Source organism: Theobroma cacao, chromosome 8 (genome assembly GCF_053813885.1).
Source record: "Theobroma cacao isolate CCN51 chromosome 8, ASM5381388v1, whole genome shotgun sequence".
NCBI lineage: Eukaryota > Viridiplantae > Streptophyta > Magnoliopsida > Malvales > Malvaceae > Theobroma > Theobroma cacao.
The window spans coordinates 28514904-28659082 of record NC_142646.1 but is presented as its reverse complement, the minus strand read 5'-3'; the positions used below and the strand labels follow the sequence as shown (position 1 = coordinate 28659082).

The 144179-nt window shown below is 34.8% G+C and overlaps 7 protein-coding genes, 4 long non-coding RNA genes, 1 other non-coding gene and 1 pseudogene across 17 annotated transcripts in view; 9 read left to right on the top strand and 4 right to left on the bottom strand.

The window, feature by feature from the left end:
* Positions 1 to 27857: 27857 nt before the first annotated feature.
* On the bottom strand, positions 27858 to 43959 carry LOC18592998 (vacuolar protein sorting-associated protein 52 A). Of its 2 annotated transcripts, XM_018125554.2 has the most exons (21): positions 43739 to 43959; positions 43408 to 43472; positions 43200 to 43282; positions 43034 to 43091; positions 42764 to 42859; positions 42226 to 42327; positions 40608 to 40691; positions 40010 to 40090; positions 38874 to 39017; positions 37926 to 38017; positions 36657 to 36738; positions 34555 to 34737; positions 32618 to 32733; positions 32455 to 32513; positions 32039 to 32139; positions 31139 to 31189; positions 30083 to 30262; positions 29857 to 29991; positions 29542 to 29616; positions 28898 to 28955; positions 27858 to 28426 (listed from the first exon to the last, which is right to left on the bottom strand). In XM_018125554.2, the coding sequence occupies exons 2-21, from the start codon at positions 43432 to 43434 to the stop codon at positions 28122 to 28124; spliced, it is 2112 nt and encodes a 703-aa protein (XP_017981043.2). In that variant the 5' UTR covers positions 43435 to 43472; positions 43739 to 43959; the 3' UTR covers positions 27858 to 28121. The 2 variants fall into 2 exon arrangements, with proteins under 2 accessions (XP_017981043.2, XP_007020060.3); XM_007019998.3 differs by lacking the exon at positions 42226 to 42327.
* A 3378-nt stretch (positions 43960 to 47337) lies between these two features.
* Positions 47338 to 48147, top strand: ATHSP22.0 (HSP20-like chaperones superfamily protein). Its single transcript, XM_007019995.3, has one exon. It carries the CDS (start codon positions 47407 to 47409, stop codon positions 47980 to 47982), a length of 576 nt encoding a protein of 191 aa, XP_007020057.3. The 5' UTR covers positions 47338 to 47406; the 3' UTR covers positions 47983 to 48147.
* A 785-nt stretch (positions 48148 to 48932) lies between these two features.
* Positions 48933 to 51430, top strand: LOC18592996 (Chaperone DnaJ-domain superfamily protein). Its single transcript, XM_007019994.3, has 2 exons — positions 48933 to 49281; positions 50977 to 51430. Exons 1-2 carry the CDS (start codon positions 49006 to 49008, stop codon positions 51097 to 51099), a joined length of 399 nt encoding a protein of 132 aa, XP_007020056.3. The 5' UTR covers positions 48933 to 49005; the 3' UTR covers positions 51100 to 51430.
* Positions 51431 to 51530: 100 nt separating this feature from the next.
* On the bottom strand, positions 51531 to 53228 carry LOC108663041 (serine-type endopeptidase inhibitor). The gene is made up of 2 exons (XM_088809284.1): positions 53219 to 53228; positions 51531 to 51718 (listed from the first exon to the last, which is right to left on the bottom strand). The coding sequence occupies exons 1-2, from the start codon at positions 53226 to 53228 to the stop codon at positions 51531 to 51533; spliced, it is 198 nt and encodes a 65-aa protein (XP_088665410.1).
* Positions 52587 to 56556, top strand: LOC18592995 (V-type proton ATPase subunit G1-like). Its single transcript, XM_007019993.3, has 5 exons — positions 52587 to 52645; positions 53756 to 53865; positions 54081 to 54181; positions 54312 to 54464; positions 56400 to 56556. Exons 2-4 carry the CDS (start codon positions 53766 to 53768, stop codon positions 54453 to 54455), a joined length of 345 nt encoding a protein of 114 aa, XP_007020055.3. The 5' UTR covers positions 52587 to 52645; positions 53756 to 53765; the 3' UTR covers positions 54456 to 54464; positions 56400 to 56556.
* Positions 56557 to 81363: 24807 nt separating this feature from the next.
* On the top strand, positions 81364 to 96265 carry RANBPM (SPla/RYanodine receptor (SPRY) domain-containing protein). Of its 4 annotated transcripts, XM_018125562.2 has the most exons (10): positions 81365 to 81978; positions 82812 to 82958; positions 83091 to 83183; positions 84469 to 84514; positions 84657 to 84733; positions 86971 to 87133; positions 89340 to 89408; positions 93907 to 93966; positions 95090 to 95176; positions 95627 to 96265. In XM_018125562.2, exons 1-10 carry the CDS (start codon positions 81563 to 81565, stop codon positions 95906 to 95908), a joined length of 1440 nt encoding a protein of 479 aa, XP_017981051.2. In that variant the 5' UTR covers positions 81365 to 81562; the 3' UTR covers positions 95909 to 96265. The 4 variants fall into 4 exon arrangements, with proteins under 4 accessions (XP_007020052.3, XP_088665124.1, XP_007020053.3 ...); XM_007019990.3 differs by lacking the exon at positions 93907 to 93966 and having other exon boundaries at positions 81364 to 81978; XM_088808998.1 differs by lacking the exon at positions 95090 to 95176 and having other exon boundaries at positions 81364 to 81978.
* Positions 96266 to 102583: 6318 nt separating this feature from the next.
* On the top strand, positions 102584 to 104398 carry LOC148761308 (uncharacterized). Its single transcript, XR_016027796.1, has 3 exons — positions 102584 to 102699; positions 103345 to 103425; positions 104274 to 104398. It is a non-coding gene; the product is annotated as an uncharacterized LOC148761308 (long non-coding RNA).
* A 4776-nt stretch (positions 104399 to 109174) lies between these two features.
* On the top strand, positions 109175 to 110976 carry LOC148761307 (uncharacterized). The gene is made up of 3 exons (XR_016027811.1): positions 109175 to 109296; positions 109951 to 110036; positions 110874 to 110976. It is a non-coding gene; the product is annotated as an uncharacterized LOC148761307 (long non-coding RNA).
* A 4576-nt stretch (positions 110977 to 115552) lies between these two features.
* On the top strand, positions 115553 to 117411 carry LOC148761306 (uncharacterized). Its single transcript, XR_016028077.1, has 3 exons — positions 115553 to 115649; positions 116297 to 116380; positions 117217 to 117411. It is a non-coding gene; the product is annotated as an uncharacterized LOC148761306 (long non-coding RNA).
* Positions 117412 to 118720: 1309 nt separating this feature from the next.
* On the bottom strand, positions 118721 to 118813 carry LOC148761305 (small nucleolar RNA snoR8a). The gene has a single exon (XR_016028096.1). It is a non-coding gene; the product is annotated as a small nucleolar RNA snoR8a (small nucleolar RNA).
* A 1166-nt stretch (positions 118814 to 119979) lies between these two features.
* LOC18592992 (SKP1-like protein 14 pseudogene) lies at positions 119980 to 122267 on the top strand (annotated as a pseudogene). Its single transcript, XR_016027810.1, has 2 exons — positions 119980 to 121597; positions 122160 to 122267. The product of XR_016027810.1 is annotated as an SKP1-like protein 14 pseudogene (transcript).
* Positions 122268 to 135639: 13372 nt separating this feature from the next.
* LOC18592991 (uncharacterized) lies at positions 135640 to 136296 on the top strand. Its single transcript, XM_018125534.2, has one exon. The coding sequence runs from the start codon at positions 135640 to 135642 to the stop codon at positions 136294 to 136296; it is 657 nt and encodes a 218-aa protein (XP_017981023.2).
* A 6147-nt stretch (positions 136297 to 142443) lies between these two features.
* Positions 142444 to 144179, bottom strand: part of LOC148761304 (uncharacterized) — a 2360-nt gene continuing 624 nt past the window's right edge. Inside the window, exons 2-3 of the long non-coding RNA XR_016028045.1 lie at positions 143971 to 144043; positions 142444 to 143077 (exon numbers count right to left, since the gene is read on the bottom strand). This is a non-coding gene — a long non-coding RNA (uncharacterized LOC148761304). The remainder of the gene's footprint in view (positions 143078 to 143970; positions 144044 to 144179) is intronic.

Here is a 144179-nt window from a genome sequence, read left to right as displayed (position 1 = left end):
TTTAGACTTTTAAACTCATTTTGAATATGAATTATGTGTTTTGTACTTGTATATTACGTTTTAGCCAGTTTCAAAAATTTTGAGAAAAAATGACCAAAATACCCATGTGTGGTGAAAATTTTATTTTGATTGTTTTTGATCTAAAATAGTGTATATTCTCTAAAAACTCGATATTTAACAATGATTGCTCACAGGAAAGGAAAGAAACTGATATGTAAGCTTTGCGGGGTTCCGGTTGGCATTTCGGATAATGAGTGTCAATCGGGGACGTTGCGGCGATTGTCATGGGCCTGAGGGAGGTTCCGGGTCGTGACAACGATATTACTTGTTAACGATACGTGCACTTGCTTGAGAAATTAACAACATGCCTCTAATGCTAGTAGGGCAAGGTTTGCCTTTTGCCGCTCCATTAATATTCAATTTGAGATATCCTAGTGGTAGAGGTGACTAGCTGGTGCTTACCCTATGCTTTGGGTTCTTGTAGCTGCTAAAAAGAAGGGTCGGGTTAAGTAAACAGAGGTAAATGGGGATGTGCCCCATTTGCCACTTCCCTTTTGTCACGACCCAAATTCCGGGTCATGACCGGCGCATGGGTCCAATGGACGTAATCCACTAAACCCAAGCAAGCCTATTATTTATTTTACTTATGATTCTATTTATTATCACTAAGTCGTATTTCATGACTTTGAGTCAAAATAGTGATACACATTGCCAACTCGTACTGGCATTACTCTTTTAAAATTTACATTTAAGTTCATCTATACATAACAAAATAATACTCGACCTCCAGCGGAGTGACTCGGATGGATATACAGCTACCGAATGCCGAGACACCTACCAGAAGATGTACACAGATCTACAAGGACACCTCGTCCTAATTATCGGCTACCTCGTGATCTGAAAACATGAATTTGAAAATGGTGAGTATAAACCCAGTGAGTGAACAAGGAAGGGAACAAGCAACAATTAGGAAAAATTTAAAATCATGATGCACTTGTTTCAAACAATGCAATTTAGTTCATTCCTATTTAAAACCCCTCCAAACCCCAGAGTTTTTTTTTTCGCTACAGCGAGCATGAATTTCGATGCAGTGAAAACAAGGCAACAAGATAAACATTTTTCCTCACTCAACAAAAGCCATCCTACTAAACTAATAAAATCAACCTAACATTCATGAAAATTCTCAAAGTATAATGTGTCAAATTTTACGTACATTACAACCATAAATCATTGTCCATCAATTTGCTATATCACACACATTTACATATGTATATATATATACGTATATACCCATCATCATCATCTCACCAACCCATCATCATCATCACCAGCTCATGCGCACTCCCTACTCGCACATGGCTGGGTCATCACCGGATTATGCGCACTCCCTACTCGCACATAACCGGGTCATCCTCGGCTTATGCACACTCCCTACTCGCACATAGCCGAGTCAACATAATTACACAACATTATATTCAAGCACATATGTATATCAACATAATGCAGCCACATAGAAATCCATAATAACCACATTTCATAACATAAACATTTTCTCAAAAGCTTGTTCCCAAGGCATTCATTTTCATGAAAAATTGCATAAAATCATTCAAACACTTTGTTCAAAACAGTCATATTCCCAAAACAATTTTGATAGGCAGTCCACTCACAGGTGTCGAAAATTCGGATTCCGGGTGAACTCTGACTAATAGTCCTCAGGCGTAATTCCTTTGCCTTTTCCGGACGTCTCACCACCTTGACAAATAACCAAGTCGAGGAATTTACTATATTGTCCCTAAATTGATATAAATTAATTTAAACTACTAATGCTTGATATGTAAATGCACAAATATACCCGATTACCGCTTAATCACGGTATCGATTAAATTCGACCGATCACCCGATTAATCGACGATTGTGTCCAAATCACCTCTAAATTAATTCATTTCTCTTCTAATACCTTAATTTACCACATACATTTAAATAAAGCCAAATTCAGCATTAGAACCCTCACAATTCCTTATAGAAAAAAAATTTGGTCATTTGGTGTACTAGCATCGAATTTTTTCTACATAACTGTTTCACCTTACTTCATCATTTTCCATGCCATTTTCCTTGAAATAAAAACAATCCCCCATTGATATTCAGCCCTCATGGTTCAGCCAACAAGGAACCCTAGAGAAATTGAATATTTCTTTTGTGTTTTTGTTCATAACCATGCTTAACTATCCCTAAACACTAACATAGTCTAAAATCAAATTATTCCAACAACAATTCCTCTTCCATACCCATTTTTCAGAATTGAATTCATCATGATAACTCAATATTCAACCATGGAAATCAAGAACAAAAGCATGGGTAAGCTAGGTATCAAGGAGAATTAAAGAAATTTTAACTTACCTAGCTTGTTTCCTTGATTTCTTCACTTTTTCTTTGAATTTCCACCTAGGTTTTCTTGTTTTTCCTTTTGTTCTTCCTTTTTTCTGGTTGCTGGATGTCTAGGCCGAATATGGTGAGGGAATTGGGGATTTAATGGGCTGATTTCTATAGAAAATAATAAAATAATCAAGCATGCCATGTGTCACATGCTTATTGGCCAAATTTTTAACTTTTTGACTTTTTCTTCTTAATTTTCCACCACAAATATTCTGGTATTTATCCAATCCTACCACAATTAAAATCCCTTGGTCTTGACAAGTGCTGGGCCGAAAATTTTACTGATTTGCCCCCGAGACAAAAAAATTACGATTTTGCCCTTATACTCTGAAATGTACCGGAATCTCATTATTTCTACTTTTCAACCTAAAATAAAACTAATATTGATCAATATTAACTAAATGGGGCAAAAATTGTTTAAAAAAAATTTTCGTTTAGTCCACTAGTGGCAAAATTACCATTTTGCCCTTGTGCTCTATAAATACCGAGAATCAAAATTTTTCACTACTAAACATCATTTTATACTCCAATAATCATAATTATATTTCATATAATTATTCTTGGTCAAATGTGATCAAATCTTGGCTAAAAATCTCCATTTTATCATCAAATGGTAAAATGACCGTTTTGTCCCTAATCGGTCAATTTTCTGATGGACTCCAAACTGGACCTTGAACTCCAAATCACTATTCTAAACCATTCTGTTGGTTTTAAAATTTTCAAATTCCTCTTAGAATTTCTATTTGAACTAGTTCAAGGCTCGATTTAACTTAGTTGTACCACTCGATACAATACCGTCTTTTAATCGAGCTTGACAGGGTCTCACATTCTCCCCCACTAATAAAAATTCGGTCCCCGAATTTAAATTCAATGTAGAGTGGCTTACCTTTACATATCGAAGAGGTGTGGATGCTTTGTCCGCATCTCATCCTCAGCTTCCCACGTTACCTCCTCGCTAGTGTGATTCCGCCACAACACTTTCACTGAGGCTACATCCTTTGAACGGAGCTTTTTAACTTGCCTATCAAGGATAGCTACCGGTTGTTCCTCATAGGTTAGATCATCTTGCAACTGAATTGTTTCATACCGTATTACATGTGATGGATCTGGGTTGTACTTCCTAAGCATGGATACATGAAACACGGGATGAATATTAGAGAGGTCTGGTGGTAATGCCAAACGATAAGCCACCGCTCCAACCTTTTCTAAGATCTCGAATGGCCCTATATACCGAGGACTTAACTTCCCTTTCTTGCCAAACCTCATTATCCCTTTAGTTGGCGAAACTTTCAAAAATACATGATCTCCTACTTGGAACTCCAAGTCTCTCCGTCGGTTATCAGCATATGATTTCTGTCTACTTTGTGCTGTTAACATCCTTTGACGGATCATGTGTATTTTCTCGGTTGCATCCTGCACCAATTCAGGCCCCAAAAGTTTCCTTTCTCCCACCTCTAGCCATCCAATGGGTGACCTACATCTTCGTCCATATAAGGCCTCAAATGGTGCCATTTGGATGCTAGTTTGGAAACTGTTGTTGTAGGCAAATTCCACTAAGGGTAAATATTGTTCCCACCTGACACCAAGGTCTATCACACAAGCCCTCAACATATCCTCCAATGTCTGTATGGTCCGTTCAGATTGTCCATCAGTCTGAGGGTGGAAAGCTGTGCTGAAATCCAACTTAGTGCCCAATGCTTCTTGCAACTTTCCCCAAAACCTACTAGTAAACTGAGCTCCTCTGTCAGATACTATAGAAATGGGAATACCATGTAGTCGCACTATCTCATCCACATAAACTCGAGCATATTGGGCAGCCCCATAAGTAGTCTTAACCGGAAGAAAATGAGCTGACTTTGTTAACCGGTCCACTACTATCCAAATTGAATCATATCCCCCACTGGTTCGAGGCAAACCCGTTACAAAGTCCATAGCAATATGTTCCCACTTCCACTCGGGTACTGGTAATGGCTGTAGTAGCCCTGCAGGCTTTTGATGCTCGGCCTTAACCTGCTGACAAACCAGGCACTTGGAGACAAACTCAGCTACATCTCTCTTAAGTCCTTCCCACCAATACACCTCTTTCAAATCTTGATACATCTTTGTAGCCCCTGGATGTATCACATAAGCTGCCATGTGAGCTTCCTCCAATATTTCTCTCCTCAACCCGTCACCATCAGGCACATAAAGTCTGGTTCCATACCTCAACACTCCATCTGTGCCTTTAGTAAACATTTTTCCTTTCCTACCCTGAGGATCCTCTAAGGCCTTAATCACAAATTCATCTTTACTTTGTGCTTCTTTAATCCTGTCCATTAAAATAGGCCTCACTCTAAAGTGTGCTAGCAAAGCATTTGTCTCCGCAACTTCCAAACGCACACCTATGTCTCCCAAACTATGGATCTCTCTAACCAAAGATCTCCTACCAATGGAAATATGTGCCAAGCTTCCCATTGATTTTCGACTCAAGGCATCCGCCACTACATTGGCCTTACCGGGATGATAAAGAATAGTACAATCATAATCCTTTAGCAACTCCATCCATCTACGTTGCCGTAAGTTAAGATCCCTCTGCTGAAATATATACTTCAGACTTTTGTGGTCCGTGTATATCTCGCAAGTCTCACCATACAAGTAATGTCTCCAAATCTTTAAGGCAAACACGATTGCTGCCATTTCCAAATCGTGTATGGGGTAATTCTGCTCATGCCTTTTAAGTTGCCTAGATGCATACGCAATCACCTTCCCATGTTGCATCAATACACATCCTAAACCAACCCCCGATGCATCACAAAACACCGTGTAACCCCCTGTGCCTTGCGGCAGGCTTAACACTGGAGCTGTGGTGAGACATGCCTTAAGCTTCTCAAAACTATTCTCACAAGCATCAGACCACTCAAATTTTGTATCTTTACGTGTCAGCTTAGTCAAAGGGGCAACTATTTTGGAGAAGTCTTTCACAAAGCGACGATAATAGCCAGCTAAACCCACAAAGCTTCTAATCTCCGTAACTGATGTTGGCCTTGGCCATTTTTCCACTGCTTCAATTTTCTTTGTATCAACTCGTATCCCCTCCTTAGATACCACATGCCCCAAGAATGCAACACTTTCGAGCCAAAACTCACACTTGGAGAACTTAGCATACAATCGATGTTCTCTCAAAATTTGGAGCACTATCTTAAGATGCTACTCATGCTCCTCTCGACTCTTTGAATATATCAAAATATCATCAATAAACACCACTACAAACTTATCCAAATAAGGTTTGAACACTAGGTTCATCAAATCCATAAAGGCTGCAGGAGCATTCGTGAGCCCAAATGACATTACTAAGAACTCATAGTGCCCATATCTTGTTCGAAATGCGGTCTTGGGTATATCTTCGTTCCGGATTCTCAACTGATGGTACCCAGATCGCAGATCTATCTTAGAAAAACATTGTGCTCCTTGTAGTTGATCAAATAAATCATCTATCCTTGGGAGAGGATATTTATTCTTCACCGTCACTTTATTAAGCTGTCGATAATCAATGCACAGCCTAAGTGACCCATCTTTCTTCTTCACAAATAACACTGGTGCTCCCCATGGGGATACACTAGGTCGTATGAAACCTTTATCCAACAAATCCTCCAACTGATCCTTAAGCTCTTTAAGCTCTGCAGGTGCCATTCTATATGGGGGTATGGATATAGGTCTAGTGTCGGGAATCAAATCTATGCAAAACTCAACCTCCCGTTCAGGAGGCAAACCTGGTAGCTCCTCAGGAAATACATCCACGAACTCCTTCACCACCGACACTTGAGTTACATCTCCAATCTTTGCCTGACTATCCTTTACAACAGCCAAGTAACCTATACAACCCTGTCGTAATAATCTTCTGGCAGATATGACCGATATCAAATTGGTTGGAGCATTACTCCTATCCCCTTGAATACTAAATGATGGTTCACCGGGGAAATCAAATCTAACCAATTTATGATAGCAGTCCACACTAGCATGACAGGGTGATAACCAATTCATCCCCAAGATTACATCAAAGTCTAAGGTGTCTAGCACCACTAGATTCACCGAAGTGTCTTTATCCTTGACTCGCACTACACAAGACTCATATTCCCACTCGGCCACAAATATCTCCTTTAAAGGAGTAGACACCACTAATTGTTCCTCTCTCCTAACACGACCTCTACCCAACCGAGATGCAAAACATGGAGAGATAAAAGAATGGGTAGCACCAGGATCAAATAGTACTCGAGCATTCATATTACAAACGGAGAGAATACCTGAGACCACGGCATTGGATGTTTGAGCCTCCTGCTGTGTTAAAGCAAACACCCTCGCTTGGCCTCTACCAATAGAACTTTGATGTCCGGACCCAGATGGTCTGCCTTGAGAGGAAGTACCCGCACCTCTACCTCTCGATCCACTAACCTCCCGGCCAGATGAGACAGCAACTGACGGAGCAGATGAAGCTGGCTGAGTGGAACCACGAGCAGAATCTGGTGATTGATGTGCCATCGGACAATCCCTCCTAATATGCCCAGGTTGACCGCACCCGTAACAAGTTTTTGTAGTAAGGAAGCACCGTCCACTATGTCGTCTCCCACAAGTATCACAAGAGCGAATGACTTGACTACTCTGTCTAGAATCTTGCTGCCTCCTAGAACTAAAGGTTCTCTGTCCCACCCTAATATTAGCACCAGGTGCGTCACTCCCCTGCTGCGGTAACCGTGAGTCCCTCTGTGGACCCTGACGGCTAGAAGATGAACCACCACTACTGAAATCTCTACGGCCCTGATAACCCTCTGTCTTGCCCCTTTTTGCTCTATCTCTCGCAGCCCTACTCTCATTGGTCCTCATCTCGATGCGTTGAGCACGATCCACTGCTGCAGAATAGGTAGTGAAATCTCGGGATGCCACAGCCCTAAATAATGGCTCCACTAACCCATCCACAAACCTCTGAATCTTCATCTCCTCAGTAGAAACGAGATAGGGCGCATAACGAGCTAGCTGCGTGAACTTGATGTCATACTCAGACACCGTCATGCTTGAAGTCTGTACCAAAGTCTCAAACTCTCTAGCTCTAGCATTACGCACACTGAGTGGTAAGAATCGATCTAAGAAGGCTACACTGAACTCACTCCAGGCCAACGGTGTTGCATTAGTCAGTCTGCCTCTACATAAAGAGCTATACCATTCCTGCGCCACATCCTCTAATTGGAAGGCGGCTAGCTCAACTGACCGAACACTAGAACATCCCAAGGCTTTACAAATTTTTTCCATCTTATCCAAGAAAACCTGGGGTTTCTCCGATGCATCAGACCCTGAAAATGTTGGAGGCTTAAGCTTGAGAAAGTCAGGAAGAGAAATATCTAGATGTCCCCTCTCCTCCTCATGATGTTGGTGATCGGCCTGTCCTTGGGAGCTAGGGGATTCTTGTACTGTAGGTCTCCCCTCTACTACCCTTTGTATATCTTCCATGCGGGTCGCCATCATCTCTACAACCCGGTTAACTCCCTGTAGGCCTGCCGCCAAATCCTCAATAGTAATACCCCTAGCTGGGTGTCTATCTACATCACTTGAGGACTGTCCCTCTTCTTGCCTACTCACAGGCGTATCCAACCCCACCGGCCTAGTGACCCTGCAACGTCTACCTCGGCCTCTCTGGGTGGATGCCCGTGGTCTATCTGCCATCTCAATGGGAACATCTTGCTCCCTTGCCCGTCTTGAGGCGGCTCGTGTCTTAGGCGGCATTCTTACCTAGACAAAAGCAAACGCCTGTTATTAAACACATATTATAATCATACTTAAAGCAACAGGTGGTTTCTAAGATAGGGAATCTATGCGGTCATTTGGTTGTAAAATGTGCCGCGGTTCACACTTTACAACTGAAGTTCCCACATAAAGACCCGACTCTCCGCTGGACTAACAAAAAGGAAGTTCTAGGACCTAGACAAACCTAGGGCTCTGATACCAATACTGTCACTAGGGAGGGACGTACCACTCAACCCCATCGCTACGGAGGCGACAATAGGTACCTATCAGAGCACTCATAGGGAGGGACGTACCACTCAACCCCCATAAGCCCTTGGACGGAGAGCCACGCTTCGCCCCTGTTCACGCGTGAGAGTTCCCAAGGATCAGGTAAAACCCTTTGCTCTGATACCAATACTGTCACGACCCAAATTCCGGGTCATGACCGGCGCATGGGTCCAATGGACGTAATCCACTAAACCCAAGCAAGCCTATTATTTATTTTACTTATGATTCTATTTATTATCACTAAGTCGTATTTCATGACTTTGAGTCAAAATAGTGATACACATTGCCAACTCGTACTGGCATTACTCTTTTAAAATTTACATTTAAGTTCATCTATACATAACAAAATAATACTCGACCTCCAGCGGAGTGACTCGGATGGATATACAGCTACCGAATGCCGAGACACCTACCAGAAGATGTACACAGATCTACAAGGACACCTCGTCCTAATTATCGGCTACCTCGTGATCTGAAAACATGAATTTGAAAATGGTGAGTATAAACCCAGTGAGTGAACAAGGAAGGGAACAAGCAACAATTAGGAAAAATTTAAAATCATGATGCACTTGTTTCAAACAATGCAATTTAGTTCATTCCTATTTAAAACCCCTCCAAACCCCAGAGTTTTTTTTTTCGCTACAGCGAGCATGAATTTCGATGCAGTGAAAACAAGGCAACAAGATAAACATTTTTCCTCACTCAACAAAAGCCATCCTACTAAACTAATAAAATCAACCTAACATTCATGAAAATTCTCAAAGTATAATGTGTCAAATTTTACGTACATTACAACCATAAATCATTGTCCATCAATTTGCTATATCACACACATTTACATATGTATATATATATACGTATATACCCATCATCATCATCTCACCAACCCATCATCATCATCACCAGCTCATGCGCACTCCCTACTCGCACATGGCTGGGTCATCACCGGATTATGCGCACTCCCTACTCGCACATAACCGGGTCATCCTCGGCTTATGCACACTCCCTACTCGCACATAGCCCAGTCAACATAATTACACAACATTATATTCAAGCACATATGTATATCAACATAATGCAGCCACATAGAAATCCATAATAACCACATTTCATAACATAAACATTTTCTCAAAAGCTTGTTCCCAAGGCATTCATTTTCATGAAAAATTGCATAAAATCATTCAAACACTTTGTTCAAAACAGTCATATTCCCAAAACAATTTTGATAGGCAGTCCACTCACAGGTGTCGAAAATTCGGATTCCGGGTGAACTCTGACTAATAGTCCTCAGGCGTAATTCCTTTGCCTTTTCCGGACGTCTCACCACCTTGACAAATAACCAAGTCGAGGAATTTACTATATTGTCCCTAAATTGATATAAATTAATTTAAACTACTAATGCTTGATATGTAAATGCACAAATATACCCGATTACCGCTTAATCACGGTATCGATTAAATTCGACCGATCACCCGATTAATCGACGATTGTGTCCAAATCACCTCTAAATTAATTCATTTCTCCTCTAATACCTTAATTTACCACATACATTTAAATAAAGCCAAATTCAGCATTAGAACCCTCACAATTCCTTATAGAAAAAAAATTTGGTCATTTGGTGTACTAGCATCGAATTTTTTCTACATAACTGTTTCACCTTACTTCATCATTTTCCATGCCATTTTCCTTGAAATAAAAACAATCCCCCATTGATATTCAGCCCTCATGGTTCAGCCAACAAGGAACCCTAGAGAAATTGAATATTTCTTTTGTGTTTTTGTTCATAACCATGCTTAACTATCCCTAAACACTAACATAGTCTAAAATCAAATTATTCCAACAACAATTCCTCTTCCATACCCATTTTTCAGAATTGAATTCATCATGATAACTCAATATTCAACCATGGAAATCAAGAACAAAAGCATGGGTAAGCTAGGTATCAAGGAGAATTAAAGAAATTTTAACTTACCTAGCTTGTTTCCTTGATTTCTTCACTTTTTCTTTGAATTTCCACCTAGGTTTTCTTGTTTTTCCTTTTGTTCTTCCTTTTTTCTGGTTGCTGGATGTCTAGGCCGAATATGGTGAGGGAATTGGGGATTTAATGGGCTGATTTCTATAGAAAATAATAAAATAATCAAGCATGCCATGTGTCACATGCTTATTGGCCAAATTTTTAACTTTTTGACTTTTTCTTCTTAATTTTCCACCACAAATATTCTGGTATTTATCCAATCCTACCACAATTAAAATCCCTTGGTCTTGACAAGTGCTGGGCCGAAAATTTTACTGATTTGCCCCCGAGACAAAAAAATTACGATTTTGCCCTTATACTCTGAAATGTACCGGAATCTCATTATTTCTACTTTTCAACCTAAAATAAAACTAATATTGATCAATATTAACTAAATGGGGCAAAAATTGTTTAAAAAAAATTTTCGTTTAGTCCACTAGTGGCAAAATTACCATTTTGCCCTTGTGCTCTATAAATACCGAGAATCAAAATTTTTCACTACTAAACATCATTTTATACTCCAATAATCATAATTATATTTCATATAATTATTCTTGGTCAAATGTGATCAAATCTTGGCTAAAAATCTCCATTTTATCATCAAATGGTAAAATGACCGTTTTGTCCCTAATCGGTCAATTTTCTGATGGACTCCAAACTGGACCTTGAACTCCAAATCACTATTCTAAACCATTCTGTTGGTTTTAAAATTTTCAAATTCCTCTTAGAATTTCTATTTGAACTAGTTCAAGGCTCGATTTAACTTAGTTGTACCACTCGATACAATACCGTCTTTTAATCGAGCTTGACAGGGTCTCACATTCTCCCCCACTAATAAAAATTCGGTCCCCGAATTTAAATTCAATGTAGAGTGGCTTACCTTTACATATCGAAGAGGTGTGGATGCTTTGTCCGCATCTCATCCTCAGCTTCCCACGTTACCTCCTCGCTAGTGTGATTCCGCCACAACACTTTCACTGAGGCTACATCCTTTGAACGGAGCTTTTTAACTTGCCTATCAAGGATAGCTACCGGTTGTTCCTCATAGGTTAGATCATCTTGCAACTGAATTGTTTCATACCGTATTACATGTGATGGATCTGGGTTGTACTTCCTAAGCATGGATACATGAAACACGGGATGAATATTAGAGAGGTCTGGTGGTAATGCCAAACGATAAGCCACCGCTCCAACCTTTTCTAAGATCTCGAATGGCCCTATATACCGAGGACTTAACTTCCCTTTCTTGCCAAACCTCATTATCCCTTTAGTTGGCGAAACTTTCAAAAATACATGATCTCCTACTTGGAACTCCAAGTCTCTCCGTCGGTTATCAGCATATGATTTCTGTCTACTTTGTGCTGTTAACATCCTTTGACGGATCATGTGTATTTTCTCGGTTGCATCCTGCACCAATTCAGGCCCCAAAAGTTTCCTTTCTCCCACCTCTAGCCATCCAATGGGTGACCTACATCTTCGTCCATATAAGGCCTCAAATGGTGCCATTTGGATGCTAGTTTGGAAACTGTTGTTGTAGGCAAATTCCACTAAGGGTAAATATTGTTCCCACCTGACACCAAGGTCTATCACACAAGCCCTCAACATATCCTCCAATGTCTGTATGGTCCGTTCAGATTGTCCATCAGTCTGAGGGTGGAAAGCTGTGCTGAAATCCAACTTAGTGCCCAATGCTTCTTGCAACTTTCCCCAAAACCTACTAGTAAACTGAGCTCCTCTGTCAGATACTATAGAAATGGGAATACCATGTAGTCGCACTATCTCATCCACATAAACTCGAGCATATTGGGCAGCCCCATAAGTAGTCTTAACCGGAAGAAAATGAGCTGACTTTGTTAACCGGTCCACTACTATCCAAATTGAATCATATCCCCCACTGGTTCGAGGCAAACCCGTTACAAAGTCCATAGCAATATGTTCCCACTTCCACTCGGGTACTGGTAATGGCTGTAGTAGCCCTGCAGGCTTTTGATGCTCGGCCTTAACCTGCTGACAAACCAGGCACTTGGAGACAAACTCAGCTACATCTCTCTTAAGTCCTTCCCACCAATACACCTCTTTCAAATCTTGATACATCTTTGTAGCCCCTGGATGTATCACATAAGCTGCCATGTGAGCTTCCTCCAATATTTCTCTCCTCAACCCGTCACCATCAGGCACATAAAGTCTGGTTCCATACCTCAACACTCCATCTGTGCCTTTAGTAAACATTTTTCCTTTCCTACCCTGAGGATCCTCTAAGGCCTTAATCACAAATTCATCTTTACTTTGTGCTTCTTTAATCCTGTCCATTAAAATAGGCCTCACTCTAAAGTGTGCTAGCAAAGCATTTGTCTCCGCAACTTCCAAACGCACACCTATGTCTCCCAAACTATGGATCTCTCTAACCAAAGATCTCCTACCAATGGAAATATGTGCCAAGCTTCCCATTGATTTTCGACTCAAGGCATCCGCCACTACATTGGCCTTACCGGGATGATAAAGAATAGTACAATCATAATCCTTTAGCAACTCCATCCATCTACGTTGCCGTAAGTTAAGATCCCTCTGCTGAAATATATACTTCAGACTTTTGTGGTCCGTGTATATCTCGCAAGTCTCACCATACAAGTAATGTCTCCAAATCTTTAAGGCAAACACGATTGCTGCCATTTCCAAATCGTGTATGGGGTAATTCTGCTCATGCCTTTTAAGTTGCCTAGATGCATACGCAATCACCTTCCCATGTTGCATCAATACACATCCTAAACCAACCCCCGATGCATCACAAAACACCGTGTAACCCCCTGTGCCTTGCGGCAGGCTTAACACTGGAGCTGTGGTGAGACATGCCTTAAGCTTCTCAAAACTATTCTCACAAGCATCAGACCACTCAAATTTTGTATCTTTACGTGTCAGCTTAGTCAAAGGGGCAACTATTTTGGAGAAGTCTTTCACAAAGCGACGATAATAGCCAGCTAAACCCACAAAGCTTCTAATCTCCGTAACTGATGTTGGCCTTGGCCATTTTTCCACTGCTTCAATTTTCTTTGTATCAACTCGTATCCCCTCCTTAGATACCACATGCCCCAAGAATGCAACACTTTCGAGCCAAAACTCACACTTGGAGAACTTAGCATACAATCGATGTTCTCTCAAAATTTGGAGCACTATCTTAAGATGCTACTCATGCTCCTCTCGACTCTTTGAATATATCAAAATATCATCAATAAACACCACTACAAACTTATCCAAATAAGGTTTGAACACTAGGTTCATCAAATCCATAAAGGCTGCAGGAGCATTCGTGAGCCCAAATGACATTACTAAGAACTCATAGTGCCCATATCTTGTTCGAAATGCGGTCTTGGGTATATCTTCGTTCCGGATTCTCAACTGATGGTACCCAGATCGCAAATCTATCTTAGAAAAACATTGTGCTCCTTGTAGTTGATCAAATAAATCATCTATCCTTGGGAGAGGATATTTATTCTTCACCGTCACTTTATTAAGCTGTCGATAATCAATGCACAGCCTAAGTGACCCATCTTTCTTCTTCACAAATAACACTGGTGCTCCCCATGGGGATACACTAGGTCGTATGAAACCTTTATCCAACAAATCCTCCAACTGATCCTTAAGCTCTTTAAGCTCTGCAGGTGCCATTCTATATGGGGGTATGGATATAGGTCTAGTGTCGGGAATCAAATCTATGCAAAACTCAACCTCCCGTTCAGGAGGCAAACCTGGTAGCTCCTCAGGAAATACATCCACGAACTCCTTCACCACCGACACTTGAGTTACATCTCCAATCTTTGCCTGACTATCCTTTACAACAGCCAAGTAACCTATACAACCCTGTCGTAATAATCTTCTGGCAGATATGACCGATATCAAATTGGTTGGAGCATTACTCCTATCCCCTTGAATACTAAATGATGGTTCACCGGGGAAATCAAATCTAACCAATTTATGATAGCAGTCCACACTAGCATGACAGGGTGATAACCAATTCATCCCCAAGATTACATCAAAGTCTAAGGTGTCTAGCACCACTAGATTCACCGAAGTGTCTTTATCCTTGACTCGCACTACACAAGACTCATATTCCCACTCGGCCACAAATATCTCCTTTAAAGGAGTAGACACCACTAATTGTTCCTCTCTCCTAACACGACCTCTACCCAACCGAGATGCAAAACATGGAGAGATAAAAGAATGGGTAGCACCAGGATCAAATAGTACTCGAGCATTCATATTACAAACGGAGAGAATACCTGAGACCACGGCATTGGATGTTTGAGCCTCCTGCTGTGTTAAAGCAAACACCCTCGCTTGGCCTCTACCAATAGAACTTTGATGTCCGGACCCAGATGGTCTGCCTTGAGAGGAAGTACCCGCACCTCTACCTCTCGATCCACTAACCTCCCGGCCAGATGAGACAGCAACTGACGGAGCAGATGAAGCTGGCTGAGTGGAACCACGAGCAGAATCTGGTGATTGATGTGCCATCGGACAATCCCTCCTAATATGCCCAGGTTGACCGCACCCGTAACAAGTTTTTGTAGTAAGGAAGCACCGTCCACTATGTCGTCTCCCACAAGTATCACAAGAGCGAATGACTTGACTACTCTGTCTAGAATCTTGCTGCCTCCTAGAACTAAAGGTTCTCTGTCCCACCCTAATATTAGCACCAGGTGCGTCACTCCCCTGCTGCGGTAACCGTGAGTCCCTCTGTGGACCCTGACGGCTAGAAGATGAACCACCACTACTGAAATCTCTACGGCCCTGATAACCCTCTGTCTTGCCCCTTTTTGCTCTATCTCTCGCAGCCCTACTCTCATTGGTCCTCATCTCGATGCGTTGAGCACGATCCACTGCTGCAGAATAGGTAGTGAAATCTCGGGATGCCACAGCCCTAAATAATGGCTCCACTAACCCATCCACAAACCTCTGAATCTTCATCTCCTCAGTAGAAACGAGATAGGGCGCATAACGAGCTAGCTGCGTGAACTTGATGTCATACTCAGACACCGTCATGCTTGAAGTCTGTACCAAAGTCTCAAACTCTCTAGCTCTAGCATTACGCACACTGAGTGGTAAGAATCGATCTAAGAAGGCTACACTGAACTCACTCCAGGCCAACGGTGTTGCATTAGTCAGTCTGCCTCTACATAAAGAGCTATACCATTCCTGCGCCACATCCTCTAATTGGAAGGCGGCTAGCTCAACTGACCGAACACTAGAACATCCCAAGGCTTTACAAATTTTTTCCATCTTATCCAAGAAAACCTGGGGTTTCTCCGATGCATCAGACCCTGAAAATGTTGGAGGCTTAAGCTTGAGAAAGTCAGGAAGAGAAATATCTAGATGTCCCCTCTCCTCCTCATGATGTTGGTGATCGGCCTGTCCTTGGGAGCTAGGGGATTCTTGTACTGTAGGTCTCCCCTCTACTACCCTTTGTATATCTTCCATGCGGGTCGCCATCATCTCTACAACCCGGTTAACTCCCTGTAGGCCTGCCGCCAAATCCTCAATAGTAATACCCCTAGCTGGGTGTCTATCTACATCACTTGAGGACTGTCCCTCTTCTTGCCTACTCACAGGCGTATCCAACCCCACCGGCCTAGTGACCCTGCAACGTCTACCTCGGCCTCTCTGGGTGGATGCCCGTGGTCTATCTGCCATCTCAATGGGAACATCTTGCTCCCTTGCCCGTCTTGAGGCGGCTCGTGTCTTAGGCGGCATTCTTACCTAGACAAAAGCAAACGCCTGTTATTAAACACATATTATAATCATACTTAAAGCAACAGGTGGTTTCTAAGATAGGGAATCTATGCGGTCATTTGGTTGTAAAATGTGCCGCGGTTCACACTTTACAACTGAAGTTCCCACATAAAGACCCGACTCTCCGCTGGACTAACAAAAAGGAAGTTCTAGGACCTAGACAAACCTAGGGCTCTGATACCAATACTGTCACTAGGGAGGGACGTACCACTCAACCCCATCGCTACGGAGGCGACAATAGGTACCTATCAGAGCACTCATAGGGAGGGACGTACCACTCAACCCCCATAAGCCCTTGGACGGAGAGCCACGCTTCGCCCCTGTTCACGCGTGAGAGTTCCCAAGGATCAGGTAAAACCCTTTGCTCTGATACCAATACTGTCACGACCCAAATTCCGGGTCATGACCGGCGCATGGGTCCAATGGACGTAATCCACTAAACCCAAGCAAGCCTATTATTTATTTTACTTATGATTCTATTTATTATCACTAAGTCGTATTTCATGACTTTGAGTCAAAATAGTGATACACATTGCCAACTCGTACTGGCATTACTCTTTTAAAATTTACATTTAAGTTCATCTATACATAACAAAATAATACTCGACCTCCAGCGGAGTGACTCGGATGGATATACAGCTACCGAATGCCGAGACACCTACCAGAAGATGTACACAGATCTACAAGGACACCTCGTCCTAATTATCGGCTACCTCGTGATCTGAAAACATGAATTTGAAAATGGTGAGTATAAACCCAGTGAGTGAACAAGGAAGGGAACAAGCAACAATTAGGAAAAATTTAAAATCATGATGCACTTGTTTCAAACAATGCAATTTAGTTCATTCCTATTTAAAACCCCTCCAAACCCCAGAGTTTTTTTTTTCGCTACAGCGAGCATGAATTTCGATGCAGTGAAAACAAGGCAACAAGATAAACATTTTTCCTCACTCAACAAAAGCCATCCTACTAAACTAATAAAATCAACCTAACATTCATGAAAATTCTCAAAGTATAATGTGTCAAATTTTACGTACATTACAACCATAAATCATTGTCCATCAATTTGCTATATCACACACATTTACATATGTATATATATATACGTATATACCCATCATCATCATCTCACCAACCCATCATCATCATCACCAGCTCATGCGCACTCCCTACTCGCACATGGCTGGGTCATCACCGGATTATGCGCACTCCCTACTCGCACATAACCGGGTCATCCTCGGCTTATGCACACTCCCTACTCGCACATAGCCGAGTCAACATAATTACACAACATTATATTCAAGCACATATGTATATCAACATAATGCAGCCACATAGAAATCCATAATAACCACATTTCATAACATAAACATTTTCTCAAAAGCTTGTTCCCAAGGCATTCATTTTCATGAAAAATTGCATAAAATCATTCAAACACTTTGTTCAAAACAGTCATATTCCCAAAACAATTTTGATAGGCAGTCCACTCACAGGTGTCGAAAATTCGGATTCCGGGTGAACTCTGACTAATAGTCCTCAGGCGTAATTCCTTTGCCTTTTCCGGACGTCTCACCACCTTGACAAATAACCAAGTCGAGGAATTTACTATATTGTCCCTAAATTGATATAAATTAATTTAAACTACTAATGCTTGATATGTAAATGCACAAATATACCCGATTACCGCTTAATCACGGTATCGATTAAATTCGACCGATCACCCGATTAATCGACGATTGTGTCCAAATCACCTCTAAATTAATTCATTTCTCCTCTAATACCTTAATTTACCACATACATTTAAATAAAGCCAAATTCAGCATTAGAACCCTCACAATTCCTTATAGAAAAAAAATTTGGTCATTTGGTGTACTAGCATCGAATTTTTTCTACATAACTGTTTCACCTTACTTCATCATTTTCCATGCCATTTTCCTTGAAATAAAAACAATCCCCCATTGATATTCAGCCCTCATGGTTCAGCCAACAAGGAACCCTAGAGAAATTGAATATTTCTTTTGTGTTTTTGTTCATAACCATGCTTAACTATCCCTAAACACTAACATAGTCTAAAATCAAATTATTCCAACAACAATTCCTCTTCCATACCCATTTTTCAGAATTGAATTCATCATGATAACTCAATATTCAACCATGGAAATCAAGAACAAAAGCATGGGTAAGCTAGGTATCAAGGAGAATTAAAGAAATTTTAACTTACCTAGCTTGTTTCCTTGATTTCTTCACTTTTTCTTTGAATTTCCACCTAGGTTTTCTTGTTTTTCCTTTTGTTCTTCCTTTTTTCTGGTTGCTGGATGTCTAGGCCGAATATGGTGAGGGAATTGGGGATTTAATGGGCTGATTTCTATAGAAAATAATAAAATAATCAAGCATGCCATGTGTCACATGCTTATTGGCCAAATTTTTAACTTTTTGACTTTTTCTTCTTAATTTTCCACCACAAATATTCTGGTATTTATCCAATCCTACCACAATTAAAATCCCTTGGTCTTGACAAGTGCTGGGCCGAAAATTTTACTGATTTGCCCCCGAGACAAAAAAATTACGATTTTGCCCTTATACTCTGAAATGTACCGGAATCTCATTATTTCTACTTTTCAACCTAAAATAAAACTAATATTGATCAATATTAACTAAATGGGGCAAAAATTGTTTAAAAAAAATTTTCGTTTAGTCCACTAGTGGCAAAATTACCATTTTGCCCTTGTGCTCTATAAATACCGAGAATCAAAATTTTTCACTACTAAACATCATTTTATACTCCAATAATCATAATTATATTTCATATAATTATTCTTGGTCAAATGTGATCAAATCTTGGCTAAAAATCTCCATTTTATCATCAAATGGTAAAATGACCGTTTTGTCCCTAATCGGTCAATTTTCTGATGGACTCCAAACTGGACCTTGAACTCCAAATCACTATTCTAAACCATTCTGTTGGTTTTAAAATTTTCAAATTCCTCTTAGAATTTCTATTTGAACTAGTTCAAGGCTCGATTTAACTTAGTTGTACCACTCGATACAATACCGTCTTTTAATCGAGCTTGACAGGGTCTCACACCTTTGCACCATAAAGAAAGTCTAAGAAAGTTCATGTCAACAATCTACTTAACATCAAACTTCTTACCCCTAAAAATGGTCTCATTTCTACATAACCATAAGGTCCATAAGTTGGTAAAGAACAACATTTTCCAAACGTTCTTCACATTGGAGGAGATAAGGTGATGAACCAAAGCATTAAAAAAAGAGATGGTGTCACTAGGAGAAACCCAACTAATGTCCCACTTAAGACAACAAGAAAACCATGATTCTGTTGGCTCCATTAGTTTTTTATGATAATAAAACATTCCCATTTCATTTGTGTCTAACATTTCTATCTAAGTGTGCAGGATAAAAAGTCATATGGAAATAATAAATTAACCTTCCCAATATATATATCAAGAATCATGAAAATGAAGAAAAATGATTAATCAACTAAGAGGAAAGTCTTTGGTTAGATAATGAAGAATGTTGGTTGACTAAAATTTAAATTGAAAAAATGGCAGGCTGAAGAATATCAAGAAATAGAACCAACTTAGTCGACCAAGATATGGGTTAGTCGCCTAAGAAGCTATTGCCAAAATCTGGACTACAAGACAAAACCAACTTAGTCGACCAAGAAATGGGTTAGTTGACTAAATGTGGACTGCTAGACACAAGGAGCAAAAAACAGAGACGACTTAGTCGACCAAGATATCGGTTAGTCCACTAAGAGCATTCTGCCTGCAAGTTTGAAATCTACACTAAAAGACAGAGTAACGGCTAGAACCGACTCCCAACTGTCTCCAGCGGCTAGAAAACTATCAAACTCCCATCAAAGATGTTTCTCCAAGTATAAAAGGGTCTTCTAACAGTTGGAAACAAGTTTTTTGAAAATTTTGAAGAGATTTGAGTCATTAATAGCTGAAGAACCAGAGAATTTTCTCTTCACCTCACTGCACCTAAACGCCCATCCTTTGTATTTGTATTCAGCACTCAACCTTGTACCATTTAGATCAACTTATGATCATAGGTTCTTTCTTCTACTTCTCTTCTTGTATTCTTAGAGTGAGGGAGTCACTCTAAGTGGTTGTTTCAAGCAAGATTTGCTTGAATGTGTTAAGGTTCTAACTTAGCCTTGAAAAGTTAAGTGTTGGGTTTTAGTTTAGCCCGTGAAAAACTAGTGTAAAAGGTTTTGGCTGAGCCTGGTAAAATCCATTGTAAAGCTTGGTGAAAGCTTGTGAATTTCACCGATTCTTAGTGGATTTGTTGAAAAAATCCTTGGTTGGATAATCAAGGTAATGGATGTAGGTCTTGGACTGAACCACTATAAATTCTACTGTCTTGTTTACTCTGTTTTTTGTTTCATTTTCTTTTCTTCATTTGTCTCGCCTTTATCTAGACTTTGAGACAATATTTGAAAGAGCTGAATTGTGCTATTCACCCCTCTCTAGCACATATTATTGGGACCAATAAGTGGTTTCAGAGCTAGTTTCCTGTTCTTAAGGTCTAACACCCTTTGGAAGGATCCAAATGGCTTTGCAAAAATCCATAATTGTTGAGGGACAATCAACAAACAGACTGCCTCTGTGTGATGGCTACAATTATCCTTATTGGAGCACTAGGATGTCAATTTACATTAGAGCTATAGATTATGAAATGTGGGACATCATAACTTATGGACCCTTTATTCCCTCTACTTTGAATATTGTAACCAATGAGTTGATGCCTAAGCCAAGGTCTGAATGGACCGAGGCTGAAACTAAGAAAGTCTAAACAAATTTTAAGGCCATCAATACATTGCATTGTGCCTTGACCCGCACTGAATTCAACAAAGTCTCAAGCTGTACAACAGCTAAACAAGTGTAGGATATACTTAGAATAATCCATGAAGGGACTTCTCCAATCAAGGCGTCCAAAATAACCCTCTTGACACATAACTATAAAATGTTCAAAATAGAGCCTGGTGAAGATATCACCAGCATGCTAAATAGATTTACAAACATCACAAATAAATTGAGTCAGCTAGGCAAACCAATACCCAAGCATGAAATTGTTAAAAGACTTCTTACAAAACCTACAAAAAAATTGAAAGCCTAAAGTAACTGTAATCTGAAAGGCTAAGGATCTAAATGTGCTTACCTTAGATGAGATTTGTGGTTCTTTCCTTACTCATGAGCTGGAGCTTCAAGAGGAAGAAAAAGTAAATAGGAGAGAAGCAAAGGAAAAGAAAAAGAGCATTGCACTTAAAGCCAACATCTTTGAAAAAGAGCTGAAAGAGCTGTCATGTGATGACGATAAAGAGTTAACTCTGGTTGCAAGAAAATTCAGGAAGCTTATGGGCAGAAGAAATCGGAGACTAGCTAGAAGAGGGTTTAGAAAAGATCAAGGTGCTTCATGGAAAATCAGAAACAAAAATGACTCCAACAAAAAGAATGAGCTGATCTGTTACGAGTGCAAGAAACCCAGTCACTTCAAGTCCGAATGTCCATTGCTGAAAAATGAGACTCCAAAGAAAAATAAGAAATCTAAGGAAGCAATGGTGGTTGCTGCTTGGTCGGACAGTGACACATCAAGCTCTGAAGCTGAATATGAAAAATCTGAGGAAAGAGCAAACCTCTGTCTGATGGCACAAGATGATGAAATCAAGGTATTTTCATCCCCCTGTGATATTTCCATTGATGATTTACAAGATGAGTATGACAGCCTTTATGATGAATTTGAAAAACTTTTTTCAAAATATAAAAATCTAAAGAAAAAGGCTACATCTCTTAAAAATGATTTGGAAAAGGTGAGACAAGAGTTTAACTATGTTTTTGAGCAAAGAAATTTTCTGCAAATTGAATTAGAACACTCAAAAACAGATTTTAAAGTTTTAAAAATAGAGCTGGACAACAAATCTGAATCTGTGCAAAAATTACTTGATGAAAACACAGCTCTCAAATGTTAAAAAAATGAAACTCCAAAAAGAAATGCATACCACAAGAAGAATTCTGCTTTTACATCATCTAGATGTTATAGTTGTGGAAAACATGGACATTTATCATATGATTGCTTCAAGAAAGTAACCTGCAGAAAGTTAGAAAAATTTGGGTTCCTAAAGGATCCTATATTGCAACTAACACTCAAGGACCCATCAAAGTATGAGTACCTGTTAAGAAAAATTGAAAATCTGTTTTGTAGGTTGAGCTGCACTTAAAGGAGACATATTTAAAAGCTCAACTCAAGAAGAAGCAGCCTTGGTATATGGACAGTGGCTACTCAAGACATATGACAGTAGATGAAATGCTACTTGCTAGGCTGGACAAAAGAAAGGGAGGTACTGTATCCTTTGGTGATGATTCAAAAGGTAGAATCCATAGTATAGGAATGGTTGGTAAGAACTCCCAAACTCAAATTAGTCATGTGTTGTTGGTTAAGGGTTTGAAGCATAATTTATTGAGTATTAGTCAATTATGTGACAAAGGATTTAAAGTATGTTTTGATTCAAACAAGTGTGAAGTAATAGATATAGGCACAAACAAAGTCTCATTTATAGGAAAAAGATTGAAGAATATGTATGTGGTATTTCTTGAGGATCTTGAAATGAATGATGAAATATGTCTTATTACAAATGCTGAAAATGACAGCTGGTTATAGCATAGGAGATTAGGACATATAAGCTTGCATACTATGTCAAAATTGATTAGAAAGAACTTCGTTGTTGGGCTGCCGGATTTAAAATTTGAAAATGATAAAATATGTGATGCTTGCCAACTAGGAAAACAAGTTAGAACATCCTTTAAAGCTAAGAAAGTTGTGTCAACATCTAAACCTCTTAAATTGTTACACATTGATCTATTTGGTCCAATAAGCATATCTAGTTTAGGAGAAAAATCTTATGGCTTTGTAATAGTTGATGACTATTCTAGGTACACTTGGGTTTATTTTCTTGCTCATAAGAATGATGCTCTATCAACTTTTATAAGTCATTGTAGGAAAGTAGAGAATGAAAAAGGACAAGTCATAGTCAGCATAAGAAGTGATCATGGAGGAGAATTTGAAAATGATGAATTTGAGAAATTTTGCAATGAAAATGGGTTAGATCACAATTTTTCTACACCTAGAACACCCCAGCAAAATGGAGTTGTAGAAACGAAAAACCAAACCTTAAAAGAAATTGCTAAGACTATGCTATGTGAGAATAACCTACCAAAATATTTTTGGGATGAGGCAGTGAACACAGCAGCTTATATACTTAATAGAGTCTCAATAAGAACCATGATATCTAAGACACCATATGAACTTTACAAAGGTAGGAAACCAAATATTTCTCACCTTAGGAAAGTTTGATGCAAAGAGTGATGAAATAATATTTTTAGGATATGCATTAAACTCAAAGGCATATAGGATTTTTAACAAAAGGACTCTAAATGTTGAAGAATCGATCCATGTAGTTTTTGATGAGTCCAATGCTTTACTAAAGGAAATTCATGTTGATGATGATAATGTAGAAATCCTAGAAAAAATAAATGGAAGAAATGAGCTTAGAGAACAATAAGAATAATGAAGAAAGCTCACCTAGAAGAGAAAATGAAACTTCATCTCTAGAAAACTTGCAAAGATCAGAAAATGAGCCTATTGACCTTCCAAGGAGTTGGAGATTTTTAAGAGATCATCCACAATATCAAATCATAGGTGACATTTCTCAAAGATTTAGAACTAAGAGAGCAACAAGAGAAACTTGTAAATTTTTAGCCTTCATATCACAAATTGAACCTAAAGGTTTTGAAGAAGCTGAAAATAAGGAAAGTTGGATAATGGCCATGCAAGAAGAACTTGACTAATTCAAAAGAAATCATGTATGGTCACTAGTACCTAGACCTTCAAATCACCCTATTGTTGGCACAAAATGGGTGTTTAGAAATAAGGTAGATGAGCAAGGAAATGTAGTTAGAAATAAAGCTAGGTTAGTAGCCCAAGGATACAACCAAGAGGAAGGAATAGACTATGATGAAACCTTTGCACTGATTGCTAGAATTGAAGCTATAAGGTTATTGTTAGCTTTTGTATGCTTCATGAACTTCAAATTGTACCAAATGGATGTAAAAAGTGCATTTTTAAATGGATTCATTCAAAATGAAGTGTATGTTGAACAGCCACCAAGTTTTGAAGATTTTGAAAAACCAGACCATATTTACAAGCTCCATAAAGCCTTGTATGGATTGAAACAAGCTCCTAGAGCTTGGTATGAGAGGCTTTCAAAATTTCTAGTTGAAAAAAGTTATATTAGAGGCAGCATTGACACTACATTGCTCATTAAAAGATATTTAAATGATTTAATTGTTGTGCAAATATATGTGGATGACATTGTATTTGATGCAACTAATGAGGCTTTATGCAAGAACTTTGCTAAAAAAATGCAGTGTGAATTTGAGATGAGCATGATGGGAGAGTTAAAGTACTTTCTTGGTCTTCAAATTAAGCAAAATGAGGAAGGAATCTTGATCAACCAAGAAAGATATGCTCAAAAAGTTTGATATGCTGAAGCTGAAACCAATCTCCACACCAATGAATCCATCCACCAGACTTTATCAAGATGAAAAAGGAAAGAATGTAGATCAAAAGCTCTATAGATGTATGATCAGATCACTTCTCTACTTAACAGCAAGCAGACCAGATATCCAGTTTAGTGTGTGTTTGTGTGCTAGATTCCAGTCACAACCTAAACAATCACACCTAACAGCTGCTAAGAGAATTTTTATATACCTCTTAGAAACTTAAACTTTAGGATTATGGTATTCTAGAGAATCATCATTTGATCTTGTAGGTTATTCAGATGCAGATTTTGCATGAAGCAAAACTGATAGAAAAAGCACTAATGGAATATGCCAATTTCTAAGAAGTATGCTAGTATCGTGGTCAAGTAAGAAACAAAACTCTGTAGCACTTTCAACAGCTGAAACAGAGTATATTTCTCTAGGTAGTTATTGTGCTCAGATTTTATGGATCAAACAACAACTAAGAGATTTTGGAATTAAAGTTCATAATGTACCAATCTTCTATGACAACACAAGTGCAATCAATATATCTAAAAATCCTGTGCAGCATTCTAGGACAAAGCACATTAAGATTAGACACCATTTTGGTAGAGACCATGTAGTGAAAAGTGATATTAAGATTGATTTTATTAATACTTTGCATCAATTAGTAGATATTTTTACCAAACCCCTAAATGAAGATAGATTCTATGAAATTAGAAGGAATTTAGGTATGATTAGTCAGCAGAAATTGTGAGAAAAATCTTGGCTTATGCTCATAAAACAAAATGCATTTAGTCAACTAAGGTGAATCTTAGTCAACTAAAAGTGCTTTGTTAATCTTAAATAATAAGACTCAGTCAAATAAATGAAGAAAGAATAAAATAATGTGTCCGGGCAATATAGAAGAAAGAAAAACTGCCTAGAAGATATCATGACCAAAGGTCTTCCAACAGACAAGTTCTTGGCAATGCTATCAGAATTAAGTGTCTTCAAAATTAATCTTTAGTGGGAGTGTTGAAACTTGAAGATCAAATTGAAAATTTTCCTTCTGGCACCTTTTGTCCTATTTGGCTTATTTTTTTAAAGTGAAAACCAAGTGACAGACATGAAAGACTTGTAGCTGTACCTATAGCAAACCTAGTATTATGATATATTGCTTCTTTTGTGTAATAGCTTTACAACTTCAATACTAATTTACTTCAATTAATTGACTTGTAAAAAACTAGAAAAATCCTCATGTGATATTTCTAGTTATAAATCTTTTATGTATTATGTGCTGATATAGAATGAAGTTTTCTAAGTTTGTGCCTTCACTCTGTTATTGTCTTTGGTTCATTTTATCTTCTCTTCTGTTACCTCACAAAGAACTCCAACATGTTTGTCTGCCCCTATCTCAGATCATCCCTTACCTCCTTCCTTTCTCAAGAACACTCTCAACCTTAGTAGGGACCCCACCAATCTTTCGCACTCCTCACTCTCACTCTACTTCTCTCTCTAATCCTCTCAGTCTCTTTCTCTCTCATGTTTTTTTTTTAGCTATAATTGGACTTAAGACCAACTCTCTACCTAGCATCAAAGACCTGGAAATCTCTCATTTCAAACATCAGTTTGTTCTTAAAAATTTCCGACTACCTTGTTCTTCAACTAAGTAAATTACTTTAATGCTTGTTGTTGCAACAAAAGCCATGGGCTATCATTTCTACTTCTTTGGTTAAGTAGAAGATCTTTAGATATGATTTACATTGATCTCTGGTGTCTTGCACGAATTTTTTTGTTGATGGTTACAATTACTATGTCTCAGTCATTGATTATTTACCAAATATATCTTGGTTTATCCAAACAACAGTAAGACTGATGCTTATTCTTTGCTTCTAAAATTTAAAGCTTTAGTTGAAAACTACTTCAAAACTTCAACTGTCCCCATTTATTTTGATTGTGGTAGTGAGTTTGAAAAGTAAGAATCTTCTACAACTCATTTGGCATATAACATCTTCACACATCACCTCATACTCCTTAACATAATGCAATTATTGAACGCAAACATAGAAGCATTGTTGACTAGTTTAACCCTTTTGCATCAAGCTTCCATGCCAATTTCTTACTGGTTTTTTGCATTAACAAATAGAATTTATGTGCCTAGGCATGTTATGTTTAATGAATTTAAGGTTCCTTTTGCTGACATGCCTTTATCTAGTCCTAAGTTCTCTGATGCCCAGTTATTCTCATTGGAATCTAGCTTGACTCAGTAGTTCTTGTTCTATATACAGTTGGTCTATCACATTTTCCAACTTTACCTCAAACACCTACACCTAGTCCTGTTCTGTACCTCTCCAATACTTTGCAGGTGCCCTTGTTTCAACTTCTATTCTACATTCAGAAAAATCCCATGGTTACAAGATCACAAAACAATATTTTTAAACCAAAGCAAATTTATAGGGTAACCAAACATCCATTACTTGAGTCCATTGAACCTAACTGTGCAACACAAGCTGTTCAACAACCTCACTGGAAATAAGCAATAGTTGATAAGTTTTCTACTTAAACATAGAATCAAACCTCGAAATTGGTTCATCACTATCCCTCTGGTGGCACTGGTTTTAGGTACAAAGCTAGATTAGTGACCAAAGACTTTACTTAGAGATCTGAATTCGACTTTCATGAAACATTTAGACCTGTAGGTAATACTGTAACTTTAAGGTTAGACTTGACGATTTCTAATAGTTGACAACAATAAACCTGTAACCTTCATCAGTTAGATGCCAACAATCATTTTAAGGGTGGTCTTTCGATTGAAGTTTATATCTATGAAGTAGCCTCCAGTAGTACTCTATGACAAGTCTAAACCAGATTATGCTTGCAGACTCAAGAAAGCTATTTATGATCTAAAATGAGCACCTAAGGCCTGATAATAAAATATGCGCAAAAACTATAAATATTTTCAAAAACTAAAAATTATTTTAATCAAATTTTGTCTTGAAACAACATGCAAGCAAAATAATAATAATAATACTTGCATCAAAGTACAAGTTCAAGATCCAAAATAACATTAATTTTCATCTTTCAACTTCATCAAAATTGGCCCAGATCCAAGAAATCGTTCATTAAATAACTAGTAGCAAAAAGATGACAAAAGAAAAAATCAAAAATGGATTTTAATTTATACAACTATATTGAGAATGTGCCTTTAAGAAAAAGAAAAAAAAAAACTATACCGAGAATGTGCAACAACAGTTCCAACTCAACTTCTTGATAGGAGAACCTCTTGTCAAGTGGAAAATTGCAATGGATTAGAAAGTCCTCGAGTATTTCCTGATTTCATACATGATTGAAGATATGGACACAAGATCCTTGTTCAGGGCAGTACCACCATTAATCCTCTTTATGCAATCTGAGAGTCTGGTATAGTAAAGCAGGAGCTGAGTCAATGCAGCCCTTAAGATCTCCATTCCACACAAAAAGTTGCTAAAGGAGGTTATCACATCTTTGTGCATCAGTTCTATCGCAGCCTTCCATCTGCTGGCAAAATCCTTAACAAGGGGCTCGACTTCGGCAATAGTTATAGGCCTCTCGGAGCTAGCATTAGGATCCTCCGCTGATAAATAACTTCCACATGAGTCATATCTCCTCATAATAGAGGGTGCAAGTAAGACAAATCGACTCATGAGTATTTGGAATGGAATCGGAAAATACTCAAGCTCGACTCTTCTAATCAATCTTAATTTGAATGAGCGAAGTTTTTGTCTTATAATATACTTAATTTGAGTGATTCACGAGTCTAATCAAGCTTAATATTTTATGTCTAATGTGAAAATATTCAAGCTTGAGCTTAATTTTAGTTTGATTTTAATCTAGCCTACTCAAGTTTAGCTTGAGTAACTTGAGTACTCTTTTGAGTGGTGCTATGCTTCGAAAAATAAAGCTCAATTATGCTCAAACTAAGCTTCTACTCTCAAGTTTTAATTTCTCCTCGAACTGAAGCTTTTTATTAAGTCAACTTAACTCGATTACAATCTCAAGACATTTGGCAGATTATGTAACAAGGAGATCAACTTGGAATACTTACAGGCTCGAGTCTTCACAAACTTTATCAAATCACTAAAATGTTCCACTAGCAATTCTTCCTGCATGGTTAATGGATAAAGTAGGTAAGCTGCAAATATAAAGGAGGAAACAGAAGTGACACCACACCTAAACAAATCCATAACCAAGTTAAGCTCTCTCCGTATCATCCCACATTGTATCCTAGAACCAATCCCGCAATTTTTAGTGATTTAAAAGTACAATGCAAAATGGCCAATAGGCCCTTCACCAAAAGAAATGTGTTTGTTTATGCGTCAAACATGCAGGTTTGACACAATAAAAACCTGCATATTGCCACAATAGTTCTTTTCAACCACAGTGCGAGAAATGGGGAACAGTGGCCACCATCAAATAAGAACGTAATGCCACTATGGACACTAAAATTTTCTAAAAGAGGGATCATTTAAGCAAAATGAATCTGTTGCACTAACAAGTAATAATGGTGTAGTATATGCGGTTTGATAAATGAAAGAGTATGCCAAGGTTTTAACTAAAATTTGAACTATGGTCATGCTCTGACACATAATAAAGAGGTTAATCATTGCATATGCACACACTCCACCTGCCTGCCCAACCTAAGTTTTACTATGAGGCAACGTGGTTTACACATCAAAACTGGTCCCTTACCACAAATAATCCTGTGTTACTCTTTAGCAGCTCCTCAAAGTGCAGTTGAAATTTACCGCCTTCAGGACCAGCTTCCTAGAATCCAGTAACAAAAGTCAAAAAAGATTGAAATCAAAGCAATTAAGGTCTAACAGCTATTTGATATATACTACAAACAGATAATCACTTCTTCAAGAGATTAACATCCAACAAAAAGAACTCAACCAGAATTTTAATCTTCAACTGTGATTAATTGTTTCAGACAGACAAGAAAAGTCATATCAAGATCAGAGATTAAGTATAATAAAACAGAAGAATCTGAGTACCAATATTTACCTTCAGCACTGCAATTGTCATGTCATAGTTGTTTATAAGAAACACAATTTGTAACTTTGGTTTTGAAAACAATTTTGCAAGCTTCATAAGGAGGTCGTCAACAGCCATTCTCAATCGTTCCATATTCAATTCAAGCTGCATATTTTGAGGGTAAAAATTTTAGATGATTAAGATCATCAAAAGACTCATAAGCAGCAGTTTTATGAATTATTCCATTGTATCTAACCTGCCCATCTCCATATTCAACATTGAGATGAATAAGAGAAGCTGTAAATTCAGCATAACGCCTCATGACATAATGAGGATGAATATCATCTTCCCATAACAGCTTCACATTTGCATTTCGCAGACTGCTGAGGTGCATGTCAAATACCATCTTAAAACGAGGCCAGAGAGAAATGTTAACCTGTTCAGATTCAGTTGACAGTTAGCTTTACGATCAAATTTTGACATCACATAAGCTGAAGACGACCACAATTTTCACAACAACAGAAGTCAATAGTGCATTGAGAAACAAAAACTTCTGTTTGTTATGCATAAACACCAGTTACATACTAATTCCTCTTTCCCTCAATTTTTTTCCTTAAGGGGAAAAAAAACTCAGGCTTTCCATATCACGATGCTTATTGCCTCCAAGAGTTCATACAAATATGCACTTATATTAAAGTTCCATATGAACACTAAGGGCCCCTTAAGGATAGCCACTAGTAGACTTGAAAATGTTGGACACAACCCGCTAACTCAATACAGAGTTAAGTGGGTTTGAGTCTTGTATAATTACATTTGTGTGAAAATCGTGTCAAACCGTTTATGACACAAAAATATTTGTCTTATGCAGGTTGACATGCCTAGCCTGTATATGACATGTTTATACACGTTTAACTAATTGTATTAACATGTTAATCCACATTACTCCACATATCTAACCCATTTAAACTCATTAATTGAATTATTACTATTTAAAATACATAAAATAACTTATTATTCATGTTTATAAGGTTAATCGTATCTAAATAAATTAACCATGTCGTGTCTAAACAGGTTAATTATATTTAAACATGCTAACCGTGTAATAAACATATTGTGTTCATGTCAATCCATTTATCTGTTATATCATTACCTTTACACAACATGATTACAATATGCTAACGCGAATTGCCAGCCCTACCAAGACATTAAATATGTAGAATTTAAAAAATAATAAAAAAAGGCTAAATTTTGAGCAAACTGTCAAGCATGCCAGAGATGTAAAATGATTTATCATAAACAGAAGATAACAAACCTTGTCTAGATATGAATCCAAGCATGGAATCCTTCGCCGAGACATGATAAGCTACAAAAGGAAACTAAAATGTCACAATTGGAAATTACTTGCAAAATACAAAATTACAAGGTAAAGCCTGGTCAGAGAACAAACTGCATAAAGATTAAATCCGACTGACATATATGATGTGTTCAGGTTAAGAATGATCAAAGTCAATGAGCCTAAGAAACTAATACACCACTCAACACACTGTAAACCACCATAGGTTATCTAAATCAAAGAAGAAATAACAGGGGGAGGGTAACAGCAGAGAGAACCAAGACGTTTGATGTCAAGAGTGCCTAAACCTGAATGAATGAATCATAAATGAGTTGCACTTGCAAATGGTTTAACCAAATATGCTCTGGCAGCATAAAACATTGAATCACAGAAAAAAGCACTAATGGTAGGCATACTAAGATGATGATCCTAGGTCAGACAAGAAATGTAAACAATAAAAAGGTTCCCCATTTTAAGGCATTGCTATCAGTACTCATACAACAAAACATCTGTACAGCACATCACATGCATGAGCACAAGTGGCAGCAGAAGAAAGAATGACATATTGTAAAGGCTTTACTTTGTTTTGGACATTAACAAGCCATGGTTCCCTTTAATCTACTAATCACCACATGAAGGTCAGCCATTAAAAGCCATGGGAAATGTGTACATAAAGAACCCAGTTTATCACAACATTCATGAATCCCTTGCATAAATAAGATTTATCGTGTAGTCCACCAAGAAGTTAATGTGACACAAGTAGCATAGGAGTCGACTAATGTACCCACCAGTGTGAAGGCTTAAATACAATCATTAGTTCAACAAACAACAAATTGCCTAAAAGAGAATTATAAATATAAGAGAACTTGGAAAAATCACCTGGTGCTGGTGTATTATGCGTATCATAAGCATAAGGCCAATAGCATCATAACAGTTTGGAAGTATAGAATTGAAGTGTTCATCAATGACAGCAAATGGACCTGAAGATATGTTAGCACACAAGTAGTCATTAGCACCTCCCTCTGTATCCTGAAGATATGATAATAATCTTTGATGCTCTGTCCTTTAAAAATTTTATTAACAGATTAACTTATTTACTTCCTAAAGTGTGAAATTTTCAACTACTTATTGAATATCATAAGCTGACATAGAGCTTCAAGATCACTGATAAAGTCCTACATTTTGACAATTGCTGCTCATATGAAGGATTACCATACAACATAAACCTACATTACAAGCATCCATGAAAGTCTAACAATAATCCTAGTCAATTATGTAGCAAATCTGCACTTTACCGGCAAAAATATCATAAAATATGGACTCCTCCCCAAAGAACTCATCACAAAAAAGATACCTGCCCAATCCAAACAAGAAAAAGAAGGAAAACATTAAACACACATATAACTCTGGACTTAAATTAGATGACAGTCAGAAGCAAAGGCAAGGAGTAAAGGGTACTCAGAAGTTGCTGTATCCATTAGCAGTTTGTGCAAGCTCCTGAAGAGGACCTCATATGGATACTTTAAAGAGCTGGCTTCGGCAATATGTGGAATAAGTGCAGGTTGATCAATTTCCTGTAAAACAATGTAAAACCATGGAATCAATCCAAACAGAATATCAAGAGTTAAAAACCAAATAAACATGGCTATTAATCAATTTCCTGAAGCCAATAAATATAAGCCACAAACTCAAGCTCTCAAATCAAGGACATATGAGTCTAGAAACAATCCACACCATTATTACATCTGGCATGCAGGTATCTTCAAATTTTCAACAGCTTTAGGCTAATTTCTTTTAGCTTAATTAGATATAGAAGCTAGGTAAAAACTTAGCCAACAGGACTAATTTAAGCAAGTAATCTAAGTAGCATTAAGAAGATTTTGCCTAAAGCTAATATAGCATGATTATCTAAAACCTGCCAGCTATCGATTTGTCCATTGGTGCATTCTATTAGTACAGGAATAAATGGTATATAGATTTTGGCAACCTTATTTGAGGTGCGACTCATGGCAATAATAGAAGGAATAAAGATAAGTTCCAAAGGTTTCAGAGAATCCATGACATTGATGGTCGTCCCAGGTCATATATCTACCTAAACCAAGAAAGGAAGAGAAAGTCGCTCCAGAAATCATTGATTACCGCGTCAATCTGTTGGGTTCAACCAATGTAATCCAGGTGATTCCAATTGGAATGAGATCTTTCTAATAATTTTGTACCTATGCCCATTTTCACAAAATCAAATTCAAATACAAAAGGCATCTTTTAGCTTTTGTCTCATGCAAAAGAAGCAAGCTGATAAAGATATGTTTTCTATTTTTTTTTTCATGGACCAACAAGTTTACTAAGGGCATGACCCATGTACCGCATCTAATTAATCGATTAGATGAAAACAATACACAAGCAGCCAGCAAGGTCAAGAAGACCATCAAATACTTCCTCTCCTGCAAAACCCAAACCCTTTGAATGCTCAGCTAGTCCTCTCACCATAATTTTCTCATAGAGTGAAGCTAATGAACTTGTCATTAGGTTACTAACAAATACAATCACCTAGTGCACTCAAAAGGTCATGAGTACTTCTCCCTAGCTACATGAGAGAAAAAATAGGCAATCTGCTGAGTTACTACAATATTTCCACATCAGCACCAACAAAATAAGGTTACTTTTCTGAATCAGCTTTGAATGAGCTAGCATCCAACTATCCAACAAAGAGGAGGCAGCATGGGGGAAGGAAGAGTAAGCACACAAGCATTTGAGCACTAAATCTTGAATTTAATGAACTGAGTATTAGCTATTAACAAGATAAGACTAATCCATCATAAACAAAAACTCTATGCTCTCCAAGGGAATCTTATACTAAACCAGTTTGATACACCATCTTGGTTATTCAAAGACAAACAATGCAGGCCATTGAGAGTAAAATTGATAAGAAAAGTATTCATGATAGCAAGCCAAGTGAAATTTCAAAAACTAAAATGAACTTAATAAGCATATGCATTCACAAACATGTACATGCAGCGAGCAAGTCACACAAAAGAATAGAATAGTAAAGCATTGTGAAGAGTCATTTTTAGTTATGAACAAGCTAGTTGGGGATAAAAAACTGTGCAAAGCACTTTATATCTACAGTGTCCAGTGGATTTAACTTTGTCATAGAATTTTTTTTATCTAAAACAATTACATATTAAATCAAATTCTTATATTATATTCATAATATTGCTTATGTAAAGGATATGTCTGTTATGTGAACTTTCTAAAAGAATCCCTGAAAGGGGTTAAAAAAAAGTGATTGATTCTGAAAAACTTACAATTGAAAATTATTCATTCAGGAGTTAATTAATAAACTAAATGCAAACTATTAAATAGATGACAAAAATAACCAAGTTGACTATCAGAACCTTTAAAACATTTAATCTCTCCCCCAATGCAAAAACAGCAGAACGGTTTTTCAGTGGTTCTCTTCCTCTTGAAAAAAGACTAGTGCTTCTGGTCTCCACACCAATCAAATCATTAGATGTTGCAATATCTAACTGTAATTTCTCCAATGCTTGAATATAAGCTCGGAAATGTGCACTTAGAACCTGTAAAAGGTGCAAAACCATTCAGTCCTTATGAAAAATCACTTGTACTGAAGTACCTCAGATATTAGCATCCTCATCTTTTACAACATGCAAACTGAGTAAGCTATTAAACACGGTCATCTGATGCACATGCAACAATAACAGAAAAAGAGTACATGTGACACATGTAGGTTGACTAAAAACTAAATTTTGATAACACAGCCGCCACCATGATCTTCCAAGTTACTTATAAGGTAAGTAAGGTATGGCTTTACAGGTACGGTAGGGGGAGGGAAGAGCTAAATCACTCTCTTCTACTCCAGTCGTTAAACCTGCATTCGAAGCTTGAGCTGAGCTACCCAGTTCACTTCAAAAAGGAAGCATTGCAGCTTACCCCTTCCAAATTTCACATACTAAAGCTAGTGCAGCCTTACCACTTAGTCTTGGTCATTAGATAATAGCCAATAAAGTTAAGCTTGATATAGAGCCTGTTAGCCCATACCAGAGGACCTCAGCTCAGATACACAGGATGGAAACGAAGCATGCAGCCTAGTTCACAACAGAGCCCAATGGGAAAGTTTTAACCACTAAGAAATCAAGTAACATGCCTTATCGCAGCAAATTTCCTCTTTTCCAACTGATGCTTATGGCAGCAAAATCCAGTTGCAAGGAAGGGCTTTCCAGATTGAAAGAAGTGAGGGAACCATCCAGATGATAAGCCAGTTACGACAGAATATAGGTATTCGCACAACATTGGTATAAAGTTAAGCTCTCAATTTCCAAGTTAGATGGGCCACCAGAGCTCCAATGTATGAAGCAACTAGCATTATGTAAGAACTTAAAAGAAAAATTGCTAACCAATACCAAAGACAAAAAGTTAGATATGCTATCATGATAAGCAAGAAAAATAGAGGGTGGTTTGTAGTCTTTTTAGGTATCCAAGATCTCAATTGAAAATCCAGTAAATTGACATTTAGCTGGGAATATAACATGTATTTTGTCTTAAATCCTCCCAATGAATGCCAAGAAAAATCTTTTGGCAAATCACCCTCTAATTCAGGATAAATATTTCGCTGATAAATTTTTAAGTGTCATAAGAATCAGAAATCATTGTATGGGCCCATTCTACAACATCAGTTATAACTGCAGAAAAAAAGGACACAACACATCCTTAAAAATTGTCATATCAGCACAAATGTACTGACTATTAAGGAATCTGGCAAAGTTACTATTACTAAGTTGTGGGTTTATTTATGAGCACATGACAATTTTTAATGGCGTCTCACATCCTAATAGGGCATTGTAGCAGGAAGGATTCTCCATGAGAACAAGGCATAATTAGCAAGTAAACTGAGTTGCATGATAAAACTCTTAAAGGGAAGAGTGGGAAGAGAAACAAACAGAGTGGTAGCCTCTCCCTTGATTGGAAAACATTTTAATAGAGGGCAAGGATTTGGAGGTATACATGTACCTTGTACCCTTCCAAAACCTCATTTTTTCGAAGCTCCAAATTGAGAGGAGAAAGTTTCCACATTAAAATTTTAGTATTGTGCTGACAAAGTTACCCTTGTTTTGACATATTTTTCTAATTTAAAAAAAGGCATAATTGTAAACTTACACAATCAGTTATTCTTTCCATTCTTTTCCACTCTTTAACTAAACAAGGTTTCCAACATAACCCCTTCCATTCCTTTCCCTCTCCCTTTTAGAGTAAAGCCAAACAAGGGGAACTATACCTCAGCCCCCCTCTTCGGCTCTTACCCCATTCCTTCCCGTCCTAGTTCCCAAACATAGTGCAAATCCATATGAGCTACATACAGCTTCTTTATTACCAATAAAAGAAAACATAAATTAAGTTGATTAAACTTATCTTTTAAAAACAAAAATAGGAACACTGAGAGAAAAAGCAAAGATAGAAATCAAAGCTCTAAAGCCTTCACCTTATTCATTGTGTCAATATATGCTGCACGAACTTCACTATACACCTCTTTGCTATGTTCTTTGAGGAAGGAAATGACATACCTAAAATTCCAGGTTATTATCCATCAGATTATGGCAAACAAGCAATTTATGAAAAAAATAAGCTCAGCAATTTATACAATTCATGAAAAATGTAAACATGAGATGAATTTAGTACTAAAATAACCACAAAATTGTAGTGGACAAAGAAAGAGCAAATGATTTTACACATACGGAAAAACAAAAAAAAAAGATATTAAAAATTAAATATATTAATACCCCTCTGCCATTAAGTCTGTCCACCTTTCTTGTACTGATTGTTCCATGTGTTCGTCAAGTACTTATATTTTGACAAGTATTTATTCTTACATTAACTAATATATGCCATATTCTAACTCACAACATCAAGTCAAAAAAAGCCATTAGATATTAAGTAAAAAAGTAGTGCTTATCAAACTAAAATCACAATTTAACTAAAAAGTAGTGTTAGCTTAAACTCAGTGCCCATGAAAGTAGACTATATTGTTAGCCATGTGGAGTGACAGCAAAAATATCATCCAAATCAGCTTACCAAAAGTTATGCAAATGATATAAATATAAACATAAAAAACTTCATATTAATACGTCATTTACAAAACTGGGTGTTGATGGGTGTGCAAGGATGCATCAGTACTGACTGTAGGCATACGTGATGCATGCCATTGATACTTTTGTGAGATCATAGGCATGATATATATCGTTCTAAGTGAATATACAATGGTATACAGAACATGAATGTATCACTAGAAGCTTCTTGATGCAATAAAACAAAAAATAGGACAGAAAGAGCAATAAAAGAGTCAAATGGTAATTTCAGGAAAAACTCTCTAAGATACTTTTAGCTAGTTAAGCATCCAACCTAAAATCAACAGTCTAAAACCAATTGACTAAGGTTTTAGACTGGATTAGCGCATTTTAGAATTTTTCATGATATCAGTATAGGCCTGGGCCTTGTTCGTTAATGGAGTGTGACAGGCTTGCCATACCAACAAGTGAAGTCCACATCACACAATAGGCACTTCATATTGAGAAGCTGAGTATGTCGCAATTGGCTTTTAGTTGGATGCCCATTATACAATTTGTTAAAACATTTGTAGAATATACATGGTGTTCCTTGGAATTCAGATACTGAAATAGATCTGAGCATCATAGTGTTGAACACAACAGGAACATTAAATGAGCTGCCAAAGAAATTCATAGAGGAACCTTACTTGTACTTTAAAAGAACATTTTGTTGAAGGATCTGGATGTTTGTCTTTGGTTTCCTCAGTGCTTGAAGCTTTTGAACAATAAAATCAAACACCTACATAAAAATGATAGATGAAGAGTATTTCTTTACACTTGAAGATAGACATAGATGAAGAGCATTTCTTTAAACTCTCAAGTGATAAGGTTTGTAGTGAAATTTGAGTCAAAAGTAAGCAACAGATCAGTACTACATTATCAATTGGCATCTTCTAAAACCCCATTTCAAATTGACATCACGATATTAATCAGAAAAAATAAGACAAGTTTTATTTGAAATATATATATATATTTATACACATATATATGAACTCCAAGACACAATAGGTATTAGTCTATGCTCAACAAAAACAGGACCAAAGCACTTAACATGGTTAAAAATTCAAAGCCAATTCCCGACAATATCAGCAAGACATATTCAAACTCTAAGTTTTCTTATACAAGGTCAGAGTTAAGTCAAATCTAAAATCTGTAGGATAAAATGTAGGTGCTGAATTAAGATTACATCTAGCAATTGTATATTTAAAAAATCAGTTGTTTAATAAAAAAGATATACTGAATGACCATATGTTTCAGTTTTTGAACAAGAGATCGGTTCTTTGCTAAACACGATTGAACTGGTAGACAGCTTTTAAGCTTCAATGAAAAAGTAAATAAAGTTCTGCAACAACTAGAAAATCTGACCATAGACCTCCAGACACAGAATGAGATGTAAACTAAAAACCATCTCTGGAATGTCCACAAAAATATTCCAAACAGGAAATGTACTCAATATAGAATGATATGCATGATGCCAGATAGAGGGTTGTTAAAAAGAAAAAAAAAACAAAACTTGATCTATTTTGGTAGAAGTCACCCATTAATATAGGAGTAATTACTCAATGTCATCCAAGCATGAGGTGAATCAAGTTAACCTTTGATACTGCTTTCTGCATCAATTTTTCAAGCTCAGGCTGAACATCTTTCAGCGCTTTTGAAGCTTTAACCATTGGATCCACTTCAACAAACTTCAGCTTCTTGCTTAGAATGTCAAGAGTTCTCATATATTCATCATTGACCTGAAAGAAAATTCCACTGAGAGTACATTAGCAAAAATGGAAAATGGATAATACACCAGAACTTTGAGGATACTAATAGCTGAATTCAGAAAGACATACAGGAGCATATAAGTTCAAGCAATAAAGACCGAGTTATGAATTACTACAAACAAAAATTGTACATAAGAGAACAAAACAGTTACTCCTGCCACACAAGCATAAAAAAGACATACTTAATCCACAAAACAGATAAAGAAGAACAAAACAAGCCCTTACACAAGTGAGATTGACTACATGAATCATTTTACACCATTGTGCTCTATTTAGAACCATGTTTTAAGTAAGAACAGTAAAAGTAAGGTTCTTATTTTATAGTTTCCACCTATGACTTTATTGGACTTCTACTTTTGACATAGCATCCTTATTTTCTCACATCTTCTGACAGAATGATTACTAAGCCTTCAATTCATATGTCCAAACCACCTTAAACGTATCTCCCCCATTTTGTCCTCAGTTGGTGTGATTCCCCCACCCTTGATGAGATGCATTCATTTAATTCACAAAATGCAAAGGAAAAGAAATACTTGGGGGTTCTGCAGGTGTGTGCTATAGATATATATATAAAGAGAGAGAGAGAAATGCTTAAACAGGAGGAGGAGGAGGAGGAGGAGGGAGGCGTAGTGTGCAAATTTCTGGTTTTTCATCTTAAGTACATGTCCTGGTATGCAGTATCACACATAAATTGCTTTATTGAAAACACTTAAAAAGAGTTACACCAGATGTAGAACTCTCTCTAATCTATATGGAGAATTCGTCAGTTCATTTTCCTTCATAAAATCTCAAAAAGATCACCTAAGAAAAGATTAGGCAACTGATGAAACTCCTAATATTTGCATAACAATATTTTGGCCTCATAGGAACAATATCCAAAGACATTTTGTGAGCAAAGACAATAAGCAAGAAATTTCAATATTCACATGAGAATTAGGTGGGCAAACAGAAACCATAAATACCTCCCCATCAACAATTATGTCAACCATCCTTGGAGGGACTATAATGTCTTCAACAAATTTGGCCAGCTTCGATTCTGCCACCTATTTGAAAACAACCGATGAATAAGCATTATCGTATCGTTCTAAGAAAACTACAATTAAATGGAAAGAAAAGAATAGCATTTAATGGGACCAGACTGGTGCAAAGTATCCGAGTTGAATATGGTAGTAGTAAACTTGTTTTATTTGAAACAAAAACAATAATAGCATCTGTAGTCCCAGTCCGTAATCTACACAACATTAATAAGACATTTTGAGGTGCGCTAATCTGCATGAACTTGATTTGTAATGTGGAGTTCCTCCAGGTTGCACCCCATCTCCAAGAAGGAGAGTGAAAAAGAGAATAAAGCAAGGGAAGATAAAAAGGGGAAGTCTTCAACATGAATAAAGCACATATACCTATACAATCATTTCTTAAGGGTTCATTTTCTCTATCTTTTCAAAATTGAGGCAAGATACAAGGTGACAAGTACTGTTCATCCAAGAGATCAACACACCAGGCATTTAAGCTAAGTCCAAGCAAATAAACAAAGAACTACTGTCTGTAAAGGAAACATACCTTGCGATTCTTTAGCTTTAGACCCATATCCATAGACTTCTCTTGGAGTATTTTTATGTCTGAACTTATTGAACCAATCTCAGCCTGGCACAATGTTAAAACATATTAATGATTCTGATACCAATATATATTCACAACAAACAACTCCACTATGAAGACAAATTAACTTTTAAAATCTTGTAATGTAATTGAGAAAAAGTACAACTGATTTGCAAGAGGTATAAAAAAATTGAGTAGCAAGTAGCAATAATAAGCCTTAAAAATCCTGCACACACAGATCTAAGCATGACAAAAAGATTAAACAAATAGAATCATTTAATTTGGGGTTAATTACACGTTTGGTACTCGAGCCATGATCAAATGTTCGATTTGGTATGTAAAGTTTAAAATTTCACAATTAGGTACCCAAACTTTGCTTCTGTTAAATAGCTTGCACCTGAGACATTGTTTGTTAGTCAAATAGGTGACATTGACAAAAAACAACAAATAGGAGTGTGCCATGTGTCTAATTCCTATTTGCCATTTTTTTCCATGCCACCCATTTGATTATCGGAGTTAGCGAGGTGTGCAATATGTTTAACAGAATAAAAGTTGGAGTACTTAATTGCGAATTTATTTTCTTCACCTACCAAAATGTTAATTTCACTATAGTTTGGGTATCAAATGTGTAATTAACCCTTTAGTTTCCCTCCTATGTTAAGATTCAAATGCATCTTAGTATACTTATCTTGCTGAACTTATTTCCAGTCAATCACCACAAGTACTAGCAGGCGAAAAAAAATCAAGGGCATGTAAATACCATGCTTTAAAATAATTGCAGAAATGAAAGCAAGCAATTCCAATAGCGGAGCTGCTTACATCAGGATGCTATTCAGAGTTTATAGAGTGTCTTTTGCATATTAAACCATTTATAAACATTACCCTGTAACCCCTTTAACACTTTTAGCAATGTAAGGATCCAGAGTATAAGACCAGATATGCTGAAAACAGCTCTGCACACAAAGAGTTAATAGAAGCAACAAAATGTTCACCCTAATGATAAGTTAAGGACTACAGAGCTTGTCAAGGAAAGGTCATCATGATCAAACCCTCTGACCGAAAAATTAGATTGCTGCCTGATTCCTTAAACTAACCTGTAGTGCACAAGGCATTATGACTATTTTTCAGACAACAACTTGACCTGATTGTACTACTTTCAAAAAGCCTTCAGGTTGCAAATTAACTGAATTTCACATTTGCCTCAATGTAACTAGCCAGGCGGAACAAGCTCAAAGGTCATTTCAAGACTATGCTATAGGAAATCAAATCAAATCAAATCAATATTGCTCTCCAGTTTGCAGTTTTACGCAAACGTAATTTATTTCTGTTTGAGCGTCTATACAACAACTAGGAAGTGCCACCTAGTTACACACTTAAGAGTTTAAAAGTGGCCCTTTATAATCAATCTGGGAAAATGAAAAGTTTGTTAAGTTATAGAACTCTCAGACCTCACCTTTCATTGTTTAATTGTGACCCCCACCCCAAAAAAAAAAGCTAAGAAAAGCAAATGTATAAAAAAGATGTTTTAATGGTAGAAAAAGCATCAAATTGCTAAATTGTATTTCAGGAACTAGCATACCTGAAACCCACTGAGAAGGGTCTCCATTTGTGACAAGATGCTATCACAATCACGAATTTGATCATGGAGAGACACTAGATTATCACTTTCTTTTATATAATCCTGCATCACCTCAATACTTGAAACGCCAATTAATTAAATGATCCCTCGCCTTTGTACAAAAAGAATGATAGGAACAATAATGATAGTCCGCCACAAAAAAAGGAAGCAAAATAAGATGCCTGAAGATAATAAATGAGGGTGTATGCCAAGATTACTTTTAAATTTCAACAAACGGCTTGGCAGCATAACAACCTTACAACATAAGGCACAAATAGCCTTGACAGAAACATTATGTGCTAATTACCACTCCTTTGTTACATGCTGTAAGAATGATTTAAGGCAAAAACAACAAATAGAAAACGCAATTAATGTGTGGACCAAGCATTAGCATGCTCTAGTTTGTCCAAGGTAACTGTAAATCAAGTCAAGACAAAAAGAAAGGCTTAGAAGCATCAAAAAGAGTACAGGGGGATATATCTAAAAAGAGATCACAAACCTGAATTGAATCCAACTCGACTTGTCGTAAGTTGTTCTCAACCCCCTTTGTATACTCCCTTAGTTTTATACCTTTGGACAATATATTTGCAACCACCTACATAATACATGCGGGGGAAGAAAACATATATAAGCCTTTGCAGCTTAACCAACTCAATTTGCTAAATATAGTACACCACTGAAAAAGTAATTATTTCATTTTCACTCATTGCATTTGTCGTCTAGGGATAACCTAAATCATTAGAGTCCAAAACAATAAAAAATAACTTACATCATCATTTTTGCATTCTTCCAATTCTAGCTGAAGCCCCTCCAATGATATATCATCACTACAAACAAAAAAAAAAAGGGAAAATCAAACCTTAATACCCCTACAAAGAAGTCAGCACTTGCTGTCAGATTCAAGAGTTCTAAGAAACGAAAATGATATACAGAACCTGCTGGTATCCTCCTCAACAATCAAGTCTCCAACAAACGTTCCAAAATCAAATACATTTTTGGGGGTCTCATTTGGGTGACTCTACAAAGATTGATAAGATAGAATTATAATACTAACATATTAATAACAACAATAAAACCCTAAAGCCTCAAAGAAAATTCCGTTAGTATTTAACAATTAAATCTGCCGAAAGTGAAAAAAACTACTGCGTTGTTTGCTGCAACATCGGCCATCTTGTTCAACACCCAATACCCCAGTAGCTACACTCGAACTGAAATAAAATTCAAATACAGCTAAAATTAGTTTTCTTCCATTTCTAGGTAACAACAGAATATAAAAATAAAAGAAAGGGAATTTGAAACTTGACCCAGATTCAGATCTTAGCTATCTAACAAAGTCTAGGAAATACTAGCATCTAAGACAGTTCAATTAACATTCCAGAATTAGTAAATTAAAAGAAATGCGAAAGATCGGGAGATAAAAAAAGAAGCACAGATCATAAATTCGAAAAGTGAAGAGAAGCTTCCAAAGCCTTACTCATCAATTTCTATGAAACCGAAAATTCAGATTCCAAGTGAATGCCTTGCTTGCTTCTGTCAAAGGGTCTCAAGGCTTTCAAAAAGAGAAGGAAGGGAGCTTGATTTGGTGAAACTAAACAGGTGGAAGTGCGTATAGAAGAGAAAGGAAGAGGAAAACAGAAGGATCGTGGATTATTTTTACAAGTTTGGAAACCAAAATTATTTTTAAATAATTTGAAAACATATGTAAAATAAAAAGGAATATGTAATAAATGAAAAGGTGAAAAATTTATTTGCTTAAATGGGAATTTAAGAATGATAGAATATTAAGAAATTTGTAAGTGATAAATTTTTTAGAGAGAGACAAATATTTAATATTGTAAGAAAAGGGTTGAAAAATTGAGAAAATTTAATTTTGAAATAAGATATTCATTTTCTTTTGAAATATAAGTTCAATTTTTTATTCAAGTGATATTTTTTAAAATAAAAATAAAAATAATAACAATAATGGTGAAAATTTTAAGATAATAATGATAATAAAAACTAACCACTTCAAAAAAAATTGGAATAAAAGACATAAAATTTAAAAAAATACAAGAAAAAAATCAAATCAAAGCTCTTTCATAAAATACCAATTGAAGACTATTCTTAAATTTCATTGAAAAATATTGCAAAGATTTAGGAAAAGTTTTCAATGTTTAAATAATAGGATAAAAATAAAAAAATTGAATAATAACAATAAAGGGAAATTAAATTAAATATGAAACTAAGGATTATCTTACAAAGGCTAAAATTGAATAACACGACTAATCATATCTTAATGAGAGTAATTAGTTACTTTGTGGAACTAATCTATATAAATTAATTACATTCCACGTGGGTTTTAAGCTACATGTATAACTACTCTAAAATACTCTTTCTTCGCATGTTATGATATCCTTTTATGCAAATTCTAGAATAAAGGCGCTATTCTTGTGCCATATACTACTACTTAGCTCCTTAGCAGCTTCTACTATCTTCAAGTATCAACCTTTATTCTTTTGATATTCCCTTTCCAAAGGAGCATGGACATTAAGTACTTATTTGAACTGATTTTTTTTAATTTATTTACCTCTTAAAAGCAAAAGTCAAGTAAAATATAAATTTTGAAAAGCTCTTAAAAAAAATAATTTTTTTTTAAAAAATAAAATTTTGAAAAAAAAAAAAGCTTATGAAAAGGCTCTTGTGAAGAGTTTTTTCTTCACTTCTTTCAAAAATGCTAGAGAATTTTATTTTTGTTTCAAAAATATCCTTATCTATTAAATATAATTACAATATTACCATCTCAAAAAAATACCTTTTATAATAATTTTAACTAAAATTATAACTTATAAAAAAGAACTTATAAAAAGAAATTAACTAAACAACTTTAACTTAATTTTAAAAGGTATTATTTTTCATAAGAACTTCATAATAGCTTTTAAATTAAAAAAAAACCAAGCCAAACAGGCTCTAAGAATGCTCATATTGTATAGTAAATACTAAAATTGTCTTGGTAAAATCACCTCTATAAATATATATATATATATATATATATATACTATTTGGAGATTTGTTGGAACAAAAAATGGATTAGTAACCCCAATTATTACGTTCGCTCTAATGAAGTGGCAATCCATTTCATTATGTTTTGATCTCTCATGGAAAGTATGATATGCTTTTAACTTAATTGCATATATAGTTGAAAACAAAATTCCTTGTCCAAGAGCTCCCGTTAGATATCTAAGTAGTCATATCTCATTTTTTGAAAGGATCGTGACCGGCGCATGAACCTACATGGATAAAGCCCATTAGGCCCAAACTAGCCTAAACCAAGAATGCATGACCTAGTCATCCATCATATTCACATACATTCCATTTACAGTTAAGAATATGCAAACAATTCACCAAGGCTACCACAATACGGAACTTCTCAATGTAAAGTGTGATTTCAATCGCGTTTCATATAAATGTTCACAATGTTATAATAACTATGGTCCAACACAAATCCTGTAATTATATTGCTATGATTCATCCATTATAGTCTTATCATCCACTTACAGCCGTATCAAAGGCTCAACATAATGTGATGAAGTATAAACAAATATAAGTACATCAACATTTATTTACATAACTAAGTTCATTATTAACATAACAGCTCAAAGACTTAACTTAACACACTGCGAAGTGTAACAACATTGAAAGGTTGGAAGGAAGGGTCTACCACACCTATCACGAATGAGTTGGCTATTACTCCACAAGTCGCCTAGACAAGCAAGCTACTGATCTGTAAAACAAAATAGGAGAAAATAGCATATGACTCATAAAGACTCTATGAATGGATACGGGGAAAGGGATAAGCCAAAGTAAAAAGTTTTTATAATAAATCATACTTTGCAAAATAACATGATATATCGTAAATATCCATATAAATACTTTCAAACGTTCAATCATTTCATTTCAACATTATTCCATAAATGTATCATAAAAGTTCAAATATTTATCAGTTTTCATCATAAGAAAAATTAGGGTTTCACTAATAACTCTATTATACAGAATTATTTTAACACATTTTAAGGACTTAAGTAACTAGGTCTTTGGGATTTCAGGTACGGATTTTAGTATTTTAAGTGTTTTTCTTAGTTAAGTTTGATTACATGTCAATTAGTTTTATTTAAGTTATTTTTAGTTAATTTTATATTGTTTTGTTTTAAATTACTTTTAAGTATAGTTATTGTTTATTTGTCTTATTGTTCTTGTGGGAAACTCGATGAGAAAGGTTTATTTGATGAAAAACTGTGCATATGTGGTGATAGTTTTATTCGTAAATGTTGCAGTTTTTCAAGCATAACTTGAGTTACAATAGTCTAATTGATGTGAATCTTGAGCCAATGAAAGCTAAAAGATAGGGTTACAATTTTCATGTTTACCATTTAACTCAATTAAAAACAAATTAAGGTGAAAATCATGTTGTAAGAGGTTAGACTGCTATAATTTCGCACAAGGCAGCACAAGGGAATGAGCGCAGCCTTGAGTTACTCAAGGCTACGGCATCAAAGTACATCAAGGCACCAAACTTCATCTAGAAAGCACAGCATCACAGCATTGAGGAAAGTATGGTTGCGGCGGCACAAGGAAGATTGGTAGCAAGTTTGACCTGTTAATGTGCTATTTGGTTGGATTTTTGGGTTCCCTTTACAATTTTATACATTGATATTGTTTTATTGCATTTTCATTGTAAACCTTGATGTTGGACCTGTTACAATGCTTTGTGGCTAGCTTTTTAGGGTCGTTTATTTCCATAGAAATTTTTTTTTGTACAAATTACAAACTGTATAGAGATTTGTAGACCAAAAGAAAATGCATAGAGTAATAATTAAAGGCATCAAAGCCTCTAGAACATGGACGATGACTCTGTCCCGCTTGCCCCTTTTAATCTGCACAGTGCTGGCGGGCTTGTCACTAGAATCTTCCCCATTTCTCTACAAACACAAATGTCATATCTATCTACACATCATCAGAATGTTCAAGAACTCAAAACTTCCCTTCTTTCCTCTTGCGTATAAATATCCCAACTCGGTAGTGCATTTGATTGTCCTTTGCTTGCGTTTTTAAGTTATATCAATTTCAAACAAGCTAATCGACGCTCTCTTGTATTAGTATTACATAATGAGGCAGCAACTCAACTTCCTACGACTGCAGCTGTTGCTCTTGATGTGTTACGCTGCCTTATCCAATGGGTCTTTGCTGCCATTCATGGATCATCAAGGCAGTGGCAGTTTGTTATTGCCTGATCCGTTCCGGGTGCTAGAGCAAATCCCACTTGGCCTCGAGAGGGACGAGAGCCTGGCACTGTCTCCAGCGAGGGTAGACTGGAAGGAAACACCCGAAGGTCATGTGATCATGTTAGATGTGCCAGGGTTGAAGAAGGAAGAGCTCAAGATTGAAGTTGAGGAGAACCGGGTGCTGAGAGTGAGCGGGGAGAGGAAGAGAGAGGAAGAGAAGAAGTGTGATCATTGGCACAGAGTGGAGCGATCCTATGGCAAGTTTTGGAGACAGTTTAGGTTGCCTGACAACGTAGACTTGGACACTGTCAAGGCTAAGCTGGAAGATGGTGTGCTTATATTGTCTTTGGCCAAATTGTCTCCTGACAAGATCAAGGGTCCAAGGGTAGTCAGCATTGCTGGAGGAGACGCCAATGAACCTGCCAAGCTCAAAAGTAGCGAAGCAAAGCAGGAGCTTTAGATGTTTTTCATAATTAACTTTGTTAATGTTGAGACGAGTTTTTGCAGGAAATAAGGTGCTGTGTTTTCATGCAATTTCGCACTACTAGTATGAATGTAATGTAAGGAAAAGCTATTGTGTAACTTGTGTTCTCTTATATGTGACATGTGGAATGGATGGAAAGAATAGACTCCACGTTTTATGCTTGCATTTATTCATACAATGCAATAATTGTTCAAATATTAAGAAGAAGAATGAAATTCATGAAATTGCATGCAAAAATATCTTTTATAATTGAGAGTCAACTTAATTTTGTGAATAAGAAAATACAAAAGTATGACTTAAAATAAGTTCATTCATTTTTAATGATGAATTTTAAATTTTAATCCTATTAATTAATGGTGTCTCGTTGAGATTAATCTCAAATGTATAATTTTGTAAAATTTCATAAATCCTTTTTTTTATTTGATAGAAGAAATTTCATAAATCTTATTAACATAAATACAAGAGACTAATGATGTATCTTTTTTATCAAAAAAATGTAATTATATGATTTTTTAAATAAGTTTTAATTATTCATTGAACGTGTTTACATAATACGTTTGTATATCTAAATAAATAAATAATAAACATATTATGAGTAATACGAGTATATAATAATATAATTAATTAATTATATTTTAAATGAGTTAAGTAAATTTAACACAATTAAAATATAATTTATTTATATTCACATTAACATGATTAATCTATGAAATATGATTATATTAAACTCAAATTTATTTATGCTTATTTCATATTTATATCGAATTATGATTTTGTGTTTAAATTTTTAACGTCTTAGTAAAAAACGGAAAAAAAAAAAAAAAACATATCATTTGCTGATATTTTCGACCGGCGAAGGCCAAAACTGGATCACCGTACCCTGGGGGTCAAAGTAATAAGCATTAGAATTTAGGATATAAATGATAGAACCGACCAACAAGCGAGAAACACGCAGACCAAAACTGTGAAGATGCAATAGATTTTAAAACACGGCAAAAAATGATAGGAAATGGAAGCAGCAGATTGGGACTGAGAGGAGCCAACCACCAGCAGTTGACCTCCACTCGACGAGGTCTAAGAATCCCAATCATATGCAGATGCTTCCCTAACTTCACCACCCATTACGCCTTGCTGGGACTTACTCCCTTCGCCTCCAAATCCGACGTCAAACAAGCCTACAAACGTCTCGCTTTAAAGTATCATCCTGATGTTTATAAAGGGGAGGATGTCCCTGGTAAAGATAAAGCATTCAGGGAGATTAAATCTGCCTATGAGGTAAGGTTAGCATTCTTTTACTGGCTTTTGGGTTTGCCTGTTGATTCATCTTTTGGTTTAATGTGTTGCTGCTGATTTACGTTTTGGTTTGTTGGTCAATGTTGAGATAGATTTACGAGGTTAGCTTCAAAGGGTTTCTGGGAAAGTACTTCTCAAAATCTATGTCAGTTAGGATGGATATCTAGCTTATATGAAAATAGATGTTTTCAGAGTTTCCAAGGAAACTATAATGCATTTGGTATAGACAAAAAGATTGCGGAGTTGGTTGGCTGGCATATACTCTCATCCTCTTTTTTTTTTACCTTTTATTAATCGGGTACTGAAACAAGATCACTTATAGGTGCCAATGGGTTGCCAGCCTAAGTACACATAAGGTCTAAAAGTTCAGCGTTCTATGCTTCTATAACTGTTACCTATTAATGACAAGGAGATCAAGTTCAGTAATCAGATTGTACATATTTAATCTATTGGCATCAAAGAACCCCCCTATGACAGCAAAAATTTCAGCCAAATTATTAGTAATTCAGCCCAACGCAAATCTCATTCCCTAAAAATGAAAGTGACTGCAGTAATTCTAGCTATACCCACCACGCACAACAGTAACTGGTTTCACCCAGGATGAAACATCTTTATCAAGTTGGTACTCCTAGGAGCCTAGGAGGGTAGAGGAAACCATTCAAACACAATAGGATATCTGTCAAAAAGGCTGTGGTTAAGAATAAATGAACGTCCTGAATATTTCATTTCTTGTTTTCTAAACAGAATGCAATAGATAAGCCAAAAGAGAAAAAACATAGTCCAAGGTATATACAGTTGATGTTATGAGGTTTGAATAAAATATTTCTCCATTTGTCAGCCGAGGAGTAAGATATGTAGTATCTCATTGTTACTGGCAAAAAGTTTTTCTGTCATACAACTTTTTGGTTGGCTGAAATCTCCTGCCTTTCATTTTGAAACATGGGGCAAGCATCTGATAGCCCTTGGTGACATGTCTAACAAATATCAAACATTTGCCAAGCAACTGGCCTTACAGAAATAAATATTGCATAGTCTTGAACTCAACAAAATACATGATTTTAGCAACTCAACTTGATACCATTTGTTAATATCTGATCCAAACATTATTGCTAATGTGTTTTGTAAATTGATCAGCTGGTTTATATTGAAATTACATGAACTTGGCTCATATAAAATCAACAATTTGGGAATCAAAGTCCTCATTTTCTATTCATTGTGGACTAGTAAATAATGGCATTTTGGAGGAAATAGAATGTCCAAAGCATAGGCCTGTTGTGCATATTCCTTCAATCATTTTTTTAACACCAGTGAAGAGGAAAGCAATCTTGCTGTATGCTTTTAAATTTTATATTAGTTGATTGAAGCTATCTCTTGTGATGCCTTATCTTTGTTAGTGTTGCATTTTGCCTAACTTTCAAGTTGCTTTAGAATCTTTCAAATGCCAGACACATAGCAAGCAATTTTCTTTTTACCAATGAAAAGAATTCGAACTCAAAATTTCTTATTTAAATCACCTGTCAATTGTAATCTGGACTCTTCTACAGGATACAGTTGACTAAGATTCTTGTAGTAATCTTGTACTTGTTTCTTTAGTTCCAACTTTTAGTATGCTTCTCAGCCTTGCAGGTTGGCTGATGTTTTGGCACTATTTAAGAATTTCAATTCTTCCCCTTGCAGTGCCTGATGCAGAAGTATGAAGCAGATGAGTTGCAAACTGAGAAGGATTTTGATGAATATGATGATTGGGAAGAGTGGATGGGATTTGAAGGAGGGATACCTGTTACAATTAACCCCTTCTAACTTAATTTTGGCATTTTTTTTGTCACTTCAAGTGATCAGCTACTTGTTAATAGCTTCAGAACTGCTGGACTGTTTCAAGAACTATCACTGTAAATTGCTTATACCTGAAATAGGACAAGAAGAAGTAGAAGAAAGGAGGTTGTCATGTATTTTTGCCTCTTGTTTTCCCTTTTTCCACCATTGAGGCAAGAAGCATGTGTCAATTCCTATATATGTTTGAAATGATAATACGACGCTGAATGTTATGCTTGTACTATTTTGAGACAGTTTCCCATTGGCATTCATCATCCTTATTGTACTAATACAATTATTCCAGATCCTTTTTCATCAAGAGTAAGGGCAGAGATTACATGATTTAATATTCTAAGTCCAAATAAATATAACTTTTTTGGTCTTATTTTGCATGTATAGCAGGACCTCTCCTTTCAAATTCAGTTGCAGTAAACTGAGGACCCATCCGGGAGATGACGGGTACTGCAGTGTTTTGAAGCTAAGCGGCAATTGTATACTGAATTAAGCTTCTCATCACCTGGTGACTTGCAGGTCACGTACTCCACATCTAAGCAATAGGGAGGGCAGGCTTTAGCTTTTAAACTTGCTGCTGAAGATAAAACTGCAGCTGATCATTCGACCCTGGAATCAATTAATGTTATGCAATATGCTGAAAATAAGGCAAGGTACTTGAAAAGATTAAGCATGATTCATGTTCCACGACCTATGATTATGAGCTGTAGAAGTTCACATTGTCAGGACTGTAGATTGAACAATTGATGAAGGAAAAAGGATGCAAGAGTGAAATTAAGATTTCTGAAATTCTTATTGAATCAAGAATTGATTACAAGCTCAGATTTATAGTTGCAGATCCGTTAATATTAATTTAACGGTTTTTCTTGCACTTTGCAATCAGTCAAAGCCCTTCCCTCCATTTTATGTTAATCTGTAATGTGACTAAATCGAGTTACAAATTTTAATTTTGATTAACTTAATTTGTTTTAGGATCATGGGTATTTTAGTAAATGAATTAATTTCGTTAATTTGTTTGTGATTTGAGATGGGATTTATATGTATTTTATCTTAAATTATATTTATACATTCAGAATACTTTTAATCTAACAGATGTGAGATTTTTTTTATTATCATTTCAATACCTTCTCTCGTGTGTAAAAGACCATGAACCTACCACATGACATAAATCAACATACGAGAGATCCACCAAAGTTTGACGTGACAGATATTAAAATGGAGTCCCTGCCGATGGGTTTAAGCCCCAACCCAGCAACAATTACAATTGACTTTGAGAGTTGTTCCTTCATTAATCTGATATGACATTTAAGTTTGTTTGCCCCCCAGAAATAGTTGAGTCTGGTAGGAAGTTAGCATAATGTGTACACGTATACATGCAAATCATTTGACCAGGAAAATATAAACCAAACCAAACCCCGTTAACTATGGAGAAGAAGAGATCAGCCCTTCCATAGATTTGGAATGAATTTAACAGGAGAATGTTGTGAGAGATACAAGTCTTCCTGCATTGTCTTTAATTCAGGTGTGATATCCTCAACTCGCATTCATTAATTATGCCTCTCCTCTCTTCATTCTTTTGTTAATCCCAATATCTTAAAGATTGTTTTAACAAATCAGTGCATATTAAAATAGTCAGACATGAGCACAAGTGCATGATATAGATCTCCATGAACACATGTTTTAGTTATATTTCAGTGTGTTTTCCATATGAATTTCCTTGCTGTGTGACAACCAAAGCAGCAGATAAATTTGTATCCTACAGTAAATTCTGGGAATGTAATCTATTTTCTAGTGTTGAAGACATTTCAGATTTAAGGCATATGTTTAGTGTAGGATTCATCACGTTTGACAATCCATTCCCCTGCACCTTTCTTCTTCTTCTTCTGATGCAGCTGATTTTTCTCTTGATTCCTATAAGTTATGGTGTACTCTAATTATTGAAACCTGTATAGTAGGTGTTATTTATCACACCGATCACAAGGCTTTCTACAAAGTTTTCAACATTCAATTCTCTTCTTTAGGATTGTACATTTCTTTACTTTTTCTTGGTTGTTTACAGTTTTTAAAAGAATTTAATAACATACTGATACCGAACCGGAAGCCATTGTTGTTTTCCGAAAGTTACAAGTTAATCCTTGCCAGAGGATTCAAATTAACAATGGTATGGATCACAATTCACAACTTGTTAGTAATCATGTGAGAAAGCCAAGGGAACATCCGAAAGAAATCAAATAGAATTAGTGATTTTGTGCATTTTCCATGCTTCCAATGTCCTTTGAGCTTTTGTTACTGAAACTTGTTGTTCTAAGTTGTCACAGCATCAGAAACTTTAAGCAATATTTCCTTGGGTGGTACCTTTAAGTACTGTAGTGATAAAATTCAAACTTCCTTTTTAGCTAGTTGTAGTGGCCCAAACTTAAAGTTTGAAACATCTACATCTCTGATATAATCTACTAGGAACTAATCTGCAGAAGCAGTCTCTGAAATACTGTGGGATAAGTTGTGCAACAGATTATTGCATATCAGCTGCCAGTATATATCTTCCAATGAGGTTGATTAACTTGAGCCTATTTATATCTTCCTGAAGTCTGTTCAATCTCAATTTTTGTTGGTTTTCTTGTGACCTCTCTAGATATCCTCAGATGATGGCGACCATGGAGCCTTTTAGAGGGCAAGGAGGCATTCAGATGCTGCTAACTGCAGAACAGGAGGCCCAACACATAGTTTCCAGTGCAAGATGCTGTAAGCCTACTTCCAATTTCAAATCTCAAACTGATCAAAATTATGATATTATTGGATGATTAGTTGACTGAATATGCTGCTTGAGTACCTAACTTTGTTGTTTAATTAGAAGTTATCCCTCATCATATGGCACTTTCCTTTTTCCTTACAGTTTGCTTATGTTTTCCCTATTTCCATTTTGATGTGGCTTTTCACTTGAATCATGCATTGCTCAGTGAAGATGGCTAGGCTAAAGCAAGCAAAAGAAGAAGCTGAAAAGGATGTGGCCCTTTATCGCTCCCACATGGAAACTGAATACCAAAAGAAAATTTCCGAGGTACATACTAGCTAGTGGATGAATTATTTGCCCCTGCAATCATCATTCTAGACACATCTTTTGCCACAGAATGTTCATCTTCATAACCTTGATTTTACATTATCTGCTGTGTTGGCTTGAATCATTGCAGACAAGTGGAAGCTCCGGAAACACTGTGAAACAGCTCGAAGAGGAAACTGATATGAAGATTAAAAACTTGGAGGAATCAACCTCGAAGGTATCAAAAGAAATAGTTGACATGCTCATGAAGCACATTACAACTGTGAGGACTTGATACATGAAGGTATGTGAATCTAAACCAACACATGCAGAGCATTAGTCCTCTCTTCAAATTTTTCTTAATCTACAGAGAGTTTAAATATTGTTCATCTCGTTGCTGAACTTTGACTTCATTTAGTAATGGTACGTTTGGTTGGCGGAATAGACAGGAATGGAATAGAATAGTTATTATGTGAGATTAGAATGAGGTGGGAATAGAATAGAATAGTTATTACTTAGTTTGGTATGACAAAGGGAATATGACAAGAATAATTATTATGACTTATTGTAGTGTTTGATTGGTAACAATAATTTTGGAATAAGAAAGGAATAAAAAATAAAAAGACAAAAACACCCTTTATTATTTATGTGACATTTTATTTTTATTAGATTTTTTAAATATTGATAATCTAGAATTTAATTAAAATATTAATAATTAATCATTTGAATATTAACATTTATTTAATTTAAATATTATTATGATTAATTTTTATTTTATTTTATTTTTAAAATATTAATAATTGATAATTTCAATATTAATATTTATTTATATTTTAAAATATTAATATTTTACTTAATTTAAATATTATGATGATCAATTATTTTATTTTATTTTATTTTTAAAAATTAATAATTGATTATTTATTTAAAATATTAATAATAGATAATTTAAATATTAATATTTTATTTAATTTAAATATTATTATGATTAATTTTTTATTTTATTTTGTAAATATTAATAATTGGTAATTTATTTAAAATATTAATAATTGATGATTTAATTATTAATATTGTTTATCTAATTTAAATGATATTATGTTTATTTATTTTTAATTTATTTTGTTTTTAAATAGGAATAATTTATAATTTATTTTATTAATAATTGATAATTTAAATATTAATATTTTATTTATAATTTAATATTAATATTTTATTAAAAGTTGGAATCAAGTGAGAGAAAGAGGAGAGAGAGAAAAATAATATTTTATACCAATAAATTTTTAAATTTTCAAACTTGTAAGGGGTATTTTTGTCTTTATTAATTTTTGAATTTATTCCTCAACCATGGAATAGCTAATACCATGGGGGAGTGTGGTATTAGCTATTCCTTGGATCATTTTTCAACCAAACAAAGGAATCAAAATTCCTTGGGAATAAAGGGGGAATGGCTTAGCCATTCCCCCAACCAAACATGCTATAAGGGAGACTTAACTTTCCTTGCACGGCAATAGGAATTATATTATTTGCTATATGAACACAAGGGGTGTGTCCCTTTTGCAAAGATGGTTAGAATTCTTTTGCTAAAGTCTATAATAACTAAAGAAGACCTCAAACTGCAAAGAAATCAACTTATTAGCCAATTTTGTTCTCTTTCTTTCCTCTTATGATGCTTTTTTGATCCGTTCTTGTGCTTTCTGGGGTTGGACATCAAATGCATGATTCTTTCTAGGAAAATTCTTTGGGAAGAAAACAGATTCAGAGAAGGCCTCCCCAGAAGCATCTTACCTTTCATCTCTACATCAATTTATCTCTGTTGAAACTTAGCAATTCTATACTTTCCAATTGATGAACAGTTAAAAGAGACTGTAATCTGAATGATACTGTTAAAATTAGGTGGTTGACTGATGGATTAGATTTCCTATATCATATGAACATGCAGCATATGTCAGGTTGATTATTTACGTTCTCATATTATTCATGCCAATGTGCTATATTCCAAGTTCCTAACTTGAATACTAGTTATTCCTTTAGTCATATTATCATGCAATTAAGCAGGTTCCAATATCACCTTATAAACTTTATGTGGTTGAAAATGGGGCTGTTGTGTGTTATGTAAGATAAACCCTTTATATTTTTTTATCTATGGCATGCTATTGTTGGTCCAAAATCATCTTTACTGTAACCATGGCAGCTTTTTCATCCCAGTCTGCTAACAGTGACTTTATCTTTGTTATTTCAGAATACAATATGAAGCTGGATAAGAGAGTTATTGCAACACATGAAGGCAAAACTTGGTGCCCAAATTTTATTCCATCTGCGTGTTTGAGTGAAAGCTCTTTCTATCTCACATGCACACAACTTTGAGATATTCGTTTAATTGTTCTGTAATTGGCATTTTTGGCACTGAAAATAAACTATCCAGCAAATAACCATGGTAGGTTCTCATATTCTTCTTTCAATCCAGAAAACTTGCAATCAAACAACTAATGTCTCCTTGATTCAGTTCCATTATTGCAGAAGGCCTTCTGCAATATTCAAGCGGCAATGAAAAGAATGTGTTACAAATAGTAAAAAGAATATGTTGGTGGTAATGAAAAGGAAGATTGGAATAGTCCTTGAAATATTTAAGCAGTAATAAACAACGTGTAGAGAATAGGTACGCAGCAAAATAAGGTGAAGAAAATGTAGGGAATAGATAAACAGCAAAATAAGATAGAGAATATGACATAAAAGGGTTAAGTAGAAGATAATTCGAAAAGGAATATTCAAAGAGAGAATTAAATGTGAAAATCTATTTACCATTATGAAAAAAACTTGGGAATTTTTTGTTTACCCCTTAAAAATAACGTGTTTTTGTAAATAACTCTCAGGATAATTTTAACTATTTTTAGCCACCAGAATAGATTTTGGGACAAAAATACCCTTAATGAGCCATCTTCATTAGCGTGCACTCTCAAACAGGCAAAAAATGAGAGAAAAAAATAAATATGCAAAGATTGGTTGTGCAAAATACCTTTTTTTTTTTTGCGAAGGTTGTGCAAAACAAAATAATGTTGTATGAGATGAGTTTTCAGAGATTTGGGACATGACATTCGGATAATAGGAGAAGAGAGATATTAAATCGAACGAGGAACTGGTCGTCATGAATGGAAAGCTTGGCTAATGATGTGAAACCAGAAATCCTTGATACGGTGGTGAATTGAAAGGAGAAAGATGTGAATCCAAAGCAGGAAATGGTCCTACTATAGCAGGCCATATGTGAGACGGTTGTCGCAAGGCAGGGTTTAGAGTTTGTGAAACGTCATGTTGGGAATGTATGACATGGCTGTGACACGGCACTGCTCAGAGTTGGTGAGACGCCATGAAGGGAATCTGTGAGACTCCAGAGTTAAGAGTTGGTCACACGCCATGGTGGGAATCTGTGACACACTAGAGTTAAGAGTTGGTGACATGGCATGGAGGGAATCTGTGACACGCTAGCGTTCAGAGTTCGTGAGATGCCATGGAGGGAATCTGTGACACGCCAGAGTTAAGAGTTGGTGACACGCCATGGAGGGAATCTGTGACACGCTAGCGTTTAGAGTTCGTGAAATGCCATGGAGGGAATCTGTGACACTCTAGAGTTCAGAGTTGGTGACACGCTATGGAGGGAAGCTGTGACACGCTAGAGTTCAGAGTTGGTGACATGCCATGGTCATGGTTTAGAGTGTGTGACACGGCATTGCTTGAAAAGCTGACACACCATGGTCATGGTTTAGAGTGTGTGACACGGTGGTGCTTGAGCAGCTGACATGTCATGGTTTGAAATAGAGAGAGGAAAAAAAATAAGCAGTTAACGTGGTAATCGTTTGGACTTTCATTGAATTAATTCCCCTTTTTCAAAATAAATAAGAATATTAGAAGGCCATTTTTCATTTTAAACAGTTATTATTTAGAATTCGTAACGTCTGTGTGATTCATTTCTCATTCCCGCTGGTACCGAAGTGTTTGAGAAGGCTCTTTGCAAGCGTAACGACACCACAACACTAGCAACAATGTCGACCATGAATGAAGAGGTCAGTGAGTCTCAAATTAAAACATTCTTATGTTTGTTAATTTTTTAGTTTTTTCTTGGGTTTGTTTGATATGTTCGGGTTTTTTGTTTTGTTTTGCAAATGTTTAGACTGTGTTTTCTTGGTGGTTTGATGGTTGTTGGGGTTAAGTCGTAGTGGTTTTAGGGGTTTTGGGTGTTTACCGTGTGACGCCATTATTATTATAGTTAGTTATTGGCGTGTCAGCTTTATATGATTTGATTTGATATGCATGGCGTGTGAGAGCATTTTACTTTATATGCATGGCATGTGAGAACATTTTACTTGATATGCATGGCGTGTGACAGCATTTTTGTCAAGCCCAGCCATAAATTATCTACCATGTTACACATGAGACTAACAGAGTGATTGTATATTAGAACAACCCCAGAAGAATATTTAAAAGTCGATATTATGCTTAGAAGTACAAGTAAGTCGATTTATACCTCAAACTAATTAAAATAGGGATTTTAAGGTGAAATTAAGAGTTTCACAGTTCAGGGATGACTCAAAATGGTGATTTGGAGTTCGATGATCAATTTGGAGTTAAACTGAAATTTTCACTATCTAGAGGCAAAATGGTCATTTGCCACCTGGGGACAAAATGAAAATTTTAAAAAAAGGTTTTTTTGGTCCCATTTGACTTATTGGAGTATGATTTAAGTATTGGAGTATGATTTGAGGTTTAGAAGTGAAAAATTTTAATTTTGGTATAATTTGGAGTATAGGGGTGAAATGGTAATTTTGCCATCCCGAGGGCAAATCGATAAATTTTCACCCCCGACACTTGTCAAGACCAAGAGATTTTATTCATCATGGAAATGGATAAACATGAGAAATGTGTGGTGGAGAATTAAAAGTCAAATATTTAAAATTTGAACCAATAAGGAAATGCCATGTGTCATGCTTTTTATTATTTTATTGTTTCTTTATAAAAAGGCATAAAAATCAGCCCATTTCTCCCATAGTGGTCAGCCAAACCAAGAGCAAAGAAGAAAAAAGGGAGAAAAGAAAAACAAAAACCCTAGGTGGAGAAATTCAAGGGAAAATTGGTGAAAATTCAAGGAAACAAGTGACAAAAGGTAAAATTTCTTGATTTTGACTTGTGATCTATCTTTCCCATGCATTTTTCCTCATTTTTCATGGTTAAATTACATGTTTCATGATGAATTCATGGCTGGTTGGAATGGGTATGGAGAGAGAATGATGTTAGATTGATTTGATTCTAAGTTATGTTAGTGTTTTTAGTTAGTTAAGCATGTTTAGAAACAAAACAACAAGAAAAGAATCCATTTTCCCCATGAACCTTCAATGGCCGAACCCTATGTGAAGTGTAGAAGTAATGAATTGATTTTGTGATCAAGTGAATTGGTTAAAAAATTGATGAAATGATGATTTATGGTGAAAAAATGGAATGGGAAAATTTTTAGTGAAAGTGCACCACAATGGTCGAAATTTTCAAGAAGAATTGTGAGGGTTGTTAGGCTAAATTTTAGATTATTGGAATTGTAGTTAGTGAATTGAAATATTAAAAATGAAATGGAGCAATTTGGAGCCAAATCGGACACAATTGTCATTTAATCGGGTAATAGGCTGAATTAGGTCAGCACCGCATTTAAGCGATAGTCGGATAAGTTGCATATCATATCATGCATATACATCGAGCCTGAATTGATTTTATAATGGTCAAGCATTGATGTGGTGAATTATGTATTGTACATTATGGATAGGTGGTGAGTAAATTACACTGGTAAAAGTACAGAGATTGTGCTTGGAGATTGGGATTAGGAGTACATCGACTCCTAAAACTGTGAGTAAACTTATTATCGTCTTAATTATCTAGAGTAGTTTATAAAATTGTGTGATTTTATGAAAAATGGGTTTAAATGGTAAATTGCTATGTTTTAGGAGAAATTGTGATTTTATAAAATGATTTTATAAATTTTCTGAAAAATTGAATACTGGTTTTGAAAATAGAGTAATTGGAGACTGCCTGCTTGTGTTGTAAATTTATGACTTTAAATTGAATGGCTTATGATAATAAATGAGCGTGAATGGCTAAACTAATTTTTGGTATTAGAATTATTTGTACTGTGTATTCAACCTTAAGAGGCTAGGTTACGATAAATTGCCATGTCATACAAAAAAAGATTTTATAAATCAGGTGGTAGATAAAATAATCCATAGTCACTGCAGTGGTGGGAGTTTCCGTGGACTGCCTATGATTGGGGCACTGTAACTCAATTATATATTTACCTCCAAGGGGAGATGATGGATGAAGTATCTCTTGAGGTAAAGATTCGAGTGCACTTCACGTGGACCACTGCGTGAGAGTGAGACTCAGCCAATGCTAAGACATGGCTAAAATTTCGGATGTAAAGACATTTAACAGCCTTGGCGAACTCGGTTGTGATAACCCTAGATCACGGTATCCCTGATAACTGAGTATGAGAATGATTTTTGGCACGAGCCAAGTTTTTCAGGAAATCATAAGCCTAGTTGTTTATTTGGTTGAAATGAGTTGAAAGGTAATGAAATTACAATATGATGACTTATTTTAATTCATCTCCATTTACTCGCCTTTAGATAGTTTATATGGTGTCTGTTTACTCACTGAGATTTTATAATCTCACCACCCTCATTTCCTCACATTTCAATCTCGAGGAATTTTATAGTTAGTTGTCTTTGACAAGGACCTTCATTTGGACTTGAATCGACAAAAGCTATAGGTTTTCAGCTTTCGATACATTTTGATTAGATGTGGGCCCACGTGTCATTGTAAAAGTAATTTTATGCTTTGGTTATTTGCTTTATAGTATATATGAATATGATTAACTTTTACGCTATAAGAATTATTTACCGATAGCTTTATAAAAAATTATTTTACAAGAAAATAGTTTATTTTATTGAATATTTTTATTATATTCAAATGGTCAAATTTTCACTTCAAATGAACGTTTTAGATACTTAATTTGTTTTTAAATCACTAAATATATATTTTTTGCTTACCTACTACATTTTTAGCAAGTTTTGAGATTTTCGACGAAAAATGACGAAAATGCCCTTGTGAGCCAAAAAATAATATGTTATGTTTTGATTTGGAAATGACTCGTAATCCTTCGAATTATGATATTTGATAACTATTGCTCACCGGGGAAGTGTGAAAGCTGATACCAGAGCCTTGCGAGGTTTCGATCGGCAGTCGGGGTGAAGAATGTCTGTCGAGGCTTTGCGACGGTTGTCACGGGCCCGATGGGGAGTTCCGAGTCTTGACAATTTTGCTTAATATGCATGGCGTGTCACAACATTTAACTTGTTATGCATGGCGTGTCACAACGTTTAACTTGTTATGCATGGCGTGTCACAACGTTTAACTTGTTATGCATGGCGTGTCACAACGTTTAACTTGTTATGCATGGTGTATCACAATATTTTACTTGTAATGCATGGTGTGTCACAACATTTTGCTTGCTATGCATGGCGTGTCACAACATTTATTTCTTATTTATGTCTTCAGTATACCTTGTTGCATATGACGGCTTAACTCACTAGTGCATGTGTGCCATGTTTTGCAGATCCAGTGCAGATAGTATGAGGATCTTGACAGTTTGATGATAGTGCCAAGGGAGAAGTGGGCGTTCAACGTCGCAATTAACACCCACTGTAAGTGGTCGCAGCTGCATTACATCACAAAGACTCTTCAACAGAAAGGGGAATACAATGCAGTTAAGCGTACTTGCTTCGGAATGCTCCTGGGCGTCTATCCACAGGGGTACTTTTGCCTCGGTCTCTTTCACAACATCATGATTTGCCGGATCACTGAGAGCCAGTCAATGGACCATGAGCTATGGTTTGCCATTGGCAAGAGCAAGGCGCGACTATCAAAGTAGGAGTTCTGCCTCATCACCGAGCTGAAGTTTGGTCCAATGCTCGATGTGTTCAGACGATCATACGAGGTTGCTGCGGAGGGAATTCATGACAAATACTGGAATAGGTAGGAGAGCGTTAAGCTGCAGGCTTTGCTTGATACGTTCCGCGGGGGTAACTTTCAGTGACCAGGAGACGTGACCAAGATGGCACTCGTCTTGATCGCGAGTAACATTTTATTTGGTCAAGACTACCGTAGACGGGTGACGCCTTGGTTGCTGTCATTGGTGGAGGACATCGACGCTTGGAATGTCTTCTCATGAGGGCACTATGTTTGGAAGCTAACCTTGGACTACCTTTTGAAGGGGTTCGAAGCGCCTGACTCAAGCGTGACAAAGGAAACTCGGTTATGTTACAACATTTACGGATTCGCATGGGTGATACAGGTACTATCACGTAACATTTTCAGTTTCCTTTTGAAAAAAAAATTATGGGTGCACTCGTTTATGATTTACGGTATGATAATGGTTACGTTTGACATGCAATTCTAGGCAATGTAGGTAATTTTGGCCCTCCCAAAAATAGTTGCCCCCTCTGATTTGAAGAACAAAGTCTACCCACGAATGTGCAGATGGGATTGCAATCAGAAGCCAAAAGACTTCTACAAGGTAATTTAGAAGTTAGAGTCATCTGACCATGTGAGTGAATAGCTACTTAGAGTCATCTGACCATGTGAGTGAATAGCTACTAATTTTTACGTTATATTTGTATAATAATTTTCCCTATTCGATAATGACAACATTTTAATTGTTTATTTACAGTTGTGGGCATCGAAGACGTTGGAACCCACCGCGGATAAGGCCCTCCGGGAGTATTTTGTGGACTTTCATGTCCCGTTATTGGAGGGCCACAAGTACTTGCCAATAAGGCACATGGAGGATTAGTTGGATTGGGGCTAGGTGCGAGGCAAAAAAAGAGAAGCTTGAAGGAGAAAAGAGCCTCTGGTGGCATGAAGCTGATGCGCACCGTCGCTGCTTTAGTTGATGAGTTGTCGGGCCCTGAGTTGATGGACGAAGGAGACGACCATGGTCAAGGCAGTGAACAGCTGGTAAGGACAATTGTAACGGTTTTGTGTTCTCTAATTCCATATATGATTATCGAATAACATTTTTGTGTTTACAGTTGGACCATGCGTTAGCAGCTCCAAAGCCACCCACAGGTTCCCCTCAGACGCATAGTGGAAACGACCCCTCGATAAGATCGATTTTAACAGTTTGTGTTCTACATTCTCACATATGTTTATCGAGTAACACAGTAATTTCTGTAATTGTGGTTTATGGAAGTGACGACAAGTCCTCAAGCACCGATTTATCCGGCTCAACCGCAGACTGTTAATGAGTAGGCGGTAAGGAAATTAAAGTTGTAACGGTTAATGTTCAACAATTCGATACATGATTATTGAATAACACAATTATTTATGTAATTGCAGTTTGTGAAAGCTATGACAAGTCTTCAAGCACTGACCGGTCCGACTCTACCCAGACAGCTAACGAGCCGGTGGTAAGGATATTAAAGTTGTAACGATTAATGTTCAACAATTCCATACATAATTATTGAATAACACAGTTATATATATAATTGCAGTTTGCGAAAGCGACGACAAGTCCTCAAGCACTGATTGGTTTAGCTCCACCTCAGACTGCTAACTAGCCGTCGGTTAGGATATTAAAGTTGTAACGATTAATATTCAACAATTCCATATATGATTATTGAATAACACAGTTATATATGTTATTGCAGTTGACCCAATCGAGAACAGTCAATGACGGAGCAATCACTACCCGCTAACTTCGACGGATCATGCGCAAGCATGAAAAAGAGATGTTGGAGCTGAAGGCTTCAATTCAGTCATTGAGTCTAGCAATGTAGACGCTTGAGGCCCGTATCGTTGCTCGGATTCTTGACGACCTTAAATCACAACTACGCTATTTTATCTTCGCTTGTATTTTGATGGTTTACGTTTAACAACTGTTTAGACTGTGTTTTCTTGTTGGTTTGATGGTTTTTGGGGTTAAGTGGTAGTGGTTTAAATAGTTTTTGGTCATTAGCGGGTCAAGACATTTGTATTATAGTTAGTTATTGCCGTGTCAGCCTTAGCATGTGACAACATTTTACTTGATATGCACGACGTGTCACAACATTTTACTGTTTATGGTTTGTGGTATTTTATGAGCTAAGTAACTGTTTTTCCCATTTTGTACGGTGGTCCATCTCACTGTGTTGGTCTGGAGCACGATGATGCTGATTATGGACCACATCATGAACCTGGTGTTGACATTGACGATGGCATTCTTGGTGCTGACGGAGAGCACGTAACTCAAGTCAATGACGTCGTCGATGAAGCTGTGGCAGTGGATGTCACCCTTCAATCAGATGATGCTGAAGGAAAGCATGTTCCTTTGCTCGAGTCCATTATCGATGCATCTGCTGGAGGGGATGGGGAGCCTGACTCAATCGTGGCTAAAGAAGAGCATCTTCTTTCGGCCGATGCATTCGTCAACGCAGTAGCAGGAGCTATCGTTCTTTATCGTGAGAGCACTTTTGATGCAGTTGAGATACGATCGTCGTCACTAGAGTCATCTGCTATCCATGATGGTGCAGCAGAAATTTCAGACCCAACTGAGCAGGCACGGCTAAAAATAGCGAGCAAATACATGGCAAGCCCGTTCGTCGACCCCTTAGTAACCTGTCGAGATGTGAAGGATAAAATCGTAGAAGACTATGAAGCTTTCAGGAAAGACGAGTCCGCGAGATAAGATCATAAATAACATTGCAAATATTATTTTTTAATGAAACATTAATCCACCAAGACTTATGAAATTCATTATGTTACATATGTAGGCGTAACGTCGACATCTTAGGGGATTAAAGGGCGGACTTTTTCATAACCTTAGAGGATCTCAATGAGGAAATGATAAGTGAACATATCAACGCATGCCTCAGCCTACTCTGCAAGCGAATGACAAGGCTGAAATCGAAGTTGTACACTACTCGTGCATGCGTGGTTGACACGATATTCTTCGTAAGTTTATTTGAAAATTGTTCAATTCTATAAATGCTAAGCTTTTGATTGCATGAAGTGTAAGATAATGTTTACATGTTTCACAAGACACCATCCATATGCTACACACGAAATTTCCAATAAAAGATGCTCGGGCCACAATGCAAATTCCAGATGAGTTGCGGGGGTATGTGGAGGGTGAAAGGCCGACATACGCCAAAAAATGGGAAGATGTGGATTTCATCCTCGTGCCTTGCAACGTTGGTGGGCATTAGGTGATTGCGAAGATCGACTTGGTGAGGTGGACGATCAAGGTGCTAGACTCCGCAAGAACTTCGGATTCTACGGATAACGGAGTTCGTGCGGGTCAGATGACACCCTTAATGACAATGATGCCATTCATCGGCCACCAAGCCAGTTATTTCAACAACATACGTCGGAAGAGACAGGATTTGACTTCAATGCCATTGGATATTCATTTGCCAAAAGCTAAAGTGCATCGGTAGAATGATAGTGTTAGTTGCGGTATGTTCATGATAGGGTACATAGACCATATTTTGCAATAAGAAAAGATCGGAGTTAAGTAGAATATGATTGCAAAAATGCATCAGCAATACGCTCTAAAATTTTTTTTCCAACAGTTGTGAGAGTGAACCCTGAACATATCGGCCCTTGTCTGTACAATTTTTTTGTATACAGAATTTTTTTATACAATTAATTTTTGACACAAATTTTTTGTATACACAATTTGTTTTATACAATTCATTGTATACAGAATTAATTCTTTCTGTATACACAATATACTTTATATAATTATTGTATACATAATTTATTTTATGCAATTCATTATATACAAAATTAATTCTTTCTTTATACACAATATACTTTATACAATTATTTTATACATAATTAATTTTTTTGCCTATACACAATTAATTTGATACCAAATGAATTTTTTTCCTTTTCTATGCTTAATATATTTAATTTGATACACAGTCGCAAGAAGTCAGCATGTGACGCCATAAATATGCTACCATTCAGCATGTCCCTACATCCATCTGCTTGCACTCAGTGTGTCACCCCATAATCTGCAAGAAGTCAGCGTGTGACGTCATAAATCCGCTAACACTCAGCGTGTCAGCTGATAAATCTGCTTGCACTCAGCGTGTCCCCACATACATCTGCTTGCACTCAGCGTGTCACCACATAAATCTGTAAGAAGTTAGCCTGTGACGTCGCAAATCCACTAGCATTCAACATGTCAGCCAATAAATCTACTTCCACTCAGCGTGTCAGCCCATAAATCTGCTTCTATTCAGCGTGTAAACCCATAAATTTGCTTCCACTCAGCGTGTGAAAACAATTGGGCCGTGCCATGTCACGCCATAAATCTCTAGATACTCAGCGTGTCAGCATTAGTGTGTGACAACATTTTATGCATGGCGGGTCTATGAGACCTCAACCTCTATAGGCTTGTAATTAAGTATAGATGTAATAACACGAGCTATGGGTAGTTTCATCATTTCTTCTAATAAGCTCTCAGAAGAAAGTTTTATGATATTTTAAGGTCTAAATAGGCATAATAATGTATTTTGGGTGCCAAGGAGACAAGAGGAGGTAAGAGGAAATTTTTGGAATAAAATAATATTAAAATATTAATATTTTATTCAATATCAAAATTTTTCATGAAGAAGGAGTATATGGTCAATCTAAGTAGGGGAGAAGAAGAATGAAAGAATTTTGAAGAAAAATGACGTTAATGGGGCTACGTATCTTTATTAAGTAAAGATAACGCGCGCAAGTAAATAGTTTTAATATTATGGGAATACCGCGTTAGAGTATAAACTTCATACCTTGTTTGTACATCTGTGGAAGAAGGTAATAGAAGGAAATTGGAGTTAAACGAGTGATGGGAGGACTAAGTTACAATGGAAGGAAACAAAAAGGGTAAAATTATCATTTTGCATCTTGAGTCAAAATTTTAAGTTTTCGTAAACCCGAATAGTTTAGATCATTGTGGACCTTGTCCTAGTGTCAAAAGAATAAAAAGACTGCACAAAGGATGGGAGAAAAACAAGTTAACTTGCAAAATGGCATTTTCATAATTTCTAAGGGAATTGGATAAGCTTATGCTATAAGCATCTTGCTTTCAGTAGCTTCTCACATCTTTTTTAGCAGCTTTTCTCCTTTTCACGTTGCTTCCATCCTCCATGGAAGCTTGATATCCAGCTTTATAACCTTTCTCAAATTAGCTTAAATTTTCATGCTTTTGGTGCACCTTTTCCTAAATCCTTATGCTATTCCATTCTCTCTCTTTAAAACCCTTGAAAAATCTTGATTCCATACTTTCTCTCACTAGCTAGGTGTTTAGAGAGAGAAAGAGAGAAAAAGCCCTATAATAGCTTAGGAATTGTTGAAAAGAAATTCAAAGTTACTAAACTATCAAGGTGAGTAGTAAATTAGCATTGGGTTTTAAGTGTTGATAATGTTTAATGATTGAATTGTGGGTTTATTGTTGAGATTGTGTATTGACTCTATTGTGACTAGGATAGTGGGAATAGATAGCCATTTAAAATGGCAATTGAAAGCTAGCTAAGGGATAGCTTTTAGGGTTTATAAGTATGAATTGACATTATGGTGATGTTAATTTGATGTTAGGTTCCAACGAAGCCCCATTATCCCAATTGGACCATTAGGGAGGTTAGAGTTGGCTAAAGGCTCAAATACTACTGGTGAGTGAACTGCATGTCAAAACTTGTTTTGGAAATGTGAATGAAATTGCACAAAGCATTTGAATAATTTTATACAACTTTATCTTAAAACAAGTGCCTTGGGAACAAGCTTTTGCTAAATGGTTTTATGTTGTGATATGTGGTTGTTATTGATTCATGCACCATTTCATTATGATGACTATAACCGTGTGTGTGCACGATGTGGGGGGATGTACACGATGGCACTGATTGTGCACGATGTGGGGGGATACACATGATGGCACCAGCTATGTGCACGATGTGGGGGGATGTACATGAGCCGTGTGTGATTATACTGATATTGGTGTTTATCTATGCATTTATATAAATACATCTATGTTTATGAAATCAAAGTTCATGAGTATGGTATATCGTCTTGCATATGTGAATCTTGCATGTTGAACATTGAAAGTTGCTAAGTATTGTCAAATTGGTGTTCATTGCAACAAGAAATTTGGCTGCAGTGAAATGGATTCTCACTACCGCTAGAAATTTCCAGTGATGGTACAGTATTGTCACTTTGACAGTGATTTTGACTACATTTCGATTAGAACTGGGCAAATTGGTAAACAGTAAAGTCGTAGCCCTACCTCTTAGCTTTCTAATGACCTAACAAGCATGTCAATTGGACCTATGAAGTGGAAGATATGCTTGAAAAATCGAACCATATGCAAACCAAGAATGCCTTTTTCTGCAGTGAGAAACGTGCTATCACGTTGCTACCTTGCTCGGGTTCTAATATAATTTCCTCCACTCCCTTATCTTCATGATTGAGCATGGGTCTTTGCAATACTAAGAGTCCACTGATCATTGTCCAAAACAAGGGGGTTTAAGAAAAAAAATTAAACCAAAATGCATTGTTTTCAAAACAAGTGCATCATGATTTCCAAATTTTCCTTATAAATTGCTTGTTCCCTTCCTTGTTCACTTATTGGGTTTATACTCACCGTTTTCAACTTTATGTTTTCAGATCACGAGACAGCTGGTAGCTAGGTCGAGGTGTCTTCATACATTCGACCCTTGGTAGGTGTCTCGGCATTCAGTAGCTGTATATTCGTTCGAATATCTCCGCTGGAAGTCGAGTATTTTTTTTTGTTGTGTATAGATAAACCCCATGAAAATTATTAAGCCATATGTTTAGACAATGTATGTATATTTTAATGAGTATGCCACTATAAGATGGTAATAACTATCACTATTTTGATTCAAAGTTATGAAATGTTACTTAGCAATATTGGATGAGATAATGAGCAGAATAATAGATAGGCTTGCTTAGGCTTAGTGGACTACGTACACTAGGCCCTTGCGCCGGTCATGGCCCAGAATTTGGGTCGTGACAGACTTGGTATCAAAGCCCTAGGTTGTCTATGTCCTAGGACTTCTTTTGTTGGTCTAGCGGAGAGTCGAGTCTTTATGTGGAAACTTTAATTGTAAAGTGTGAACTGCGGCACATTTTATGACTAAGGGACCGCATAAATTCCCTATCTTAGAAACCCCCTTTTGCCTTAAATATGATTATAAATATATTTAATAACAAGTGTTTGCTCTTGTCTAGGTAAGAATACCGCCTAAGACACGAGTTGCCTCAAGACGGATGAGGGAACAAGATGCTTCTAATGAGATGATAGATAAGCCACAAGCATCCACCCTAAAGGGTTGAGGTAAACGTGGCAGGGCCACTAGGCCAGTGAGGGCGGATACTCTTGTGAGTAGATGAGATGGGGGACAGTCCTCGGGCGAAGTGGATAGACAGCCCACTGGGGGCATTACCATTGAAGACTTGGCAGCAGGCCTCAAGGGAGTTAATCGGGTTGTAAAGATGATGGTAGCCCATATGGACGATATACAAAAAGTGGTAGAGGGGAGACCTACAGTACAAGAATCCCCTAGCTCCCAAGGACAGGCCGATCACCAACATCATGAGGTTGAGAGGGGGACCCTTAGAGATTTCTCTTCCTGATTTTCTTAAACTCAAGCCTTCGTCATTTTCAGGTTCTGATGCATCGGAGAAGCCCCAAATCTTCTTAGATAAGATGGAGAAAATATGTAAAGCTTTGGGATGCTCTAGTGACCGACAGACGCAGAACCGTTGACTTGGAATGAGTTCAGTACAGCCTTTCTAGATCGATTTCTATCACTTAGTGTACGTAACGCTAGAGTTAGAGAGTTTGAGACTTTGGTGCAGACTTCGAGTATGACTGTGTTAGAATACGACATCAAATTCATGCAGCTAGAGCGGTATGCTCCCTATCGAGGGGATGAAGATTCAAAGGTTTGTGGATGGGTTAGTGGAGCCATTGTTTAGGGCTGTGGCATCTCGAGATTTCAATACCTACTCTGCAGCAGTGGATTGTGCTCAGCGGATTGAGATGAGGACCACTGAGAGTAGGGCTACGAGAGATAGAGCAAAAAAGGCCAAAACAGAGGGTTATCAAGGCCGTAGAGATTTTAGTAGTGGGATGTCATCTTCTAGCCGTTAGTGTCCACAAAAAGGCTCACGATTGCCCCAAAGGGGGAGTGACTCGCTTGGCGTTAATATTAGGGCGGGACAGAGAACCTTTAGTTATGGGAGGCAACAAAATTCTAGACAGGGTAGTCAAGTCACCCACCCTTGTGATACTTGTGGGAGACGGCATAGTGGACGATGCTTCCGTAATAAGAGAATTTGTTTTGGGTGTGGTCAACTTGGACACATTAAGAGGAATTGTCTGATGGCACATCAATCACCAGATTCTGTTCGTGGCTCCACCTAGCCAGCTTCGTTTGTTCTTTCAGTTGTTGCCTCATCTGGTCGAGAGGCTAGTGGATCTAGAGGTAGAGGCGCTAGTACTTCTTTTCAAGGCAGGCCATCTGGGTCCGAACGTCAGAGTTCTGCAGGTAGGGGTCAAGCAAAGGTGTTTGCTTTAATATCGTAGGAGGTCCAGACATCTAATACAGTGGTCTCAAGTACTCTTTCCGTTTGTAATATGAATGCTCGAGTTTTGTTTGATCTTGGTGCTACCCACTCTTTTGTCTCTCTATGTTTTGCATCTCGTTTGGGTAAAGATCGTGTTAGGAGAGAAGAACAATTAGTAGTGTCTACTCCTTTGAAGGAGGTATTTGTGGCTGAATGGGAATATGAGTCTTATGTAGTACAAGTTAAGGACAAAGACACTTTAGTGAATCTAGTGGTGTTAGACACCTTGGACTTTGACGTGATTTTAGGAATGGATTGGCTATCACCCTACCATGCCAGTATGGATTGTTATCACAAATTGGTGATATTTGATTTTCTTGGTGAACCCTCATTCAGTATTCAGGGGGATATGAGTAATGCTCCAACCAATTTGATATCGACCATGATTACCAGTAGGTTATTGAGGCAGGGTTGTTTAGGATACTCAGGCGAAGGTTGGAGATATAAGCCAAGTGTCGGTGGTGAATGAGTTCATGGATGTATTTTTTGAGGAACTACCAAGTTTGCCTCCCGAGCGGGAGATTGAATTTTGCATAGATTTGATTCCCGACACTAAACCTATATTCATACCCCCATATAGAATGGCATCTGCAGAGCTTAAAGAGCTTAAGGATTAGTTAGAAGATTTATTAGATAAAGGCTTCATATGTCCTAACGTCTCACCATGGGGAGCACTGGTGTTATTTGTGAAGAAGAAGGATGGGTCACTTAGGCTGTGTATTGATTACAGACAACTTAATAAAGTGACAATAAAGAATAAGTATCATTTCCCAATAATAGATAATCTATTTGATCAGCTACAAGGGGCACAATGTTTCTCCAAGATAGATCTGCGATCTGGGTACCATCAGTTGAGGATTCGGAATGAAGATATACCCAAGACCGCATTTCGAACAAGATATGGACATTATGAGTTCTTGGTGATGTCATTTGGGCTTACGAATACCCCTACGGCCTTTATGGATTTGATGAATCAAGTGTTCAAGCCCTATTTGGACAAGTTTGTGGTAGTGTTTATTGATGACATCTTGATCTACTCGAAGAGTCGATAAGAGCACGAGCAACATCTTAAGATAATGCTCCAAACTTTAAGAGAACATCGATTGTATGCCAAATTCTCCAAGTGTGAGTTTTGGCTTGAAAGTGTTGCATTCTTGGGACATGTGGTATTTAAGGATGGGGTACAAGTTAATCTAAAGAAAGTTGAAGTAGTGGAAAAGTGGCCAAGGCCAACGTCAGTTACGGAGATTAGAAGCTTTTCGGATTTGGCTAGCTACTATTATCGTTTTGTGAAGGATTTTTCTAAAATAGTCGCACCTATGACTAAGTTGACATGTAAAGCTACAAAATTTGAGTGGTTAGATGCTTGTGAGAATAGCTTTGAGAAGCTTAAGACTTGTCTCACCATAGCTCCAGTATTAAGCTTATCGCAAGGCACAAGGGGTTACATGGTATTTTGTGATGCATCGCGGGTTGGTTTAGAGTGTGTATTAATGCAGCAGGGGAAGGTGATTGTGTATGCATCTAGGCAACTTAAAAAGCATGAGCAGAATTACCTCACACAAGATTTGGAGATGGCAGCAATCGTGTTTGCCTTAAAGATTTGGAGACATTATTTGTATGGTGAGACTTGTGAGATATATACGGACCACAAAAGCTTGAAGTATATATTTCAGCAGAGGGATCTTAATTTGTGACAACGGAGATGGATGGAGTTGCTAAAAGATTATGATTGTACTATTCTTTACCATTTCGATAAGTCAAATGTGGTGACTGATGCTTTGAGTCAAAAATCGATAAGGAGCCTGGACATATCTCTGCAGATAGGAGATCCTTGATTAGGGAGATCCATAGTTTGGGAGACATGGGTGTGTATTTAGAAGTTTTAGAGGCAAATGCATTGCTAGCACATTTTAGAGTGAGGCTATCTTAATGGATCGGATCAAAGAAGCACAAAGCAAGGATGAGTTCGTAGCTAAGGCCTTAAAGGACCCTCAAGGAAGGAAAGGAAAGATGTTTACTAAAGGCACAGATGGAGTGTTGAGGTATGGAACTAGACTATATGTGCCAGATAGTGATGGATTGAGAAGAGAAATATTAGAGGAAGCGCACATGGCAGCCTATGTGGTACATCCAGGGGCTACAAAGATGTATCAAGATTTGAAAGAGGCATATTGATGGGAAGGACTTAAGAAAGATGTAGCCAAATTCGTCTCCAAGTGCTTGGTTTGTCAACAGGTTAAGGTCGAGCTTCAAAGGCCTGCAGGACTATTACAACCTTTACTAGTGCCCGAGTGGAAGTGGGGCGTGTTACCATGGACTTTGTAACAGGTTTGCCTCGGACTAGTGGGGGTTATGACTCGATCTGGGTCATAGTAGATCGGTTAACGAAATCAGCCTATTTTCTTCTGGTCAAAACTACATATGAGGCTGCCTAGTACGCCCAGCTTTATGTATATGAGATAATACGGCTGCATGGCATTCCTATTTGTATAGTATCTAACAAAGGAGCACAATTCACTAGTAGGTTTTGGGAAAAGTTACAGGAAGCATTGGGCACTAAGTTGGATTTTAGCACGGCTTTCCACCCACAAACCGATGGCCAGTTTGAACCGACCATTCAGACATTGAAGGATATGTTGAGGGCCTGTGTAATAGACTTTGGAGTTAGGTGGGATCGATATATACCCTTAGTGGAGTTTGCTTATAACAACAGTTTCCAAACTAGCATCCAAATGGCACCATTTGAAGCATTATATGGAAGAAGGTGCAGGTCACCTATTGGATGGCTAGAAGTGGGAGAAAGAAAACTCTTGGGGCCTGAGTTAGTGGAGGATGCCACCGAGAAAATACACATGGTTTATCAGAGGATGTTAACAGCACAAAGTAAACAAAAGTCATATGTTGATAACCGACGAAGAGATTTGGAGTTTTAGGTGGGGGATCATGTATTTTTTAAGGTCTCACCAACGAAAGAAGTAATGAGATTTGGCAAGAAAAGAAAGTTGAGCCCTCGGTATATATGAGCCTTCGAGATTTTAGAAAGGGTTGGAGCAATGGCATACCGTTTGGCATTACCACCAGACCTCTCAAATATTCACCTCGTATTTCACGTGTCAATGCTTAAAAAGTATAATTTGGATCCATCTCATGCAATACAGTATGAAACTATCCAATTGAAAGATGATTTGACCTACGAGGAGGTAACGTGGGAAGCCGAAGAGGAGATGCGAACAAAGTATCCCTATCTCTTTGATGCTTAGAGGTACGCTACCTTATAGTAGAATTTAAATTCGAGGATCGAATTTCTGTAAGTGGGGGAGAATATGAGACCTCAACCTCTATAGGCTTGTAATTAAGCATAGATGTAATAACACGAGCCAGGGGTAGTTTCGTCATTTCTTCTAATAAGCTCACAGAAGAACGTTTTATGATATTTTAAGGTCTAAATAGGTATAATAAGGTATTTTGGGTGCCAAAGAGACAAAAGGAGGCAAGAGAAAATTTTTGGAATAAAATAATATTTTATTAACAAAATAATATTAAAATATTAATATTTTATTCAATGTCAAAATTTTTCATGAAGAAGGAGTATATGGTCAATCTAAGTGGGGGAGAAGAAGAATGAAAGAATTTTGGAGAAAAATGATGTTAATGGGGCCGCGTATCTTTATTAAGTAAAGATAACGCGGGCAAGTAAATATTTTTAATATTATGGGGACACCGTGTTGGAGTACAAACTTCATACCTTGTTTGTACATGTGTGGAAGAAGGTAATAGAAGAAAATTAGAGTTAAATGAGTGATGGGAGGACTAAGTTAAAAGGAAAAAAAATAAAAAGGGTAAAATGGTCATTTTACATCTCGAGTCAAAATTTTAAGTTTTCGTAAACCCGAGTAGTTTAGAACATTGTGGACCTTGTCTCAGTGTAAAAAGAATAAAAAGATTGCACAAAGGATGGGAGAAAAACAAGTTAATTTGTAAAAGGGTATTTTCATAATTTCTAAGGAAATTGGATAAGCTTGGGCTATAAGTGTGGCATCCCCCTCGGGGCCCACTCGAAGGTATTGTTACACGTGGTCGAATCATCACATTCCCAGTCCGCTGCAGCAACCTTCCGATCCTGGGATTCGAACCCACGCCTTTTGTTTCCCCAAAAGGGAACGCCTTTAACCATTCTAGCTGCAGCGAATTGGTAATGTGATGATTCGACCACGCGTAACAATACCTTGGAGTGGGCCCCGAGGGGGATGCCACAATAAGCATCTTGCTTCCAGCAGCTTCTCACATTTTTTTTCAGGAGCTTTTTTCCTTCTTCTTCTTCTTCTTTTCACGTTGCTTCCATCCTCCATGGAAGCTTGATATCAAGCTTTATAACTTCTCTCAAATTAGCTTAAATTTTCATGCACCCTTTCCTAAATCCTTATGCTCTTCTACTCTATTTTTTTAAAACCCTTGAAAAATCTTGTTTCCATACTTTCTCTCATTAGCTAGGTGTTTAGAGAGAGAAAGAGAGAAAAATCCCTATAATAGCTTGGGAATTGATGGAAAGAAATTCAAAGTTACTAAACTATCAAGGTGAGTAGTAAATTAGCATTGGGTTTTAAGTGTTGATAATGTTTAGTGATTGAATTGTGGGTTTATTGTTGAGATTGTGTATTGACTCTATTGTGACTAGGATAGTGGGAATAGATAGCCATTTAAAATGGCAATTGAAAGCTAGCTAAAGGGTAGCTTTTAGGGTTTATAAGTATGAATTGACATTATGGTGATGTTAATTTGATGGTAGGCTCCAACGAAGCCCCATTATCCCAATTGGACCATTAGGGAGGTTAGAGTTGGCTAAAGGCTCAACTACTACTGGTGAGTGAACTGCATGTCAAAACTTGTTTTGGGAATGTGAATGAAATTGCACAAAGCATTTGAATGATTTTATACAACTTTATCTTAAAACTAGTGCCTTGGGAACAAGCTTTTGCTAAATGGTTTTATGTTGTGATATGTGGTTGTTATTGATTCATGCACCATTTCATTATGATGACTATAACCGTGTGTGTGCACGATGTGGGGGGATGCACATGCTGGTGATGATGGCGGTGTGGGTGATGGATAATGATAGTGCCTATGTGCACGATGTGGGGGGATGTACACGATGACACTAATTGTGCACGATGTGGGGGGATGTACATGAGCCGGGTGTGATTATACTGATATTGGTGTTTATTAATGCATTTATATATATACATCGCGATAGGGTCAGAACAATTTAATTGGTCAGACATTGTTTGTAAGAATGTTTCCGATTACAATCTCTATCAGATAGAGGCCTTGACAAGCTTCTCTGCTTGAAATGTTTGGCAACAAAGTCCGTAACTAAAAGTGGCTCATAGAATGACCGAGTAGACAAATCCGTAAAGCAAAATGAAATCAACTACAATTTTCAAACATAATTAGTTAGGCAAACAAGCTGTCTTTATCCACAACACACCCTACATTTTCAAACATTGTCTTTCGTATTGGACAGTTGTTACATGTGTGATCGATTTGTCTACAACTTGAACATGCTTTGGGTCGACGCACTCGTGGAGGCGTCGATTGACTTGGAGATGGTGCCAGATTTATGGATGGAACTGCAAATGGGGATGGGCAGTTCTGTCTATTATGCTTGTACCTCTTGCATTGCGAACATCTTCGTGCTTGACTACCTTCATCAGCTAATGGAATCCTTCTCCTCCTAGGTCTTCCCGCTTGGCCTCGCAAAGGTGGGGGCAAGACGACAATTTGTTTCACATGAGAAGGGATGTCCCACTCAGTAGGATGCTCTACTGGCCTAATGAATCCTGAATAACCCTCCACCAAAACTGTTGTCTTGTAGTAGTCAGCGCAAAATTCAATGGCTTCACGATTGCATTTTCTGAAAAACACAATAAACTCTATATTCAAGCACAATGTAAATGCTATGTCAGTTACCGTTCAAATAAGAAATAAAGATATTCTGACCTTATTACTGCAATGGCATGGCTGCATGGCAGTAAATCTGTTTGGAACTCACAACATGAACACGTCTTCCTAGACAGGTTTACAAGTCCGTCCATCTTCCCGTCTTTAACTTTGAACTCCACTCAATTGATAGGCTTAACTAGATAGCGATGTGCATCATTGAACCTTTTGCTCAACTGCTTGGCAACCCAAGGGCTGAGGGGTGTGGTCACTTTGATGGCCTCCTCGTACCGATCATGGAACCAACGCTGGAACATGTCTCTGATGAACTCGATCAAAACAGTGATCGGCATTTGTCTTGCATGCTTCAAGCATGAGTTAACACATTCCGCAATGTTGGATGTCATCATTTGGTATTGCCTTTCCAGTGAACATACACATGCCCATTTCTCAGGCACTATTCTTATAAGGTCCGCGTGGGCTCCCGGGTGAATCTGCTGTATCTAGTTCATATGTCTGTTGAAATTGGCCACCTTATAGCAATCTCGAGCAAGGGTGAAAAGCATACAAACACCGTCGCGCTTGAACTTGTTTTTAAAGTTTTTTTTGAAGTGGTAACCACATAAACCATGGTGCGCTTCTGGGTATGCATTTTAGATTGCTTTCTTAATGCCGAGATGCTGATCAGAAATGAACATAGTGTTTTCAGGACAACCAACCGCATCACGCAACTTGCTCAGAAACCACGTCCATGAGTCTTCGTCCTCAACATGGTCGATGCCAAACGCAACTGGATATACACATTTGTTCGCATCTTTGCATACAACGATAAACAGAACACCTTTAAACTTGTCTTTTAGATGTGTCGCATCAATTGCAACCGTAGGACGCATTACATCCTTAAACCCCCGAATACAAGCCCTGTATGACCAGAAACAATATTTGAATCTCTCTTCCTCATCAGTAGCCACTGCAGTCACTGTGTCAGGATTTTCTTGTTCCAACATATGAAAATACGATGGTAGTAGTTGAAATGACTCCTTCGGTGGACCAAAAACAAGCCTTTTCGCATACTCCTTCGCTTGCCAAGCCTTACCATACAAGCATTCCAATCCCCACTGAACCCTCATCTCACAAATTATGTCTTTAGGTCTCAATGCTACTCCATTAGTCCCGAAGCTTGTGTGACATAAGTTCACCAATCATCTTCGCATTCGTAGTTGGAAACCGCCCTTGCAAACCATCAACGATACAAGTGTGTACTTTGTGGAATGTCCAAACTTGCCAATATTCTCCTCTAGCAGGTAACTTCGTTGCACGAACATTGAACTTGCATGCCTTGTCCTTGCAACCAACCTCATAACGAGCTTTACATGACCTTTTTACTTTTATCGCAAACTTCTCTTTTATAACCAGCATGTTCAAAGCTCGTTTCAACTCGGCCTTCGATGAAAACATTCTTTTTTTGTATAAGCGATCTTCAGCACATGTTGACTCCTCAGTGGTAATTGTTTGGAAGGAGAAATTTTTTGCACCTACAATTACCCACGTACGAGATATCCTTGCATTTCCCCTTTCTTGATCACTGTCATCGAGCAATGTATCAAGGGAACGAATCACGTTCTCACTAGCAATGGGGTTATTGTATATGAGATCATCACACTGAACATTTCCTACATCAACACCTTCAATAGGTTCCGTTTCGCCTTCAACATTATTGCAAATTGGAATGTCACTATCATAAAGGCAGTCATCGTTTGAACTGTCATCTTGCCATTGTTCAAGCCCATCATCTGAAGTGTTATCAAATCTATCTTCATCGGTAGCGAACAAATCCTCATTTCTCTCATCAAATGCAATATTATCCTCCAGCGTCGCAGTGTCACTCTCCAACCTCACATTGTTGTCCTCAACTGTCGTATTCTCATTTGACAATGGTATTACACACTCTACAGTTTCACCGGATCGTTGCATTTGTTCAAGAGAAGCAAGAAATTGGTTTAATGCACATCCTAATAGGAATTGTGGGGCCAACTGTTATGTGAATGTTGTCTGTTTGCCGGGCTGCACAAACTCTTGTGCATACCTCAATTGCTATTATTGTGGGTTACGGATCGAATGCTGTGGTATATGTAAAGCATTGTAAATCTCATTTTGATTAAGCTAATTACCGTGTTGTCCAACTTCTTCTTGTGACATAACATTTGTTTGGTGTCCTTTAATGCTGACATACATAGCCGGAACATTCCTCTGTTCTAGCAAAATTAATGCAACATCCCCATCGTCCTTGATAATTGGCCGTGATAGCTCTTTGGGTGTACTGATCAATGCATGTAACTCAATCTCGTCAATTTCTGAGTTTACCCCAACAACATCTTCAACCAGCTTTATCAAGCCCACAAACGACAAATCACTCCTAACTCCCTGCATTCGTGACTCACTACCTTTGTAAATGTCATCCACCCACTGACTTTCGTGTCTTATCACAAGTTGCACAATAGGAGCCCCACTGAAATTTTGAAAAAAAAAATATTATCAATCATTTTACAAAATCATGCCATGATAAAAAATTTATCAATCGTGTTGTTACACACCATGCATATAACCTTAAATGTTGTAACACGCCATGCATATCAAGTCAAATGTCGTGACACGCCATGCATATCAAGTCAAATGTCATGACACGCCATGCATCACTATCGTGACACGCCATGCATCATTGTTGTGACACGCCAATCACTGTAATTACTGACTTGTTACACCAACAGCCGTGATACACTAAAAACCCAAAAAACCAGTTAACCCACGACATGCCAGGAATAGCCGTGACGCGCCAAAAACCCATAAATTCAGTTAACCCATGACACGCTAGGAACAACCATGACACGCTAACAACCCAAAAAACTAGTTAACCCACAAAACGTCAGGAACAGCCGTGACACGCTAAAATAACTCTAACACATATTATAGATGCATGGCGTGTAACAACTCTGGGCAATGTTTCTAATCCATTTTCTAATTTACACAAAATGTTTTAGAAATTTAAGTGTGTTGCAAAAGTAAACCCAATAACAGGTACCTTGATGTCATCTTTGCTATAGGGTCTGTTAATCTACGACAATGTGGCCAGATGTCGAGAGATAGACCACAACCAGATGACGATGGTGCTCAACAGAGAGTTGATAGAGCTCATACATTTCAAAAAATCTGAGAGAGCTGACAACGATGGTGTTTAACAGAGACTTGCCAGAGTTAAGACAATTTAGAGAGTTGAGATAGAAAGACGATCAAGCCCAAACAGTTGCATGCATTTACTTTTATTTTTTTTCTATTTTCTCTATGGTGGGAGGCAGATAACTCAAATAGCTGAGCATTTAATTGAAACGATATTTTTAAGGGCATTTTGGTCTACTCATGCTTATTTTTTACTAGAAACAGATAACTTTATATGGATAGTTGTTTCTGAAATCACCTTATCACGAGGTCCTTTTCTCACAATTTCCTCAAAAAACTTTTGTTTTAAAAGAACCTCTTAACATTTATGAAAATAGGACTTCCCTGTTAAGTCTCTACTTTAACTACCTACTTAATAAAATCTACCAAAAAGTGATATAATCAGCTAAGAATTGTTCTTAATGCAAAGACTTACAAATTCTCAACTAGAAATGTTTAATGTTGATTGTCCAAAACTTATAAAACCTAAGACTAGCCCAATTAAGTCCATGCCCATAAAAGAAAAAAACACAAAAGCAAATACCTCTAGCACAATGGGCAGAATAGTATTTTACTGTTTCAAAGAAGCCGATGATGAAGCTACAACATTGCATGCATATTGAAATACACTTAATATTTTTTTTTGATACAAAATTGAGGACCAGCCTTTTGAATGATGCAATGTTGATAAAAACATCAGCAATAAGATGGGCTTGCACAAAGCAGCTTCAATACTGCAAGCAATAGTCAAATTTGAGAAATTTATTGAACCCATAGGGGGTAAAAATATAAATAATTAGTTTCCAAATAAAACACTACAAGTTAAACAAGATTGCCTCAAATTGAAAGAAGCCAAGTACCCCATTGTAAGATTGCCCATTAGACCCATCACCATTTTGTGGTGCCTTGGCTACTAAAATGCCTGACTTTATAAGTAAGTGTAAGGTTTTATGAACTTTTATAATATATTTTATTATATTTAATTAAGTTATTATTATTATTTTATATATTTTTGAGATTTATATTAAATAATAATATTATTATATTAAATTAATATATCATATCAACTTTTATTATAACATGTCAGCATAATATGATAGTATTTCATATCAGTATTACATGACGCAAAATGACAAATAATATTTTGATTAATAACAATTAATCAGTTATAAATATTTATTTAATTTAAAATAAATAATATAATAAATTAATTAAATATAATAAAAAATAAAAATTTATTTATATATTTTTATATAATTTAAGAATTTTTATAAATATCATATCAAACAAAAATGAAAGGTTTGCTTGAAAAGTATAAAATGATTGAGCAATTGGCTATAATTATCAATAAATAAATGAGCTTCTCCTTTACTCAGTTGTATCCCTCTTGAAGCAAAGCGAAGGAATAAAAAAAAAGGACCCTCCCCCATTTCTATCTGAAAACTCTTTCTCAAGCAAGGCTCGTAACTTGAAATACTCGAAAAGCAAAACAAAATCGAAATCGGATGACTTTTTGAAAGGAAATTTTAGGGTTTCCGTTTCATTATGTCTTCGATAAAGATGAACTCGTGCAACAGCAACAATGGCGAGAGCAAAAACGGGACGAGCAACAGTTTATCAAGCGTAAACCACGATCTCGGCTTATACTTCTTGGAGCTGGCTCGGCTAGGCTCGGCTAAGGCTCCGACGGAGATGGAGGAGGATGAGGAGGAGGCTCCGAAAGAGCTCAACACGATCAATAGCTCGGGAGGATTCTTGTTTGTGGCGACTGATAAGTTGTCGGTGAAATATACGAGCGTTAACCTCCATGGCCACGATGTTGGAGTGGTCCAAGCCAATAAACCGGCTCCAGTGAAGCGGCTGCTTTATTACTTTGAGATTTATGTGAAGGACGCTGGGGCTAAGGGGCAGATTGCTATTGGATTCACCCAAGAAAGCTTCAAGATGCGGAGACAGCCCGGGTAATTTAGGGTTTTTTTTGTTGTTTTTAGAAAGGAGTTTTAATTGGAGTTATTGGTGTTGTTTATAGTTCAGACTTAGCGTTTTGTTTTGTTAATTTGAATTGGTTTGCATATTTGGTTGATGAAATAAAGAAAAGGGGAATAGTAGAAATGAAGAAGTAGAAGAGAGTGTTTTTGAATTGGTTAGTTATGGAGCAAGAGAGGGACAAAATGGAAGGGTATAGTGAGAATTTATTTTCTTTTGCTTCTGATTTCTAGTTTTATTAGGTAATTTTTTTTTATTTTTGGTCTGATGAGGAAAAAGCTAAGCAATGAGGAAGAAAGTGTTTTAAATACGTAATGTTTATGTTTATTACGTGCAACATAGAAAAGAAAAAAGTTTTAGCACTAAATAATTGAAAGTGCCACAATTTGCTGTAGTAAGAAAAGGAATGGTCTTTTGTTGAGGAGGTTCATTTTATTGTTCTTTCAGTTCAATTGAGTTTTTGTCTGGTTTTGAGGAGACGTTCGGGAAATTGCCAGAAATGAATAGAGAAGTAACACCTCCTATGTGAGAGTATGTCTTTTTAGTGCTCAGGAATGTGCAGGAAGAAAATAAAGAGAGGAGAATGGTTTTCTTTTTTTTTTTCTTTTGTCTTTTTTACATTGTCAGTGACATTAGCCTTTTCTAAGGGAGAAGGAAATGTAATCAGGAGGACAGCTTTCAATTAGGTCTGCTTAGTGGGGATTTGTCAATTTTCTGAGAAAGTGTAGGTAAATAAAAAAGATTCATTTGTCTTGACTTCTTACTTATGTATAATACAATATCAAAGTATTCTTCTTATCTGAGGCAGGTGGGAAGCAAACAGTTTTGGGTATCATGGGGATGATGGATTTTTATATCGTGGACATGGAAAGGGAGAGGCTTTTGGTCCAACTTATACAACAGGAGATACAGTTGGTGGTGGCATAAACTATGCTTCACAAGAATTCTTTTTCACGTAAGATACAGTTTCTGTCATGTGCTGTACGTAGGAGCACTTGTGCCTTGTTCATCTATGTTGCTTGATTGTAAAGCTTGATTCATTTCTGAAGGTTCTCATGATTTTGTGTACGCATTATGTTGATGCCAGTAAAAATGGGACAATAGTGGGAACAGTTTGCATGGTAAAGGAAATCAAGGGTCCCTTATTTCCTACAGTTGCTGTTCACAGCCTAAACGAGGAGTATGTCTTACCTTCTCTTTTGTATATTTATATGAATTCTCTTATTATATGTTGTAATAAGGCACCCATATTTGCATTTAATGAAGATAGGAATAATAAAAATATCATCTCTCTGTTCTTTCTTCTCTAGTTGTAGTTTATTGATCATGTTGTTCTTTTGCTGCATTATATTTTGAGGTTTCTCTTCAATGAATGAGCAGTGATGTGTTAGTTATGACACTTTTGTTTCTGGTATTGTCCAAAGTTGTGTCTAGTCTACAGAAACTACTTTTGAGGGGTAAATTTAACTAGAAATTGCACTTAGGTTGGTAAAAGATAGTTATTTCTTTCTAGAAACTCAGTTGTAATAATGTTTTTGCTTGATCTTGTTCAAGCATATTCATGACAGTTAGGGAGCAAAAGTCAGTTACAAACTAATTATATGGCTTTTAACCTGAGTTGAAGTAAAATTTTCAGAGCTGGTCTTGAGCTTGTAGGTGGCTTGAACAAGCAAATGAATTGATCAAGCTGAAATTGAGAAATTTGGTGCTGGACTCAGCTCATCTTGTTTGCATCCTTATCCTTGGGCTAGTTGTGCTTTGTGTTTTCATCTATCAAATATACCAAACATGAGCTTGCTCCAGTGGCAGTTGAGTTGAATTTTATTCCTACTTGGTTAATGAAGGCATTGGGTTTGTACAAAGGAATTGGTGTTTTGTTGATAAGAATAGAGGGCACCATATAAAAGATGGTTGGAATATATAAAATGATAGTGTAAATTGCTAAAATCCTACATACTTACAATCTCCTTTTAAATTTTTTTAAAATGCAGACTTCCCCTTGATACCTTCTAAAGGTGTAGGAAGTTGATTGATACCACAAATGACATCTTGAGAGGCAATTCTATATTTTCAAACACTTGGGGTATGTTGTAATTAGGCTATATCATCAAGGGGGACTTTTGTGTTTAACTCAAAATGGTTAAATTATTCCTGTTATGATTGTTATGTTCTATGTTGAAAGTGATGTTTGTCATGATTCTGTTAGATTTAAGAATTAAATGAACTCTTCTCATTCCTTGCATGCTTGTAGCTTGTCCTTTCTAGTGATGGGTGATCAGTGGCTTGTTTGTTAGTTAGAAGCCTCTAAAAGATGCAATTATGATACATCTTATCTACTGCTTTTGATTTTTCCCCACTATTTCATTGGTATTTATTACACAGTTTCATCACAATGCAAGTAGTTACTGTCAAAGTGGTGATGGTTTTGAGTTGTTCAAAATGAGTTTTGATTTCAAATTGTGCAGGGTTCATGTCAACTTCGGGCAAAAAAAATTTGCTTTTGATCTGAAGGCAAGTTATGCTTTAACCTTTTCCAGCATATGCAACCTTAGTTTCAGTATACCTCAGTTCTCTTAGCCTGTCATATTAAGTGATTGCTTTAAGGTTTTTAGTTCTATTTACCTATTTATTATCTTTGTTGTCAAACTATTAGGAGTACGAAGCTCAAGAGAGGTTGAAGCACCAAATGACAATTGAAAAGATATCTCTACCTCCAAATATTAGTTACGGGTAAGTTTTATCTTTTGCTGCTAAATAGCATTTTCTGCTCTGTGTGGTTTTGCATGTCTTTCCCAATGCGATCATCTATTGAATGATACGATGTTTGGTTAAAGAAGAGTCCAAAATCCTTAAATCAAGGTAATACTTCTATAATATAGTAATTTATGTAAAATAGAAGTTTCTGGTTGAGGTGTTGATGATAATATTAATTACATGCTCTTAGAGGTGGCACATGGGTAGGTTTGGATTGGGTCATTTCAGGTTTGAGTTGATTTGGGTTCAGATCGTCGTAGGTCCAGGTCGATCTGTGTTCAGGTCCTTGACTTTTTGGTCAACTTGGATTTGGTCGGGTTCAATTCCAGGTTTTTGGGATAGGTTTCCGGGTTCAGGTTCATTTTTCCACCTTTGCATGCTCTTGATTCTTGATACTGATTTTGTCTTCCACCTTGTGTTACATCATGGGTGTAAGAAGGCACAGGAGAAATCTGTTGTCTAATTATCTGCTCTCCAAGTATACGTATCAAACAGATAATATATTGGCAAGTATTGTGTCGATCCCACAAAAAATTGATCTAAATTTTTGTTAAGTACTAAAATTACAACAATTTAGTCTTATCTAAACAATTGAAATCAATTAATTAATTAAACTAAAAATTAAATAAAACTAAATCACAATAAAATAAACTAAATCTCACAGCAATAATAAATAGAGAAAAATTAATTTAAATAAACCTAAGATTACAATATCCTTCACACTTCGTCTAAATCTTACCTATCTCTCTTTAACTTTTTTTAATGGATTGAATTGCTAACCTAGAATCTTTAATTATTTAAGTCTCTCTCGAAACTCATATAAAAATATCTATTTTAATCAAACACTGTATTCTTATGTGAATTAAAACTAAAACAGACTTATTAAATTCAGACTCTAATTTTGGCTACATACAGCATATAAGTACATTCAAATCCTATACACAAATCAATTTATTCATCCAAGCAAATAAATATAATTATATGCTATCCCAACCTTAGCCTACACTAAATTTCCTTTTCCAAGTTATGTTTAGGTTTCCTAATTAATTTAATTGGTAGCTAAGCAATTAAAGGCATTATGAATAGATTAGAATAAACAAAATAATACCATCGAAAATAAGCAAGAAAGAGATTACAAATTTATACTGCATGTGAGTTCAATTACAATCTTAGATAAAGGAGATTAGTTACTCATAATTGAAATAAAAATATCCGAAGTTTAACCATAAAAGAATACAAGAATAATCAAAAGAATAGGGGAAAAGAAAACAAAGATTGTCAGTCTTGATCTTTTGGTCTTCTACTTTGGAGGTGTTAAAACCCTATTAGGACTTGTCTTCCAAATCATGCACCAGCCTGCAGCCTTTAATAGTTGGGCTTAAAATTCAAAATTGGGCTTTCAACGCCGTGGCATAGGCCTTCAATGCCATGGCGTTGGCTTGACTTCAAGTCTTCATGAAAATTCTGCTGCACTCTGTCAACTTTCAATGCAATTTTCTCTAACTTCGAGGCAGAACTGGACAAAGTGGTCTTCAGGAAAGTTGTAGCTCTGTCTCTTAGCTTTCCAATGGCTCAAGAATCACTTTATTTAGACATTTGGAGTGAAAGTTATGCTCAAAACACTGCAACATGTACGAACAGAGCTTTGATCCTTTAAATATCTTTCTTCACCAATATGAAGCCTTATTCCTTGTAATGCTACAAAAGCATAAAAACTAATAAGTGATAACTAAACTAAAGCAAATAAACTTAAAAATAGCATAAAATAAAATAACAAAATAAAAGTAAACAAATTAGAAAAATAACTAAAAATAACTAAATCTTAACTTAAACTGAAGAACTTAACTAGTTTTTAAGAACAAAATGAGACAAAATAATTCTATGAAATAGAATTATCAAATTCTAGAAAGGGTTTGAAGCACCAGAGTAGAAGAGAAACTATTCAATATTGGATGATAAAGTGCTATGCTAAATCAAGAAAATAAAAGCATTGCATGTAAATATCATGTAATTGGAGTTAATGGTGCTCAGAACATGAAGTTTAAAATGATAGATTCTTAGTTGTAGAGCCCATGTTGAAGTCATCTACTGTCTCTGGGTGGATTTAAAAGTCAACCTGAGAACTCATCTCTCTTATCACTTTAGACTTAATTAGTAGTATAATATGGCGTATTTCTATATCTCAATATAATATTTTTGATCTTAATGAACAGACTTGTTCGCTCCTACTTGCTACATTATGGCTATGAAGATACACTCAATTCATTTGATCTGGCTAGTAAAAGCACTGTCCCTCCTATCTATATAGCTAAAGAAAATGGCTTTGATGAGCAGGATATTGTGTATGCACTAAATCAGAGGAAGACTCTACGACAGGTATTGAATTGTTGACAATTAGACACTTTTATATTACAGTTATAAGTAGTTCTGCATTGCCTTTTGTAGGAGCTTTTCCTTTGATTTTTCTGATGATGGTATTTGGGGTACTGAGTTTCTTATGCTGATTTTGTGGTTTGGGAAATTTTATTTTCTTCTGGGATGTAGTCAATTTCGTACATCTGGTTGGAAAGGAATGAGAAAGTTTGGATGGGCTAGGTGTGTTGGAAGATTGGTAGGATGGAGAAGGTTTGAGATACATGACTGAGGTGTTTTAACTCGTGGTATTAACTATGCCTCTTCCATAGCTAGTGGGGATGTTCATTGATATACTTTTTGGACATGTTTGCACTAGTGCACTTAGATTATGTGGATCAAGTTTTGATTGATAAAGAGATGCATGAGCCACCCAACCTTCGCATCTTCCCCTAAGCCTATATGTTATGCAAACTTTCACTTTTACAACCATAGAGGCATAGTTGGTATGACATGCCATTAGTTGATGTTAAAAATTATTAAGTAACCACCAAGCTGTAAATAGTGGTCTTGGTTTAAGCTTTAGACACTAGGAAGAATGCTTCTTCCTCTGTTCATTACTCTTTAAGTGTTGTAATTCTCTTTAGTTTTAAAGTGTAGTAAAAGTTCTCTTTATTACTACATTCTCTTGTTTCTTTTTTTCTTTTTGGATGAGTATATTCTCTTGTTTCCTTGCCTGTATTGCAAGAAAAATGTTTGCAAGCTTTCTTATACTGATTTAAATCGGAAATTCTTCGTAATAGTCTTGGTGTTACTATCTTGGTGAATTCCTTTTGAAACCAGACATAGATGCTATATGAGCTAGACCATCAGATGGTGGCAATATAATAATCTTGAATACATGTCAGATGTAAAAGATATAAAAAGAGTAATTTAGGTTGAGATAAGAAAGCATGATTCCAACTGACAAGGGACACTGCATGTTACTTGATGCCACTCTTTAAGGTGTGTATTTATGTTTCTTTAAGTGGTAAGAACACGATAAGTGGATGACATGTTCAGCAAATCTCCTTTGCTGTTTTCTAATACAGAAACCAACACTATTGACACCTGATTGATAACATATTTAATTTTAAGAACTATTCAAATAATTGTAAAAGAGGAGATAATTTGGTCAATATCATGATTCTGTTGTTAAATAAACATGTTCTGAGTATTACAATGATTTAAATAATGAATGTATAAATTATTAACCTCGAGGATCTAGTTTTGTGGGGCAAGCTAGTGCGACTGTCAAGTTCACTTGAACTTAGTAACAAGAGTGTTGTCCACTGTGGAGTCTTCTGCTATTGGAGTTCTCTAGCCATTTGGTGCACTTTTCTCTGGCATTCTTTCTGGTTTTGATTTCCTTTCCATAAATTTGATCTTCCTCACTTTGTCCTTTTATTTCTTTTCCTTGCCCTTTATCTCCTCCATTGACCACCTATTACTCCTTTGAGTTGCCCTTCTAGTTCCTAACCTGAGAGGCCAACCTTTGATTTTCTGACTTTGTCATCCTTGCTGTCTGCTTTCTTCCCCACAATAAAAATGAAAAAGGAAAAAAGAAAGGAGAAGTCAGAGTTTTGCCATTGGATTTTCTGTTTAGTGGATAGTTCCATCAAGTCAACATCATTGTAGAGATGTCAATAGAGCTTGTGACAGGTGGCCAGTGAAGGTGACTAGATTTAGATCTTTTGAGTATTAATCGTGAAGTTGGTGCATGATGTGGTACATCCTTCATTTAGTGTGTTTTGGGTTATGAGGGTCTCGTACTGCTGTTACTTTTTAGTCTCTGGTAACTTGGGTGTAAGCTATTGTTTTCATGAGAATGGCCGTTTCCATTTGACATAGACTCCATATGATGTTTCATAAACAAAAATTATGTTTTGTTGTTCCAATGCTCCCAAACCCCCCAAAACCACCCACCCCCCTCCAAAAAAAAAAGCTAGGTATGAGCCAACTAATGAATATGTATTTACTGCTGTTTCCAATGCCGGCTAATCATTGATGATATGAGATAACCACTTTAGTTAGCAGAATTCAAATTATTTTCTCGTTTCTTTTCTCAAGACTATCTAATTTTGATTTTTTTGGTATTTATCATCCATTATGCTTTCCTTTTGATCCCTTTTTTTCAGCAGTTGCTGTTCTAGTTAAATTAGTGATTATTGCATTTTTCTTGCCAATGAAGCTAATCAGGAATGGCGAGATTGATGCAGCCATTAGCAAACTTCGTGACTGGTATCCCCAAATTGTTCAGGTGTGTACGAAATTTGGTATTTTCTACTGTTTGTGAATGTACTATATAGATTGCGTGTTATACGTTAAAAGCATGCTGGCAATGAATATGCACTGGTAAGGCATGCATGTTTTCCTTCAACATCATTCCCGAACTTTATTTATATATTTATTTATTTTTGTTAAAGCATTTCTTTTTGATGCAGGCGCATATGGAATTTTATTTTATTTAGTAATTTCATTAGCTTAGGATTTTATTTTCTTTATTTTATTTAGTTTGATATTCTTTTTCCTATCTTTATTAGAATTTTAATACTTTTAAGTCTTTATTTAGGATTAGGATTACTATTTGATTAGGATTTATCTTAACTAGGATATAAATAGGTGATCCTAGATACAAGATTATTATTGTTATCATTTTTTTTTTCTTTAAAAAAGCCTAATTATCATTCTATTGTTCCAACGTAATCAACCCTATTTTAGTCCTTATTGTTGAATTCTAATTGCCCTAAACCTCCTGGCTACATCAAGTGGTATCAAAGTAAACGATCCTACTATTTTTTTAAGCTAGGAAGGCAACTAGCCTCAACAAACTCAGTTAGCTGAGATATGAAGAGTGATTGATGACTTGACCTGGACTGTGCAAGCCTTGTAGAGTCAGGAACCAGTGGGTGACTACAACCCCCTTGAGATTCAAGATCTTGAGGATGATGATGAATTTGAGATTGAGAACCCTTTCATGAAGATGGACTCGCAAATCAAGCGGGCAAGAGTTGGATTGGGGGTCGATTATTACACGCTCTTGATTTAAATGGAGGAATCAAGATCGAAGGAACTGATTTTCATGGGAAGTTTCATGCAGAGGATTATTTGGATTAGGAAGCTAGTTTAGAAAATTACTTTGAATAGAAACTCATATTTGAAAATCAAAAAGTGTTATTTGAAAAGCTGAAATTGAAGGGTATTGCATTTCAATGGTGGAAGAAAGTTGAAGAGCAACGTGCACGACAGGGGAAGCTTAAAGTCAGCACTTGGGAGCACATGAAAAGTAAATTAAGAAAGCAATTTTTACTTGCTGATTATACTATGGAATTATATGAAAAGCTTCATTATTTGAAGCAAATAACATGACCTTTGAGGAATATTCATCGGAGTTCAATAACCTATCAATTCAAGTTGGGTTAATTGAGAGTAACGAACAAATTATTTCTTGTTATTTTGTCGGTTTAAATCATTCTATTAGAGATGAGATGAGAGGAGTTTGATTGTACAACATTGAAGATGCTCGTCAATATGATTTATCAGCAAAAAAATGAGTTTGACGCTACAGTGCTAAAAAGCCCTTATATGGCATCCATTGACAAAGTAATTCTGAAGCAAGATGAGGCTATCAAACATCCCAACAAAATTATCGAGGGGCTGCCACAAACAATAAAACTAATAGAGGTGCAACTAATGTTGAAAAGAATGATAAAGGCTAGGGTATAATGCCTTATGGTGGATAAAATAGTTTTGGTTCTTCTACAAATAAAGGGGGCAACAATTCCCAGGTTCGATGTTTTACTTATGGGGAGAAAGGGCACACTTTTTTTGCTTGCCCACAATGAAGGGTGAATTTAGAGGAATTAGGGGAATAGTTAGAACTTGTTTATGATGAGTATGAGGAGGTAGAGGAAATCAATGTTTTTCTTGCACAAGGAGTCATTAGTGGTATGAAGAGATGACAACAACAGTAAACGAGGAAGCAGAAGATTGGAGGAGGCAAAATATTTTTCGCACACGAGTTGTTTGTAAAGGTAAAGTGTGTGATTTTGTCATTGATGGAGGAAGTATGGAAAATATTATTTCAAAAGAGGCAGTAAACTCTACAAGCAAACATCTTCATCCTTACAAGATTGTGTGGCTAAAGAAAGGACACGAAAAACTAGTAACTATTCAATGTTTGGTGAAGTTCAATATGGAAAGTAACTTGGATGATGAGGCCTTATGTGATGTTGTGTCAATGGATGTTGGTCATATTTTTGTTGGTAGATCTTGGTTGTATGATCACGATATTGATCATAAGATGAAGCCAAATAACTATTCCCTCTACAAGGATAACAAGAGGTATATTTGATATTCTCTTAAAGAAGAGACTAAGAAATCAGCAGCTTTAAGTCCTACAAATAGCAAAATCACTGGGTATTTATCTGCTGAAAGTTTTGAAGCTGAAGGTAGTGAAAAGGGAATTATGTATGCTTTGGTAACTAAGCATTTGAAGAGTGATCAGATGGGTAAATCGCCTCAATATCCAAACGAAATTTAGCAGTTATTGAAGGAGTTTAGAGAGTTGGTCAATGAGGATTTGCCAAAAAGTGTACTACTTTTACGGAGCATCCAACATGCAATTGCTTCGATACCGAGAGCATCATTACCAAATTTGCTAGCATATAGAGTGTCACCTATGCAGCGAGCGGAGGTACAAAGACAGGTTGAGGAGCTGTTGGAGAAAGGTCTAGTGTGTGAAAGTAAAAGTCCTTGTGCTTGCCCAGCCTTGTTAGCTCCTAAGAAAGATGGTTCATGGAGGATGTGTGGACAGCCGTGCCATAAATAAAATTATAGTAAAGTATCGTTTTCCATTCCTAGATTGAATGAGATGCTTGATCAATTTGTTGGTTCGAGAGTATTTTCAAAGATCAATTTGAAGAGTGGATATTATCAAATTAGAATGAGGAGTAGAGATGAATGGAAAACAGCTATCAAACTCCGGATGGATTATCTGAATGGTTGGTGATGCCATTTGGCCTTTTTAATGCACTAAGCACATTCATGAGAGTCATGGAAGAGGTGCTCAAGCCTTTCTTGATTTCATTTGTGGTGGTTTACTGTGATGATATTTTGATCTATAGCTGCACTAAGGAAGAGCGCTTAAAACATTTTCAATGTTTGGACCTTGTAAGGTGCTAAAGAAAATCAGTTCAAATGCCTACTTAATTGAGCTACCACCTAAGTAACAAATCAGTCCTATTTTCAATGTTTTGGACTTGTATCCATTTGATGGATGTGATGTGACTACATCTACCATAGACGCTCAAATTCAGCACCTTCCAATTGCTAAGGTTGAAGTTATTGAAGACGTGTTAGATGTGAAAGAGGTTCGATCTAAACGAGGGAACCCATATAGACGACTTTTAGTGAAGTGGTTTGGTAAACCTACTAATGAAAGCACTTGGATTGCTGAGGAGGAATTGAAATGAGTGGATCCAGACATCTATGAAGAGTATGTCAAGGCCTACTTGTCGGAGTCGAGTCTTTTTTTGACCCAACGGGACTGATAAAGCCGCATATGAAATTTTATTTTATATAGTATTTTCATTAGCTTAGGATTTTATTTTCTTTATTTTATTTAGCTTGAGATTTTTTTTCTTATCTTTATTAGAATTTTAATACTTTAAGTCTTTATTTAGGATTAGGATTATTATTTGATTAGAATTTATTTTAGCTAGTATAAATAGGTGATTCTAGATATAGGATTATTATTATTATCATCTTTGTTTTTTTAAATATTTATTCAAGGGGTTTCTTTAAAAAAACTTAATTATCTTTTTATTATTCCAGCACAATCAACCCTATTTTAGCCTTAATTGTTGAATTCTAATCGCCCTAAACCTCCTGGCTACATCGGTTTTTCTTTTCTCTCCCTTATTTCTTTTCTTTACAGGTTCCATCCATCTTTGGCTTCAGTTTATTCTTTGTTTTTTTTATCAAATATATGGCCATTGGGAACTTAATGAGTTCCCTGCATGGATTTTTTGGATTTAATGAGAAGGGCTTTATTTTTTTATATCAAATTTTACTTGCATTTGTGCTTTTTACTTTAATAATTCTTTTCTTTCCTTCTCCTCTCTCTCTTTCTCTCTCTCTCTCTCTCCATCTGTTATGATAGGTTATTTTACTTGTATTGGATATTGGATAATACATATATACTCACATGCGAATGAATTGGGTTTCTTTGGGGAAAAACAAAGAAAACACTTGTTCTGCCCATGTCGGGATGGAATTGTAACAGGTTTAGTTACTTTGGAGGAGTGCTTGGGATAGGGATGTTTAAACTGGGTTAGTTAGTAAGGGATACTGCAGAACAGGTTAATATTCATGGCATTCCATCCCTAGAATAAAAAGAGAGGGAAGAGGGAATTGGAGGGAAGAAGTGCATATTATATCTACTGGGAATAGTTACATTGAGAGACTAAAAACTCCTAATTACTCTCCTCAGATTTTAAGTTTATGCCTGCATATTTAAATCTTTGTCACAACATTTGTGATTTTGCTTGTCTTGTATCTGCTTACTAATGTATAAAGATTCTGTTATTGTTTCTTCTCACACTGAAATTTAAAATGGTGAAAAAACTGTTGAGAAATGGATTTAGTTGTGTTGAGGCAAGATTCCATACTGCTTGTTCATTGTTCAATGAACTCGATATGGTTAAGACTTTTTTGGATTGATGCATAATCTTTCTGTAATGTCCATTTACATTCAGGAAGAAAAATCAGCTACATGCTTTCTGCTGCACTGCCAAAAATTTATTGAATTGGTTCGGGTAAATATTCTTTCCTGTATATTGCTTCTTTACTGGTATCTTTTATTTTTACAAAAAGATACTGATTACAGAAAAATACTGATATGTCATGTTTTAACATCTGATGAAAAATAGTTTAATTTGTAATATTTTCTAAGAACTGGATATACATTGTTGTCTATTTTGAATTTTTTGATGCACTTCTAGCCTAAATTCTAGTTTTCGATAGGTTAGGACACATTCTGAATAGAAGCCACAAGAAATTCCAGACTTGGTATAACACTACTTAACACTCCCCTCATCTATAGGCTCAATATCAACAGTTTTTTTCTTCTTTTTTATAATTGGGAGAAGGGAGATTCGAACGCTGCTCTTTAGACAGGGAGATCATGAATCAACTAATGAGCCAAATGCTCGGGTGGAGGCTCAATATCAGCAGTTGAAACAAATGGTCTTACCATTTTCAACGAATGCAGAAGAACAAACAATAAACACCAAATAATATAAAAAATGGGCAAAGAAACAACTTTTGAATTGTGGCATCATATCAAATTTTGTGGTGAAGCTAATTGTTATTTCGGTAGGATGTCTATAATAAAATTGGACACTGTAACAGCTCAGGTCTGGCACTTCAGTTGTTGACCCTCATGCAATAGGCTTCTTATGCTATTGTGTGATCTATATGCACGTGATAGGTTAATTATAATTGGTGACAAAGTTTGTCATCACATTGATACGTTTGGGTACCTTGGGTTCTTAAATATAAAAGAGGTCTCTTTGCCATTGTCAATTAGTTTTAGGATGCTCAGAATAAAAATTTGACAGCATATACATACTTGTATAAAAACATTACATTGCTTCATTTATCCGATTTTACAAGGAAGCCTGAAGAAGTTGTATGCACATTGCAAAACAATGGTAGCGTGGGTAGCAAATATTGCATGGCTATTTATCAACCAAAACTGAAAGAAGTAAAAATAAAGAAAAAAAAAACCCTGCATGCTTATGACCTCTGATTCCTGAACTACACAGTTTATCCTTGTGCGTTTGAGATGGTATGTCAGTATGAGATGATTGATGTCAGTATGAGATGATTGATGCATATTTGTATGTTTGTTGAGATATATGTACCTGATGTGTGTAGGTTGGAGCATTGGAAGAGGCTGTTAAGTATGGAAGGATGGAATTGGCAAAATTTGTTGAGTTGGATGGATTTAATGATTTAGTGCAGGTAGCAAGAAAATTTTCTTAACCTTTCTCTTCAGCTTATTGAGCTTGTTTTAGAATGTGTGACATGACAAACATTATCGTTAGGGATGTGCTTAGTATTTGAAATTGCTTTTATTTGGAGCTTATGTTAATGCAGTTGGACATGTTTTAGCACACCATAACTGCAAATACAAGCTTGATATAATTTGGTTCTGCTTTAGTGCATAGTTTTAAGAAAATTAAGATGTACAACTCTGTGTCTTTTCCCCTTGTGTGTTTTTAGATTGCGATGAGCTATTGCTCTGGTGTGCATGTATACTTGTATGCATCAATTCTGTGTGTGTGTGTGTGTGCATGTTTACTTGGTCTGGTCTGTTTGTCTGATGTTATCTTTGAGCTGAGAAAATTGGAGCGAGATCCTTATATTTTCAGTTGCATCCAAAGCTAATATTTTAGTTGGTTTTCCTATTAGGACTGTGGTGCTCTGCTGGCATATGAACGTCCACAGGAGTCCTCTGTTGGATATCTTCTTGAAGAGTCACAACGCGATGTTGTGGCAGACACAGTTAATGCTATGATCTTATCGACAAATCCCAATATGAAAGATCTGCAAGGCTGCTTACATTCTTACCTCGAGAAACTACTGAGGCAGCTAACTGCTTGCTGTTTGGAGAGAAGGTCGGCAAATGGGGACCAGGGTGAAGCATTCCATTTGCATCGGGTTCTTAACAGTGGTAAAGACATCAAGTCCTAGCTGATATATGTAAATTGCACCACTGATCTTTTTCTGTCCATATCACCAATAGATCTTTGCTTAATACCCTTCTCAATTTTCAAGTCACTGGATTGGTCGTACTGTCTTCTATATGGAGTCGAGCACCCCCTTGGGTTCCCCGCCTCCCATAAAAAAAACAAGGGTTCTACATTCTCTCTATAAAGATGGGGTGTTTTCTCCATGTGCTTGTAAGCTTTTCTTCACGAACTTATCCTTTACATGAGAGTTTTCAGATTTACTGGATGCAGATTACAATGTGAATATTGTAGGTGAGACTTACACTTGAATGTGATTACAGATACAATTCTATCAGTTGTATTCGGAAGATTCCTACCATTTGTTGTCATTTGATTGTTGGAAAGAAATCTTGTTTAGGGGTACTTCTGATTCAGGAATGCTGTTAAAGAATTAAGTTGGATGAATAAATAAGTAGTCAAATAATGCATTTTATCACTAACATAACAAATAAAGAAGATATAATACTTAAAAAAATGTTCTTAAACTATCTAAAAAAATTTTATTTTATTTATTGTGTAATCGATAAGACAACACAACTGTTTTTATACTGTAGACAATATCAAGCATTGGGAATCGATTAATTAGGTCGGTCTTAACTTTTTTCTTTCTCAACATTTTTAGTTTATAATAAATTTTATAGGTCTTATATCTTAATTTTTGGAAAATTAAGTTTCAGGTGTAAAAATTTTTTAATTGCTCTATAGTAAAAAAACAGAATGAAATTAAACAGAATAAAACTAAAACTATAGTAAATGGGGTTTAAATCCTCTCTTTCCTAATTATATATATAAAAAAAAAAACACACACACACACACATGCACACACAGCTGCTGGAGCTCTATTTAATATATCTAAAACTCAAACACAACTGTTATATGTATCTTTAATTGCTTATTTTGCTCTATTTTTACATATATAAAAACAGTAAAGTCGATACAGTATAAAGTTTGAGCTCAATCTTTTATATAAACTTGAGCTCAAAACTCAGCTGTGTTTAATCCAAGTTCTATTTTTAAACTCAAACTTTACAACACAACAAATGAGTTTACCCCTATAGGCTTTACAATTTTTATACAGGTATTTCTTTGCTAAAATATTTAACATTTGAAATAAATTCTTATTTTTTATTATACATGGATAAGTGCTTATTTTATTATTTATACTTAAATATATAAAAAATTATCATTTGTATAAGGTGAACTTATTAGTCATTAGATTCATGATATCTAAAAGAACTCTTGAACTATTCATGAGGATTCAAACAAGTTCTTTGTATTTATTACATTCAAATTGTTGTAATGTTATGTAATCAAGAAACGGATAAAATATAGACCTTGAGCTTAAGCATGACTATGTGAAACTCAAAACTAATCTCGAGTTCAACCACTTTTTTTATTTTTCAAAACTCTAATCATGTGTGTATATAATGACAAGAAATGGTAAAGCTTATTCAAAATTGAAAAACTTGTCCAAACCTAAACCTAACTTAATCCAATCTGATTAAAAAAAAATTAACGATCCAAATTCGTTCAAGCCCAACTCGAATTGACACGTATCTAAATTGATCCAAACTCAAAATGATTCCAATTCGAATCCGAATTCACTTGAACCCTGATGGGTCTAAATTAAGAATGTAAATAGATAATTAATAATCGGACCTTGATAGGTCTAAATTAAGGATGTAAACGGGTAATTAATAATTGGATATTTGTGAGTACTTGACCTAATAACATAGGGTGCAAGTACCCTAGAATTGGTTATGGGGCGAGTTCAGGTATTGCTATTAATATTCGACTCAAGTTCAGGTATCACTTTTAGGGTACTCGAAACCTGAACTCGATTATATTTTTTTCAGTTATTATTGGGTATCCAGTACCCGTATAACCCAATTATACAAAATATTATATTATATGTAATGTTATAAAATTTTATAGTTAGTGAAACTTGAACCGTTGCTCTCTTTATATTCTTCACTATCTTAACCATCTCAACCAACTTTCTCTTTATATAAACTACTAAATGTAAAATTAATTTATATTAGTTGAACTATGATGCAAACTTAAATATATAAAATTTTTATATTAGTTGAACTTGCAAAGTAATAAAGGTAAAATTAATTTATATTAGTTGAACTTGTAAATTTAATAACATATCATTGTTTTGTTTGATAAACACTTTAACATTTTCGAAGCATCATATAATATTTTCCCTTCATTTACGTTTAATTTTTCTTAAAGTAATTTTAATTATCTTTTCAACTATTTTAGTTTGATTTGGTATCTTGTATCTATTGTATAGTTGTTTTTAAAGCTAATTAATCACTAGCTGCTTGCTTTTAATGGAAAGGGTTTCACATGTTACATGCTTTCAGTATAACAATAAATATTTACATTTGTGACAATAAAACATTTTCCATCCAAATTTTTTTACCATACCCTTTATTATATTTCAAATAATTTGAAAAAGAACCTGAAAATCAAGTCATACCCACGTTTCTACCATATATAATCAAGACTAGATGAATCCACATTAGAGAAAAGGAATAATTTATAACTATGAAGCATTCCTTGGAATTTTGACAATATTTATTGTAGATTCTTATATTGGACTAAGGTTCTTTTGATGAAATTAATTGGATAAGTATTGAAAGCTTATATCCTTTAAAAGAAAAAAACAATTGAAAGCTTATCATGGCAGAAAAGTTAAAATCTAAGTAGGTACAAAGTTGTTAAATCGAGATACGTATTGTGCATCGAAATTTTATTTTTTAATATTAAATATCGTATCGTATCATAGAATACGATAAAAAATTTAAAATTTAATTATAAATAATATTTATTCATGTAAAATAGAGAAAATTTTTTTAAAAGTATTATATTTTTTAACAAAATTGAAGATTATAGGGTATAAATTGAAAGCTGATTATTTTTTTTTAATTTATACTCTCAACACATTCCTTAGTAATATATATTTTTAAATAAATATACATTTTCATATTAATTTATTAATTAAAAATTCAAAAACGCTTATCATGTTGAAATGAAAAGGAATTCGATTTTTTTAGTATTTTTGTTTAAAATCTAAAGATTGAAACTCATAAAAAATAGCTTTTAATGTTTCAACTCAAAAAATAATAAAAAATAAATTTTTTAATAATTAGTTAGAATTTAGTTTATAAACAGTGTATTGACTGTATCGTACGATATGTCTTCCGTATTATAAGATACATATTGCATATTGTATAATACATTTTCGATACTTTATTAATGCGATACAGCGATAGATACGTATCGTTTTTTACTAGTATCGTATCGTATGATATGTATTGCGTATTTTATAATATTGAGTGAGTAGAATTTTAACTAACAAGTTTTTGACGTCGTATATGTATATGTATACATATCGCAAGTATACATATATTTGTTAGTTAAAATTCTACTTACGTAAGTATACATATCACAAGGATAATATAATGGTAAATAGAGTATCGATCCCACAAAGAATTATTCTAAAAATTTTACCAAGTATTAAAATTAACACAATATAATTTTATTTAAATGGTCAAAAAGCAAATAAACATTTAAACTAAAATTAACAAAACTAATTAACAAGAATAAAAATCAAAGAAGAAACAAAATATGATAAAAATCAATAGAAATATGCGTAAGATTACAATATCTCTCGCACTTCATCTAAATCTTACTTTCTTCCTTAACTTAATTTAATGAGTTAAATTGCTAACCTGAAATTCTTAATTATTTATAAAGCTTTTCTGACTCATCTTATAAAAATATCTATTTTAACAAATACACTATATCCCTATATGAATTGAAATTAAAATAAACTCATTAAGTTCAAACTCTAATTCTGGCTACATATGACATATAGGTATATCCCTATCCTATATACAAATCAATTAATATGATCATATGTTATTCCAACCTTAGCCTACACTAAACTCCCTCTCCTCCCTCTCCTAAGTTATATTTAGGTTTTTAAATCAATTTAATTGGTAGCTGAGCGGTTAAAAGCATTAAGAATAAAATGGAATAAACAATTCAATTCCATTGAAAATAAGAAAAGAAGAGATTAAAAATTTAAATTACATGTGACTTCAATTGTAATCTTAAAAAAATAAAATTAGCTACTCATAATTGCAAAAATAATTAAAAATATATGAAATTTAACCATTAAGAGTAACAAGAAAAATAAAAACTAAGGAAGAACACAAAACAAATATTTGCAGCCCTCGCTCTCCACGCTTCAGCCTTAACTCTTAGTTTCTTGAATCTCTTAGGGTTGTATCTCCTTAACTTTTATCAAAACATTTTTTTAAATACTAAAATTCTGACCTAAAATTTACTAAACTAAACATAGTTTTGTCCAATAACTCAACTTGTGGGCTGAAAAGTGTTATGAGGCTCAAGCATCAAATATCATCCTTAAAATTGCCATTCCCATAGCATTAGACCTAGTCATCTTCAAATGCGATTTTCTCTATCTTCAAGTCAGAACTGGGCAAAGTAGTATGCATAAAAGTTGTAGCTCTATCTCTTAGCTTTTCAATGGCTCTAGAATCTCATCATTTGGACATTTTGAGTGAGAGTTATGGTTAAAATACTAAAGCATATACGAGCAGTATTTTAGGTCCTTCAAACATCTTTCTTTCCAAAATTAAGCCTTATTCCTTTAAATCTTACAAAAGAATAAAAACTAATAAATAATAGCCAAATTAAAGTTAAAAAATATAAAATTTAAATAACTCAATAAAAATAAAATAATTAGAAAACAACTAAAAATAACTAAATTCTAATTAAAATTTAAGGACTTAGCTAACATTTAGTAACAAAATGAGACTAAAATAATTCTATAAAATAGAATTATCACCCCCAAACTTAAAATTTTGCTAGTCCTCAAGCAAAAGAAAATAAAAAAAAAAGTAACCTAAACATTTAACAATAAAAAGACTTTAACGAGAGAGAGAATTATCAAATCATGATTTCTTAAGTTTTCCCTCAAAAATTACTCCTAATTCCAACTTAAGGTAAAATATAGCTAATTTTTAAATTCATGCATCAATTCAAGTGAAAACTTATTTTTTGAGTGGACTTCCTGTGTGTATGTAAATAATCTCTTACAAAGAATATCATGCAATTTAGATTAATTTATGTCAATTCTAAGCATGGATTAGTACTAGAATCCTATAAGTTTGTTTTTCATCTCTCTCTCCACCAATGTAGAATAACATTTATTCAAGGATCAATAGGCCTTCATTAAGCTTATAATGTAAGACTAGGGTCAAGGTATAATAAAGGATATATTTAGGTTTAAATTCATCTAAGCACTTAATCAATCTAGGACCTATAAAAAACTCAAAAAATTTATAGCACCCCAAAACTTGAAATAAAATTTCCTTTGTACAACACACTTTATTTCTTTTTCTCTTTTTTTTTTTACACCCCAAACTTATTTTTTGGCAATTATAAATAAGGGGTAAATTTCTAGCACCCATCATTTTTTTTATACATATATCCACCTTTTCTTGAGATATTTTCTAGAAAAATCAAAATACTTAAGGGTGAAAGGTTCAAAATTTTGGAATTAAATAAAAAGGCTAAGACTAACATAATTGTGTATTTACAAAGAAAAAGTAAATTAGGCTCAAAACGGGTTACTAGGGATAAATAAATATCAAGGTAGGCTCGAAAAGGCTCAAACGGTTTAAAGATGGCCTAAATCATCTCTTATTCTAAGTGTTATCTAAAACTTTGCCTCAAGAGAAAATTGAACAAATTCTAAAATCCTTAACTTCACTATACTTTTATTAACATAAACATTTTCTAAATCACATGACAATTGTAACACACAACCCTAAATTATCTGTGATATATCATTCACATACTTTGGATAGCATGTTTGTATATTGAATTCCCCGAAAAACAAGTTAAATGACTGTATTACCCCTAATGGTACGGTTCAGTTAAATAAGTCATGAACTAGTTTAAACAGAGAATCGATGATGAATTTGAGAAAAATAAAACCCATGGGTTGATTTAAAATGAGGATTCAGAGTTTGAGGTCCGATATGGAGTTAATCCAGACTTTAAGTATTCTAGGGGCAAAATTATAATTTACCACATGAGGACGAATATGAAAATTTTTAATCTCGTTTAATTACGATTGATTATGTTAAACTTATTGGAGTTTAATTTGAGGGTTTGGCAGTGAAAAAGTTTAATTCCGGTGATTTCTAGAGTGTAGGGGCAAAATCGTAATTTTTCCACCCATGGACAAAATTTGAGATTTTGAGAGAATTTAGATCACATTTGACAAATTGGGGACTGCTATGAGTATAAGGGATGAAAAATATGTCTATGGGCAATTTTTCAGTTTTTGGGGTAAAAATGTAATTTTTGACTTTTACGGGGGCAAAAGTGTAATTTCAAAAAAATTACTCCACCAAGACTTTGGGTAAGTCTGAGAATTTTATCTAAGATATGGATATATGGGACAAGTGTATGGTGAAAATTTGGAAATAAATGGATGGCTAGAATTTAAGGAATTAATAAAACAAAAAAAATGAATAAAATAATATTATATTATTTTAGCCTTTAAAAATGTCAAAATTCCAGAATTCTCATCTTCATCAGCTGTCCAAACCAGGAGAGAAAAAGGGGGAAAAGAAATAAGAACCCTAGCTGAAAAAATTTGGGGAAAATCAAGAGAAATCAATAAATCAAGCATTAAAAAAGGTAAATTTCATTGATTTTCCTTATGATTTTCACTACCCATGCATTTTTTTCTCATTTCCATGCAAAATTAGAAAGTGGGTATGGACACCCATGCTGGTCAAACCTCCATGGATGAGTTTTGAACTTGAGTTTTGGTTGATTTTAATTGAATTAAGTGATTTTAGTTAGGTTATATTGAAATATAGCAAAAATAAGCTAGAGAAATAATTTTCTCCCATTGAAACCCATTATGCCGAATTTTCTAGGGGAATATTGGCTGCTGATCTTGGTGTTTATTTGAGAAATTATGATGAATAATTATGAATTATGAGCCTAGAAAAATAATGGGAATTTTTGGAGCAAAAATATGAATTTTTACCCACTAGGGTATTTTCGTAATTTGCTATCGGGATTGATAATTTGCACCACACTGAGAAACATTAAGTCAATTTGGGTGCAATTGAGGTATAGAAATTGAAAAAAATTAATTTGGAGTTTAAACAAATGCATATATCGATTTATCGGGTAAAAGACCGAAATAGGCTAACATCTCGTTTAGGCAAAATTTAGACATTTTGCACTTCATATCATGCATTAGTAGTATAAATTAGTTTATTTTGGTTTAGTACCAAAGTATTAAACCTCTTAATTGTACAATTTGTCAAGGTGGCGAATCCTCTAGCAAGGGCAAAGAAACCGCACTCGAGGAGTAATAGTTGGAGTACCTGAATTTAGTTTTCGGAAACTGTGAGTAAATTTATTATCGTCCTAATTATCTAGAGTAGTTTTATACAATTGTGTGATTTTATGGACAATGGGTTTAAATGGTGAATTGCTATGTTTTAAGAGAAATTGTGATTTTATAAAATGATTTTATAAATTTTCTGAAAAATCGAATACTGGTTTTGAAAATAGAGTAATTGGAGACTGCCTGCTTGTATTGAAATTTATGGTTTTAAATTGAATGGCTTATGACAATAAATGAGCATGAATGGCTAAACTGATTTTGGTGTTCGAATTATTTGTACTGTGTATTTAGCCTTGAGAGGTTAGGTTGCGATAAATTGCCATGTCATGCAGAAAAAGATTTTATAAATTAAGTGGTAGATAAAAGATTAGCTACTGCAGTGGTGGTGGGTTCCGTGGGCCAACCTATTAGAGGGGCACGGTAAACTCCTTTATATTCTCACCTCGGTCGTAGAAGCGCGTAAGGTATCTCCTACGGTGGGCTTTTTGAGTGCACTTCACATGGACCACCACGTGAGAGTGAGACTCAGCCAACGCCAAGAAACGACTATGTTTCAAAATAAAAATATGATTTATGCGAAATATGAATTTTTAACAGCCTTGGCGGGCTCGGTTGGATACCCCTGGTCCAGGTGTCACCGAGTACAGGATTTGGCATGAGCCAAGTTTTGAGTAATTCACGAGCCATATTGATTATTTGGTTAAGATGAATATTCGTGATGTGAAAAATTTGCTGAAGTTGATTATTTTAAATTATCTCCATTTACTCGCCTTTAGATAGCTTAGATGGTGTTTGTTTACTCACTGGGATTTTATAATCTCACCACCCTCAATTCCACACATTTCAGGTTCGGGATAGCCGGTAGATAGTCGATTGCATCAAGGACTTCAGTTAGCCTTGCATTGTCAAAATTATAGGTTCACAGACTCGCATCTTATTAGTTAGTTGGGAGCCCACGTGTCATTGTAAAAGTAATTTTATATTTTCGTTATCTGATTTAAAATATGTATGAATATATTTAGCTTTTACACCATATTTTTGGCGAGTTTCGATATTATTGAAGAAAAATGACAAAAATGCCCTCGTGAGCCAAAAAATAATATTTTATTATTTTGATTTGGAAACAACTTATGATTTCTTGAAATGTAAGATTTAATAACTGTCGCTCACCGGGGAGATGCGAAAGTTGATGCTAAGCCTTGCGGGATTTCGATTGGCATTCGGGGTAATGAGTGCCTATCGGGATGTCGCGGCGGTTGTCACGAGTCCGATGGGAGTTCCAGGTCGTGACAACAATTCTAAGGTAAAAAAAAAATATAGTGCTCAAATTATTGAAAGTACATTCTACAATGAAGCTATCACAAGAATATCAACACAAATTTAATCATATCCATATTATTCTCAAAAGCTAAAATAATAAAATAATCAAAATATCATCCTAGGATAGGGAAAAAATCATAAACAAAATGTCAAAGTATCCCAAAATTTAAATTTTTTTTTCTTATAAAAGCTAAAAATTGAAGTTAAATAAACATGCAAAATAATAAAATAAAGTCAAGCAAATAAAGATAAATAAAGACATATCCTCGTTTTTCTTTCACAATATTGAGTGCTATATTATATATAAAAATATCGTTAACATTTATTTAATTTTGGTTTCATTTTTTCTTATCATGACATCTTTTATTAAAATCTTTTCATTTTCATTGATTTCAAATACCTAAATTTCTTCTCAAATTTTATTAATTATGTCAAGGATTTTTTCTGGAGTTTATGTTTCTTCTTTCTGACCATTTGGAATATTTGCTCGTTTTCTTTTCCAAAGATTTTATCTTTGGAATCAATTGGTTTCCCATACTTCTGATGTGCCTTATCCTATAAGGATATCAATTCTAATAAGGACTTTTGCAGCTAGAATATAGGATTTAATTGTTTTCTTTAGATCAATAAATACGTCTGGCAACTAATTTGCTATATTTTGTAAATGAATTATATTTTTGAACTTCAAGTTTACATTGATTTGTGTGAGGATTAAAATTAAATAATAATAATAATAATACATTCCAAGATATTTCCTTTTTTAGCTGTTTATTTTCTCCCCTTAATGTTGAAAAACTTTTTTCATCAAAATGACAATCAGCAAACCTTGCCATGAATAAATCTATTGTTGTGGGTTTTAAGTATGTAATGATAGATAGAGATTCATATCCAACATATATTCCTAACCTCCTTTGAGGACTTATCTTTATACGTTTTTGTGGAGCAATTGAAACATATACTGCAAATCCAAAAATTCTGAAATGGAAAATATTTAGTTTCTGACCATAAACCAAATGCATGAGGGAGAATTTATAGTAATTTGTTAACCTAATGCGTACAAGTGTTGCTAAATCCAAAATGGCATACCCCGTATAGAAATTGGGAGTTTAGATTTTCATAAACAATGGTCTTACAATCAGTTGAAAGTGTTAATAAACGATTCTACTAAATTGTTTTGTGTATGAACATGAGTAATATGCTATTTAATAGTTATTCCAACTAATCTACAATATTCATTAAACGTTTGAGATGTAAATTCTCCAATATTGTAAAGATGAATAGTCTTGATTGCATAATTAGAAAAATGTGCTAAATTGCAAGTTGATAATAAGTACACATGTGACCATATAGTCAATGCATCAACTAAAACGGTAAAATATCTAAATAGTCCATAGGGTGGATATATGAATCCACATATATCACCCTGAATATGTTTAAAAAAATGTAGGGGATTCAATCCTAGCTTTAGCTAGTGATGGTATCATAATTAATTTTCCTTCAGAGGAAGCAACACATGAGAATTCATTAGATTGAATAATTTTCTAGTTTTTTAATGGATGGCTACATGTATTTTTAATAATTTTTAACATCATTATTGATCTGAGATAGCTCAACCGGTTGTGCTAAATATTAAAATTATTAGTAAAGTTCTGGTTTATTATAGCATGAGTTTCAATAATTCTAATATTTGTATAGCACAATCTAAAAAACAAAGTGGGCAATTTTTTCCAACACACACTTCTTACCTAAGATAATAGATATAATATAGAGGTATTAATTGTTTATTTATTCGTTGTCTCAATATAATATCCATTCAAACGAATATATTTAAAATTTAAAAAAAAATTGGGACTTAGCTTAAAATAATGCATCATCTATTCATCCATTCTTGGTGGGTTAAAAGTATTCATTCACTTCTAGTGGGTAAAGTTATCCATCCACTTTTAATGGATAAAGTTATGCATCTACTTCTGGTGGATAAAATTATTCTTAGAATAAAGTGGTGATTAATGTAAACGATTATGGTGACTTCTTTCATGTCTATGACCATAATTGTTAAATGATATCGCATTCACTTTAGGAAATGGACAGATTCATGATTTTTCATTAGTAGCTCGTTATTTTGCTCAGTAATAAAAATACTACATGATAGCAAAATTCATATTAAGATTGGTTTTTAGAGAATGAAAACACCAAAGAGATATTAAGTCACTTACTTGATTTGTTATAACCAAAAACTAAAGACGAAGCATTGAAATTTTTTTAAAGCTTGGAGATGATGAAAACAAAATAATACAAGCACTTATCTGATTTGCTAAAATTAAAAATTAAAGACCAATCATTGAAATCCTTTTGAAACTTGAAGATGATGAAAACAAAATAACACTTAAACTTGAGAGATTAGAAAATATTGCTAATAACGTATTATAAAATATAATTTGAAAAAACAATTATAAGAGAAATATAAAAGAAAGTATTTAGAAGGAGTAAGAAAATCTTATTCAAGTGTGTATTTACAAATGAAGTAAGTGGTTTATTTATAAGCTAATAACCCCTTATCTAGATAGAATTTACAGAATGAAGATAATACTAAGGGATTATATGGATGGATTAAATCTTAATCTTGATCCAATCTAACCTACATTTAAATTTAGATATACATAACATAAATGGATATTCACCAAAATATTCATAATATACATATATATATATATATATTTGTGCTAACATTATTGTACTGTTAATCCTAGTTAGAATTGGAATAGAAATTGTCCTAACTCAACCCAGCCAATTGTCCCCTCTAATAACAATGCATCAAATATAAACTTTATATTATATTTATATAAAAATTATTTTAAAAAAATAAAAAATTTGATCAAAGTTGTTTGAATATTAAGATGAGTCATGCAACTTGTCTTACCTTTTTGGTCCATCAATTCATACTTAAATTATTTAATTCATAAATGAGATATTACAATCAAATTAATAAAGTATTGTCACGTGAGATGAGATAAAATTATTATAACAAAGATAAAGAAGCCTACCAAATAGTATTTTTTTATTAAGATATTCCAACCTAACTTTGTCAATTACTCAAATTTGAGTTGGATTTGAATTAATTAATCGAACTCAAATATCTTCTATCTAACTACATATGTAGCAGCGTGAAAGTGATTTAAGGAAAGGTGGATGTATCTTGTTAAGCCCAGCTCTATCATATACTTGTCATGTCATTCATGTACTTGATAGCATGTCTGCATACTTGGATGCCTCAAAAAAATTTTAAAAGTCGGTATTGTACATAGTAGTACAATTAAGTTGATTAAAGCCTCGAACTAGTCCAAATAGAGATTTTAGGATGTATTTGAGAGTTATTGAACCTTAAAATTTCTTAATATGGTGATTTGGAGTTCGAGGATTGATTTGGAATCTAATCGAGAATTTTTATAACATAGGGGCAAAATGGTCATTTTACCACCCGAGGGCAAAATTGGAATGTTGGAAGAGATTTTTGACCAAGTTTGACTAGTTGGAACATAGTTTGAATTTGAGAAGTGAAAATTTTCAATTTTGAGCATAAGAGCAAAACGGTCATTTCAAGTGTCCACGAGGACGTAATTGAAATTTTTAAAATTTTACACCACCATTGTAAAACCCGACCCTATAAATACATGTCATGACATACATGCATTGAGTAGCATGTTATTACGCTAGAAAAGCACCTAAGAATAAACGAAACCTGATATTGTACCTAACGGTACACTTAAATTTATTTAACCTCGAACTAGTTCAAATAGGAATTGTAGGATGAAATTTAATATTTTATAGTCCATGAATGACTAAAAATGATTGTTCGGAGTTCGAGGGTTCATTTGGGGTAAAATTAGAAATTTTGATATTTAAGGGCAAAATCGTCATTTTGCCACCTAAGATAATAATTTGATCATGGAGTGAAATTTTTGACCAAGATTAACTATTTGGAGTATAATTTAATGATAGGAAGTGAAAAAGTTTAATTCTGGTGATTTTTGGAGTGTAGGGGCAAAATCGTAATTTTGCCACCCATGGACAAAATTTGAGATTTTGAGAGAATTTAGATCAAATTTGACAAATTGGAGAATGGTATGAGTATAAGGGGTGAAAAATATGTCTATGGACAATTTTTCAATTTTTGGGGCAAAAATGTAATTTTTGACTTTTACGGGGGCAAAAGTGTAAATTGCAAAAATTACTCCACCGAGACTTTGGATGAGTTTGAGAATTTTATCTAAGCTATGAATATATGAGACAAGTGTATGGTGAAAATTTGGAAACAAATGGATGAAATTTTAAAAATGGGCCAATGGGAAAGTGACACATGGCATTTTTTAATGAAATAATATTATTTTAATGAAAAGTCAGCCATTTAAACCCAAATTTTGAGTGCTGGCCGGCCATAAGGAAGAAAAACAGAGGAAATAGAGAGGAAAGGAAGAAGAAAAGAAAAACCAAAGAGAAACAAGAAAATTCAAAGAGAAATTCGCGATTTTCGACCGTTTACGCGTCTAACGGTAAGATTTTTTGATTTTAGCTTGATTCCTACCTTTCCTATGCCTTTATTTCCATTTAGCATGCTTGAGGAGAGAGATCAAAAAGTGATATCAAGGGCTGGACGAAATTCTAGGAGAGAGAAATTGAAATTTTTAGGTTTTGATTTTTAGTTAAATTGATAGTTTTAGTTAGTTAAATGTGTTTAGAAATTAAATTGGGTAAGAAATCATTAAATTTTCACAATACCCACTCTTGGCTGGATGCTCAATGCTGTACAATGATGATGAATTGATTTTATTCTAAGGAAAATGAAGAGAAAATGATGAAAAACGATTAAACGTGATAGAAAAACAAAGTAGAAAATTTACCGAGTTAATGTCCCATTTTTGGCTGAATTTTCCAAGGAAGGGAGTGAGCTGATTTTTGTTGTTTTTAGAAGGTTATTGGCTGATATTTGATGGTTAGAAATGTTGGAGAGAGAATGGGATGATTTAGAGCTAAAATGGAGCGCGTTAGCAATTTATCGGGCAAAGTGCCAAAAATAGGTTAATACCGCATTTAAGCCGTTTTAGGCTATTGCATTTCATACCATGCATTAGTATAGGATTTAAGTTAATTATATAGTGATTTAGCATCAATGTGATGAATTGTGTAAATTTTTGTAATGTGTCTAGGAGGAGAGCCTTCCGGAAAAGGCAAAGAAGTCGTACCCGACGAGTAGTGATCGGGGCGCTTAGAAAGCTTTTAGTTTGTACAAACGGTGAGTAAACTTATTATTATTGTAAATTATCTAGAGTTTATTTTAAATGCCCTTTATGTATTTTATGAAATGAGAACGAGATTAAAACGGGATTTTTGATGTTTTAGGAATAAATGTGACAAATAAAAATATATTGTATTGATTATGAAATTGAGTAATTGGAGGCTACAAATTGACTTGAAAAATATATATTTTCCTAGGAATGGCTTATGAGAAATGAGTATATGTGGCTATATTTTGTGAATGCATTGGGAAATTTATGTAAGTTGTTTTACTATGCAGGCTGGATAAATAAATAAAAGTCACGTTATACTGTCGAAATTTTATTAAAATTGGTGGGTTAGTCACTGCAGTGACGGGTTTCCGTGGACTGCCTATTAGAGGGGCACGGTAAACCCAGTTATATAGTTACTCCGGTTGTAGAGGCGAGGAGGGTAACTCCTGGGGTAGTATTAGAGCTCACTTCACGTCGAACCCCCACGTGAATGTGTAACTCGGCCAACGCCAAGGGACGGCTTGTTTTAAAAATAAAAATGTGTTTCACGTGTGAATATTTTAACACCCTTGGCGGACTCGGTTAGATACCTCGGCCAAGGTATCCCCGAGGATTAGTTTTGGCTTGAGCCTTGTTTTAATAAAAGCCATAAGCCTTAACAATTGTTTTGGTAAATTACAAATACTTTGTGGTTTAAGAAATAAATTGAAAACATTATGAAATGAGTTGAAATTTGTTGTTTAAACTTGCCTCCATTTTACTCGCCTTTAGATATTTATGATAATGTCTGTTTACTCATTGGGATTGCAAAATCTCACCCAACTCCTTTCCACCCATTTCAGGTTCAGTATAGACTGTAGATAGCTGATCTCATCGAGGACTACCATTGGATCTGCATTTTCCAAATCGTAGGTTCACAGTCCTCTTTACTTTTGTTTATTCGGGGGCCCTCTTGTTATTGTAAATTAAATTAAATATTTTGGCTTACTGTATTTCAGTATGTATAAATTTATTTAGCTTTTACGCTATAAAAATTATTCACGTATAACTCTATAAATATTGTTTTATAAGAAAATAGAATATTTCCCTTAATATTTCTTTTATTATCTTATTATATTCAAATAACCGTAATTTCGTTTTAAATGAAGATTTTTGACTCTTAAACTCATTTTGAATATGAATTATGTATTTTGTACTTGTATATTACGTTTTAGCCAGTTTTGAAATTTTTGAGAAAAAAATGACCAAAATACCCTTGTGTGGCGAAAATTTTATTTTGATTGTTTTTGATCTAAAATAGTAAATATTCTCTAAAAACTCGATATTTAACAATGATTGCTCACAGGAAAGGAAAGAAACTGATATGTAAGCCTTGCGGGGTTCCGGTTGGCATTCCGGATAATGAGTGTCAATTGGGACGTCGCGGCGATTGTCATGGGCCTGAGGGAGGTTCCGGGTTGTGACAACCATAACACTTGTCAAGCCCATGAATTTCACTGATTAACATTTTATACTTTGAATAATTATGGGATTATATGTGGTGGAAAGGAAAAGCCTTATTAGTTAAGTTTTAAATGTGAACCAATTATATGTTGCCATGTGTCAAGTTTTTATTATTTTGTAATTTCCTTTATAAATTATAAACTCAACATAAACTCTCCCATTCACTCTCTCATTGCCGTTCAAGCCAAAGAACAAAGGGGGAAAGAATAGAAAAACCCTAAGGAGGAAAAATTCAAGAGAAATTCATTGAATTTTCGAAAAACGAAGCGATCGGAGGCAAGATTTCACGATTTAGCTTAAGATCTACCTTACCCATGCTTTCTTTTTCATTTTCTATGGTTGAAACTCAAGTTTTCATGATGGAAGCATGGTGGCCGAATCAAGGGGGGAAGGTTTTGAGGATGGGTTATGCTAGATCTCATGTTATCTAGGCGTTTTTAGTGTTTTGTGATATTCGATATGAAAAACAAGCAAGAAAATAACATGTTCTTCATCAAACCCTAATTGGTTGAATTCTATAGGAAATATTTTGAAGATGAATTTTGTCATATTTCATGTTATCTAGCTCGTATTTGATGATTCGTGATGTCAGATATCAAAAACGGTTATCGAAAAGTATAGTTCCTTTAGTAAACGACTTGAACGATAATGAGAAAATTATAATAAATGGATTTAGAATTGATTTCTAATGAGGTATACGGACTTATTGGAGTACCGAAAGTGCAATGAATCTATTTGGAGTTGAATTGGATGTTTTGGCTAATTAAACAGTGTATAGTGCGAGTTAGGTCGAATACCATTTCAATCCAACAACAATTGAACCTACGTAGAATACCATCTTTAAGTGATTATTCGAACACTTCTCATTCAATTTCATACATTCATAAAGAGCTTGAAATAGTTTTATAACAGTTTGGTACAAATATATTGAATTACTTGTTATGTATTATGTATAAGTGGCGAGCCCTCTGGTAAGGCTAAGGATATCATACCTGAGGACCAAGAGTAGGAGTTCTCCCGTTATAGTGAGTAACAGACTTTCATCTTAACTATCTAAAGTTATTTCTACTCGTTTTTATGTTTTAAAGAATAATGAGTTTAAATTGTAAATTATTATGTTTTAAAATTGAAGTGTTGGTTAAACGAAATGAGATTTATAACTTGTTTTGAAATCGAATACTGGTTTTGAAAATTGAGTAAGTGGAGACTATATACTTGTGTTATATATATGTTTTGACATATGGTTTGAATTGATGGCTTATGACAATGTGATGGCATGAATGGCTGGATTTGTGTTTGTGTGGAATATATGAATTGTTTTGTTTTATCTTGACAGGTTGGGTAATATCATATTAGCCATGTCATGCTAATGAAATTTTTATTAATTTGGTGGGGTAATTGATTAACTTACTGCAGTGGGCGGGTTTCCGTGGATCGCCCTATTAGAGGGGTACGATAAATCCCGTTATATTTTACCTTAATATGAAAGGCGCGGAGGGTATCTCCTAAGGTAGTTTAGAGTTCACTTCACACCGAACCACCACGTGAGGGTGAAACTCAGCCAACATAAAGAAACAGCTACGTTTTTAAACGTAAAAACATGTTTTATGTGTATATGTTAATTTAACAGCCTTGGCAGACTCGGTTGAATGCCTGGCATAAAGTGTCACTGAGTACAAGTTTTGGCACGAGTTAAGTTTTTAAGAGAGTCATAAGCCTTGTTGATTTTTTTTTTATGAAATGTAACTATTTTATATGGGTTAAAATGAGTTTTAATGTTATGAATCATATTATAAAGAGATGTTTTAATTATCTCCATTTACTCAGCTTTAGATGTTATAGATGAACTTTGCTTACTTATTGGTTTTATAAAAACTCACCCTTTTCTTTTCACCCATTTCAGGTTCAGAGCAGTCTGTAAACAGTCGATTTTGTCGAGGGTTTGCTTTTGGTTTTGCACCTTTAGAAATTGTAGGTCTACAGTCCTGTTTATTTTTGTTATTTTGGGGGCTCACATGTTATTGTAAAATATTTTTGTATACCCTGGCACTGTGTGCTATTATGTATATGAATTTATTTTGTTATTATGCTACAGTAATTGTTTACGTAGAATTTTATAAATATTGTTTTATATGAAAATAGAATATTTTATCCAATATTTTTATTTAGTTCTATTAGTTATAAATTCACTTTAAAAAGATATTTTAGATACCTAAATTTATTTTTAGATATGAAATGTATATTTTTCATTTATATATTATATTTTTAGCATGTTTTGAAATTTTTAGGTAAAATGACCAAAATACCCCTGTGCAGTAGAAATTACTTTTTGATTGTCTTTGATTTGAAAATAGTCTATATTCCTTTAAAACATGATATTTAGTAACTGTTGCTCACAAAGGAGGCGGAGAACTGATGCTAGAGCCTTGCGAGGTTTCGGTTGACATTTCGGGTAAAGTATGTCTATCGGGGACATCGAAGCGGTTGTCACGAGCTTGAAGAGAGTATCGGGTCGTGACATATCTCGTCAATAATGGGTTAATCTAACTTAATAACTACATATTAATTTTAACTTGTTTTGCATATATAACCTTATCTCATGAGTCTTATTTTGTATAAGTGACATTTATAAATGCATGAGTAAAATATTGATTTATTTAGGCATTTTGTTTGAAAAAATCTTTGAATTATTTTAAAATTTTTAAATAAATTTTTATTTTTTTATTATATTTAATCAAGTCTTTATATTTTTATTTTGAGCCAAATATGCGTTTATGGCTAATGGTTGACTAATTATTATTAGTTAAAATATCACTTGTCATTTTATGTACATGTGATGTTGATGGAGCATTAATGTAGAAAGAAAAAATGTCACACTGTCATGTCATCATGTCACATCAATATGTTATGTTATAATCAATTATTACATGTCTAGCATGTCACATTAGCACCACGCGACATAAAATAACAATAATTTTAACTAATAATAATTAATCAATAATTAATTATAAAAATTTATTTAATTCAAAGTAAAAATATAAAAATTTGACTGAATGCAATAAAAAAATAAAAGTTTATTTAAAATTTTCTAATAATTCAGAATTGTTTTCCCATGTAATGCTTTTTATTTACAATTCTTGATCAAAATACTCACCAAGTCTATGAACCCATGCATTTTGTTCATTTTAGTCTCTCCTACTAACTACGTCCAATTTTAGAGTTAAAAGGGATGATGACAACGCTGACATCCATGCTGACATGGGATATTTTGATGACGTGGCACCACATAATGATGTAGCATGTCACGTAACATTAACGTGATGACGTGACAATGCTATGTGGCACTAATATTGTAAAGCCCGACCTTATAAAATACTATTCATGACATACATGTGATGATAGCATGATTGCATGCTAGGAGAGTCCCGAAAAATTTACAAAAGTCGGTATTGTACCTAGAGGTACAACAAAGTTTATTTAATCCTCGAACTAGATCAAATAGGAATTTTAAGGTGAGATTAAGAGTTTCATAGTTCATGGATGACTTAAAATGGTAATTTGGAGTTTGAGGATCAATTTGGAGTCAAATCGGAATTTTCACTAACTAGGGGCAAAATGGTCATTTGCCACCTGGGGACAAAATGGGAATTTTAGAAAAGATTTTTTTTGACCCCATTTGACTTATTAGAGTATAATTTGACTTATTGAAGTATGATTTGAGGTTTAGAAGTGAAAAATTTTAATTTCGGTATAATTTGGAGTATAGGGGTAAAATGGTAATTTTGCCACCTCAGGGGCAAAATTGTAATTTTCCACCACCAGGATATTTTTTCCAGCACATGGTCTTCCTTGTCTTCATCTTTGACCCTTGACTAAACATGTGGTGGAGATAAAATGTTTAAATTTTTAAAATTTTAAAAACGGGCCAATGACATGATGCCATGTGTCATGCCTTTATTAATTTATTATTTTCCTTTTTAAAAGGCACAAAATCAGCCCATCTTCCACCCCATGGCCGGCCAAACCAGCAAGAAGAGAGAGAAAACAAAAACAAAACCCTAGAGAGAGAAAATCAAAGAAAAAGTGTGAATTTTCAAGGAAATTAAGTGAAAAAGGTGAGTTTTTTCTATTAAGCTTGAGTTTTCTTATTCCCAAGCATTTCTCTTTATTTTCCATGATTAAATTACATGTTTTCATGATGAATTAAATTCTGGAAAAATGAGTTAGGAGAGAGAAAGTTGTTGGATTTATTTGATTTTAATTTATGTTAGTGTTTTTAGTTAGTTTAGCATATTTAGAAACAAAACAACAAGAAAAGAATTTATTTTCTCCCCCAACCATTAATGGCTGAATTTACCATGTAGTGAGTGAGGATGAGTTTGATTTTATTCTAGGAGAATTGGTTAAGGAATGATGAATTAAGAGCCTAGAAAAATAATGGGAATTTTCGGAGCAAAAATATGAATTTTTACCCACTAGGGGTATTTTCGTAATTTGCTGTTGGGACTGATAATTTGCACCACACTGAGGGACATTAAGTTAATTTGGGTGCAATTGAGGTATAGAAACTGAAAAGAATTAAATTGGAGTTTAAACGGACCCGTTAGGAATTTAATCGGGTGATAAGACGAATTAGGCCAATACCGGGTTTAGATAGTTACCAGTGCATTTTGCATTCCATATCATGCATTGGTAATCTAAATTAATTTAATTTTGATTTAGTACCAACTTGGTGAAACTCTCGATTTTGTATTGTGTCAAGGTGGTGAGTCCTCCGATAAAGGCAAGGAAATTGCATCCGAGGACCAGTAGACAGAGTGCTTCGAAAGTCTGCATTCTAGACATAGTGAGTAAACTTACTGTCATTTTAATTATCTAGGGTGGTTTTTAGATGCTTTCATGAATTCTATGGAAAAAGGAATTTAAAAAGATAAATTTTCATGTTTTATGAATAAATGAGTTTCAATGAAATTAAATTATAAATTGTTTTGAAATTAATAGTGATTTTGAAAAATAGAGTACACGGAGACTGTTAATTGTGGCAATTTGATTGTTTAAATTAACTGGCTTATGATAAATCGAGCATGATTGGCTAGTTGGCAATTGTATTGAAATGCGAATTGTTTGGTTACCTTGAAAAAACTACGAATTACAAAATTGCCATATCATGTTATTGAGTTTTATTATATGGTGGATTATATATTAATTAATCACTGCAGTAGGGGGTTTCTGTGGACCAGCCTTTTAGAGGGGCACGGTAAACCCCATTATATTCTTACCTCGAACGGAGAGGCGCGTAGGGTATCTCCTGGGGTAAAGTTTAGGGTTCACTTCACGCTAAACCACCACGTGAGGGGGAACTCAGCCAACGCCAAGGAACGGCTATGTTTTCAAAACAAAAACATGATTTATGTGAAATGTGAATTTTAATAGCCTTGGCGGTCTCGGTAGGATGCCTCGGCCAAGGTGTCCCCGAGAATGGATTTATGGCACAAGCCTAGATTTTTATGAGATTCATAAGCCTCTTTACGTGTTTCGAAAAAAATGTGTTCTAATGCTATAACACAGTTTATGATGATTTACTTTATTGTCTCCATGTACTCAACTCTAGATGTTTAGGATGATGTTTGTTTACTCATTGAGATTTTATAATCTCACCACCCTCCTTTCCACCCATTTCAGGTTCAATATAGACTGTAGATAGCTGATCTCATCGAGGACTACAGTGGGATCTGCATTTTCCAAACCGTAGGTTCAAAGTCCTCTTTACTTTTGTTTATCCGGGGGCACTCTTGTTATTGTAAATTAAATTAAATATTTTGGCTTACTGTATTTAAGTATGTATAAATTTATTTAGCTTTTACGTTATAAAAATTATTCACGTATAACTCTATAAATATTGTTTTATAAGAAAATAGAATATTTTACTTAATATTTCTTTTATTTTCTTATTATATTCAAATAACCATAATTTCGTTTTAAATGAAGATTTTAGACTTTTAAACTCATTTTGAATATGAATTGTGTGTTTTGTACTTGTACATTACGTTTTAGCCAGTTTTAAGATTTTTGAGAAAAATGACCAAAATACCCTTGTGAGACGAAAAATTAATATTTTATTTGTTTAAAGTTGGAAACAGCTTAAAATATTTTAGAACACGATATTTGACAATGGTTGCTCACAAGGGAACAGAGAAACTGATAGTAAAGCCTTGCGGGGTTTCGGATTGACATTTCGGGCAATAAGTGTCTACCGGGACACCGCGGCGGTTGTCACGGGCTCGAGGGGAGTACCGGGTCGTGACAAATATGGTGACGTGACACTGACATGTTGATATGTTAATGCCACGTGGTAGATCATAAAATTTTTCAAAAAAAATTATGCCATGTTATAGGGATAAAATTGAATAAAAATATATAGTAAAGGGATTAAATTGAAAAAAATTGAGATGTTGAGAGATTAAATTGAAAAAAAATATTTAAAAAATACAAATCTTTAAGTAGATGAGAGATATACTTATTAATAAGCCGAATATTTAAGTGTAAAAGATTTATGGTGTTAAAAATATATATATTTATATATGTTTTCTTACTTGATTATTTGATTTTAAAATATTTACATTAATTTATCTTTTTTCAAAAAATTAAATTTTAATTCTCCTTCTATAAAAAAATTTCAAAAAAATTTCATAACTAAAGTCAAATTTAGATGAATAACTTGCATTATATCGAAATAAAATAATATAAAAAGATTAAATAAATTCTTTTTTTTCTATTTATAATAGTATAAAATTTTGAAATTTATTTTACTTAATTTTTAACTTGAGTTGAACTCAAATTAGCAAAATACGTTGATTTAGTTACAACTTTCACTATTTACAAATACCCATTCTTTTGGAATTATTTAACCCTTACCCATTTTACCTTTTATTTAAATTTATTTAAAGTTTCTTATAAAACGATTTCATTTAAGTTTAAATACCACAATTAATTTTTACTAAATTTAAATTTAAATTATTAATTTGGATCTACAAAAAATTTATAAATATAAAATAAAATGGTACAAATATTTACAATTATACTTAACTCTATCAATTATAAATGCAATCTTTAATCTAGAAAATTTCAATATAAAAAATATAACTCGAAATATTAAACAAAATAAATAAAAAATTGAAGGGATGGTGTAGCATAGATTCTATAATTGTAATACGAGATTTGTCATGCCCAAATTAAGTAAATTAGAACGAAGAATTATTTTTATAATCATTGTTAACTCCATATCTCCTTTCTTTATTTTTTAAAAGAAAAAACTAAATCAACCTATTTTGCTAATTTGAGTTCAACTCAAGTTAAAAACTAAGTCAAATAAATTTTAAATTTTTGTACTATTATAAATAAAAGAAAAAAATTTTTATTTAGTCTTTTATATTATTTTATTCCAACATAATGCAAGTTATTCATCTAAATTTGACTTTAGGTATGAAATTATTTTCGAAATTTTTTTATAGAAGGAGAATTCAAACTTAATTTTTGCAAAGAAAATAAATTAATTTAAATATTCTACCATTAAATAATCAAGTAAAAAAATATTTTTTTATATTTTTAAGACCATAAATATTTTACACTTAAATATTTAGCTTTTTAATAAGTATATCTATCATCTATTTAAATATTTATATTTTGTAAATATTTTTTTTCAATTTAGTCTGTCAACATCTTAATTTTATTCAATTTAATCCATGTATTATATATTTTTATTCAATTCAATTCTTATGATGTAGCATAAAAATTTTTTGGAAAATTTTTTTATGAGCCATGTAATACTGACACATCAGCATGTCAGTGCCACGTTAGCATTGCCACGCTATCATATTAGTATCACGTGGCACTGCAACATAATCACACCGATGTCATGTGGCATGCCATATCATCATGTGGTGACACAACATCAAAAATATGCCACGTCAACGTTGACAACAGTGCTGATATCATCTTTTTAACAGTAAAATTGGATGTCGTTAAAGAGAATGACTAAATTGAAGTAATTTCTAAAATCGATAAATTAAATTATTTCAATTTTGAGTATATGAATTAAATTGAATAAAATGCATGGGTACAAGGATTTTGTGGATATTTTGACCATTCTTTTTTACTTCCTTAGAGTTTCAAATAACACAATATTCTATTGAGAGTTAAACTCATGACAAACAGAAAGGAATTTAAAAGAAGAATTTTAGTTTGCTTAGCATCTAATCTTTTAATTAAATAATCGACATGCTCTAGTTAGACATAAAAGGAAAGTTTTGTGCTGACTTTATTGTAGTAATAGTCCTACTTAGGCTTGGAATAGAAATTATAAACCATATTAAACTAAACAAATAGTACTAATTATTTTATTTTTTATTATTTTCACAAATCGCCCCTATAAAAGAAGCATCACCACTCCCCGACTGCCCTCTATCCCATATACTGAAATCCGAATCAGAACTTGTCTTCTCCAAATACATCAACTCCCATCAAAATCCGTAACCCTACCCTTCTGTTTTACTCTTCACAATGTCAATGTCGATACCTGCCGTTGAGACCAAGAAAATTACCCTGCGAACCGCCGACAATCACGAATTCGAAGTCGAGAGAGCGATAGCCATGGAGTTCGGCACAATCAAAACCTTCTTCGACGAAAACCCCGACGCCTCTGAAGATACCATTCCTCTCCACAACGTCTCCTCTACGTGCCTCTCAGCCATAATCGAGTACTGTAAATCCCATCTAGCCTTCCGTGCTGGCGACACCTCCTCATCGATCGATGAACAAGTCAGGACTTACGACGAAGAGTTCGTCAAGGCACGTGATAATGAGTCTCTGAAAGAGATGATCTTGGCTGCCAATTATTTGAATATAAAAGAGCTTCTTGATATGTTGAATCAGGCCGTGGCTGATAGGATTAAGAACAGGAGCGTGGAGTATGTGAGGAGGTTTTTTGGAATAGAGAACGATTATACGCCGGAAGAAGAAGCTGCACTTAGAGCGGAGAACGAATGGGCTTTTGAAGCTGTCGATCCTGACGATTGATGGATTGAAGATTAGGAATACCTTTTCTTTTTTTCTTTTTCAGTGGATGAGTATTAAACAGGATTTATCTTTTCAATAACAGTTGAGCTTTTCTCTCATTGTTATTTGTTTTTCTGGGTAATCAGCTTTAACTTTATTTTTAGCGTGTTTCTGTTGTTCTGGAATAATTCTCCATGTTATTGATAAGTTAGAAGAGTTTTGGTTAACAATAGACCATTATTATTAGATGTTTGTCTGATTGATGCCCAACTTGGTTTTGTGATTAAGAATAAATTCATGGTAATTGTATTTATGTAGTCACAATGGTTATTACCTTTGCCATGCAATGTTTACCACCCTTTAGGCCTTGTGCCTTTCCTCTGCTTCTAGGAGCATGTTTACAGGAATTATGCTTCATATGTATGATTTGGGGAATGCAACCATTCATGAATTGCAGTGTTTTATAATCATATCAATTTTCATAATAGGTGGATTTTCTTGTTTCTGGCTTGTGTATCACTTTGGTTTTTGCTTTAATGATTTTAGTTTTTATGGTGGATTGCAAGTGTTATTTTAATCAGTTGAAAAATTATCTAACTTGGATTGAAAAGGTTCATTTTTTGGGGATAATCAACTAAAATTATGTTTCTCTCTTTTCTTTTAGTAAATGAAGCCCTCTTTCTTTCACTCTCAGATTAAAAACTTATTGATAAAAATGTGTCCTCTTCTCTCTTGTCCATCAACCCCCAGCAACAATGCATTCTTATGTGTTTCAATGTCTTAATGCATACAGTATGTAACATGGATTATGAATTATCTAGTCTTTTTCAGATCTAATAGAGAGGCCCTTAGGATTATGAGGTCTCTGGTTCTTGTTTTCAATTTCCTCAACAGGGGAATGTAATTTGCAGAATGATGAGGATCTTGTTCATGAAATAGAAGATGAACTGGAAAACAATTGGAAAATTTTGAATGCAAAGAGAATGAAGTCCTTTCCAATTTTACAAAGGTATGATCTGTTAGATTCTTGTTTTTGTTGCGTGCCTAGTCTTCTTCGATTGTTATTTTACATACAATTCAGTAGTGTTCTGCTTAAATTCTATTGCTGTTCACATGGACATATCAACCTTCATAAATTGGCAGTATGAGACCTGCATATGCAATTGCACCTAATGCTCTGAGGTTGAAATACGTGGTAAATTCTGTTAAAACTATGAGATAATATGTCTAGAGATTATGTGTTTTTGTTTTGTTTGTCCTATTCATTTATTTTGAGGAAGAAAATAATTCTGCTGTTGCATATGGTCCATGTATTGACGCTGTTAGGTCTGCCTTGTTAACTCTACTACCTACATATCAAATATGTACTATGATTTAGGAAGGGGACGGAGCCACTTTTAAATGGATGCTATATACCTTTTAGTTTGTACTGTAAGGGCAGGTTATGTATCACTAATAACTTGTGCTGGTTTGTGGCTTCTGGCAACACTAAAGATTTGGTATTCAATGTAACCAACATTAACAGAACAAGAATTTTCAGTATCTTATGGAAGTTAATATCAAATTTGCAGGTCTGTAAGGCAAAACGAGTGGCATCAATGGAGATGACGATGGATGATGGGTTTGAATGGAAAGTAGAAGAACATAAAAAGTAGAAACTAAAGACACTAGCAGAGAAAGGATTATTGAAGAAAAGGAGTAAGAAGAGAACGCATGGAACATTTGCTAAAATTAGTGATCAGTGATATAATCTCAACCCAATCCTTACCATCCAAGTAAGCTCCATTTTGTACAGGAGCTGCTTGGATACAAGTGAAGTGATTAAATTGTTTTTATTTTTTTGTTTACACCCACTTTTCTTGTCATGAAATACCCTTTTGTGTTCTTTAAAATAGCTGTTGTCGAATATAAAAAATTATTGGATAAGTTTTTGTATTATTCCTTATTTATTGAAGAAATTCTTCGAAGGAAAAGTTATCCAAAATAAAGAGGAAGAGTTAAAGTCAAAGTTTTTGGTTTAAAGAGGGAAGGTTTGAATTTAAGTTTCTTGGGAGGGAATAGGGTTGTCATGTAATCAAGTAAATAGGCTTTACAATTTTTATATAGGTATTTCTTTGCTAAAGTAAATAGGCTTTACAAGTAAATAGGGATTGAAAGGGTTCATTTTTCTGGGGGATAATCAACTAAAATTATGTTTCTCTCTTTTCTCTTAGTAAATAAAGCCCTCTTTCTTTCACTCTCAGATTAAACATTTGAAATTTTCATTTTTTTGAAATAATCTTTCATTTTTTTATATATAAAAATATCAAAAGATTTCATTTGTATAAGGTGAGCTTATTAGTCATTAGGTTCATGACAAATCCACATCGTTATATGTAGACATTGAAATGATTTTTCAAATGGGTGAAATTGGTTGGGTATTAATTTTTTATTCAAGTCAATCAATTTACGAGTGGGAAAGATACTAGTCATCTATTTATTAACTTATCTTTAACGACTATTAACTTTGCATGTGTCACATGACTCTCTTTCTCATTATGAGAGCTTATACAGAAAATTTTGCATAATAAAAATAATTTGAGAAAATAAAAAATAAACAACTTTTTTAAAACAATTGAAATATTTACAAAACTTATTTAATATTTTAGCCGATTCCTTTTCTGGTGAGTTTTTTGGTTGTGTTTGTGTTAGAAAGATATGTTGTATTTAAAAGGTCTACTTAAAAAAAGTTGTTAAATTATTCATGAAGATTCAAATAAATATTTATTTTTATTATATTTAATTAAGTTTTTGTATTTTTATTTTGAATTAGTTAAGCAATTATACATGATATGTTGACATGTGATGGTGGATGGTGATGTGGCTTAATGACAAGATTACATAGTATTTTCATCATTCACGTCAACGTTGCATAAATAGTACGTGAATATAAAATGATAAGTGATATTTTGGCTAATAACAATTAGTCAATTGTGAATTATAAATGTCTATATAACTAAAAATAAAACTATATGGATTTAATTGAACGTAATATAAAAAATGACTTGTTTAAAATTTTTTTAATATTTCAGAGACTTTTTAAAGCATTATGCCTTTTTAAAAAGATTAGGTATGTAATGCAAAGAAATCATCAAATCAATAAAATATAGAGCTTGAGCTCAAGCTCAACTGTTTAAAACTCAAAACTTGCCTTGAGTTCAACCAAAATTTATTTTTCAAAACTCTAACTCAATATTTATAGGAGTTATATTTGATGTGCTGATAGTATATAACTCTTTAATTGCCTCTCACCTATCTTCCTTAAATTAGCATTCTATGTTCTTTTAGATTTTTCTAGGCTTAAAACCTACAGAATTTTTTGAGAAAATTCCTAAGGTGACTTGGTAAACTATCTTGTGTATAAATTGTTACTATCATGGTTGGATGTTTGCATGCATTATTCCATTTTATTTATTAAGATGTTGCACTAAACATGACATGTCTGTTGGTTTAACCTCTAAATGGGCTTCTACACTTGTGACTCAATAGTAACAATTATGCAAACGATAGATTGATATTGTGTGTGTGTGTGTGTATGTATATATATAATGATAAAAAATAGTAAACCTTGCTCGAAATTGAAAAGTCGTTGAAACTTAATCCAATTTGATCAGAAAAAGTTAATGATCCAAATTCAAATTGACATGTATCTAAATTGATCTAAACTCAAAATAATTCAAATTTGAAATTGAACTCACTCGAACCCTAATTGGTCCAAACTCAAACAACTTGAAGTAACTCAAAACTAAATGGTCAAAGTACCTCATAGGTCCCTATACTATAAGTTTTTCGTCAATTTGATCTATCAACTTCAAAATTGATCAATTTAGTTCCTCTACTCAAAGATTTTGTGCAATCAAGTCCCTCTACCTAACTCTGTCCAAATTGACAATTAGTGGCACTGGCTTGTCAGATGATGTTGATGTGTTAGACTAAAAAAAATTTCAATTTTTTTATGCCATGTCATAAGGACCAAATTAAACAAAATTGTAGTGTAAATGGATTAAATTGAACAAAATTGTGAAGTACAAGGACTAAATTAAATAAAATTTTATAATACATGGACTAAATTGAACAAAGCTCTATCGTCCAAGACTAAATTGGTTGCCAATACCATTTTTTGTTTAGCATTACATTTGTATAAAAAAATATACTTTTACACCTTAGAGATTATTCTTTAGTAATTAAAAACCATTAACTTTCCATTTGTATAGAAAATATACAAACTAATTAAATTACTTAATTACAAAAATATTTAGTTACAAAAGGAATTCATTTATAGGAGTAACCAATTGTTCACCTTCAGATCAGTATACAAAAGTATTGAGTTATAATTTTCAAGTATATGCACATGAGCAAAACATACGCATACCCTTCAAAATTACATGGATGAACTGAATTGAGCTAAAATTTTTACAGCATATCCCATGTATTCACATTATTAACACTATCTATTCTCACTATCAGTTACAAAATAACAAAAGAACTTTATGCTACTTGTCTTACATTTTTTGTCCATCAACTTGTACTTAAATCATTTAAATTATAAATGAGATATTATAATAAGATCAATAATTGTTATCATGTGAGACGAGAGAAAAGTATTATGATAAAGATAAAGAAACAAATAGTATTTTTTTATAAAGATATTCGAAATTGACTGTCAATTGCTCATATTTGAGTTGGATTTAAATGAATCAATGGAACTCAAATATTTTCTAACTAATTGTATATGTAGTAGTGTGAAAGTGATTTAAATAGAGGGGGATCTATCTCGCCAATGATGGGTCAATCTAACTTAATATCTAACTAATAATTTTAACTTCTTTTCCATATATAAATTTATCTCATGGATAGAAAATAAGAAAGATAGTTTTGTAAAAGTGACATTATAAATGCATGAGTAAAATATTGATTTTATTCAATTATAATGTTTGAAAAAGTTCTTGAACTATTTAAGAAAATTCAAATAAGTTTTTATTTTTTTACTACATTCAATCAAGGCATTATATTTTTATTTTGTGTCAAATAAGCATTTATTACTAATGGTTGACTAATTGTTATTGGTCAAAGTACCTATTTAATCCCTGTACTTAGGTTTTTTCTTCAATTTAGCCTATTTACTCAAAATCATGACAATTTAATCCCATGATTTTAGGAATTGCTTCAATTTAGTCCTTGTAACATTTTTCATCCAAATTGATTATTAAGGTGCTGATGTCAGTGCTAACGTGGCACAGATGCTGACGTGGCATCAACTGTTGATGTGGCACCGATGTTGACATGGCATGTGAGGTAGGTTGGGGTTGTTGACATGGCAATGCCATGTCAGCCTGATAATGCCATGTGGACATCCCACATTAGTATTGTTAGCCTAATGTGTCGAGTGATGATGTGGTATGTTAGGGTGAGAAAGTTTTTCCCTAAAATCAAATAAAGACTGACGTCAAAGGGACCAAATTAAACAAAAATTTGAAGTACATGGACCAAATTGAAGAAAAATTAGGAAGAGGACTAAATTGAACAAAAATATTAAATTTAACTCACTATCATATTGCTTTTGTAAATGCCACATGGCATTTTTAGCCAGATGGCTTTTGACTTGGCTTATCCCTCTCTCTTGGGATTCATTAGTCCTTTAATCTTGATTTGTAATTAACCTTAAACGATTCCAATCACCCTAAACTAGCTGCTATATTTGTTGTTGTTAACCTTTAAAATTTTGATCACCAAAATTTGAGAGAGAAGCATATTGAAGCTGTTGGTCCCACTAATATGTGCTAGAGGAAGGGTGAATAACACAAATTGGCTCTTTCAAAAATTGTCTCTAAGTGTAGACAAAGGTGAGACAAATGACAGATAGAAAATGACACAAAAATAAAGTAAACAAGACAGCACAATTTAGAGTGGTTTGGTCCAAGACCTACATCCATTACCTTGATTATCCAACCAAAGATTTTCCTAACAAATTCACTAAGAACCGGTGAAATTCACAAGTTTTCACCAAGCTTTACAATGGCTTTTACAAGGCTTAGCTAAAACCTTTGACTCTAGTTTTTCACGGGCTAAACTAAAACACAAAGTGATTTTTTCAAGGCTCAACCACAACCTATAACAATCAAGCTATCCCAAGCTTGAATAGCCTCTTAGAGTGACTTCCTCACTCTAAAAATACAAGAAAAGAAGTAGAAGAAAGTACATATGATCACAAGTTGATCTAAATGGTACAAGGTTGAGTGTAGAATACAAGTATAAAGAATGAGCGTTAAGGTGTAGCAAGATACAAGAGAGATTTTCTGGTTTTTCAGCTCTTATGTGGTTCAAATCTCTCTAACTCTTCTTAAAGATCTTTTTCTAATTGTTGGAGGACTCTTTTATACTTGAAGAAACATCTCTAATGGAGGTTTGACAGTTTTCTAGCCGTTGGAGACAGTTGGGAGTCGATTCTAGTTGTTACTCTGTCTTTTAGTACAGATTACAAACTTGCAGGCAGAATGCTCTTAGTCGACTAATCGATATCTTAGTTGACTAAGTTGTCTCTATTTTCCACTCCTTGTCTCTAGCAGTTCTGGCAGTAAGCACTTAGTCGACTGACTAATTCTTGGTTGACTAAGTTGTCTCTGTTTCTCAAACTCTTTAGCTCGCTATTTCTCCAATTTGAATCTTGGCCAACCAACATTCTTCCTTATTCAACTAATGAGCTTCCTCCTTGTTAATCAGTCATGTCTTATCATTTTTATCTCCTTTTTTTTGTATACCCTTTGAAAGATTGATTTATTAATTACATACATTAATTTTCCTGCACACTCAAGTAAAGGTATTAGACACAAATGAATGGGAATGTTTTATTATCATAAAACACTAATGGAGCCAACAATCTCTCCCTTTTTGATGATGACAAAACATTCCTTGATTAACAGTATAGTGTCTTTTTACTCATTTTAGTTTCTGCAGAAAATGAGGATTGCTCCCCCTAAGCATATGCTCTCATTTAATGTGTGCATATTTTGCTTACTTTATTCTAGCAAATTGTATTCTTGTTATACAGAAAATGACATTGTATATTTAGAGTATATATATATGCAGCAATATAGAGTGATTTGCAGCAAGTAAGTATTAACAGATTGTCATTAAACTTTCAACAGTAAGTGTTGACAGATTTTCATCAAAGTTCCAACAACTGTCAATAGTTAATTTATCAAATTTTGTCTTCATCATTTATGTTTCAACTGATACATTATACACAACATCTATATCTATTCACAAATAGGAATTATTCACAGAAATTAATTGTCAACATATAATTCAATATTAATGCAGAAGCAGATTTTGTCAACAACAGTAAAAATACCAAGGATAGCAAAATATCAGTAAACTTCAATTTTCAGCTGTCAAACATCATAATCATATCAGCATCCATTTGTTAAACAACAATATAGATAACAAAATTAAAACTAAGTGTTGAAGTGCCATCATGGCATAACTAGCAGGAAAACAAAAACAACAGTCAATATTCCTAAAATACCCCTTGTTCATTTCTGATAAGTGCTGGTACCTCTACCCTAACATTTTTTTTAATTTATTCTTTGGTTCCCGCACCCCTAGTTTTGCCATTCTACCCCCCTTTTTGTCAACATCATGCGCAATAATTCCTCCAATTTCTCCTTGAGAATCTCGTTCTCTTTTGGCTCATTTTATAATGAAGAAAATTTGGTAAACTAGCACTAGGATTTAATCAATTTGGTGTTGAATATCCCTCATGGGTGGTAAACCATCAGGTAAATCTTTTGGCATCACCTCATTGAATTCTTCTTGTAATAACTTAACTACTTCTAGATACTCTACTATTTTTTGATCATCTTCAATTGACAACATCTGTTTCACAATCAAAGCATGCACATATTTTGACTCCTTGAAAGTAACCTCTATCTTATTCCTTAGATGAGTTAGGGTAAAGAAAGTCTGCCCTTTCACTTTAGAAGCGTTGGTTTTGGCACTTCCTTTCATTAGCAATAAAGTAAACTTTATGCCATCTTTCTCCAATTAAATTGCCAAGGTCTACCAAACAACAAGTGACAAGCATTTATATCCACAATATCAAAATATACCTCATCCCTATATTTGCCAATGGAAAAATATACCTTACACTGTTCTGTTACATAAATCTTCTCTGTTGCCTTAATCCAACCAATAGTATATGGATTGGGGTGCTTTTCAGCTTTAAGATCCAAACTCTTTACAGCATTCTTACCAATAATATGTAAGATAACGGCAAAAGAGTGTGATCGAATCACACATGTGTAGCAAAATAAAATGGATCGAAATAAAAATGAAACATGACAAAATTTTATATGCCATATCTCATGGATCTCTTTTGGTGTTTTAACACATTCAAACAAATTAATATTCTAAAGTAATATTACCTAGCCAAGTGATGTGGTAATCACGATGGCACCCTTTTTATTTTTCTTTTGAACTTGCGATACACCACAATAAAGGAAGAGAACCCAAGCCATTCAATCGCTTGGCCTCCAATGGTTGCACACACAGTTGTAATGGAACCTTCTTCAAAGAGGGAGTTTTTGAACCACATCAATGTACTAGCAATGTGGACAACCAATTGTCCTCTTTGCTCCTTACTCACTCTTCACGCAATGCCACAAGAGAATCTCTTCTCCAAGAATTCTCACACGAGGGGCGCTAAAGTAGTTAGGTTTAGTGTATGTTCAACACTCATGAAAGAATGGCTAAAATGTGAGTATTTATACCTAGTTTAAAATAGCCTTGTTTTTTATTAAAGGCCTTAATATTATAACCATTTATAATATTGACCCAATGCTTAATTAAACTAATTTTAATTAAGTCCTTAGAGGTTAAAACCTAATTAATGATTTAAGTCTAACTTAAATCATCACACTTCTAATTTAATCCTTATTGCAACTTATTGTGTGACACCCATTAAGTTCCTAACATTTTGGCAATGACCTTAAAATGTAATCCATAAAATAAATTGAAACTACTTTGAATTTATCATTGATCATATCAACTACTTTATGATCATAGACCATGAGTGAGATCTAGCAATCCATTATGGCCACCCAATTGTTAGGAGAGTCAAAGGGTTCTTTGACAACCTTTTAGTGTCCAGTCTATTAATGTAATTCATTCCCTCATTATATATCTCGAAAATGATAAAAGCATAGTGCAATGTCTATGTTTATTGATCTCCATACTTGTTCATGTAGTTAGATCATTAGCTTTATAGAGACTTATGAAACTCATTTCATAATCTCTAAATCACCTTGACCAAGGATTTGATTAAGCTAATATCAATTAAGAACTATTAAGATATGTCCCCTTGAATCACTCGGGGTGATGATTCCTATCTTGATCACTCATTTCCCTTTATGTGCTTCACGTTATACCCAACATTCATCCTTTTTAGGCATCCTTGGTTAAGACCCGAAGAGATGAAGTTAAGGCATAGCACTCCACACATAAGACAACCTGATGCCTCAAGTCTACGGAGTACTTACACTACTAACACATGAGAAGTGTTCCATAAACACTAGTGTGAGTTACCAAATGGACTTTCATGGTTGGTCATGTTCAGTGAACTTGCATTCTATGCAAGTACTTATATGTTAGCTCTAAAAATCTCTATATTTCAATCTATGAGATCAGTTGCTTACTTCACAAGTGAAAAACATAACATGTGTCGACCTTTGAGCATTATTAATGCCCTGTCTTGATAAAACAATGGCCAAGAACTATTTTTGGAATAGTGCTTTGATACATAAGAATCTCACAATTATAACTCACTTATAATTCCTTTGCAAAGCACATTTGTTCCCAGGGCTTTATCTTCATAAGTTAAAGTGGCTAATCAAAAGCAATTTATGGATAAACAAATATCTCTTATTGCATAATAAAATGTCATACTACATTAATTAGCAACAAGTACCCACTACAATCTATATGATTGGTTTTTGGGCTTATTCCAACATAATATTCTTACAACAACCACTATCAATAATCACATTAAATAAATAGTTAGTGATAGTGTACCTGGTTCGAAATAATTGATTTCACCAAGTGTTATCTTTTTGTTTTGGAGAAAACATAATTCTTCTCACTACATAATTCTAGCCATCGTCATAATCCTCGTACTCATCATCATCCCTATCTAGACCACAACAAATCTCATCATCCTCTTTTTCTCGTTCCACCACATGAACTACTTTTCTAAAAGGATAGTCACTGGATTTGTGACCAGGTTGATTGCATTTGAAACACTTTCTAAGGGTTGGTTTAACATAAGGATTTGTAACTTTTTGCCCATCCTTCGCATCTATCACTTTCTATTTTCCAGTAGTTTTCTATTCCCTATATTGGTCATTGCATGCGAAACTATCATGAACTGATGTATTCTTGTTGTTGGATGCTTTATAATTATCCCCATTGTAACTTTTGTGAAAATAATCAAGTATGTTCTTTTCCTGCAATATCAGCTCAACCTTTAAAGCAATATTCATACTTTAGATAAATTTCGCAATATGTGTACCCCTATCTTGTCTCTAATAACTAGCTTCAATCCCTCAAGATACTTAGCAACTTGTTGCCTTTAGGTCTCTCTCAGGTTATTCATTTTTGCTAGTCTCATAAATTCTGCAGTATACTCATGTACAGTTTTTTGACCTTGATGGCATCTCTAGTACTTCTAAAACAAAGTTTGCTCATAATCAAGAGGAAGTAAATCTTTTTGTAATAGCTACTTCATCTTGTACCAGGTTCAAACTGGTGTTTTCCCTTCATGATTTCTTTTGGATTGTAACCTTTCCCACTATACAAAGGCTCCACCTTTTAGTCTACATCCGATAAGTTTTACCTTTTTTCCTTTTAGAATCTCCATACATTCCAAAAACTTGTCTATTTTCGCAATCTAATCTAGAAATTCTTCACTATTTAGATTCCCATTAAAGTAAGAAATATCCACTTTTAATATGAAATCTTTCATATCTCGATCACCATAATTATTTCTTCCATATCTAGCGTATCTCACAAGTTCTACAAAATAATCATCTTCCTCATTTGAATATTCCATGTAGACTTATTGTCTATGCCCGTATACAAGAATAGGTTTATCGACAAGCTGTTCGTGAGCTACATCATTTCTAGTACATGGCCTTTCTTCATTTCAGTTTTTGTTGGCATTTACGCCTAAAGCATCAAATCGATCTGCAATTTCTTCGAAAAGTTTTTCAAAACGCTAGAATTTGAGATCCATTCATTACTCTAAAGCTCTCAACGCCACCCCTTGATCTTGCATTGCAAATCGTGAGGTTTCAGTTTCTATGATTTTTGCCATGAGAATCGCCGCCTACCATAATTGGGTCACTTTCCATTAGATTAGGCAAGTTTTTCCCACTTTGATAACAATTGATGTAGCGAGTTAACGTAAAAACAAAGGCTAGCACTTGACAAAGCCTTTAAGATTGATAACCAAGTTTCAAACCAAAAAACTTGCACTTAAAATTTGAGAAAAAATATAATATTATTTAATAATTCAAAAAAAATAAGTTGTCTAATAACTAAGCTTAAGGGTGCTATTTATAATAGTCATCTACTTAACCTAAAGTTAGAGTGCAAGTAAAGTAAATTAAAATAAAGAAGTATTCTATCCTAGACTTCCTTGGAGTACAAGAAAAGTAAATTACTAAACTTATGCTTACTTGTCATCCAAGTAAATTAAAATAAAGAGAAAATTCTATTATAACTATAATTCCTAATAATACTCTAAACTAAATAAGAAAATACTAAAATTACTTGTCATAAATCTACGTCAAGCACTCTCACTCAATCATGAAAAATTTAACTCTTCATCAGCAGCCTTGCGGAATACATTGAAGTTGAACTATAGCTCCACAATCCGTTAGATTTATCAATTGCAATGAGCATGTCTCAACTCTACGAATGCAAGGGCCAACCTACTTTAATGCCAATATCAGAGGTTCGATGATCAAAACCCCCTAATACACCACCTCAATAGCGTAGTAGATTTGTAAAAAGATTGACCAGGGCCAAAATGGAGGAAAAACAGCTTAAAGGTCTTTACTTCAATAGTGAGGAGTCATTCATCAAAAGCCATCAATGTAAGAAATTATTTTGGATTGACTTAGTTTAAGAAGGAAAAGAGGAGCAAACCGAATATGAGCCACTTCCTAATATTGATCAATCGAAAATCTCATTGAATGCCATTATCGGTATCAGTACTCCTCAAAACATGCTTTTACAAGGCAAATTGAATGGTAACCTAACTTTGTCCTTTGTAAACTTTAAAAGTACTCACAATTTTGTGGACTATAAATTTCTATCGCAATTTAATCTCTAGGTGGAAATACGAGATGGATAACAAGTTTTGGTTGTAAATGGAGAAAGAATTAGAAGTTCGAATCAATGCAAGGGAATTTCACTCCTGCTAAGCAATCACACTTTCCTTGTTGATTTATATGTTCTCATGTTAAGCGATTTTGATGTGGTATTGGGTGTCAATTGGTTAAAAACCCTATGACCCATCTTATGGGATTTTATAGATATGTGGATGTCTTTCACTAAACTTGAGAAACAGATAGAATTACATGAAATTAAAACTTCCAAACCAGCCCAACGTGTCAAGATTCAAGTTGTTACTATCAAAGAAGATAACGATGCTAATTTACAATGACTCTTGCAAGATTTTGCTTCCTTATTCTAAGAAACCATTGGCCTTCCTCCTTCACGTGCATGTGACCATCGAAATATTCTAGAACCAAGGGCAAAACCAATAATGGTTAGACCATATCAATATCTGCATGCCCAGAAAGATGAAATTGAGCGACAGTGTTTTGATATGTTGAACCAAGGGATAATTCGGCCTAGTCAGTCCCCATTTTCATCTATAGTGGTCTTTGTTCCTAAGTTAAATGGTACTTGGTATATGTGCATAGATTATCGGGAATTGAATGCAGAGACAATCAAAAATAAATTTCCCATTGCAGTGATTGAGGAATTGTTGGAGGAATTATTTGGAGCAAAGTATTTCTTTAAACTGGATTTGCGGTCAAGTTATTACCAAATTCGGATGAATGAAGTTGATGTGGAAAAACGGCTTTCCAAACACACCACTTTGAATTTCGAGCCATGGCCTTTAGGTTAACAAATGCCCCATCTACTTTTTAGGTCCTGATTAATGAGGTATTGCGTCCTCACTTAAGAAAATTTGTTTTAGTGTTTTTTTATGATATATTTGTCTACAACCGTACTTGGATAGAGCACATGTATCACTTGCAAACAATCTTCAAATTGCTCTCAGATCATCACCTTTTCTTGAAGCGATCTAAATGCTTATTTGCCCAAACTCAAATTGCTTATTTAGGCCACATCGTCACTGCCAAAAGAGTTATAACAGATGCAAGCAAAATTTCAGCCATGACAAAATGGCCTAAGCCTTCAACTATTTGAGGTTTACAAGGTTTTTTAGGGCTCACTGGATACTATTGCAAGTTTGTTCATAAATATGGCTCTATTGCAGCACCTCTTACAGCCATGTTGCTGTATATTGCTTGTTTACTGGTATCTTTAATTTTTACAAAAAGATACTAATTACAGAAAAATATTGATATGTCATGTTTTAACATCTAATGACAAATAGTTTAATTTGTAATATTTTCTAAGAACTGGATATACATTGTTGTCTATTTTGAATTTTTTTGATGCATTTCTAGCCTAAATTCTAGTTTTCGATAGGTTAGGAGACATATTCTGAATAGAAGCCACAAGAAATTCCAGACTTGGTATAACACTACTTAACACTCCCTTCATCTATAGGCTCAATATCAACAGTTCTATTTTTTTTTTAGGATTGGGGGAAGGTGGATTCGAACCTTACTTTTTAAGTAGGGGATCATGTACCAACCAATGAGCCAAATGCTCAGATGCCGGCTCAATATCAATAGTTGAAACAAATGGTCTTACCATGTTCAACGAATGCAGAAGAACAAACTACAAGCACCAAATAATATAACAAGTGGGCAAAGAAACAACTTTTGAATTCTAGCATTATATCAAATTTTGTGGTGAAGCTAATTGTTATTTTGATAGGATGTCTATAATAAAATTAGACACTGTAACAGCTCAGGTCTGGCGTTTCAGTTGTTGACCCTCATGCAAAAGGCTTCTTATGCTATTGTGTGATCTACATACAACAGATAGGTTAACTGTAATTGGTGATAAAGTATGTCATCACATTAATACATTTGGGTACCTTGGGTTCGTAAATATAAAAGAGGTCTCTTTGCCATTGTCAATTAGTTTTAGGATGCTTAGTATAAAACTTTGACAGTTTATACATGCTTGTATAAAAACATTGCATTTCTTCATTTATCTAATTTTATATGGAAGCCTGAAGAAGTTGTATGCACATTGCAAAACAATGGTAGCGTGGGTATCAAATATTGCATGGCTATTTATCAACCAAAACTGAAAGAAGTAAAAATAAAGAAAAAAAAACTGCATGCTTATGACCTTGGATTCTTAAACTACACAGTTTATGTTAAGTTACTAATGTTTGCATGAAGTCAACAAGTCAAAGTATTTGAATGCATTTTGCTTTGTTGTACTAGTATTTTGTAATTATGCTTACTGTCATCTCTTGTTGTACGTGTATGCTTGCATGTTGTTATATAAGTTTATGTCTAATACTTGTGTTTGCACGTCATGACAAGTGTAATGCATGTATCATGTGTATATAAGCTTCTATTAATGCTTAATGAAAATTAAGTTACAACTATATACTTTGCTTTGTTTTTGAAGTTTCTGGTTTTGGTGATGCCTTTCCTTTCTTAAGCTCGGTTTTAACATGGTATTAGAGAATCCCACAATCCCTGTAGGACCTTAGACAACCTTCTTTTAGTTCTCTTGAGTTCTTAGTGGTTTTCTATAACCCCCTGTTTTCTAGTTTAGTCCACTGTCATAATGACAACACCTAATATAACCCAACAGCCTCCTCCAATCTTCGATGGCTCGAATTATGGTGTATGGGTTGTGAGAATGAAGGCGTATTTGGAAGGCTATAATTTGTGGAATGCTGTAGAACAGGATGTTGAGCCGCAAATACCGAGAGAAAATGCTCCAGCTCCACAAGGCAAGCAATATGAAGAAAAGATTGCAAAGAAGTGCAAGGCACTCTCATTTATTCAATCTGCTGTACCAAAAGACATTTTCAGCAGAATTATGGAGTGTGAGACAACAAAAGCTGTCTGGACCAAATTACATGAAGAATTTGTCGAGACATCCAGGACAAGACATATGCAGGCACAAAACTTGAGAAGGCACTTTGATTTGATGCGAATGAAGGAGAATCAACTAGTGAAAGAGTACATAGATCAGTTACTCAAGCTTGTTAACCAGATAAAAATGTTTGGTGAAGAGCTTAAAGAGGCTCGAGTAGCTAAAAAAATTCTCAACAGTGCACCAAGGAAGTTTGAAGCTACAATAGTCTCCCTGTTACAATCAAAAGATTTGCCTGACATCTCAATTACTGAAATTGTTAATGCTCTGCAAGCAGCTGAATTGAGAATATCAACTAGAGATGAGACTTTTGTGGAGAAAGCCTTGCTTGCTAAAAACTGAAGTAAAGCCTCTGTAGAGATATTTACCAAGAAAAATTCCAGAGAGAAGGATAGAAAATTCTCTCATACAGGTCAGTCTTTTTAGGAAAAGAATAAGTTCAAGGTATGCTCTTTTTGTAAGAAACAAAATCATCTTGAAGAAAATTGTTGGTTTAAACCTAATGCTAAGTGTAAGATATGCAATCAACTTGGTCATGTTGACAAGGTTTGTAAAAATAAGCCAACTATTCAAGAAAAAACTCCACAGATAATTGCCAAAGGTGAAGTAGCAGAAGAGACTCTATTCATGGCTTTTAACTAGTTCTCAGTACAAGATTAATAATGATGAGTGGCTTTTTGATAGCAGATGCTCGAACCATATGACTTCCTCTGAAGCTGAGTTTATCAGTTTGGACAAAGATTATAAGTCAAGAGTAAAAATAGGTAATGGAGTTTGTCTTCATACAATTGGTAAAGGCACTGTAAGAGTGAAATCTCCATCGGGGTTCAGATATATTTCTGAAGTTCTTTTAGTTCCTTCTATAACTCAGAATCTGTTGAGCGTTGGACAGATGGTAGAGAACTCATTTGTCTTGCTTTTCAAAGACTTGGCGTGCACAATATTTGATCCTTGTGGAGAATATCTTTTGACCATTCCAATGAGAAGTAGAAGTGTCTCTTTAAACTTGAAAGAAATCTGTATACGGGTTGCACAATTTGATGAAGATGAAGCTAATCTCTAGCATAACAGACTTGGGCACTGCAACTACACTTCACTTAGCTAAGTAAGTTCCTCTCATTTGCTTGAAAATTTGCCCAAGTTATTTAACAAATGGGGAGTCTGTAATGTTTGTCAGCTAGGGAAAATATCCAGAAAGCCCTATCCTCAAGCATCCAAAAACAGAGCTAAGAACAAGCTTGAACTGATTCATTCAGATGTTGATGGCCCTATGAGTGTTGAATCTTTGTTTGGCAGCAAATACTATTTGATCTTTATTGATGACATGTCCAAGTTCTGTTGGATATACATCATGAAGGCAAAATCTCAAATGTTTGAATTTTTCCTCACTTTCAAAGCTAAAGTTGAGCTTGAAATTAGTTGTAAAATCAAGACCTTGAGGTCCGATAATGAAGGTGAATATACCTCCAGGGAGTTCACTGATTATCTCAACAGAATAGGAATTCTTTATCAACTAACTGCACCTTATTCTCCTCAACAAAATGGTGTGAGTGAGAAAAAATAGGACTATCGTTGAAATGTCTAGGTGCTTACTTTCGAGACAAATTTGCCCAAGAAATTTTGGGCAGAAGCTACAAACACAGCTGTGTATTTGCTTAATCTACTTCCCACATGTGCTTTGATGAACAAAACACCATTTGAAGCTTGGCATGACTTTAGACCAAATGTGGATCATCTCAAAATATTTGGTTGCCTATGTTACTTACATGTGCCTGAAGCTCAACATGACACGCTCTAATAGAAAGCTATCAAAGGTATTTTTATTGGGTATAGTAATCAATTGAAGGCTTATCGTGTTTACTTACCTGGAACTGATAAAGTTATTGTCAGTAGAAATGTTACGTTTGAAGAAAATTGTGGTTGGAATTGGAATATGCAATCTACTATTACAGAAAATGTTTTAGCTCCCATTATTGCAGATGTTAATTTGCCAATAGATGAGTTAAACACTGATGATAACTTTGATGATGAGCCTGTTAGAGGCACACGATCTATCTATGATGTTTACCATAGAAGTCTTGTTGCCATTAATGAACCTTGCAACTTTACTGAAGCTTCTCAATTCCCTGAGTGGTATGAAGCTATGTGAGCAGAATTGGCAATGATAAACAAGAACAAGAGCTGGAGTTTGGTAGATAAACCTCACAATCATCATGTGATTGGAGTCAAATGGGTATTCAAAGGAAGCTTAATCCTGATGGCAGTGTCAACAAGCCCAAAGCACGTCTAGTAGCTAAAGGTTTTAGTCAATTACTAGGCATAGATTATATCGAGACATAAGCCCTTGTTTCTCGTTTTGACACAGTTCGATTATTGCTTGCCTTGTTTGCAGCATTTGGTTGGACAGCTTATCACTTGGATATTAAATCAGCCTTCTTGAATGAGGTCTTAGATGAAGAAATATATGTTGAACAGCCCGATGGTTTTGAGTTATTGCTTAGTCAGAATCAAGTCTACAAGCTACATAAGGCATTGTATGGATTAAAACAGTCTCCTTGAGCCTGGTACAGCAGAATTGATGAGTATTTGATCAAGCAAAACTTTGTCAATAGCTGCAATGAAGCTACCTTGTATACTTTTAGCTCCAAGGATCATTGACATTTGATTGTATCCATCTATATGGATGACTTGCTGATAACAGGTGGAGATGATGTCTTGATACAGAATTTTAAAAAGAAATTGGAATCTGAATTTGACATGACAAACCTTGGACCTATGAGTTATTTTTTGGGGCTTGAGATTAATCAAACCTCTGATGGAATTAGACTCTCACAGAAGAGCTATATAGCTGAAGTTCTCATGAGATTTCACATGGATCAATGCAAACCTTCATTGACTCCTCTCCCTGTTAATGAAAAATCTCCACCAGCAAAGGAAGTAAGCTTAAAGACCCTTCAATTTACAGAAGCATGATTGGGTGCTTACTTTATATATGCACTTCTCGATCAGATATTATGTTTTCTGTTAGTCTGATATCAAGATTTATGCAAGAGCCTTCCAATCTTCATTTTGCTGGTGCTAAACGTATCCTTAAATAGTTGAAGGGTACTCACAGCCTTGCAATACATTTCACTGATAAATCTGATATCAATCTTATTGGATATTCTGATAGTGATTGGGCAGGCAATGTTGATGACTCTAAAAGCACATCCGAGTTTGTTTCTCACTTGGAAATCGAGTTTTCTCTTGGAACTCTCACAAGCAATCTCTTGTTGCTCAATCCTCTGCTGAAGCAGATTACATTTCAGCAGCTGAAACTTCCAATCAAGCCATATAGCTAAGAAAAATCCTAATTGATCTGGATCTTACTCAAAGCAAGCCTACTGTTCTTCTGGTGGACAACAAGTCAGCCATTGCATTGACCAAGAATCCAGTCTTCCATGGTAAAACAAAACATATACGTGTTAAGTATCATGCTATTAGAGATGCAGAAAAGAATGGTGAAGTATCAGTTCAACACTGCACTTCAGATCAATAACTAACTGATATAATGACCAAGATACTGCCAAAGCCGAGATTTGAATATCTCAGAAGCACGCTGAATGTCCAGGACGTAAACATTAAGGAGGAGTGTTAAGTTACTAATGTTTGCATGAAGTCAACAAGTCAAAGAATTTGAATGCATTTTGCTTTGTTGTACTAGTGTTTTGTAATTATGCTTGCTGTCATCTCTTGTTGTACGTGTATGCTTGCATGTTGTTATATAAGTTTATGTCTAACACTTGTGTTTGCATGTCATTACAAGTGTAATGCATGGATGATGTGTATATAAGCTTCTATTAATGCTTAATGAAAATTAAGTTACAACTATACACTTTGCTCTATTTTTTAAGTTTCTGGTTTTGGTGATGCCTTTCCTTACTTAAGCTCGATTATAACAGTTTGTCCTTGTGCGTTTGAGATGGTATGTGAGTATGAGATGATTGATGCATATTTGTATGTTTGTTGAGATGTATGTACTTGATGTGTGTAGGTTGGAGCATTGGAAGAGGCTGTTAAGTATGGAAGGATGGAATTGGCAAAATTTTTTGGGTTGGATGGATTTGATGATTTAGTGCAGGTAGTAAGAAAATTCTTTTCTTAACCTTTCTCTTCAGGCTATTGAGCTTGCTTTTAGAATGTGTGACATGACAAACATTATCGTTAGGGATGTGCTTAGTATTTGAAATTGCTTTTATTTGGAGCCCATGTTAATGTAGTTGGACATGTTTTAGCACACCATAAATTGCAGATACAAGCTTGATATAATTTGGTTTTGTTTTAGTGCATAGTTTTAAGAAAATTAAGATGTACAACTCTCTGTCTTTTCCCCTTGTGTGTTTTTAGATTGTGATGAGCAATTGATCTGGCGTGCATGTATCCTTTTATGCATCATTTCTGTCTGTGCGTGTGTGTGCATGCTTACTTTGTCTGTTCTGTTTGTCCGATGTTATCTTTGAGCTGAGAAAATTAGAGCCAGATCCTTATTTTTTCAGTTGCATCAAAAGCTAATATTTTAATTGGTTTTCCTATTAGAACTGTGTTGCTCTGCTGGCATATGAACGTCCACAGGAGTCCTCTGTTGGATATCTTCTTGAAGAGTCACAACGCGATGTTGTGGCAGACACAATTAATGCTATGATCTTATCGACAAATCCCAATATGAAAAATCTGCAAAGCTGTCTACATTCTTACCTCGAGAAACTACTGAGGCAGCTAACTACTTGCTATTTGGAGAGAAGGTCGTCAAATGGGGACCAGGGTGAAGCATTCCATTTGCATCGGGTTCTTAACAGTGGTAAAGACATCAAGTCCTAGCTGATATACGTAAATTGCACCACTGATCTTTTTCTGTCCATATCACCTATAGATCTTTGCTTAATACCCTTCTCAATTTACAAGTCACTAGATTGGTCTTACTATCTGCTATATGGAGTCGAGCACCCCCTTAGGGTCCCCCGCTCCCACAAAAAAAAAAAAGGTTCTACATTCTCTCTAAAGATGGGGTGTTTTCCCCATGTGCTTGTAAGCTTTTCTTCACAAACTTATCCTTTAAATGAGAGTTTCCAGATTTGCTGGATGCAGATTACAATGTGAATATTGTAGGTGAGACTTACACTTGATTGTGATTATAAACAATTCTATTACATAAACCTCTATAAATTAATACTCGAGGAATTAATAATCTTGATTAAATAATATTTTTGATCGATCCCAACTTAGATCAATATGGTAAATAAATAATTCGTTAAATTTATAAGATCATACATTTAAAAAAAAATACAAGCCTCACTTGATATATAAATTAATAATCTCATTATAAATCAAAATTATATATATACAGAACTCAATTAGGAAGTGTTTGTAAAATATAAATCCAATGTTACTTATTTTTCTTGAACTTGATGTTTCTTTGGATCTCATCTTTAACTTTTTTTGTATTGAACAAACCACTCATAGAAAACCTTATCTAGCTTAGGGAATTTTGGAGTTTTGTATCGTTTGGCATCACCTTTTTCAATGTTAGCTGATAAATACTTTAATGACCTCTTAATCGTATTTGATATTATTATTTGGCTCACTTGCAAGTTAAACTTTTCTGATACCCACTGTTGCAATTGCTTTCACTACAAGAAAATTGGTTTTTTCTAAAGAAAAATATTCTTTTATAAATTTCTAATGGATTTCTAATGAAATTTTGACAGAAATTTATTTTAACTTTTCTAATGGATTTCCAACTGATTATCAACTGAAAATTTCCATTGGAAATCCATCAAAATTTTTTTTACACAAAAAAGAATTACTCCTACCAAACTTTTCGACGGATTTCAGTTGGAATTTTCCAACGGAAAATAATTCGTTGGAAATATGTCAAAAAGTTTAAAAAACCAAAAAAATTTACTTCTACGAAACTTTTTGACAGATTTTCAACAGAATTCCCAACGGAATATAATCCATTGGAAATTCGTCAAAAAGTTTAAGAGATCAAAAAAATTTAAAAGCCGTTAAATTTTCCAACAGAATTTTTTGTTGGAAAAAGACATTACCAACAAAATATTCTGTTAGAAAATTCCATCGGTATTACTACTTTTTAAAATTTTTATTTAAATTATATTAAATTTTTAAAAAAATTTTATTAATCCTTTATAGGAAAGACATTTATAAAATTAAATATATACATACTGAGTTTTATAATATTAAAATTTTAAATACGTTTTCCTTTGCTTAATATTTTTTAAAATATTTTGAAAAATTTATTGAATCATAAATTATAAATTAATTGTTTCAAATTCATTAATGTTATAAAATTAAAACGTTTACAAAATAATATAATAAATATTTTAATTTTATAAAAATAAATGATAAAATCTAATAATATATTAAACAAAAACTAATAATAGTTTAGGTACATACTAATATTAGTTAATACAAATTATTAAAAGACTGATATATATAGTAAACTTATAATGTCACGACCCGGAACTCCCCATCGGGCCCGTGACAATCGCCGCGAGGCCTCGACAGACATTTTTCACCCCGAATGTCGATTGAAACGTCACAAGGCTTAGCATCAACTTCCGCATCTCTCCGGTGAGCAACAGTTATTAAATCTCGCATTTCAAAAAAATCATAAGTCATTTTTAAATAAGAACAATAAAATATTATTTTCTGGCTCACAGGGGTATTTTCGTAATTTTTCGTCAAAAATCTCAAAACTTGCTAAAAATGTAGTAGGTAAGCAAAAAATATATATTTAATGATTTAAAAACAATTAAGTATCTAAAACGTTCATTTGAAAGCAAATTGTTGACAACTAGTACTATTCAAAAATAATAAATAAAATATTCTATTTTCTCATAAAATAAATTTTTATAGAAATATTCGTAAATAATTTTTCGCACATGAAAGTAAAGTAAAAATTGTATGAATAGAAATACAGATAACCAAAATATAAGTTTTGATCTGCAATGACACGTGGGCTCCAATTGACCAAGAGGATGTAAGACTGTGAACTCTTACTTTCTATAATGCAGTTTCGAGCTTAGTTCTCGTCTTACTCGACTATCTACAAACTGTCCTGAGCCTGAAAAATGTTTAGGAAGAAGGGGTGAGATTTTATAATCCCAGTGAGTAAACAGATACCATCTAAAGCATCTAAAGCCGAGTAAATGGAGACAATTAAAATAAGTCATCATACTGTAATTTCATTACCTTTCAGTTCATTTCAACCAAATAAAATCAATCCATATAAATCGAGTAATCAACTTGGCTTATGAATTTCTTAAAACTTTGGCTTATGAATTTCTTAAAACTTTGGCTCGTGCCAAAACTCATACTCGGTGATACCTTGCGCAGGGCATCCAACCGAGTCCGCCAAGGTTGTTAAAATTTTGTATATACTTAAAATATAGTTTTAGTTTGAGAAAAATACAGTCGTTCCTTGGCGTTGGCTGAGTTCTCCTTCACGTGGTGGTTTGGCGTGAAGTGAACCCTAAGCTTTACCCCAGGAGATACCCTATGCGCCTCTCCGTTCAAGGTAATAATATAATGGAGTTTACCGTGCCCCTCTAATAGGCTGGTCCACGGAACCCCCTCTGCAGTAAATAATTCATATATAATCCACCAATCAATAAAATTCATTCTAGCATGACATGACAATTTATCGCAACCTAGCCTCTCAAGGCTGAATACACAGTATAAATAATTCTAACACAAAAATCAGTTTAGCCATTCATGCTCATATATTGTCATAAGCCATTCAATTTAAAACCATAAATTTACAACACAAGCAGGCAGTCTCCAATTACTCTATTTTCAAAACCAATATTCGATTTTTCAGAAAATTTATAAAATCATTTTATAAAATCACAATTTCTCTTAAAACATAACAATTTACCATTTAAACTCATTTTCTATAAAATCACACAATTGTATAAAACTACTATAGATAATTAAGACGATAATAAGTTTACTCACAGTATTAGGAGTAGAATACTCCTATCTTCCGCCCTCGGGTGCAGTCTCTTACCCGAAACAATTGACTCACCACCTATCCATAATCCATGACACAAAATTCAGTAAATTGTGTCAATTTATCATAAATTATTTCAGGCTCTTATCCATGCGTATGCACTAGATAGGATTTAAAATGTCTAGACAATCGCTTAATTGCGGTGTCCGACCTA

Bases quoted from the DNA above. Each gene is read 5' to 3' on its own strand.
- LOC18592998 (XM_018125554.2), bottom strand. From the start codon at position 43,434: ATGGCCGATGTTGCAGCAAACAACGCA. The intron at 31,190-32,038 runs GTGATTTTTCCA...TTCCTTTTGTAG, and splicing joins GCATAATACACCAGCACCAG to CTTATCATGTCTCGGCGAAG. The intron at 29,617-29,856 runs GTAAATATTGGT...ACTGGATTCTAG, and splicing joins TGACAATTGCAGTGCTGAAG to GAAGCTGGTCCTGAAGGCGG.
- ATHSP22.0 (XM_007019995.3), top strand. From the start codon at position 47,407: ATGAGGCAGCAACTCAACTTCCTACGACTGCAGCTGTTGCTCTTGATG.
- LOC18592996 (XM_007019994.3), top strand. From the start codon at position 49,006: ATGATAGGAAATGGAAGCAGCAGATTGGGACTGAGAGGAGCCAACCAC. The intron at 49,282-50,976 runs GTAAGGTTAGCA...TTCCCCTTGCAG, and splicing joins AGATTAAATCTGCCTATGAG to TGCCTGATGCAGAAGTATGA.
- LOC18592995 (XM_007019993.3), top strand. From the start codon at position 53,766: ATGATGGCGACCATGGAGCCTTTTAGAGGGCAAGGAGGCATTCAGATG. The intron at 53,866-54,080 runs GTAAGCCTACTT...TGCATTGCTCAG, and splicing joins AGTTTCCAGTGCAAGATGCT to TGAAGATGGCTAGGCTAAAG. The intron at 54,182-54,311 runs GTACATACTAGC...GAATCATTGCAG, and splicing joins ACCAAAAGAAAATTTCCGAG to ACAAGTGGAAGCTCCGGAAA.
- RANBPM (XM_018125562.2), top strand. From the start codon at position 81,563: ATGTCTTCGATAAAGATGAACTCGTGCAACAGCAACAATGGCGAGAGC. The intron at 84,515-84,656 runs GCAAGTTATGCT...TCAAACTATTAG, and splicing joins AATTTGCTTTTGATCTGAAG to GAGTACGAAGCTCAAGAGAG. The intron at 84,734-86,970 runs GTAAGTTTTATC...CTTAATGAACAG, and splicing joins CCTCCAAATATTAGTTACGG to ACTTGTTCGCTCCTACTTGC.
- LOC18592991 (XM_018125534.2), top strand. From the start codon at position 135,640: ATGACAACACCTAATATAACCCAACAGCCTCCTCCAATCTTCGATGGC.